Here is a 118,974-nt window from a genome sequence, read left to right on the forward strand (position 1 = left end):
ACCATCTGTCGTGAGTCAGCAACCAGCCAGATTTACTGCCAATTGATTAAATTAACATTTGTTATAAGCCAGGGAAGGGAGGAAGGGGGGAAGAAATCCTCTTCACTGCTCTTGAATTATTTATGCCCTGGAAGCCTCCATGCCATGCTCAGGGCAGGCAGCAGCGACATGAGCTGCAGGTCCCCTTGCAGAGGGACAGGCTGGGCTACTGCAGGTCCTCCTGACCTCTGACAAATTATAGCAACCCAGGGTGGTATGAGCTGTGCAGGAGGTGCCATTCCAGAGGCGTTTTCCTCCCGTTGTTTTGGGCACAAGCTCTGTTTTCCCAGTAATGGTGTGAGGGATGCTGTCCACACCGCCACGCTCCTCATGCCGGTGCTGTCTTTGTGGACTGGTGCAGGAGCAAGGGCAGGTTTGTTTGGGCAGGACAGGCTGGGTGGCTTTACTCCACACCCCAGGTAGGTGTGAGAGAAAAAAACCAAGCTGAATTCCCACCAATTTGATGTGGTATTTTTTTCCTAGGTGCTGAGTGTGAATCTGGATGGAGTGAGCTGGGTGCTCTTAGGTCTCATTGAAACAGAAACACACTGCCCCCATGTGCAGTGCGTGGCTGAATTCAGGAAAGGCTCCTGCTGCTCTGCAGGGGCTGTCTGGGCTTGCCATGTGCCTGGCCAGGAGGGGGAGAAAACGTGGTGGAACTGCTGAGAGATGAGTTACACCAGCCGTGCCTGAGCAGGCAGGACCTGCCAGGAGAAAACATCTGTGCAAACCTGGGCACACACGCTGCCAAGCCAGCGAGGAACAGGGACTGCAGCTCTTCTGTTCTTGTGCCTCACGGAGGGTTTCAGAGCCAGCCTGCCCCAATGCAAGGCCATAGCCCTGACCATCCCTCTGCAGAGATGGCAGCCAGCCTGCGTGAGAAATAAGGCAACTCTTCCCTTCCTCCCACAGACCAATATCCTCTGTGCAAACACAGCAAGGATGCGTTTTATTTCTGTCGGCCAGCCTGTTGTACATGGATGAACAGGCCCTTGTGCCCCCACAAGGGTGATGGGTGAGAAGTGTGTTCTGTACAGGGATTGGGACACAGTGAGGACAGGAGAGCTGAGGAGGGAAAGGAAGAGTTGCCAAGGGGCGAAGGAAGCAACAGGGATGACCGTGGGAGCAGTGCCACCTCCTGTCCTCACCAAGCCTTCCTGAAGCCCAGTCACTGCCCAAGCCTTTGCAAGGTCTCACCCACACCCCATGCTGGCATGTGAGTTCTCCTTGAGCCCCCAAGGTCCTGCACAGCCTCCCCAGAACCTCCCAGGTCCCAGGCTGCCACACAACTCCCTGGCAGCATCAGGGCAGCCAGTGTGCCTGTACCAGAGAATGAATTTAGGTACTTAAACTTCTTTTTACAGTCAGCCATCAAATATTCATAGTAACAAATAAACGAGGAGAGGAGGGGCAAGCCTATTGCAAAAGGGCTGAAAAGGGAAATAACTTTTTACAGCCAGGCCATTAAGTTATAAATCTGGATACGTCCAGGATTTATTTACAGTGCTCTCTGGATGTAAGCACGCCAGAGCCGCAGCTGCAAGTCAGGGCAGGAGGTGTGTGGTGTGTCCAGCCCTAGGATGAGACTCAGAGAGGATGGGAGAAGGAGGGGAGGCCAAGGAGGAGAGGAGGCTGCTGTTGGGGGTACAGCCAGAAAGTGAGGAAATCAAGGAAAGGCATCCCTGCACAGCCTGCAAGGGGACATGGGGGTGCATGGCAGTGGGGGGTGGCTGAAGGACAGGTATCCACTGATCTGGGGCTCCAGGCAGGTCTCTCCCCTCTCACTGCCCTGCTTTCTCCAACTTCAGGATGGTATAGTCCTACCTGCTGGGGTTTAAGCTGAGAGCTCTGGTTGGTACTGCAGCACAGATGAAGAAGGTAGAAAAAGCTGAGACAGGGGTGCAGGCCACCAAACACCTCCCACAGGTTCCTAAAGAGCCATTGCCCATGGACCATTTCCCACCACTCTCACCTGGGAGGGAAAAGACCTTTCTTCCCAATTCCTACTGCGAGAAACACCCCTTCTATCCTGGTTTGTAATAGTGCATCTTGAAATATTGTATGGAAAAAGCCATGTTCTTGACATGAAGAGATAAAAAATGGCACCAAGGAGGGACCACATCTACTGGCACCAGCCACAAGATGCCCAGGTAGCCCCTCCAGCCCCATGGGGGTGGTTTGGGTTTCCAAGCAGCTGCTCAGCCTGAGCTCCCCTCCCAGTGCCTGGAGAGACACCATCAGGACCTGTTTAGCAGAGTTCCTGTTACCAGGGAGAGGGCTGCCTGCTCCCTGCCCTGGGAGCCACAGGCAGGCCCAGGTGCCCAGCAGGTACACAGCAGCCCCAGAAGTCACCAGCAGACTTTTCCCCATCACTGACAGAAGAAGGAGGTGTGGGCAGGCTGCTCTCTCAGCACACACCCCTTCCCCAGAGCCCTCTCCCCATCCTCGCTTCCCCCAAGGACAGCGCCCACCATGGGGGCACTGGTCGGTGCAGGAACCTCACAACAAAGTGGGGGCTTTGCAAGGCTTGTTTGTGCACCAGGATTTTCCCTCAGCCAGGCCAGGATTTCCTAACCCTGCAAGACCCATGGCTGTAAAGGTCAGGGCGTATCTGAGCAGCGCAGTGCATCCGGCACGGTGAGCGGTGAGCGGATGCTGGAGCCTGCTCCCGGTGGCTGCTCTGCATTCCTGGACAATGCTGCTCCATGAAGCTCCAGGCCCCAGGGAGCAGAGCCAGCAGGGAGGGTCATAGGCAGGCCAGGGGCAGTTCAATCCCTGATGAAGTTTCCAGTCATATTCTATTTTAATGTTGAGATCCTCCATTTGTTCAGTTCTTAAAGGTGACCCACAAAGGAAAGTACAATTGGGCCCATGCCCAGTGTTTGCTTCCCTGTGCTGAATAAAAAGACCTGGAAGTAGGTATTTTTATAAAGCTACTTTTTGGCGTTAGAAACGTGGATCTTTGCTTTACCTCAATACCCTGGGGAGGCAAAAAGGCTCTCCTATGGTGTGGTTACAGAAGTGATAATGATGTGAGCTGAGCTGCTGTGACGTGACTGGAGCAGGCTGTTTGCTGTCCAGTGTTTCTGTTTGTTTTGTTATTAACATCGCTTAATTTCAATGACCAGCTGACATTTTTGATAAAAAGCCTTCGTTGAAGCCTCAGCATCCTGCCTTCTCCTATGGTACATTTTCCATGGGCTTATCCTCCAAAACTTACCAACTGTCAGTTCCAGCAGCTAAACCAGCAAATGGGAAACATCTTTAATAGCTTTTTCCCTCCAGAACTTTTGTCATACAGAGAAGATACCAACAAGACAGAAACCCAAATAAGAAAAACCCAGTCTCAGGCCCCAGGCTGTGCAGGGCTCTTTGGTCTTCCATGAGCTGCAGGCAAAGGAGAGTGCTGTCCTCCCACGAGCGCAGCACAGCCACCTCCTGCACCTCGTCTTGAGGCAGAATTTATGGCTGTTCTGCCATCAGAAACTGCTCATATGAAGCCTGTACAACTCCACACAGGCTTTTGTCTCAATCTGTGCACGTGTCCTTGGGAGCTGCATCTCTTTCACTCCTGCACGGACACCCCCACTGCTCTCCTCTCACCTTTCTCTGATTTCCAGAGCCACTGTTGAGGGCTGGGGTCACTTCTGAGCCCGGGTGTATGCCTATACAGTTTGCAGCAAAAGCGCTTAGGGAATCTAGTCACTCACAGAAACCCAGTTCCCATGGGGCTGACACCACTCCCTGATGCACTGAGGTTTTCCTTGCCATGGCCCCACCTTTCCCAGTCCTTGCCCAGACCCAGGCTGCTGCCAGCCCCCGGTGCCTGCCCTGGGTGGAGCATGCCAGGCAGGCTGCAGGTGGGATGGGGGCACTGGTGCAGGGCTGGGGACGCGGCTGCGGCTCTGCCTCTGCTGAGTCACACCCACCGGATGCTCCTGCATATCCCTGCTGGAAAGGTACCAAGAGCATTAGCATTGCAAGCCCAATCTCTGCAAAGTAAGACAGCCTGATGGTTGCAGTAGCTCCTGTTACAGCCCGTGGCTCCCTGCCCTGTGTCCTCCAGCCATCCGTCCTGGCCGGGTCAGGCAGCCTGCCTTTGGTGTGTGCTGCCTGCCTGCCTGATGTTCAAAGCTACATGCTTGGGTCCTCTCCAAAGAAAGCCTACAGACCTGCTCAGCTGCTGCCACAGCTTATTTACTGCTGTTCTCCCTCCCGTGCTCCAGCCCCCCAGCACAGTGATGGCTCCTGCCTTTTTGCTCCATCCCATGGTTCTGCCTAACTGCGGGCATCTCTGCATCTGTGCAAGGATCAGACACCAAAGAGGCTTCAGCAGCACCAGAGAGTGGGAGGTTGGCCTTTTGTCAGCCCTTGCAAGCAGAGGGGAGGCTGGGAGGGACTGGCCTGCACCCCAGAAGGCTCACAGCCCACGAGCTCTTCTTTCCTTCAGCCATAGGCAAGTGATTTATGGCAGTGTGTCTCCGTTTCCTTGCCCTTGGACCCAGACAAGCATCCCTCCCTCTCAAGGCTGCTGTGAGGATGGCTGTGTTTAAACCCGAGGTTCCTGGGCACTATAGCAACGTGGCCATACAAACACTTCGGGCTGAGCCACCCTTTGTTTGGCGTTCCTGGAGCTCTGCTATGACTGATGAGCTCTCATCAGACCAAAACCATCTCGAGCAGGCTCTGCTGGGGCCAGGCTGCTCCTGACGTCAGTGGGTTTTGGAGCCAGGCCCGTCTTTCAGAGCAGGAGCAGCCAAAGCTGCTTTTGAGTGGTGCTGCTCCTGCCACGGCAGAGGGGCTGCAATGGCAGATCCTCCAGGGTTGAAGCTTGAGGAAATCCTCTCACTGAGCTGGCTGACCCTTCCCACCACCGTGCCCCCAAGGCCCTGGGGCTCCTGGTGTGGGCAGCAGACCTGGCACAATCCCTGCCCTGAGAGCCCCAGGTGTTTCTTAGGCAGCCACAGCTTCCTCTGCCCAGCTCCTCAAGCATCACCCATCAACCCTCCATGTTTTCCTTTCCAGCAAGGTTTCCTGAGGAGACAAGGTTACTGCCACCAAACTCTGCTGACAGCTGGGGGACTGAAAAGCTTCAGGATGAGCTCTGCTTGGCATTCACACTGTGGGAGACAGTGGAGAGACAAATTGCAAGGTGCCACGATCCCAAAGATGTCTCTAAGGCAATCCTGCAAATGCCAAATAACCAGCAGTTCAGGCTGTTCCAGAGGGTCTTCCCTTCCTGTGGGGTACCTAAGTGTCTCCCTCCCAGTCTGAGTCCTTATTACAGTGTCAGAGACAAGGAGAAGGTCTGCAGACAGAAAGGGAAGCAATCTATTGCCCATGGCATCTCCTCCCCAGCTTGCCCTTCCCATGCCCAGGGCTCCTGGCTCTGGCTCCTGCTCTCCCGTTTTTGGTCTACATGGGGCCACCATCTCTGTGCTCTCCAGACCCCAAGGCTCCTGGGGCTCCAAGCCACCAGCCCATTTCCCCAGCTGCCAGAGGGACAGTGGGTGTCCAGGGGGTTCCTGACTGACATGGCACAAAGGAAGGGGAAGGCAGGGGTGCCATCCATGGGACACCTGCCAGGATTCATCCCAGACATTCACACAGAGCCAGGCTTCAGGCTCCACACACCCAGGACAGACACACAGAGCCTTTGCTGATGCTCCAGCCCCAGTGCTCCAGGTGCTCTGGATGAACTGGTGTTTGCCAGTGGTGGTGCTCCTCTGGGCATGGCTTCCTAGCACCTGCTGCCCAGGCTGCTCCTTTGGCTCTGGGCCGGCCACGTGCCTGGGTCCTGCTCCAGGCTGGGGTTGCTGGGCAGGATGGAGTGTAATTAACTGCAAATCTTCCTCCTCCCCGGATTTGTGCAGCTCCACTAGGTCTCCCTGATGCTGTTTCTAGGCACTCTGTTTTCTCCTGGCTTCTGCCTGCTCACCTTCTTCCATCCCAGGGCTGCTCTTTGAATCCACCAAAGCTGCTACATAGGTCTTACACTAATTTTAACAAAGGCTCTTGTTTACCCTGGGGATTTTGTTAGTGTCTCTGTCAAAGCTGCCTTTGAAAGCTTTGCTCACTAATAATTTAGTGTTTGGCTTCTGCATGGCTTCCTACTGTTCTTCTGGCTCCACCAGTCTCCCTCCTGCTTCACTCATCTTTTTCCTCACGCAGGTTGGGAGCAGGAACCAGTTAATATTTGATTTCCCCTCTTGACTGCCATGTCTGGAGGGCATCAGGGGATCAGCACAGCCGCCCAAGGAGGGAGCAGCAGCCCCCCAGAGCTATTTTCAGCCCTCCCAGATGTCTGAGTTTGCTGCCTTTGTGCCCCTTGATGCCTCATGGTCCCCTCGTCCCTCCCCACACCCACCCTCCCAAGGTCTGTTCTCCCTGTTGATAATCCATTATCTACATTTAATGCCTCACTAAGGTCCTCCCCTTTGTCTGATGGTGAAACCCTGACCAGATGTGAAGCCTCTTCTGTTACTAATGGCAAATCCTTTTGCAATAGCTGGTTAGAAAACGGGAAACCTTTTAAACAAAACAAAAATTGAATCACCAGGCTAATTTTCATTCTGTGGGTCTCATCAAAGAGCAGTGTTTTTTTAGCATTATTTTTATCTTTTTACAGAAAATCACTTTTTAGAAGTGGCTCAGAAGATGGGTTTGTGTTGTCAGTATGCACACCACTAAATATTTCCTTTGTTGTGCTAGTGTAGATATTATTGCTCTCATGGTCCATGCAGCTCTGGAAAAAAAAAAAAACCAAGAAAGGAAACAAGAGGTAGAAGAAAAAAAAACAAAAACCAATATTCTGTTATGGGTTTAGACTTCAGAAAACTGAGACTACCAGTAGCATTTCCAGAAACAAGATTGCCCCCTGTGCCTGCTGAGCACACCCAGATGGATGCACAGATAGGCTCCAGGAAGGGGGTTTTTGTGGCTTAAAGGAAGGTCTCCAGTTAACCTTCAAACTGTGTTTTTATTTGGCATAATTTCCAGAGTCCTTCTGCGAACCTGCTTGCTGCTATGAGGTGTTAGGCTGTCTCCCAGTGCTATGCAAATGACCATTAGAATACAGCAGAGGCAGGTGCTGTGCAGCAGCAGAGCTTTGCAGCACCAGTGCAGAGCTGCAGTACCCACTGAGGGGTATTGCAGAGCCCCTGAGAGCCCAAGGACACAGCCCTGCCACAGGGGCCAGCACTTGGATGGAGACCCACGAGCTGGGGGCATAAAATAAACAAAATGTCAGCACATGACTCTTTCTGGCAGCCAGCACTAGCACAACATTTTGGCCTTGCTTTGGGCTGCATGTGCTGGGATCTGCATTGGCTTTTGCTGAGACACGTGGTAAGAGGAGATCCTGGACCACAGAAACCGTGAGCATTGCCAGCAAGCTGGGAGAGAACTCCTGACCAAATGCTTATTCCCTTTACTGCACATGTGCCTAGCTATGTTTTTCCTTCAGATGCAAGCACCCATTTTTGCATCTAGTTAGAAATGCACTGACAAATGCCAGCCTGGAATCCTGAAATGTTTCATCTCCTGCTCAATGAACTGTCACTGAACCAAAAAAAAAAGAAAAAATTTCACAAGGACATGCCTGCACTCCTTGTGGGTCTGCCCAGAGCCAGGATTTGAGAGCTTCCCAAACTCACTTACAACATTCTTCCACTTGGGAGAAGTCTAGCTAGTTAGTTAGTTTTTAAGTTTCTGTCTAATTCAGAAAGAATTTTTGCTTTTTATTTCTGGATACAGAGGCACACCCTGTGAACTGTAAAGCTTGTGTACCAGCAAAATTGTGTGTTAGATCTGTGGAGGTTCCTGTGTCCTGTCACTTGGGATAAAGAAGTTGATGGACTCATCTGATACCCCAAAGAGCTGAAATAATAAGCAGAATATGCACAGCACAGACACACAAGGAAAACCTTGAGAGATTCAGTGGGAGCTGGTGCAACAAAGATGCTGGGCTGTGTCTGTGAGGATGCCCTGGGGCAAGAAGAGCAGGCAGGCAGGAAAGCAGTGAGGAATAGCTGGGAGGAAGTGCAAGAGCAAGCTGGCAAAGGACTCTGAATTGAGAAGAGAAGGAGAGGTGCAGGACCACACACCAGTAAAACCAGCCCTGGAGTTGTGAGCAAAGACATTTTCCCCCATATGATCTTTCCCTGGCGCAAAGAAATATTTTTTTGTGAAGGCAGAGGTTGGCAGCAGAAGTGTTTCCTCTCGGCATTGTTTCCCCTTTCCAAGGCCCAGAGCTTGCCAGCCACTGCCTCTTCTGTTCCCCACCATCACCAAGGAAAGGCAGGCATACAGAAAGTGACTGACTTAGTGAAGCCATGGTTCACTGAACCACCCAGCTAAAGGTGGTTTTGGCCCAGAAGGGAAAAAAGCCTGGAAGGAAAAAAAGCCTGGAAGCAAAAAAACCGTGGAAGGAAAAAACCCTTGGTATTGGTGATAGCATCTTTGCCTGGCTTTTACCCTGAAGGTGAAAGCAGTGATAGGAACAAAGGACAGCCCTTCCTGGGCCTGCCATCTTTCAGTCCCCTCATCATGGCCCATGGCTGGCTGTGTTTTGCCCTTAACAGCAGGGCTGGGGGAATCTCACAGGGTGAGATGGGCACTGCTGGCTGCAGGGTGTCAGCAGGAGAAGTTCTTTGTTCCCCTTGCTTTTTGCATTTCCACGTTTGGGTTTTTTTTCCTGGAAACTTTAGCTGCTGAGATGCCCTGTCCGTCGGCAGCAGAGCTATCCTGCACGAACAGTGCCACCAGCACCAGGCACACACTGGGCATTGCTCCACCACTGCGGAGCGAGGAAAAGTAGGTCAGGAAAGTAGGTTTGACAGAGCCAGGGACCGGACTTGTCACCTCAGCTGCCATTGGCGTGGGAATTGAGGAGTGCCGGTGCCGGCCAGCGGGCGGAGCAGAGCAGGCAGCACCTGGGCAGAGCGGGGGGCGCTGTCCCTCCCACGGCACGGCACGGCACGGCACGGCACGGCACGGCACGGCACGGCACGGCACGGCACGGCACGGCACGCTGTCCCACTGCCCCACTGCCCCAGCGAAGGTGATCATCAGCTCCGGGCTGCACTGCCTGGCTGATAATTGAAGCAAACTCCTGAGCCCGGAGAGAAAGTGCTAATTGCAAATATCTACTGCTTCCCTCAGAGCGGCAGGACAGCACTCTGGAGTGACTCCAGACACACAGGAGTGACTCTGTGTGTCACTCCTCAAGGGAAGGGTCCACCACTGGTCACTGGCAGGAGAACAGAAATCACTGCACGGGGCCCCAATACTGAAATGTGCCCCATTAGTGGGTCAGAAAATCACCCACCAGGCTGCTCCTGCTGCTTTGGAAGGTGTGCTCCTTTGTTTAACACACTTTCTAATGGATGTGCTGCAGTCACCATATGTGTCTCTGTGATGCGCACTCCAAAGGTCCTCTGAACATTTGGGGAGCCCAGTACACTGCGCTCTGGGCTGGGACTGGGCTGTGCTGGTTAGGGCAGCAGAGAGGATTTCTTATCACCGAGACAGATGGATGGTGTTAGCACACAGCAACTTCCTGAGAACAAAGTTACCTGTGATAAACCCCACATAAGGCAGAGAAGAATCAGGCCTTGCGATCTCCAGAGCAACTCGGTGCAGACACAAGGGTTGTATTTTGGCAGGCAGGGCCCTTCTGCCTGAGGTGGGGCGGCAGCAGCAGGCAGCTCAAGGAACACGGACGCAGTCAGTGCCTAGAGAAGCCCCTGTCACAGGCTGTCCCCCTCCCTGCAGCCGCCTGTGCCCCTTTTGGGGGCTGTCTCCCCCCTCGCTGCTGGCTGATTGCTTTGATGCGGCTCAGAGCTCGCAGCCGGCTCATCGCTCCCGGACAGGCTGGAGCCCCGATCCGCCCCGCTGGCTGTCACACCGCGGGCGGCTGATGTGGGGTGGCTGGCTGTCACCGAGAAGGGTGACATCACTTCTGTGTCGGAGCCAGGCACGCGGGGCCCGGGAAAAGGCTTAGCCCACTTATCTTCCGATGTACACCTACAATTTTCCCTTTCAATCTCCTTCCAATCTGGCTACTCCCACGTGAGTTACTAATATAGGACACGCAACGGGGCTTCTCCCTGCCTGGCCTATCCTCATCTATTTGACTAATTAGCTTGGTTTCGCTGGGGGGGGGGGGGGGGTGGGGGTAGAGAGGGGGAGAAGAGATGAATGGGAACTCTTGTCCAAAATCCACCCTTCTGCTCCATCTTCCCTAACCCCTACCCTGGTCAAGCTGAGCACAGCTCTGCTAATACTGTCCATCAGGCCCCACTGCAGTGCTCAGTAGCTCTAATGCCATATACCCACTCCAGAACCGGGGGGTCCCTTTGCACTCACACTGCCACAATACCTGCCCAAGCAGCCCTGCATGTGCTGGGGTGATACTGTCTCTGCTCTGGGAAAATTACAGCCCCCAGCTGGCCATCAAGGCAGGGGAGAAGGAGAGAGGGGCAAGGAACAGATGGGTAGCAATTTGTTTTCCTCCTACTCCTGCAGCTTGTTCCTGAAGCAGGTCTGGGACAAACAAGAGGTCTTAGGGACACGTCCCCCTGGGAGGGTGTTCCTGACCTCCCAGCACTGGTCTCATCAGCACCAAAACTACCTGGAGCCGGACCTGTGGCATCTGAGAAGCTTTATGAGTTGTTCGGCAAGGAACGAGTGGTAATTACCATGTGCCACTGCTGTTAACCTCTGCAAATAAGTCTAATTATCACAGATTAATGAACAGAGCACAGGCACATCTGAGGAGCTGTCGCTGAGGGTCTTTCTGGGGCCACATTTCATTATTTTTCCGAATGCTGCTATCCTGTCTCCCACATGCCCCCCCAGCCATGCATCCTACTGATGCTCCAGCTGGTCCCTGAGAGATGTGGCCCCACAACTCCTGCATTGTCACAGCACCAGAGAGATCCCAGGGTGTGTGCCAGGGGAGGCACAAAATCAGGGTCTGGGACAGTTGCCAGGGCTCAGCCCATGGACATCAGTGTGGCCCTACAAGGGTGCTTGCACATCAGGGCCATCTTCTTGCATAGTGTTATGGGGAGCCCCGTGATGTTTGGGTTGTGCCTAGCCCAGAGACCCTAGCTTTTGTGGGTAAATAATCAGATGAGATCCTCCTGTCTCATCTGGGAAAGAAAAAAAAAATAAAATACAAAACCTAAAGCATGTCATTAGCTCTTGTGGTTGCAGGGAAAAGCTCAAATGAATCTCCCAGGCTGAGAAAGCAGACAAAGGGAAAACAGATTGTGGTTATTGATTTTTGTTTCTAAAAGTCCACTCTGTCCCCACCACTGCCTTACAAGAGCCTGTGGCTGGGAAGAGGGGGATTCTGGCACCTGCTGAGGTGGATAGGTGGCAGGGCACAGCTGTGGGACCAGGCTGAAGACGCCAGCAATGGCAGAAGGCTGGGGATGGTACATGATGTAGCTTCCAAGTGAGGAGCATTAATAAATGATCAGATTTTACGATCATGACAGGAAAGTTTACACTTCCAGCATTAAAATAAATAATGAAACATTTTTTTTTAGCTATTCTGGCTTATTTTCAGCACTTCCTGAATGGCTGATGCTTTCTTATGGTTGCTTACCCAGCACTCAGGAGCATCCTTTCAGATTTGGACCAATTAGCCCACACTCACTTTGACAAGCACTGCTACAACACAGGCACACGACTGATGTACTGAGGCTCCCGTGCCAGCAAATCAATGGAGCCTTTTTTTGTTACCCTTGGGAAGCTGGTAGCTCCATCTTTACATGCCTGACACCAAGAAGCGTTTGCCAGTGGAGAGAGGAGATCCACACCTGGGCACGTGCTGCCTTTGCAAGCAGCATCTGAGTGGCCCTGCAGAGGAACCCTGCTGGCCTTGACTGCGCTGGGCTCCAACGTGTTCCTTCCATCTCATCCCTCGTGGCAGCTTCGCAGCTGAGCAGCACAAATGTGTCCCAGCTTCGACATACTGTCATGGGGAGGAAACCAGCAGATGCAAAGGAAGCTGAATGGGCAAATGAATGTTAAAATAATTGGAGCCACCATTTCAGACTTGATGAATATGTTGCTCAAATTACAGCTCTGCCTTGAAAACAAAACAAAACAAAAGCCCTGATGAATGTAACATTAATTTAATAATAGTGAAACTTGTAAATAATGTAACGCTCATTTAAATGGTTGCTCTTGCAATATCTCTTGAGAGGAGAGTAAGAGACTTTAAAATGTTGGGGCTGGGATGACACATGTTCTGTAAGATGTGATGTTTTATTCATCAGCTCCCCCAAGAGCTGGTGGGGCAGTGGGTCAGGGCCGAGGCACTCACCAGCAGCCCCCAGCCCTACCACTGGCCATGCTGGTGCCCCCTTCCTCCTCACCAGTCCCTTGGGTTCCTCCAGCACTGTCCTTTCTTGTGCTTGGGCACTGGCATCTTCTCCAGGGCTCCCTCATCCTGGTGCTGTTTGCCCCCTCCGTAGACATCAGCGATACCCACACATCTCAGACTTCACCCACACACCTCAGACTTCTCTCTCCCTTTGCCAAAGCATTTATTTAAATCTTTCTCTTATCCTGCACCTTCAACTACAAGGCAGAATTAAACTCACAGAAAAGCAAAAAATGCAGTTCATGGCCAAGTCAATAAACACCATCAAACCCAGAGAAAATCAGAGCAGAGATACCCTGTTCCACTCTTTGTCCCTTCAATTTTTTTTAGTTGCCCTTTTTATTTCTCTTTTACTGCTGTAAGAGCCTATTACCAGCATCTACAACTTCCTTTCACCAAGGACCTCTGGGTTTTTCCTTGCCTGCTTCCTCTGCTTTATTTATTGACATATTCAATAATTTAGAGAAATCTTATTTTAAATGCACAGGGCAGAACTCACCCCCAGGTTTAAAAAACAAATCCTGTCACATTTGGCAAACAGCTGCACACAGAAGGCAGACATCAAACATAAATATATCCAAATATGTAAATTCAAAGAATCAATAGATATGGCGTATTCTTTATTTTAATTTTTCATCCAGAAATAAAAGCTTATTGCTGTATTGATTTCCTTGCGGTAAGGATCATCCTACAAGACGTGATAAGCTTTCCTCCTGGATTGAAGGTCAGCCTGCTGCCATGAGGACTATTCTTACATGACCAAAAATACTTGATGAAGAGCTGATTTGCAAGGCTGGGCTCTAACCTAGTGTGACCAGCCTTCCTCCTCAGGGCAGGGGGCAACTCCGTGCCAGACACATGAAGCCCTCAAGCACGGGGCTCTCAGTGTGAGCCCCATGGCACCCAGTGTTCCCCCAGCAAACACTGGGGCCTGAGCTGGTCACACAGGGGCTGAGCCTGCAGATTGGCACCACCATTCATGTGTCCCCCAGTCTATACTGATGCTGCACACTAAATTTATTCTGCTCCAGTATGCTACTTGGAAGGCTCCCTCTCCTCTTTCATAGCCTGCAGTACACTTTTTTTCACCTCTCTGGTGCCCACCATGTTACACAACCTCACAGCTGATCAGCGCTCTCCAGTCAACACCTGCCATCAAACTGCCCAGGTTTAGTTGCACATAATTGAGAAATAAATGTAAATGCATCAGGATGATGAAGATATACCCAGGTGGTGTCACCAGAAACAGGACAAAAGAGTGAGCATTCAGTGCATTTGAGAGTGCAGCCCCTGCTGCTTTGTACTGACTCACCCCAGACTGTCAGCATCCAGACCACGCCAAAGGCAAAGAGGCTGCCTTGCAAAACCACTGGGCTGTGCCTCTGGGATTTCTTCATGCATTATCATTTTCATCTTGCTGCTGTTGGCCATAAAATAAATGTGTACATCAATACAGCAGTGGAAAGCAAGCGTCTGTTTTGAAGAGATGCTGGCATTGTTTTATAAATGTCAGCAGCTGAACAGCAGTGGGCTCTGTCACCTGCTACTGCTTCTATCACTTCCCTTCTATTAAAAATACATATTGACAATAAAAGCTCTGGCTAAAAAAAAAAAGGCTCCTCCCTCCCCAGAAGAAAAACCTTACTCTGCTCTTCTTGGAAAATCTTTAAACATATGCCCTGTGAAATGACCTTACACATCTTCTCCCCTCCTGTGAATGCCATTGAAGTACCTCTTTTAAACCAGGCAGTAAAAAGTGGGGCTCCTGTAAGTGGTTTAATAGCAGTGCTTCTCACAGCTGCAGCAGCAGCAGCAAATGTCTGAGCTTTCTACAACACTGTATTTTGTCCAGCCCTAGTCAGGCTGTGCTGTGCCTGTCAGTGCACACAGCCCCTGACCCTCCCCACGGGTGCTCTGTGCCACCAGGCAGCAGGCACGGACATAGCCTCGAGGTGAATTATCACATGTGACCAAGGCACTGTGGGTGGCACTGTTATTGTTTTACAATGGTACCAGTTCAAATTATTTTTTCCTTTTTGGTAGGTTAAATTTTAATTGAAAATTATTTTCAAAAGCATTTATTTCCTTTCTAGTTAATACTGAAGAGAGAATTTAGAAAAGCATCCCATGAAAGCCAATGGATTTCATTTCAGCAGTCCCTGCCTAAAACCTCACTATTTGAGTTTCTGTCCCTTCTTTACTGCTCTCCTTCACCAGGAGTCTTGAGGAAAGAAGGCCAGCAATGTTTACAGCACACAGCCCACTGGGCAATCCAGACTGTCACACATCTCAGGTTTGCAGGGGACATGCTGTAAAACACAATGGTCATGCCTGCAGTTTGTATCCCTTTACATCTCTGCACAGGGAACTGGAAAGCAGCAAGTCCCAATGCCTTCACAGAAATCCCAAAGAAAGTACTTTGTTCAGGAACTGAGCACTGCCATATAAATGTCAATCACCATGAATCCTACACATTGGCCATTTGTAAACTATCCGACTGCAAGTCAAATTGTTTTATGGTTAGAGGAGCATTTAATATACTATCAACAGTTTAAAGTTAGCATTTCATACTCAGAGTGATTAATGGCACCATATTGTATTTCAATTACTACGCGATACTTCCCCGTAATAAACGATGACAATAATATTCACATTAAGTCAATAAAAAGCATCTCCAAAGTGTGATGTATACATGCCATTACCACAGCCCAATGTGCAAGCATCACACAAGTTACAACACTGGTAACAGAAACCCCAGCACCCAAAGCCAGATGTCTGTGCCAGGCAGAGGCACTGCCCTCTACCTCAGGAATCTGCACCACCTTCTCCATGGCTTCTGGGCACAACTCCATAAGCGCCAGCCAGGCAGCTGCTCAGATGGTGCAGCAAGCATGGACATCCTACAGTCACTTCCTAAGCTCTGCCACTGCTACACAGCAGGTCACACCAAAGCCTTTCATCCTCTCTTTCTTCTTCCACGTGAAGCCTCATTAACTGAAAAGGGAAATTATTTTTTCTCATACTCTTTTTAACCTGCTTGCTTGCTTTTTAATTGCCAGCTCTGATTTGAGTGCCCAAGAGCACACTGACTGGAAACAGGCGATTTCCACAGCCTCACACCTAGAATATAGTTTCCCATCATGAAGTGGAAAACTTAAAAAAAACCCAAAGTAAAACACCTCCCCCCCAAATTAACAAAAAACAAAAACAAAAACCCAACCAAACACTCTCCCCAAAACAACAACAACAACTACTGAACAAAAACCCCAAACCTCTCCAAAAACAAAGAAAATATTTAGTTTCAATAAACATTGAATTGCTTTGCCTTGGCATTTAAACTTAATTTTGTTTCATTTGACTAAAATAAAAAGACACTTGGCTTAGATGTCAAAACATGACAGCACATATAAAAGAACAGATATGATATTAAATAAAGTCTAGAAAAAGATGGAGATAAATTACTAACTGTTTTGAACAGTGTGTTTATAGTTAGCAAAAAATGTAGTAAAATGAGAAGGTGGGAGTAAAAAATTTTTTTCATCATGGAAATCAAAACAAGACATTTCACCATTATCAAAACAAGAGAGAAACCCAAATAATTCACTTTGACTTTCCTGTGGAAAATTATGTCCAGACTGGTACACTCTCATAAAATGCTTCAATTAGAAAAAACCCCGTGTGTTCTTCAGATGAAAATTTCCTTCTGCTGGGGACCTTTACACAGCCACTGCTGGTGAAGGGCTTGGGAGAACAGGTATCTCTCATCACACCTGGCACCTTTGTCCCTCCAATTAAGGGTTTGCATCCCCTGCCTGAGACCCACACAGTCCCTCTGCTCAGTGGGGGCTCACCTCAACAGTCCCCCTGTTTCTAAGGTAAAATATCAGCAAGTTTGTCTCTCATTCTGTAAAAAGCAAGGCTCACCCTTTGGTGCAACCTTAAGAAGCAATGAGCAATGCACCAATAACAGTAGTATTTCATAAAACTCTACAAGGAATTTTAAAAAATAATAAAAAAAGACAAAGGCGAGAGACAAAAAGAAAAACATTTTTCTTTGTAGGTCAGCTTTAATGCACCTGGTATGAGGATTGCAGGAGTGAGAAAATCTCAGAGGGAGTCATTATCTGTAGATCACTGCCCGGGCAGACCCTAATGGCCTCTCTCAAGCTGTTAGAGGCAATTATTTCAATAAGCATTTGTCCTGCAGTGAATGGCAAGACACATGGCAATGCCTGTCCAGGCTCCCTGCTGGTCTAGTGGGGAGGACACAGTCCCTGGCCACAGGTCCTGAGGGGAAAGGAGTCCCTGGCCTCCTCGGGATGGACTCCCTGGCCTTCTCAGGGTGGAGCTCCTGGCCTTCTCAGGATGGAGCCCCTGGCCTCCTCAAGATGCCCTGGCCAACGAGGACTGTGATGGTGCCTATTGCACAGAGGGGATCTCGCCCTGCAGGGCTTCCCGTGCAGCTGCACCCGTGGTGGCCAGAGTCCTTCTGAGACTGGGCAGCTGCCAGCCATGGGCATGTTCCTTCTGCAGTCCTGCTCTCCACCAACATGCTCTGCAAAGCACGGCTGAGCTGCCCCACACCCTGCACAGCCACAGCCCCACACTACAGACTGTGCTGTTTTGTAAACCCCTGAGCAGTGGCTTTTACTAAGAAGGCCTGGCTAGAGCTCCCAGCACTGCCTCTCGTGCTGCAGCAGCCAGGGTCTGCCTGGGTCCTGCATAGACATGTGGGGTGACTGTGTGGGCTAGGCTGGGGATCACAGTTGCACCAAAACCCTCCCCCAGTGCCAGCTTCTCTGGGGGCTCAGGGAATCTTCAGCCACTTTCCTGCAGCCAGCAAGAGCTGAGTCTGGGGACAAGCACTGTGTCAGCCCTAAGGATCAACTCATCACAGCAACAGCAACGTCATTTTATTAACTGTTTACTCTGCTCTGAAGAAGAAAATAGCAGCTGCTTCAACAAGCCTCTATTAAGGGATTTCTTTCCAAAACCTCCTTTATTTGTACTCCTAAACTTTTCTACCAGCTCGTCTAAAGCAGGAACAAAACATGCGTGACAAATACAGAGGCCATAAGGCCGGACACACACTCTGTGCAAGTCCAGTTTAAAGTGGAAATTACCGGTGGAAAACAAAGAAACCTCCATAGTTTATCAGTCCTAATCCCATTAATGCTAATAATATAGGTTACTAATAATAGTTGTAGCTCTCTTTGACGCAAATCAAACTTGTACAATTTAATGTACGGTTGAGAGATGGAGGCAGATGTAGCAGTAAAACTCAAGTTGAGTCTCCAGGTCAAACCAGGCCATGTCCTGATCACGCCACCCCTTGCTTTTCAAGTTTCACATTATTAATTTCTTGAAACACATGTTCCTACTTAAGCCAATGGGAAAATTGCCATTGACTTCAAACAGACCCAGAGCGAGCTCCTGCAGCAGTTGCCCTTCTTAAGGAGAAGGGCCGTGCATCCCCAGTTTTGGCAAGGCATGAGCAATCCTGCTGGCTTATAAAATCACACTTAACACCACAAGTGCTGGGTGAAAGTTTTTTCAGGAATACTCTGCTAACCTTCTTCATGGCAACTTAATGAAAACTACTCCTGAATTTGTGCAGAATTCAGCAAACAGGTTAATAAAAATTATTTTAAAATGTATATACGCATGCTGTAGTAACTCTGCCCAGAAAGGGATTTGTCATGGTTTCTCAGGCCACTCTCTGCAGCAGAACTACATGCTTGAAAAATGCAAGAGGGCAGAGGTTCAGCCCCCACAGTTGGTCTCCCTGGGTGGCCCCTGGTGAACTGGAGGGTGGAGGAGCAAAAGAGTGGAAAGTTTGTGGCCAGTGCTTTTCCTTCTTACCTGAACAGGAGAGGGGCCATTTGCCACCAGAGAGGTACTGACAGCAAGGCCATGGCAGCTTTGTATGTCACCCATCCAGGCCACAAAAGCCCTTGAGACACTCCTGCCAAAAACTCAGTGATATCTTTGTGTGTTACCACAGAGAAAAAGTGGTGTCAGAGGCTGGGGCAGCAACTGAGCTCACCTGCTTCCAAGAGTCTGTAAGAGTTTCTGGAGAGACATGTTTCCCTCACCCTTTGCTCCTCCAAAGGTCTGTATCTCTGTCTCTCAACTCCTGGTTTTGGAAATCAGCAGGGATCCATCTGGCGTGAAAGGCACCTGTCTTCTGCTTGGCAAAGCTTTGGAGGGAATGATGAGACCCAGCATCTCTATGCTTGGCCACCAACAAACCAGCTCTCAAGGCACAGTGTTGCAGAACAAGACTCAGATTTTCTTGGCTACCACTTTAGAGGTAGCCACATGTATAACCTCTTAATTTCTTTCCTCAGAACAAGTTCTCAGCTCAGCTTCTGCAGGCAACTCCCACTTTATAAAATGATTTCCCCCACTCCTTATAAAATAATCTCATAACATTCCCTGTGGCTTTACCAGTAAGAACAGTTACACACTGTCAGCAGGAATTGCTATGGGTACAAAGGGCAAGGATGACAAACTGCTGGCCCCCTGCTGAGCACTGTTCCTGAAGAAAGGACAGGCCAACAGAGCTTCCTCGACTACCAAATCAAGCTGGGCAGCCAGGAATGTTCCCCAGCCAGAGAGAGCTCAGAGAGAATCAGGTATGATACCCACTGTGCATTCATCTGCATTTTGAAAGGATATAGGTTACTTTCTGGGTTCTGATGATTTGTCACTTTGGACTAAGCTTTGTCTCGCTCATGTTTAACCTGTGAACTCTGGTGTTCTGCAACCAACACCCCAGGAATAATGGAGTGCTCTTGGAGTTACTGCCTTTTTTTCCAGCAGACAGGTACCTGTCTCACACAGCAATGCAGTATTCCACAGGCTGAATCAGTATGAGATGATCGGTTAAGTGCTGCTCATGCTATAGACAGAGCCATGTAGACCTCAAGGGAAATCAAAGCCAAGAAACAAAGATTGTAGTGGGAGAGAAGCCCAAAGACTGACTCTCCCTCTTGAACAATATCTGTTTTCCTTTCAGCAGTTCACAGTTGCCCAGTAGACAAGGACTGAACCCCCAGGAGAGTTCATTTGTGAGGAAATTTTTTTTACAGGTTATGTGTTGCAAAGCTTTGTTCAAAGGTCCCTCTTCAAGCAGGATGGGAGTGCAGAGAGGGAGAAGCCCTGAAGATGCAGCTGCTGTTGGGATAGGAAGAGGCTGCCCAAAGGAAAAGATGTTTCCATCTTTTTTCATAACAGGAGTCCCCAGTGAGATGCTCTTTAGACGGGGAAATGCTGTGGTAGCCAGGTGATGCTCCTGTGGCATGCCAGCAGAGCCAGCAAAGCCCAACCCATGAAGCAGAGCAGAGTTTGACTGCAGTATCTTTGTGTGAATCCTGGCCACTGCTGTGCCAATCAAGGTACTTTACTCTTTGTGCACCTCTGTGAGGGAGCATGACAAGCTGGCCGGGGGCGAGCAGCATGGGCTTGCTTCCCTGCATGCCAACATTTCCTCATTAATGCACATATCCACACTTGACTGTGAGAGCCCCACCTTCAGCAGCTTCTCGTAGGAACAGGACTCAAGGGAAACCCCAAGAGGATGTGAAAACAGAACTGTGAGTCTTGCAGCTTCCAGCCAAAGACAGGCTTTGTTCTTAATGCATTGCATCTCCTTCCTCTGCAAGAAGTCTGGGCAGAAACCCCCAGTGATGCTGCTCTAAGCTTGCTTCCAGAGAACCTTCTTCTTCCCACAGGCCCCATGTGCTGTGGGTGTTTTCTGCAGTGCCACAGGAGAGCTGTGCACAGCAGGCTTCCTCTTGCTGTGTATTCTACCTCTGCTGCAATTTCAGCTCTTTTTAACAGGGCTCTTGCTGCTAAAGCCAAGTCAAACCAGCATTTGTCCAGAGTACTATCTGTAATAACATAAGCCAGTCCCCAGTTACCATCTACTGAACCATCCCAATGTTCTCATGTATTATGGTAAGACTTCCTATAAACTACCAAAGTGTGATGTGACCCCTTCACTAAAAGGACTCTGCTCAGAGATGCAGCAGCCAAGTGTGTCTGCTGACAGCTGCACAGCATCCCCCAAGGCTGCTGGGACCCCCAGCACCACTGCACAGCAACAGCAGCCCAGGTCTGCAGAGTGGACATGTCACATGGAACCTGTAGGAGTCCAGCCTGAACTTGAGACTCAGAGGGCTTCTTTGCAGCTCATTATTATTTATTATTTGTAGTGTTGAAGCACCTGAGAGCTTACTAATATGATCAGAGACTGTTTATGTCAAGTGCTGAACACCAACAGAATAGCAATGATAACTGCCCTTGCCAAGAGTTTCAGAAACATACAGATCACTTTGGGCAGAAGGGAGGACTTGAAACACAGCAGAGAGAGCTGTTAGATACAGTTGGGTTCTGAGCTCTTGTTGGGACACAAAGGAAGTTGCATTTCCCACTGGTTCCACTGGGGTTGCACCTCTCTGCCTCTGGAAGCTTTGCCCCACCATCATACATACACAACCACAGTGCTCTTCTTCAGCATGGCTTTGTGTCCTGGATTTGAAAACTGGGAAACAGAGACTGATCCTAATGCAAACAGTCACAGCCATAAGGTAAAAATTATTACAAGAAATACAAAAACCCTAGAGCATATGAACAAACCACAGCAGATGAAGGCTCCTTCCCCACAGTGGAAACTCAATCCTGTTACATGCTGAGCATACTCATTGCCTTTTCAGGACAGGGGTCAAAAAAATCCATGACAGATCTGGATGAGACCCATTCAACAATGATTTCTAAATTTCCCTTTAAGCATCAGGCACTTTTTTTTTTTCTTTTTCCTCAGCCCAGAGAACCCAGCTGGATAATGTTTCTGCTTCAGGATGGCATGTCGTGTTTTCCCATCAAGCATCTTCTGCATTTGGCAAGTGATCAACTTGCAAAGTCCACTGAGACTTTTGGGCATCCTAAGCTATGATTTTGGGTTAGGCCCATTCCTTCTCTGATCCTGCAGAGTGCTCATTAGCTGCCCTGCAATTAAGCCCATTGCAATGTCCACAGGGCACTGATTTGAAAGAGAAGGTGCATGTTTTCCAGAAGGAGAGGAGGCACAGGAACCTGCTGTGTCATACTCTCGTCTCCCCTTTTGTTGCTCAGCATCTGGGGAACAGCTTGTGACTCACTGGAGACCAGGAGGCACCTCCACCCATTCATGCCCAGCACAGATATGCCACCACCCTGCTTCAGTGTGTCCCGTCCAGGCAGAGTCAAGTGCCAGTGATGGCTGCAGCTACAGCCATGCTGCTCCTCAGCATGGAGACAGGAAGGGCAACAACCTCTGTTCCTTGTGTCTTGGGCTGCACCTGCCAGAGGGAACAATGAAATACTGAACAGCCCTCCACGTCACTGAAACGTTTCTGTGCAGGCATGGGGCCAACAGCACTGACCTTTCTCCAGGAACATGAGGTCTGAAGGAGATGAGAGATTTGGAAGGAGTGAGGTATCCAGCTGGAGGAGGAACCAGGGATTTCTGGGGCCTACAGAGACATGCTTCACTGTAGGAATGGAAGTTGTCTCCCTTTTTGCTGCTTCATGCTTGTTTGCATTTTGTTTCTCACCAAATGTGGTCATGGATACAGATGCACAGACACACTGGAGTATGGAGTAGTGGCAACGCTGAACAGCAGGGTCCCCTTGAGCTCTTCCACTGACAGCCACCTGGCCATAAACCATCACCACAAATCCTCCACTTCCCTGGTAGCAGCTTTCTGCATCCACTTCTGGAGAGGCTGAACTGCAAATCCAAGCATGTTCCAGTGCATTTATCAGTACTTTCCCCCCTCTTTGATCTTTGCAAGGCTTTACAACCAGTGTCAACCTCAACCCTACCAACCTGCAGGCACAACCTCTTCCTGTCCAGGAGGGACAGAGCCTGAAGAATCAACACCTCTGAACAATGCTGTCACAGGTTCTAAGCACAGTGAAGCTGTATTAGCTCAGGCTGAGATGGAGGAGAGGAAGAGATGCAGCTGGCAGCCTAAATGCAAATGTGATGGTAGAAGGAACTGGTAGCCTGGACACCTGGGCCACTTTGTCCCTGCAGGAGAAAGTGCTTTAGCACTTCTGTTGGCTATGCAAAAGGCCATTGGGTTTACAACTGCATCATGAGCTGGGTACAGAGTAATCCAGTGTAGCTGTTGAAACATCATTGGTACCAAAGGAGGTGTATTCAGGGAAATGTTTACAGTATGAATTGATATACTCCCTGATTGCTTTATGGCATCTTGTCTCTGCCCAAGCCAAAGCAAAGAAACACAAAATCAGCATCTGAAAATTACCTGCAAATCAGCGTTCTCTGGTGGGTCCCCACTAAGCATCCCTTGCCATTGCTTCTGGGGCAGTGGAGACACAAACATCACAAGGGAAAGCAATCAGAGCAACCAAAATTGTGCTTCTGTGCACACCAGTGCCTTGCAGGGACTCAGCAAAGTGCTGGGAGTGATTTTACACTCCTTACTTGTAGAGGATAGAAAACATTGTTGCCAGAGGACCTATGGCAGACTGTGATAAATTCAAGCTTCTCATAGAAAACAGTTAAGATACTTTTCCTCTTTCTCTTGGAGAGCAGAAGAAGCAGGGAAATATTTTCTTTATTTATTTTCACTAGGACTAACTGCTCTCATTGCCCCTTAATGTAAAAAATATAACCACTTCCCTTTTCCAGGTGCCAAAGAGCACTGGTGCTATAGCACGAACAGCCGTATCACTTCCCTGCATCTTCCTGACATTTCAGCAAGTCACAGAAATGATGAAATTTTCTCCTCGTGCAAGTTATTTTCTTTACCTGTTATATGACAAACCTGTGCCCTGGCTGAAATGCCCATCCTCACTCCCCGCAGGTCCAACCTGCTCCCTTTGCCTGAATTTTTGTGTAGTCCTCCATGACCTTGAGCCCAGCTGTGCAGCAGTGGGGAGATATGGCTCCTCCTCCACATCTGATTGCGTTGCTCTCTGTGATGGGTGGCGTGGTGGGCCAGGGCAGGCAAAGTGGCCATCTGCCAGGAGAAAGGTCAGTGCAGCCCGGGAAACCAGAGCTTGGCAGAAATCGCCTTCTGCTACCTCTGGGTCAGCACAGGTAGATGCCACCTCCAGTGCTGGACTAACAGCTTTATACCCAGCATACTGCACATTCTTTTTTTGTCTAGGCTTTTCTGCTTCTGCCAAGTGACAACCCCATTCTGCTTTCTCGACTGACCTCCAAAGCAGAGTATCTGAGACAATAAAAATGCAATGTCTGCCTGGAAACCACCCAGGCAAGCGGCCAGATCTGTAGCCCAGCTCTTCACCTCAAGGCTCACAGCCAAAATCCTGCCCTCAGACACAATTCCTCCTGAAGCCAGCCAGAGAAGCAGAGCAGCATCTGCTCATCAGATCTGGCCACCAGTTACAGTGCAGCCCGGGCACAGTCTGGGCTCTTTGCTGGTGTAGAGCAGCTGAGCTCCACAACGGAGAACAGCCTCCTCCATGAGGGTGGAAAGCTGGCAGTTCCTACAGGGCATGCCTTCAGCAGAAAGTTCAGGATAAGATAGTTAACTAGAAAGATTTTAATTGATTCAAATGAGAGCTTCTCAGTGGCAAGCAGAGGTGACTATCAAGCAGAGAGAATTCCTGGGCTGCCTGTACATCAAGCTTTGCAGTAAACCAAAGCATGAGCAACCCATAGCTTGAAAAGGCCAAGCTAGAGGAGAGCTTGGATATCAGACCGCTAACATTTCTACATATTAAAATTGGAGTTATGCTAAACAAGGTCAGACATACAGCACAAAAATGTTTTTCAGCTATGGGAATTACTGAATTCAAAGACAAAAAAAAACTGAAGACATTTAGATATTTAAGTAGCTGAGAGCATAAACCTTCACTGCTTTTGTCCTTTATTTCTCTGCCTAGGTCAGAAAAGCCTCTGCATATGCATTCGGCCTTGTTCTGACAAGCTGTTAAGGATAAATGCTTACAGACAGCTTTTTCTGAAACAGGTATTTCTTGTGTAACTCTCTCAGTACAGGAGTGTGTTGTGACACCCAAGTGCTGCTTCCTTCCACAGCTGACCACCTTTGTCAAGTTCTCTCCTCTAGAGTCTTTAAAAGTCTTCCCTCCCCAAGGTGCCCAGGGAAGGTGTTGCTTTGCCAGATTGAGGCATGCTTGGAATGGGTAATGATGGTCTGCAAGACCTCTCCAGCAGTGCTTGCTGTGCTAACCTTCCCTCTCATCTTCCCACTAACACATACATTTACACATTTATGGGTATATTTATGAGAAAGAGTAGTTTATTATTCATGTCCAGCCTCACACACAGCTTCTCTGCTAAGCTAAAGATGCCAGGAATGGTCTTGTTTGAGACAACCTATGGCTCCCCAGGTGAAGGCTGGGGATGGCATCATTTTCACAAGCAGCTCACAGGAGACATTCAGCTTCAAGGGAGCTGCCCCTGGACCATCCAGACCTGGAGCCTCAGGTCAGCACCTGAGCAACAGCTCCTGCAAGTCATCCTGCTGTTTCTTCAATGCAACCACAGAGTGTTTTTGTAGTGGTGAGACTATTTATTTGAGAAAATTGCCTATGTCCAGTTCTTTTCTGATTACTGCAGTTCTTCACCAACAGCTTCATTTCCCCTTTTCCCTCTACATATTGACTCCTCAGACTAGAGAGGTGCTTACTTTGCTTCATTCTTCACAGCACCTACAAGAACTTGGGATTGGTGCAGCCATTATCTGGGCTTTCTGCAGAGGTTTATTCTGACAAGCCTTCTTCAAATACAGTTTTCAAAATTGTTGACATGGACCCAGTTTTGGAAAAGGCAATTTGTCTTCATTGCCAAGAAACAAAACATACCATGAAGTAATCAGCACTGATGAATTCTGCGGCCTCGTACTTCCACATCAGTCTGACTGGGACACCTGTGAAGGAAGAGATGTGTCTGTGCTAGTGGCATTTCCTCAATTAATACCAGCAGAGGCCTGGCCCTGGCACGTTCATCCAGATGCAAAAGGAAGAGAAAAGCCAGAAGAGAGATCTTAGTCATGGCAAGGCAAGTGTGATGCAACTGCTGCACAAAGAGATAGTTCAGCAACCCCTGGCAGCATCTGCTTGCCCTGGTACCCAGTCCAACTTAGTGTGCCGACAACCCACCATCAAAGGGCACCAGAGGGACCTTCATCCTGCAGCCTGGTGGCCAGATACAACCCTGGCAATGCAACCGATGGGACCATAGGGCCCTCTGAATTTGAGAGCAACAAAGAGAACATATTTCTTCTATTACTGGAAGCCCCTCCCCACCCCCATCATCTTCAAATGAGCACTCAGTTCTGCAATCCTTCCAAAAGCAGAAATGCAACTGTGCCCGGTGCCAGAGTGATTTTGGGGAAGCTCTGCGCCACACTAACCATTTAAGGTCAAACAGCTCATTAGCCAGCCCAGACTAGCACTCCGAGAGGTCTCAGCTCACATCTCAGCCTGATTAAATGCCATGATAGATGCCTCAGTAAGCACACGTGCACTTCTGGGGACCGTCTGGCTGGATCAGCACTCAGGGGCCGGGCTCCTACGCTCTGCCTACTGTGCATGTGCTCCTTAGGCCGGCGGCTCCTGCTCGGGGTGAATTCCCATTCCTACTCCTTCCAACACCCTCATAAGCCACACATCTTTCCCAGGCGATCCTCAGCCCCAGGAACTCGAGCACTAGAAGCTGGGGAGAGGCAGAGTGTGCACAAGGTGCGGAAACGGGGGTGTACGGCAGGCACTGCCTGCGGGGCAGCCCCGGGCCGGGCCGCGGCTCGCCCGGCGCCCACAGCCCGAACACGACCGCCCCGCATCCCCCCTCAGCGCACCACTCTCTGCCACCACCACGCGCCTCACCGCCCTCTTATATAGCGCCCTAAAAATAGCTCGCCGCGCGCCGCCTCGCGAGCCTCGGGGAAGGGGCGGGAGCAGCGCTCCCGGCCAATCGCCGCCGGCGCCGGCGCTCCGGCCCCGCCCCCCGCGCCCCTCGCGGCTCCGCCATTGGGCCACAGCGTCTTCAGGCGCGCGGCGGGCCCGCCCCTCCCGCCCCGCCGTTTACCCTACATGGCCACGCGCTGCCTGAGCGGGGCCGCGCGGCTGCGCGCGCGGGGGGGCCGGGCCGGGCCGGGCCGGGCTTGCTGAGGGAGGGTGGGAGGGAAGCGGCGTGAGGGGGGGCGGGATGTGGGATGTGGTGTCCCGAAAATAAAGAGGGGAGGGGGCGGCGGCGAAGGCGGTCGCGAACGCGCATGGCCGCGGCGCGGAGCTGCGCGGAGCGCGGCGGGGACGTGCCCCGGTGCGGCGGCCGCGGGGTGCTCGGTGCGCGCCGGCGCCGCTCGTCCTCCTCGGCCCGGCCCCCGAACCTCGCCGTCCCTCCGCGCTGATCCTCTTTCTCTCTCTCTTTTTTTAAAGTGTGACTGAAACAAAACAAAGCCAAAGGGACGCTGGATCTATCATTGGTTGATTTTCCTCCTCCTTTTTTTTTTTATGACCAAAAACAACCCCCCACCCGAGCAAACAAACACACACAAAAGCAGAAAGAAAGGGTCTTGCTCAGCAGCAGCATGGATGTCTTGGCTAGTTATAGTATATTCCAGGAACTCCAGCTTGTCCACGACACCGGCTACTTCTCAGCTTTGCCATCCTTGGAGGAAAACTGGCAGCAGGTGAATCATTTAAATTACTCCTGTAAATCTCTTAAGCGCAGACAGTCGATGCATTGAGGCTGCATTTCTGACTTTATTTTATTTTTGTTCTTTAATTCAGGGTTGGGGTTTTTGGTGGTTCTTTTTTTTTTTTTTTTTTTTTTTTTTTTTTTTTTTTTTTTTTTTTGCCGCGTGGGTAGACCTTTAAATCTGTATTTTTTACCGTGACAAACTGAGCAGTCCATTCAAATCTGTCTGCCTTCAGTCCTTTCTGAGCACACCCGACAGTACCTGAGATCCGGTGGCATTCTTTAGGGTTTTGTTTTTTATGGTGACTACTATTTATTTCATTTTTGAGCTTAGATTTTAATTTTATTTTTCTTTGTTTTGTTCTTTTAAACAATCCTGCTCACTTCTAGCCAGTGCTGACAACTGGCAGCTGGTGGAAATGGAATAGATCATTCTTATTTTCAGGTAATTAGTATATGTCAATAAAAATCGTAGCTTAAGTCGGAGGTGGAGGGTGGTCAGGTGCCTGGAAGCAGTAGCAGAAGCTTTAAGGCTAAGTTCAGTAACTAGGAATGTGACTTATTTTTCTTTTCCTTTTTTTTCCTTTTTTTTTTTCCTTGGAAGATGAGTAGAAACGCACACTTCTCGCTGTCTTGAAACAATGACGCCTTAGGCTGGTTCCAGTAAACCAGTGTGTTTTGAGGCACTCTAGGGTTAATATGCAGACAGAATAAAGAGAAAGATGGAAATCAATTCTTATGAATGCATTAAAATGATGACTGGCAGTGTGAATACAAGTAAGACCAAGGGGAAGAGTATGTTACAGAGAAGAGCTGTATAAAATACATGATGCACCCAGTTGTTAACTGTAAATAGTTATCAGCTGGGAAATTGAGAGAAAAGGAAAGACAGCGTTTCTATTTACGAACAAATGTTGTGAGGTAGTTCTGTTTCTTTATGTGATTTTCTGGCAGAGGCAATACACCAGGTGAAATTCTGGAAACTGGTGTCTCTTTAAAAGAAAAAAAACATCTGCTGGTGGGTAGAAATAGTGGAATGTGGCTGGGATGACATGTGGTGCTATTGCAGCGCACGGACCGTGGCACTATCAGTGTGAGAATAATGAGCCACAGGATTTCATCTTGCCAGCCTTCACCTGAGTCTTGGCTACTGTAAGGGTAGCCTGTCAGTTTTGGGATGTTCATTTGATTTTTCCTCAGAAGTGTGCATGGGTAGAAACGTGGATGGCAGAGCTGCTGGGGAGTACTCGGGCTGTAGCATTGTCAGCCAGCTGGACGGGGCTGGATCTTCAAAGCTTTACCCGTAGTAAAATCATTCTGGCTTCAGCTTTGTATGTGTGTGCACACAAAGCAGAGCTTCATTGTCAGCTACAGGGTGAACACATTCAGGGTTTATTTTGCAAAATGACCAAACCAACTTTGCTTTATCCTCCAAGGGGGAGGGGATGCTTTTTGTTATTAATATTCAGCGCACACATCCATGATGGTCACATCTGCTTTCCTTTTATATTTTTAACATGTTAATTAAACTGAAGAGGTTAATATAATTTAATTAAAAAAATATTTCATAGGATCGTTGTTGGATCGGTTGCATATTACTAACAGTCCAAGCAGTCCAAAGCGACATAGTGTGTTGACATAGCCAGCGTGCTTCAGGCAGTGCTGCGAGTGATACTCTGTCTCCTGCCTTCTTTTATGTGTGGAAGAGCAGCAGTTTGTTTTATACAGTAGCATGTACCTACCCAATCCCACTGTTACCATTGCAGAATTTAAAGTCCTGCTCCTGGTTAAACCCCATTGACTCTCCACGTATGTTAAAAAGAGAAGCTGAAAATAATTTGCAGCATTTTCCCTTATTTCCTGAAATCCTGCAACCAGTGCCCGATGTTTCATAATGCATCCTGTATTTACAGTTTGTTCCCCTGTTGCTGCCTGGACTTTCCTTGCAAACAACAGGCAGCAAAACTGATGTGTCAGTGGTGGGAGCAGCTGAAGCTGGCTGTGCAGACACCGTGCTGTTACACAAGCCTGGCAGACCCACTGACACAGAGACCCCAATTTAATTCTTCTGAATCACTTGCAACGTAATCAAGTACTGGGGATTTACTTATTTTAGGCAAACTGTAGCAACTTGAAGACAAAGAATGTGTGTGTTTCTAAAGGGTCGTTTAAAACTAAAGGCTACAGTTGAGACTCCGGGGAAGAGAGCTGACAGGGTAGTGACTGATTCCTGTGGGATGTGTCAGAGGAGAGAAACAGCAGCTTTAATTTTGAGTAAAAACACTGGAACAAGTCCTGCCTCTGCTCCAGTGGTGCTACAGAGGCTCCAGAGCAGTGCTTCTCCCAGGAGCAGAGCAGCGCCCCAGGAGATTACTTCAGTCTCTTAAAAAGGCGCGGGTTGGGGGGGAAATAGATGTGTGGGTTAAGAGCAAGCTTCTTTATCACATTGTGAGCTCCAGTTTTGTGATTAGCAGCTACTAGTGCGTGATGTGCAGAGGCAGTCAGTGCCAGGTCCTGCTCTGACAAACGATGCTCACTGTGGTACCATGAAAGATGCACCTGCCCCACTGAAAATCAGAGCGTGCCTTGGGGTGAAATCATTGACACAGTCCTGTCTTCCTTTTCTCCTGGGCCTGGAAAACAGTCTGCTGGCTGCTGAAGAATACACAGCTGGGTCAGTTTCTCGTATTTCAGATTGTGAAACACCCATTACTCACAGAGGGCACTGACAGCACAGGCAGGTTGGTAAATGCTTGCACACAGTCAGCTGATCTCCCGTTTTCCCTTCCCACTGCTAGAGGAACATGAGCAAGTTTGGTATCTGTGCTTTTGACAATTAGTGTTGGAGTTGAATGAGTGCAACCCAGCAATATGTACAAAACAAACAGATTTTGTGGAGGAACAAATTGTCTCCTTTTGTGTAGGTTTCTGTTTTAGAAGGCAAAAATGCAAACAAAGAAACCCTTATTCCACCCTGCACATAGTTTGCATTGTGGAAGTAGAAATACCTGAAGTATAAGCTGGAAATGAACCTGTGATGCATTTGATGTATTTTAAAAACACATTTTGGGAAGGGAGAGCTTGATTTTTAGGCAACAGAAGCTGAGTTCCTCTCTGAGCTTTGGGTGTACTCCTTCAGGCAAAACATTTTTGAGGTGAGGAGGATTTTTCTTGGAGTGGGGGTGTCAGAATCTAACAAGTAATCAATAGTACAATTTCATCAGGAGAGAGAACTTTGTTTAGCTTTTCCACAAATGCTTTTCCACAGTGTTGAGCCTCCATGGCACTGAGGAGGGATGAAAGGAAGAGGTGGGCTGTGTGCATTGGGAAATGAGTCGTTTGCTCTAAGTCAGCTGGCTGGCACCTCGTGTTTCTGCCTGGTGCTTCATCCTGACTCTGACTGAACAGTCCTAGTTCTCTCTGTCCCTGTGAGCTGACTCTGCAGTTCGGGGCAGGGCGGGGGAGATTTCAGCACCTGCGTGGCTGCTGCGCTGCTGCAGGAGGACCTCTGGCCACATATGCCATTGCTCTGGGCTGGCTGTCTCATGTGGCATCCCTGAGATTGGAACCAGGCTGCTGGCAGAGGCAGCACGAGGCTGAAGGGCACCTCATTACTCTGCAGAGGAAGGAAGTGGGTAGGAGGCTGTTTTTGAGGGAGATAACTCTGAGGAGCATAGCCTGTGCAGCTGCACATGGTCCCACTCTGTGTGCCAGGCTGCGGAGAGGGGGAGAGCGGGGCTGAGGGTTTGGAAGGGGTGGACATGGGGCTTCCCTCTGTTCTTCCTGCTGGGCCTTCACAATGTCATGTAGGGTATCACTGAAACATCAGGGTGCAGAAGGCATCTTTTGTAATCAGATATGCCTCTTCCTAGGGGTGACATTTTTGACATCCCTATTGTCCTTCTCTGTAGGTCCCTTGGTGGACTCAGAACTCAGTGTGCTGTTGTAAAACAGGGGTCTGATCAGGACATTTTGGGGCTGTCTTCATATTCGTGGGGAGCGTAGGGCAGTGTCTAGCATGGCAGTTCCCATAATGTCAGAATATGGGAGCACAGAGAGCAGGTGGATGCACAGAGTCATCCTGTGTAGCTGATGCAGCTGTATAAAAGCAGCAGGGCTTAGGTGTCAAGCCCTGGTTTATTCTGGAGGAGATAGCCTTTCCCACGTGTCAGCAGGCAGCGCAGGTCTAATTGGCTGGCAGAAGTGGAAATGGCATTATATTGTTTGCTGATAACCATTGCCTGATAACATTTCCTTTTGCCTTGGCTGACCCAGCTGCTCTCAGCTGCAGCAAACAATGATCCTTTCAAGAAAGATGCACATTTCCTGTAAAGCATAGGATCGAGGAAGCCTTTGTTTTTCTGTTGATCCTTTCATATAGCCTTCTTTGCCTGTTTTCTTCAAGCCTCAGTTTCCCTCTTTCTGAAGTGACTGACAACAGCAATGCTAAGGCCTAATGGTTTTTGTGGCGCTTAGAAGGCTGAGTTTTGACTCATCCTGGAAGAGGGCTTTGAGATACCTGTGCTGTGTGAGAGCAGAGTATCCCAGGGTGACTAATCTAGTAGAATTCTTATATCTTAATGCTGACTTTTGCTTGGCAGATGGGGTCATTTTCAGGCCTATAGGAAAAATTTCCGCTCCTACTGGAAAGGAATAAATCACACTGAAGAACATTCCTGCCTCCCCATCGTCTCCATTGTTCTAGTTTAATGGCATAGTTGGCCACTACATAAACTAAACCATCTCTTTTAATATTGCTATTTCATCTTGGTTCCAGTCACAGTGTAACACATTTCTTAAGTTGTTATAGTACATCATGCCTCTTGGGAATAACTTTCAGAAATGGTTGACTTCCAAGAACAGCCACATGTGTAATGCAGTGTATTTCAGACTCTGAACGCTGCTCCATTTATACCTGCAGTCCCTCTGCTTGCTCCATGTGCTGAAAGCATGCTCCTGTCACCTTACAGAAAGAATAGACAAAGAGAGGAAAGACAAACTTGAAACTGCTGTCTCTGTTGTTACATGATTTCTTAATTATAGAATATATTGTTAAAAGTGATTATTTTTTGGCATTCTGAAAGCATAGAGTCCTGCAATCCACGTTACAGGTCTTAAAATAGCAGATTATGTGAATGACTTGTCTCAAGTGATTTTGAAATGGGGTAAATACCTTTAAGCAATGCACAATCATAATGTGGGTACTCAGCTAGAAAATATTTTCTCTTACTTGTTTGGGATGCTTAAATCTACCCTTCCCCAAGCCTGTACATTTCTGTATGTCCTGCTGAATAGGCAGTGCATAAATTAGAATAGGCTTCATGAAAATCATGATATATAGTTAGTCTGCAGTGTGGTACTTCCATGTAGAAGTGGCAGAATGTGTTCAGTTCCAGATAGTAATTTCATACTTAAGCTTTTCAGGGTTGAGGCAAATGGTATCTTCTGGATATTGTTAGGGGATATTTTGAGGGTTTGTCAAATGATTCTCCACTGAGAAACATCCAGTGTGTTGTTTCTCCATTCTGAGTTAGGAAACATTATAGGGAAGCAAGAAGGAAGCTGCTTCTCTTTGATTGCAGCTGCGTGTGAACGACCTTGATTGCAGTTGTCTCAATGAAACAAAGGGATTTTGCTCGCTGACTGAGCAATACTGTTGTTTAGTACATTAAGCAATGGGTTAGTAGTACACCTTATCTCCTATCAAGTTTGTCACATTTTGCAGAGGGAAGAAAAATTGTAGACTTTTGATAATCATGCTCAAAACCTCACTAAAAGTTATGCCCAGGCATTGGTAATTGATGGTGGTTTTCTTTTTTGATACTAAAGCTGAATTTTTGGAGAGCTAATAAAGGTGTTTTTAAGAGTAGTCCTGAGTTCCTCTTTCTGCTTCCCTGGACTCTCAAGTACCTCCTGTCCATTCCCTACATTTACAATGTCCCCACAGTTTCCAAACTCCTGGCAGCAGTCAGGAGCTGGGAGTGCCATTTTGGTGGTGTCTTTCAGACTGATGTTGCAGGAATCACTCACCTGAATTACTGAATTTCTTCTCCCCACATGATCCTTTTTGTACTGTGGGTGCTTCTGCCCTGGCCAAAATTAGTGTGGATTCACTCAAACTGCAGAGTTCAGTGGATTCTGTAGCAAGCAAACAAAACAAACCTGCCAGGAAAAGAGCTTCCTCCCAACATTGCCACTGCCAGTTAAAAAATTGTGCCTGGTTCCCATGACACTGAGATGGTCTTTAAAGTCACAGACCTTTTATTTTTTAATTTTATATTCTTTATACTTTCTTTGCATTTGAGGCACTGAGGACTTGTTTTGTTGTCTTTTGTTTTTAAAAAAAATCCCAAACATCCTGGGATTTCTGACTCTTCTTGATTCCAGCAGCATTGAGAAAATGCAAGTAAGTGGCATTTACATGTGTGTACATCAGAAAAAACTTTGGTCACCAGGCTGTGTTTACCATTCCTGCTCTGGCAGCAGCTGGTGAGGAAGACTGCTTGGCTGCTCAGGTTGTTAGGCTGCCTGTGAGAGTAAGCTGCCTGTGAGTTCATGTTTCAGCCTTTATGCTCAAAGGTAGTGAGACATCTTGGATTTAATCAGGACACCAAACCTTTGCTTCTCAGTTCTTCAGTTACAAGATGCGTCGGCAGCTCTTGTGTTCTGTTTTGCTGCTCTGGGGATCCCTGCTCTGGTTTTGTTTGTTTGTTTGTTGGTTTGTGGTGCTTAGGCACAGTGCCTGGGCCAGAGGAGGGTTATGTGAGGCCATGGGGCCGTGGGCTCCAGCCCCCCTGGATCTGTGGGCCCAGATGCTGCCACAGCAGCCACCAGGGCAGCTCCCGTGCAGAGGAGCCGTCGGTGGGGTGGGGAGTTGCCTCTATGAAAAAATCAAAAGGAGATTCTGAAAGGTAAGCTTAAATGCCCCTTCCCAGAGGTCTGGGTTGTCTTTGTGACAACCTGTGTGTGGCACTGATTTGACCCTTCTCAAATCTTTAATAGGGGTTGGAGTTGGGTGTAGGATGGTTGGGCAGAAGGTATTTAATTTTTTTTTTTCTTTTAAAGGTTTAATATATCAACTCTGATTTAGTAAGCTGCTCTGAAGCTGATAATCCTTTTGAAGTAGGTACCCATCCACTCCCTGTTCTTGCATGTGAAGGATCTTTTCCAATCCAAAGCATTTCCACTCAATGTAACTGTGTATTCATTACCTGTGTTACTTTTTGGGGAGGTGTTAAGAGGTGTGTAGTGTGCTGTACAGTACACACCAGAGAGTCCCAGTCATTTACACAGGGATGTTTACATCATTTATGCTTGCTGAAGGCCCACCAACCATACTTAAATAAGTGTCATTCTGGTTTTGATCATGATGCTTACAGGCAGCGTGTCACGTGTCCTAATCCTCTTGTTATTTCCCAGTATTGTGGACCTGGGTGCAAAGCTGGAGTTTAAATCATGCATGGGGTCAACAGCTCATACTCTGCAAGGGAGAGAGAGGTAGACAGTGACACAGGGCAAGCCTGGGAGACAGGGTGATTTATGGGAAAAGATGTGAAGGAGAAGGACCCTGGTTTGTGAGAGGCTCTTCTGAGACATTCCAATTAGAGTCCTGATTTACAAATCCTGCCCTTTAAACCTGTAGCCTCAGAAGGTCAGTTTTAAAGGGATGCTGACATAGGGTTGATGTTTGACCATAAAGGACCTTTGTAAGGTAGCATATTCTGACAGAGACTGCAGTCAATGGAAGTATCTCCACCTAGATAATCCAAAAAGCCCTGGAAACGGGGTTTGTGTTTTTTGGACAGGATTATCTAGCCCACCTTCTGCCTTGCAGCTCTGTCACTGCAGCCTTCTTCTGGTACCATTGAAGTGACTGGAAATGACAGTGAAAATAAATGTTTATTTAGATTGTGCAGTGAGGAAAAAGGCATGTGTCAGGACAACTAAATTAGATTTAAAAAATGCTTTCATTACTAGTAGGCTACTATGGTGTTAGGCATTTGGTTTTAATCCTGACTCTCGAGTGGGCAAAGTCCACTTCCGTGCATAAGGAAAGTTCTTGGGTTTTGAACATTTGCAGTTTCTGCTGACTTGCCTTGCTCCAGCCCAGGAGGGGAATCAGCATTGTGCTGAATTGCTTTGTGCTGGTGGGGGTGAAGTACGACTGCCTTTAATCGCCTGCCTTTGTTTTCCACCAGGGCTGGATGGAAAACAAAGGTTCTAGTTATCAAAGGCCACGGTGAAAATTGTTCTTTGGGTGGCAGAGTAGGAGGGGGTGAGAGGTGCTCTTGTCTACTTGTTTTTTACACCCAAAACACACATCACAGCACTTAGGTGTGAGACCCAGATTTGAGTCACTGTGTGGCTTGATTCAAGTCTGCCCTTACAGATTACGTCTTGGATGTGTGACATTTCAGTGGATAACACGTTGACTCCAAAATGAATATATATTCCAATAAAAGATCGGGCAAAACTGTATTTTCTGAGAATGTTTGGTAGAAATCTTTCAAGGAGTTGTACTTACTAGAATTTCCTGAGGGCCTGGCACTTTTCAGTGTGAGAGACTTAGTTTGGGTGACATCTTCCACTTTTTTGTCAATTTTAGCTTTTCATTTCAGGTCTTGCACCCCTAAAAGTTGATTAATTTTTCCCAGCTATTAGTAATTTGGTTAGTCAAAGGTATCCAGACTCTCTGTGTGACTGTTGCATCCTTGGAGAACTGCATCCATAGCATTATGTGGTGCTGTGGGCAGTATCTGGATACTTCTGGTCTCTTATCTGGGTGCGTGCTCTCCCTTCCTCAGGGCAAGGCCTGTTGATACACAAGATGCACAAAAGCAGTGCAGTCACACTGTTCCCTGTCTCCTGGCAGCTGCTGCTCTCTCCCCTCTCCTTTGCTCAGCTGCTGCTGAGGTGCTGTGCTGGTTTGGAGTCAGTGCAGTCGCCCTGCCTTGGCACCTCTGGCTTACTGCTGGATTCTGGATCGGAGGTGCCCACATCCCTGGGTGCAGGGTGGGCTGAGTGGCTCAGGGGCTTTGGGGCTTTGTTCTTTTCCTGTGCAGTGGTTTGAAGTGTGCCAAGCCTGCAGAGCTTGCTGCCTGCTCCAAGCTGGTGAAAAGTACTAAATAATTCTTGTTGGGGTTTTGTTTTTTCTTTTTTTTTTTCTTTTGGCCTTCCCTGTCAGCCTGGAAAATTTGTGCTGCTTTGAAGAAAACATTTTGCTCATCTGCAACCTACTACAGCTGCTGTGTGAGTAATTAAGTATGGAAAGGAGGAAGGCAGAGGGGAGAAGAAAGATGGGATCTAGTGTTTCATATGGAAAGCATCAGGCCAGAAGTGGCTTTGTTTCTGACACGTGGACGGTGGAGAGGCTGCATTTGCTGCACAGTGGAAAATCAGTGCTAGTGGAAAAAACCTCCCTCATTAGTATCTAGATCAGATGGGGATGAACTTCAGTGTCTCTTGTTTTTATTTTTAAATTTGTCTACATTTTAAGGTAATAAGGGAGAAGCAAAGAACATTGGACTGATTTGAGAATACAGTCAGTTTGGGTAAAATACCTCTTTTCTGGCTCCACATGATGCTGCTGTCCCAGTTCATTCTGATGGTGTGACAGTCCTCCCCCAATTGTTCATAAGCTATGCCAGCACCTCAGAATGGTTGTGATCATCTGAAGGTTGCTGTCCATCAGATCCTTACCAAGGTACGTGTTTTTTCGATTTGTTTTTGCATTTTGATCTCTCAGAGTAGTGTTAATTATGTTCGTAGGCTTTCCTGGACAATCGAGGAAACTGGGAGCTTGGCTTTGGTGCTGAGAAAGATGGTTCTGGTGTAAACAGAAGTCTCTGAGAGTTGGGGTTCTAAGAAACCTGTGAAAGAGCAGGGGGGTTCAAGTCAAATAGGGGGAGTAAGGCATGTTTCTGTCTGGTCAGACCAGAGGAAGAAAGCATTCAGAGTTTTGGAGGTCTCCAGTATCTTGGAGGACAAGGCAGACTGCTTTAAGTGATGTGACCCACTGGAAGAGCTTGTAAGGTGCTTTTCTTTTAGGGTTGAGAATTTCAGGGTAAGCGGATGTCACCTGGAGAAGTTTCCTACTTTTGGCTGCAGGAAAACAGTGTAGACTTCCTTACTGGTACTTCTCTTACCTCTTCTATGTTTTTAAAGCACAAAGAAAGATTCTTGTAGGCAGTGTTTGAAAATGGAAGGACCTGGTTTCACCTGAAGGGCTTTTTTAGAGGAAATGAGTCAGTTAAGGTCAGTGGGAGCTTTGGTGCTTGTTACACTGGTTACAGATTGAAACCTTCCAGACTCAGGCTAAAATACCTGGATGAAGTTGTGTGCTTAAACCCCCTCAGAATCTGGGGATTTAAAAGATAGTATGAGGGCCTTGGCACCACACTGTACTTCTGAGCTGGCTGCAGAGCTCATGCTTTCTCTTCAGGCAGTCTTGATTTCCTGCTCACTCAAGACAGTTTTCTGTTTTCTGGGAGTGATTCCTTTATTAATCTTTCTTGGATTCTGGCAAATAAGTTTCAGGGTGCCCAGTTTAAATACTCCTTACTGAGTGTGCCTAGCTTGTCTTGGGCTTTTTTGAATTCTGGTTTATTCATGTTTAAAACATGAATAAACCCCAGTAGTTTGAGGGAGAACAGAAGAATTCTAGTGTGGAGTTGCTTTTTGGTGTGAGAGACTTGGTAGACAGGTGACTGTCTGGGTGACTTCCCAGCTTTGCTTCTGAGGGCTGAGAATGCCAGTAGGTGCAGAGAGCTCTACAAAGGCTGCACTGGGATTTCTTTTTCTCACATGAGAAGTGTATTTCTTATAAGAATACATTTGAGGGAGAGCAAGGGAAGCAAGTTGTGAGTGGCTTCTTACTCCCAAATACCTCAGCTGCACGCTGAGTGGATGTTCTAGGTTGAAGGCTTCTCCTCACTGGGACTGTCTCATGTGAATTATTTCATGCAGTGAGTGCTATGCCATAAACCACTCAGTCAGTTTTGTTTGAGCAAGCTGCATCTCTGGTCAGGTGATGTTCCAGTATGGTGTAAGATGGGAATTTCTGTCTCATTTCAATTTCTTTAAGTAGAAAAGGTCAGGGAGACCTTTGGCATTCAGTTGTGAATAGTTTTTCTCTTTGTAAACGGAAAGAATAGTATCCACATCACATTGGGGATTTCACATCAGTCAGTGAGTGCAGATCTGCCAAAGTTACAGTGAATTTATACTGGCCTAGTGTCCACAAAATCACTTGACACCTTTCAGGAGAATAGATTATACAAATCCCAGATCTTGTCAGGACTTGGACTAAATATCAGGATGTGGGCAGAAAACAGCACACCCATGTTAATGATCTGATTAAAACATTCTTGCTGCTCCATAGCTCTCATAAATGTATTTTCACTGGTGTTGGGGAGGAGATACTCTCAAGTGCTGTAATGAGAGTGCATTTTTTAAAATATTGCACAATAGGCCACTAAGTTGTGCTGTAGCTATATTGACTTACTCTGTTTTATAGTGAGCATGGCCTTAGGCATCCTATAAATACCATTTCTCCCCCGACCTTCAGCTAATAAATAATGGAAACTGTACAGAAAGAAATTTTCCTTCCATGAAGGAACGAGAGGTCCTGAGCTGCCCTCTATAAAACTGAAGGTGAAGCATGATTTGTTTTCACTGGTTTTATAAATGAAGAAAATGTGGGTGTGGGAGGGAACTAGAAAATGTCTCTAAGAGCTAAATGTGGCCTCCCCAACAGTGCAAGGTAGGATAATGTCTGGTGTAGGCACAACTTCCCCCAGGACAGTCATACCCATCTGTGAAATGATGACAGGTGAGAGAAGTCTCTTGAAAGTCTCAATGCATGGATAGAAGGAGGGTTCCCATTCTGATTTTTTCCCATTCTGAAGGTTCCCAGACTTTCATATCTAACAGGGGAAACCAACCTGAAAGTGGTTGTGAGTGTTCAAGGGAGCTCTTTGTGCTCTTCAGTGAACTATGTCATCCAGAGGTGAGACTAAATTACCAAAGTGGCCTTTTGTGACATTAAAATCCACTTCTGTACACAAGTCCTTTTTGAGGCCTTTTTGCTCTGTTTTAATGATGTTGAAATGCTGCAGTATAAATGTGAGTCATGAAGGGTCCCTCTGTGTGCACACATGGATGGCCAGACACGTTTCATTTTGAGAACCCATCACATGTATGCTCTGTGTCAGGTTGGAAATGTGTCTCACAGGAGAGACCAGGTTCATGGAAGTGGGGTCTTCCTCCTCCTCTGGCTGGAATCCAGCGTGAGTCTGTGTCATGTTATGTTATATCATGGGGAAAAGGACACATTCACACTGCAGCTTGGTCTTTAAGGTTAGAGAAGGGTCAGAGAAGACCTTGTGTTCAGCACATGGGTTTTACTGGCTGATTTTGAAGGCAAATGCGATTCAAGAGCAGGGTGCACATGATTAGAAGCATTTTTGGTCTGTCTTTATCCAGCAGCAATAAACTGCATATAAGCAGATCTCATCCAGAAAAAAAACAAGCAAATTCTGGGAATTGGCATTGTTAGATCATGAAATTCTGCCCAGGTAGCATTTCTTAATGTATGCCTCAGTGGTGCTTTCCAATGTCCTTTGAAATCTACCTGGTGTGAAGCCTTGTATTCCTTGGAAGCCCGTGCTAAAACCTGATTTAGGGGAGGAATACCTAACAGACTCTTGTCTTTTGCTGCCCAAGTCTTTTCCCTCACATATTCTCTCTGTTCTCTGTGCGCAAGTCTGTTGCTTTGTTTGGATTCACTGTGTTTATAGTTGCACAAAGCTGTGATGCTTTTTCCCATCATCATCTATATCACCTATTTAATGGATTTTTTATCTAAATGTGAAATGAGACCCCTGCTCATTGACTGGAGATTACAACTCTGACTGCAGAACAGATGTGATAAATAGTAATAAAGGTGCATGTCCCTTTGAGTTTTTTCATACTTTCCATCTCTCTGTTCCCTCCAGTTTTCCTATGAATCAGATGCTTAGAATGTGTCCTCAAAGCTATATTGGTCTTCTCTGTCTTATCTGTTCTAGGACTCTTGTCAGCCTTACTGGATCTCTGTTTTGTGTTAAGTGTGTATGTTGTGTTGCCGTTTCTTCCATAAATGCATTAATTTGTGTTTTTCCAAATTCAGTCTCAAGGATTTATTTCCTGCCACTATGTGGTTTTCTTTATAAACTGCCTCTTTCTGCTGGTATCACAGAAAAATGTAGCATTTCCTCCTTAAGCCCTTTTCCCTGCTTTTCTTCACAATCAGAGCTTTTTATGAGTTTCCTTAGTTTTCCAATTTGTTTTTATTAAGCATGTTTTAATAACAAGGGCTGTGATCCATCAGAGTAAAGGGAAACAAAAAAATGATGCCAAATTTGTGTTTGTTTGTTTAATGAAACAGACTTTAAATGGGATGAAGTCAAATTGGTGTTGATGACTTGACTTGATGGTAGCTGGTTCTAAGTGCTGGATTTTGAGAGTGAGTCATGAAAGATCTCAGCATTTCAAAGAGCCTAAAAGCACAAATATAACTGTGGGGTGGTATTAGTATTGGGAAAAGCTGTTGGGGCTGCTGTGCATTGTTGACCTTTGTTTGGGAAAAAGTATCTGTGTGCTGGTTAGTTAGTTAAACACCACTGGCTTTGTGGTTGATGGATGTGAAACAGTGTTTAACCTGGACCACAGTTGAAGAGTAAAGGCCCCTTGAATTTGGGTGCCCACCCAGCACACCTCTACCCTTCTCTTCACAGAATGACAGAGTGGGTAAGGCTGGAAGGGACCACAGTCTGTCATCTGGTTTAATCCAGGGCCATCCTGGACCACACAGCACAGGACTGTGTCTAGATGGTTCTTCTCCAGTGAGGGAGGCTCCACAACTCTGAGCTCCCTCAGCCTTTCTTCATAATAGAGATGCTCCAGTTCCTTGATCATCTTTGTTGCCACCCTCTGGGCTGGCTCCAGGGGCTCCCTGCCTCTCTTGTGCTGAGGAGCCCAGAACTGGACACAGCACTCCAGATGTGCCTCACCAGGGCTGAGCAGCGGGGCAGGATCACCTCCTGTGACCTGCTGGCAATGCTCTTCCTAATGCACCCAGGATCCCATTGCCCTTCTTGGCCACAGGGGCTCACTGATGGCTCAGGAACAGCTCACTGTCCACCAGGACCCCAAGGTCCTTTCCCACAGAGCTGCTCCAGCAGGCAGTCCCCAGCCTGTGCTGGTGTGTGGGGCTGTTCCTTCCCATGTACAGGACCTTGCCTTTGTTGAACTTCTGATTGTTCTTCACTGCCCACCTCTCCAGCCTGTCCAGGTCCTTCCAAGGGCTGCACAGCTCTTCAGAAAGGGAGTTGCTCCAATGTGGGCAGGGAGCAGCCTGCCTGAAATGCTGTGTGGTCAGTAGTGGGGTCCCACTGTTGTCTCTCTGGAGGGTCCCTCCACTCTGCCACTATCCACTGTAGTGGCCTTGAGCAGTGTGGCTCCCTGCACCCTGGCCATGCACCTTAAAAGAGGGTTTGCCAAAGTCCCTCACATAGGCAGAGGAGCCTGCCTGAGCCAGGGGAGGGATAGAAAGGGCACACATGAACTTCAGCTGCTCTGGGTGTGAGGTGCTCTCCATTTGCTTGTCGGGACACGCTGGACTCTGGGCCTTCCTGCTGTGTTTGTCCTCTGTGCTGCTTAGCCATCCTTTGAATCAGCTTGGGCTGCTTGCATGACAAGGAAATACTTTCCTGGTGTTTCAGAAGCTGGGTGATTCCCTTTTTTTCCTGTGTGGAGGGAAGCTGCTGGCTCCATGCAGGGTCTGCTGGGGTTATAACAAAACAATGGGGCCTCGTCAGACAGCAGTGAGGCACACAGCTGGTGCAGGCACCAGGGCTCTCTGGGTTCTTGCTTGGTTCTGCCTCTGAAAACTTTTCTCAAAAACTGTAGTCTACCTCCCCTTTATTCTAAAAGCTCTTAAGCTGTGGGTATCTATGAGGGATTTTTGTGTGGAACATGAGGGCTGTAAAAAACCAGGTCCTAAGCCATGTGCCATCACCAATGATTCTGCAGGCCAGTAAAAAGCCAAATATTTTAACAGAGACTGAGGATTGAAAACAAAGGACCTGCTACAATGAGACATCACGTGGCACCATCCTTATGACTTGATCATGTGATTGCACTGGTCTGCATCCTGGGTGTATTTTTTCATCTAATGATTTCCTGAAAGAGTTGAATATGCATAAAATTCACTGTCCTCCCAGATGTTAATCAGAACAAAAGTGGAAGTTCAGAAATATGAATGACAAAATTGTGGGAAAGCGGTACTCTCTGCCTAACTCTTACTTCAGTACCAGAACTGTGCTGGCAAGTTTGAGCAGTCTGTAGCAGCAAAAATCTTTAGCAGTACCCCAATAAGTCAGAGAACCTGACACCTACAGTCTTGGAAGCAAAACTTGCAAGTTGACTTTTTAAAGATCAAATTTTCCAAGAGCAAAGACAGAGCTGTTTCAGCAGAGAAAAATACACGCCCTTTCATCCAAGAGCTGGAGGTTTAGAGCATTCAGATTTAGAGCATCAAATCTGTTTGATTTGATGGTTGGGCTTTGAACAGATAGGATGCTTCAGAGCCATTGTCCTCAGAAAGCAGAGAAGCTGTAGCATGCTGATTTTACAGACTGGGAAACTGGGACACCCAAGCTCTCAGTTGTTGGAGAGACGAAGTCAAGAGCAGAGCTTGAAAAGGATACCAGCTCCCTGATCTCCATTTTAATTAAATTATTTCTGCAATTGTCTTCCCTGGCAGTTTGACTGGTGGAATGTGGTCTAGCAGAGGAATTTTTGGCTGCAAAGTTTACAAGAATATTTTTCTGGGCCAGATCCTTGCCCAGTGTAAATTAAGATGACTCCACTAGCTACGATTATGGCACCAGCTATTTACTCCTCCCTCTGAGAATCTGTCCTGCTGTGCAGACAGTGGGCAGTGTCATATAAGTTGTTCTTTTTAATTTTAGTCTGTCTAGACACTTCTGCAGCACCCCTTTCCGGAAGAACTTTGTGCCAGTAGCTCTAAGCAGCACCACACTTCTCTGGTGAGAAACACTTACCAGATACAATGTGGAGGTGCTCTGGTGTGCTCAAACTCAGCATTTTTAACCTTCATGGATCTGATGGTCTCAGTGTATTTTGGTGAAGAGGTGGCAGAGGGAAAGAACAGCGGGATTTCAGAGGCAGCGAGTTTGTTGTTTTCTGATTTTGACAATGTGTTGTCCCAGATGCTGGAGTGCTGGAGAAAGGTGGCTGGTGCAGATGCACCATTCCTATGGCAAGTTTTTCCCAGCAGTGGGTGACACCTCTCTTTGTGGGTAGGAAGGTCTTTTTCATGGTTTTAAAGGCTATTTGCTGGCCTTTTTTTATTACTAGTCAGTTCTTCCTCCCATGCCATTTACTACCACGTAGCCTTCAGCTTCTCTGGTACAGTTTGAGTCACCTGGCAGATAGGGTTGGTACCTCTCTAGCTTTCTGCAAACTTGTCTCCAGGTACACACAGGACCTAGTTTGTACAAAATTCTCAGATTTGTTGGCTGTGGTGAAGCAGGTGATAGGCTAGGACTGTTTTTCTTTGCCGTCTCATTCTCCTGTCATTCCCAAATTACCAGAACTGTCTATAAATGTGTTTCTCAAGAGCCACACATAGCAAGGCCATGACTCTGGCTGGGGCTCAGAAGCAGCAGCAAGATATGTGTGTATGTATCTATATATAGAGAGATATGCCTTTTTGCTACAAATACCTCTGCTTGAATCCAGATGAACTTAATTGCTAATTCTTATAATAATTTAAAAATATTTGCTAACCATTAAGTCTTACCTACTGTTGTTAACCACCTACATTTGTGTCTATACCCAGCCCCCACAATGGAGGGTATTCATGGCTGCAGAAACAAAAGCCTGAAGATAGAGATCCTAAGTTGTTAAAAACAAAATTTCTTTTTGAGGAAACCATAAAGCACATACTATTTCTAGGATTCCACCCGAGCTTGATCAATACTAGTGAAGCAGAAAAGCAAAAAAAGCAGCTCCCAAAAAAGCAGCTTCCATGAAAATGGGTAAGAGATTCTTTGTGCAGGCTTAATGATTTTGAGAGAGACGTTTCCCCTGTGAATTGTTGTAGGAGTTTGCACCCCTTCCCCCACTCTCAGCAGAGGCAAGAACATATGACTATCCTCATGTAAGGCAGTGCAGTGTTAATAATGCTGCTGTATTGATCAAATTGGGCTGCTTTGTCACCAGGGACATCTGGGAGGATTTATTCTGACTCCTAAGGCTGTGCCTCCTAAAGTGCATTTTCCAGGCCTTTCACTAGGAAAAGGATGTGCTGTGCTTGTTGTCTAAGCCTGCAGGAGCAATGTTTTCAAAAGATTTCATGGTGTCCCGTCATCCACTGCCTCTATCACCGCTTCTCACAGGGTTCCCACCTCACTCCCACTCACAGTGGATGTGGCTCAAGTTCAAAATTGCACTGTGGCAAGATCCAGTTGTTGTTTGCCCTTGGAGAGCCCCTGGAGGAGCAGCCACTGATTGCTGGAATGTGGATAAACACGGGGTGATGGGAACAGGAGAGGCTTCCTCTTTGCTTAGAAAGTGAGCAAAACCTCACTAAAAAAACAGCACAGAAGGGAAAACATGTGCAGGATGGTTTTATTTCTCCTCCTGTGCCCTCAGCTGATATCCATGACCTTGTTGAAAAGATCAGGCTGCTTCAGAGACTGCACGTGGTCATTTTTAAGTGTAGGGAGAAACCGAATGTGGCTTTTATTTTTCCATCTGATAAATTGCCAATTGCAGGTTTTACTTACAGAACACTCTTGAGTAGTCTGAGAAGAACACGATCACCTTGATATTATATTTATGAGTAAAAATGGTGTGAGACAAAGAAAGCTCTTAGCTTACATGTAAAGAGGACTTTTAATGCAGTTTTTGCTTCCAGGAATGCATTATTACTCATGGCAGAGAAGGGACACATTAGCAAGCTTGACAGGAGGGCTGAAATGCCTGGGGGTACTCAGGGGCCTGGAGGAGCAATTTGCTATCATGCTTCTTTGACAGGTGTCGGGAGCTTGATGCTGGGGAGTGATGGGACATCTGCAGAGCAGGGAAGGGTTAGAGACACTTGAAATGGAAGAAGTCCCTTGTAGATATGGTCATGGTGAGAGCACCTCCAAGGTGTTCAGAATTGCTGCCATGTATCCTGCAGGGGCTCAGAGTGACAACAGGTGTGCCTGGAAAATCATCCTGAATGCATAGGCTGCCAGTAGTGCTGGCTATAGCTAAAGAAACACACTTTGAGTTGTTTCTGTCTCTCTCTGAGTTCCAGTTCCTGGACTGCAGGATCTGAAGCAGATCACTCCAGCAGCCTAGGCCACCACAAGGCTTTCCCTTGAGCTGTAATGTAATGCAGCTACTTGGGAAGTGCAACTGCTTGGGAACCAGAGCTGTGTGGAGGTGAAGCAGCAGAGGACTCCCGGGAATGTTCCTGTGAAGCAAAGACTCAGCCTGTGGTCTCACATGTGGCTCCTCTCCCACCATAAAGGCTACCTTCGTATGTTTATAACCAAAATAAAATTGCAGTTCCTGAAAGCTGTAATTTGTACTTGGAGGAACATAATGTTTATGTTTGCAATTGCAGGGATTGTACCAAAGCATGGGGACAGAGCTCTGCAGTGTTTGGGATGACAGGAGCTGGCTGCAGACTCCACCTTTGAGGGCTACTAAAAACCAGCTTTAGTTACACAGTGTTAATGATAAACAAAATGCCAGGAAGCATTGGCTGTGCCATGAGAGGACCCCTCTCCTGCAGCTGGAGAGAGGCTGTCCTTCCTCAGTTCCCGCCCATCCCCTTCCTGCAAACCATGCCAAGGAACCTGGCTGTAGTCTTCCAAGCTGTGACACTGGAGACTTCCATCACATCTCAGAAAGACAATAGAGGGAAGGAGTGATATAAAGCCAACCCACAAAGGCAGGCTTATCTTGGGAGATGCTGTATGGACTTAAGTAGACTAGAAAAAGGAAACTGGGAAAAATAGGACACTTAAGGTAAACTAGCTCCATTTTTTAAATGTCCGAGTTGGAAATAGGCCAGATAACATGTCCACTGCTGGGCTTATAATGACTACAATATGTTTCCTCTTTTCCTTGTTGCTAAGTGGGTTTTGTTTGTTTCCTTTTTGGAGGGTAGTGGGGGACTGCAGTTCCCTGCAATGCATTTTCAGTAGTGAGCTGGAGCTCTCTGTGGTGGTTTAGTGGGTAATGCTGTAGTGCTGTGAACATGACATCTTCCAATTTCTGGCATCATCATCTGGTCCGTTTCCTCTTAGGGAAAGATGCATTGCTGAGTTTCATTCGGTTTGCTCGAGGAGGATACTTAAGGATGGGGCTGGAAAGCTGAAAGCCATACACAGAGCATCTCAGCTGTGTGGGTGCAGGCAGAAGGGATGCCAAGAGCCTTGCCAGTGGAGAGATGCCTTCCTGTGGTATCATCTCTGCAAAATGTTACTGAGTGTTGTACTCAGTGAAGCACCTGGAATTAATTTGGACCCTCCTATTTAATTTTAGGGGGAAAGTTGCCAACACAAACAAGTCGGGGTCTGGTGTTTTCCACAGTATTCTCCAATACATTTCCAAGGATATTTTTCTAGGAGAAACAGAAGGTTTAAAAGAGAACCTGAGAAGGGACAGTGACTTGCCTTGACTATGAAACTCCTGCCCAAGTAAAGAGTGTTGCTGAGGAAATGCAGTATGAATAAACAATGAAAGGAAAGAGTGCTGATAGGGGAAGAGATGTTGAAAATTAGAGCCTCTCTGAGGTCCTGGAGGCAAACAGGTTTCTGAGAAGGACTTAAACAGGTCCTGTTCCATCCTTGTCCTTCTAGAAGAGTGGAGCTTTTCCTAACCTGTTCCTACTGATGCTTTGTCATAGCCCCCAGCCTCTGCTTTTCACCAGCCTACTTAGAGTAACAAAGTACCAACTTTTGGGCCTTTCTGCATTGTAGTCTCTGTGGACTGCTGCAGTGTGCAGGTCCTATGAAATTATGTCACAATGGCTTATATGCAGTGACAAAAGACAGGCTTGTGCATAGGAACATCTTGAATTAACCCTGATGGTTTCTTGGATGCTGGGAAGTCATCGTATCTTCCAGGAATGCCAAAACATTGCATTCCTTCTAGACTATTTTCTGGCAGCTTTGCTATTAATAACTTTGTCCTGAAAAAGCACTTTCATATTGCAGCGTATTAAAATCATAACAACTGGGTGGGTGTCCACAGTCAACAGACTGAAGCAAGCGAGCCAGAGTGCTAGCTGTGGTTGTGTCAATTGGCTCTCAGAGGTGTGCTGACTCTGAGCAGCTGGGCTCTGACCTGCTGAGCTTTCTCCAGGCAGCAAATGGCAGGGCCCTCAATGGGCTCTCCTGGCTTCCTGTGCCATGTGCAGCCGGTACCGTACGGCCTGCTGGGAGCTGAGCTGTGATCCTTCCAGGGGACTGGGCAGTGCCTTGTCCAGTCCTGACAGCACACCTTGTGCTGCTAATGATATCCACAGAAGGCTGTGCCAGATCCCCTCTCTATTTTGGGGATACAGATCTCAGATGCCTGTGAGTGGCTGCCTGGGTTGCTGTTGAGCATTTGAGCCAATCCTGGCAGGCTCTTAACCAGTGTGCTCTCACAGATTGCTGTTAAAGAGGACCATGCTGCTTTTATCAGGGTGTGTAACTGCCTGAGTCTATTGCTTGTGAGATTTTGAGGCTGATCAAAATCCCTGGTGGCTAAGGGTTTTGGAACAAGAGCCTTGGCAGAACAGTGTAGAAATGAAAAGCAGTGGAAAAACACCTTTGACTGTAATGTAGTATCCCTTGGAAGGTACCAGGCTTTAAAGTGAGTTGCACATTTACCTGCAATGGGACGTTCAAGCATGGAGGCTGTTGTTTTGGTGCACAGATGATGAAAACTCTGGCCTAGAAGTGGCAGAAACCAGTTTGTGAATACCTCTTATAGAGGACCCAAACTTTAAAAAAAAAGAGACAGAGACAAGAAACAAATCCAAGCATCAGGATGTCTGAGAGTTGTTGTTTTAAAATTCTTCCTATTTTTCCATTTAGGTCACACTGTCCCTAATAAAGTAGACAAGATTTGTAATAGAAAATAACCATCTCCAGCCATCAAAAAACACGTTGAATTCTTTTTAATGTAAGCCACAGAGTTAAGTGGTGCTAATCAAGAGCAGCATTTCATGGATTTTGAGTGTTGGCAAGGTCCCAAGCTGATGTAAACAGGAACCATGAAATTGGGGCTGCTCGGTGCTGATTTACCCCAACTGAGAATCCGGTTGTGCTTCCCATCACTTTGTTTCTAGTCTGAATTTTTTTTTTCTTGGTGCAACAGCAAAACTCAAGTCTGTTGTCTTCTCTTTTCCTTGCCCAGATTGGCATATTTATCACAGTAGCACATGCATCTTCTTGCTCTTGTAAGATAACAAATTGCCCAAATGATTAAAAGGAAATCAAAGAAAAAGGCAGCACATGACTTTTTGTAAATACACTTGGACAGTTGCTGTGCTCCCAATAAAGTCTAAACTTCAGGCAAACAGCCCACTGCTCCCCACATGGCTGGAGGCAGGCTTTGGTCCTATATGTTTATTATCATTCAGAAATGGTATAAATGCTCCTTTATTCTTTTTTGTTCTGCCCTTATTCTCCAACGCATTCCCCTCCTGCTTCCTGTTTCCCAGACAGGTCCCCACCTCTTCCTCCCCACAGCCAAAAATAATACAAAAGGGAACATACAAAAGATTTTTTGAGCCCTGAGATGTGATAATGAATGGGCAGGGTAGACACAGTAGTCCCAGCACAAAAATGTTGATCACGCAAAGTCAGTATGAGGAATTGCACGTTTGGGGTTAGGAATTCAGTGTTAGGCATCCTCTTGTTTAATATATTTTTAGGTCAGAGCAGACGAGATGACTCACAACCCAGGACTCTTAGGAAATGTGTGTGTACTGAGTGTATTGATCACATCTCCAGGTTTGCTTTAATAAGCTCATTGTGACAGACTGTGCTTATGAACATGCTGTTGTTGCCTGAGAGTGCGCGAACGCAACTGCTGTGTACGTTTGTGTCAGCTGTTGGGAAAGAAATGTTAAGATACCTCTGGATGTTAATAAAATGTCTCTAAAGAATACATTTTTTCATTCATGAACCTAACCAGAGTAATTACAAGGAATCCAATTCTGCTGTGTAACCTCCTTGCAATACTTTCTAAGGATGAATCTTAATTGAGGATCGAGACCTAAAATATTGCTCTGCTTCATACATTCCACAGTCGTCAGCATTTGCTCTTGCGTATCCATTTCCTGTGAGAAGTTTACCACACTCTGGGGCATGCTTTGAACCTGATCCTTTGATTTCAGTGGGAGCTAGGATTGACAATTCAAGGAACTAATTGTGTTTTTTTGCTGTTTATAATGCCAAACCAAAGCTGGTTCCAAACTGGATTACAACAGGTTAAATACAGGCTTGATGAAGTTTGGAGAAAAGTTTGCAGTGAGGGCCACTAGCCAGCTCACTGAAAGCCATCCAAGGTTGTTATATAAATAAATGCTCTCTTCAGAAACATTTTGAAACATTCTTATTTTATGTATAATTTTTCAAATGGTCATTGTATGGCTACTTGCTGTCTTGACTGTATGGCAGCATGCAGGGTATGTGATGGTGTGCCAGCACACATGGCTTTTATCATATTTTGATACTAGCACAATGGATTGCTCGCACTTTGAATTCTTGATTTGGCTATCCTTAATCCTTTGCTGACATTGATGCTATTTTTTGTTGTTGTGACTGGTTGCAGATATTTTTTCTGTCTTTTTTTAATGGTCAAAAAAAAACCAACAAAAGCCGTCCAAAGCCCTGGCTCAGTGTTTGCAGATTTCTTTCATCCTTTTTTTTTTTTTTTCCTATCTAGATGCCTATCAAATTCAGCCACGCTTAGCTGCAGTCCTTTGTTCAGTATCTCATAACCAGTGCACTGCCATTCTCTATGCTTAAGGCCCAAATACCACAGATTTTTATTGAAAAAATTCAGCTTGTCCATTCAAAAGAATATTAGTTAGATAAAGCTGTATTTCATTATCACCAAGTTAGGGAACAAAGGCTGATTTTTACTCCTAGGTCAGAGTTATGGGTTCAGACTTTTTTCCTATTTGAGACTTTTGTTACCTCCCATTTCTGCTGGTGAAAATTGGTAATTTCTGGTAAAGTTGATTTTGATCTTTTGATCTTTAGAGTCTGATTAAAATCTTTGATAACCCTGGTTACATCATGCCCCAGAGCAACAGGAAAATGAGTCATGTTTATATGAAAGTAGTGATTCTGTCTTTTATATCCACATTTTTACTTTAAAATGATCTTTGCTGAATGCAGTTGAAGCTTCTGATTTCAGCATTTCTAACACTCTGAACAAGTATAAGAGGAGAAGATCCAGGGACAAAGCCATCTGGGTCATGGTAGGAGGGTTTATTGAGAGTGCTGTTGTGCATGAATAACAGTGAATGGGCTGGTTTGGCTAAATACACTTCCTTAACGGTTCATTCTTTGGGCTGAGACCAAGAGGGAAAATGGGCACAGGCCATTATTGTGTTGAAGAAATTAGCAAACAGAGACTTCAGTCCTGTGTAGGGGAGTCAAGAATTAATAGACTTGTCCATTTCAGACTGGTGGCTGGTGTGACCCATTCGGACAGTGTTAGGGAGGACCAGCCTGATGCCTCAGGCATATGTTGAAGTTACCACAGGAAAACAAATCTTTCATATCATATGATCTTTCTTTGCTGACTGTGCCTGTGCCTGCTTTTTGCACTTGGCAAAAGCCTCTTTGCTGAGCATCCAGTTAACTTGATTTCCTTAGTATATACAAGGGATTAGGAACATGCATACAAAAATGTACCACCAGTGAGCTGTCAATAAGTATCTTATTGTGGTATCTGAAAAGTTGTTTTAGCTCTCTATTTTTTTCAATGAACTATATAACACATAGGCAAGATGTGCTGTGAAGACATGTGACATGCAAGACATGCAAGACGTGAATAGTTTTGTCTTAAAACGTTTGCAATAGAAATTATTTGCTATCGCCTGAAACTTTCTTATATACTTTCATTTCAGGCTGCAGTTTTCCATTTTTTCCCAAGTGTATTTTGCAAAACTACTTATTTTAATACTAAAACTCTGTTTATTTTATTCTATCCCAAATGTTAAGCTTCTGATGTGCTGCAGCTTTTTCATGACTAGCAACTGCCCAGTAAAAGTTGCCAAGAGGAAAAGCTGGAGGTTTTGGCAGCTGGGTGGGAACAGATGACAATCTTGGAATAGATGGGCAAGAGTACTGGGCTTTGTTGTTATTGCTCAGGAAGCAATGAAGGCCTTTGGCAGTGGGAAGAAGATCCATCGTTCAAATCTTGTTTTAGGGTTCAGGATAAAAAATAGCATGGCATTTCAGGGGAGGCAGGTAAGTTTTGAATCTTTTATTCCTCTTAACTTCAGTGCTGCCCCACAACATCCAGTTCAATTTCTGCCTGTGGTATCAGCAATGCAAGTGTCAGTGTCGCTCAGAGCTTTTGCTGTTTTGGTGCACAGTGAAACACTGACACTGGCACTGGACCTGGTGCCACTGTTTGCTCTGAGCCTGAGTGAACAGCAGTGCCACTGACCTTACTGTGACTGTTTTGGGTTGTCTTCAGTTGGAGACAGTTTCTCCTCCAATGCAGTCTTGATATTTTCACCGTTTTTTACAGATGAGGCCCCTTTTTTACATGCCAGTGGAAAGCGATGGTGTCATGATGGAAGTTGAAATTTGACCTTCACTATTGCATGTGTAACTCTGCTTTGCTTGTGTAAATTACAAAGAGAATCCTTTCAAGTATTGTAAACAGACCTGGTAGTTCAGACTTGCTTGTCAGCCACATTAGACATTTTCATTTTCTGTCACAGCCTGATCTAAGTATCCAACTTCCTAATTAGGTTTTGGATAGCTTCCAAGTTCAGTGCTTGATGTCCAATTATATCTGCAGTAAAATGGTACTTAGAAGTAAGTAGGACTTCCAGATAGGAACTTCTGATGATCTGCTAGAAAAATTCAGAATCAAGACATTACTTTAACATCAATAAAACAGAGGAAGCCAATGAACATATTGATACAGTGCCTTCCCTGATGTTCTGTCCTCAAATTATTAGAAGTGTTTGGACTTTGTATTTACCCTTGACAGAACTCTACTGTTGCCATATTGTCTTATCTTTACCTGTGCAAAGCACGCAGAAGTTTGAGTGCTTTAAGGACTTCAAATATGGGCAGGTGCTTCTCAAGTGACCTGTTATTTTTCAAAAGTCTGTATGGATGGGTGAAATTCCAGTACATAACATGGCTGTCAACCAAGACTAGTTCTTTGCATTTCATTGGAGCAGGTTTAGATTCATACCCTGATAACTAGGTGTATATTTTGGTTCATCAGGTGGAATTAGGTTTTCCAGAGCTGTCTGGACCCGAACCTAGATGCCAAACTTGTGTCCCTGCAAAGGCTCCCGGCCTGTCATTCTCTAAAAAGGGGAGATACACTGCCTTGAGGCTTGGCACATTGATAATGCTGGTGGTCCCAGCTAGAACCTTTCTTCTGGTTCCTCTCTGCGGGAGGGACATGAAGTCAAACATCAGCATCATGAGTGATGACTCCACTTCCTTCATGTCTGGATTTTGAATGTTCTGGATCAACTTTAACCTGGATAGCTGATAGACATCTTAAAATACAGACTCTGAACCAAGTCAAGTATCTGCAAGTCTGGGAGGGATTGCAGAGTCTGAGGTTTGTTTTCCTTGTTGCAGTTAGTGGCAAAACAATCTTGATTTCTGCTGGCTGTAGAGTAAGGTGAGTACTAAGCTCTGCTGAAAATGGTACACATGTATCACATCTCTGCTGTCAGAGGCACACACTGAATTTCTCTTGAGTTGTATTTCATAATGGTGAGCATACTCAATGTGTTTCATAAATAATCTTTACTTTCAGTATATGAGCTTTAGAGCTAAGAATCCAACTAGATTAGAGCTCATACCTTTCTCAATTGACAAACGTAGTGAGCACTGAATTTTCCTGCACCAGTGACTACAAACTCTGAAAGGACCAACAAGTAGGTCCTTAGCAGGCATGGGACAACTCTACAGTGCCTGTCCTTGTGAAGGATCTGGGACTGCACATGGAAGTCTCATGGTGTGCAGTTCATGTGTATTCTGCCACTACATGTGCCCCAGAGGACTTGTATGGTAGTGTAATGTGGGGAGCAAAGAGATGCTTTGAGTTACTGGGAGGTAACACACAGCATTTCTTGCAGGTGATGGAAATGTTCCTTTGTTGGGGAAGTGAGACTTTTTGCAACTGTATCTGAAACTGAAAAATCAGACTAAGGCCATGACAGGATTGTCCACATGCCATACTGTTGGCCTTTTCTATCTGGCTTACTTCAAGTATGGGGTCTCACACATCCTATTATTTGTCAGCCATGAATCATCATTTCTTTTAACTGGTTAAATTGAGGAGCAAGGTGCAAGGAGAATGACCCTCATTAATCACGGCAGATGGGTTGAATAAGTGGTCACACTTTTTTATCCCTAGCCAGTGGAACTGGCTTGACAGCCAAAAGCAGTCTTATGGCTCTTATTTTGTTCCTGAAGGGAGCCATTCTCTTCTTCCCTTGGCAATTTTTTAAGTTCTTTATTACTGTGTATCATACAGGCATTGGATAAAAAGTTTAATACCCACCACATTGCCTGCAGTGTAGCAACTAAAGGGCAGTGGTACTCCTGTCCCCTGTGGTGTACTCCATCTTTACACAAAGCTCCCTCTCTTGCACCAGTGGTGAGGAGAAGCTGGATGTCTAGCAGAAGTTTGATAAGAGCATGACAAGAGCAGCTCACTCCTGTCAGAGATATTCTTGAACTATTTTCCTACCAGGCTGGTAGTGGAAGTGGAGATCTATAGGGATTCACCATCATTCAGCAGCTTGGGTTCGTGTCTCTGTAGATAGTGGTCCTGCTCCTCCCACAAAAAAAAAAAAATTCCAAAACAAAACAACAGCTACAACAACAACAACAACAACAAAAAACCCAGTAGCTTTTTATGTGCTCAGTAGCAAATAGCTTTGTGAGAATGATGCCCAAAGAACTTTTCTGCCCCTCCTGGTGGTCTACAGCCTGGAGTGGGGACCTTGGTGGTCTCAGCCTGACTGGTTTCTCTAGGTCAGTGCTCAAGACAAGGTGGTGGGCTTAGCTGGCCTAAAAATTGTCATGCTAGGGCAAGGACTGAAGAAAACAGGCTGGTTTCTAAACTCTTCCTCACCACTCCCTGGGAGATTGGGACCACAAGAAGAGAAGGTCGTGTAAGGTACTTGGAATAAGCTGGGAAGTGCATATGGGGAAAGATTCTTTGTTTCTGCCACCAAAAAAAGGGTGCAGCAGCAGGTAGGGCCCTGGCAGGAGGTGAGGGAAGGGCTGTGGCCATAGCCCCTGGCCAGGCTTTGTCTGCCATGCAGATTAGGTGCAGGGCTTTTCTGGCTCAGCAGTTGCTAGGCTCTTCCCTGCTATTGACTTGGTGGAGAGGCTGAGGGGGGTGGGTGGGAGGGACTGCATTACATTGTTTCTTTGAGTTGTTTTTCTACCCCCTTCTATGGGGAGATGGGCTTGATCCTCTGGTTTTGGATTTCAGAGGCAGAAGGCAAGACATGACCAGCTGGTGTCTTGAAATGGCACAGGTGCAGTGGCTGCGGGAGGGGGGAGCCAGGAATAATTACAGGTTTGTGAAGCATCAGGCTCTGCCTGAAAAGGGCTCATCGAGAAACCGCTCTTTATGGAAAATTAATGGTGAAGCTGGAAAAAATGTCAGGCCCACTATTGTTGTCATGGGGTAGTGATGCCTTAAAGGAGCAGCACCTCCTGCTCGCCTCCCCTCCATGGGCAGCCCAGAGCTGACATGCAGCTTTCTGATCCCACAGCAATTGAAATTTCATGTCACTGTCATCAGATTTAATGGCCTTGAGTCCTTGTCTCTTCTCCCTGCTGCTGCCCTCCCCCTTTCCACCCCTAATTTGTGATTATGCTTGCTCTTTCCTTTGGAAGCCTTTTATTTATTTGGCCCCTAAACCTGTTTCTGCCCCATTGGATGAACGCTAAGTGGACCAGAAAGCCCAAATTACATGATGTGAAGAACTCAAAAGCATTGCCTCTCCTGGTGGTGGGGGTTATTACTGAAAGACTATGTGGCATGTTGGAAAGCTTCTCCCAAAACCCATTAGGATTTATCTGGGGAGAGACCAGACTCTTAGCTAAAGCTCTTTCTCATAGTACCAGAAATGCACCTTATAAAGAAAACAGAAAGGTTGCTAAGGCAAGAACAATTAATTGTGTCCCACACCCAGGCCTGTGTACAGACAGTCTCATACCTCTGAATATAACATACATGCTATATTTATATAGCATGCCTCACCTGCATATATTCTGTTCTCTTGCTTTTTGTCCATCTCTACAGCTCAGATCTATAATCAGCTATTATTTAAAAAAGAAACAACAGTGTGGCAGATTTTGTGGTGAACTTGAAAGTCATCCCACCACATTGTATCTGCAACACACAGTGCTGTTTGTGGGAGCTTTGAAAGTAATTATCTCAAATTACCTGCCAGTTCCTAGAGAGCTGTCAGTGGAGCCTCCTTACATTCCTGTTGATGAGACCTTTGTACTCAGAAGGCAGAAGTCTCTGTCTCTCTTCTGGTCATATGAAGCTTTTATTTTTTGATCAGATGCTGGACTCTCCAGATTGAGATGTAGTTGGGTCACCAGCTCCCATAGATTAAAAATTTTTTACTAAAACCCCTTTCTTAATATTGGTAGAAGTGTTCTCTGAGGAGTAGTTTTTAGAGGTTTCTAAAATGTATTAGTTAGAATGTCTCTTTCTCCAAGCCCTGTGAAATCACAGTGGTGGTATTAAACCAGCTCTCCTTTCAAGCTGCAAGAAATGAAAAACAGTGCTAATAAACTCCATTAAAAGCTCCTGAAACTGCAGCAAATGGTTCTCTATAAACAATAAAAACTTTTAGTGTTGGCTGTGGAGGACACTGGGGTAGTGCTTTGGGGGCTGAAGGCTTTATTGGGGCAAGCTCAGGACACTTCATAATATGACACATTCACATAGGGGGTTCATCCCATCCTTGTGCTGATGATCCTGCTGTGGAGGTGCAGGAGCACGTTTTTATGTGATAGCCTCTTTGAAACTTCACCTACTTTTTAATAAAGGGATGAGTGTGTGTTTGTGTGCAAGTCTGGTGTTCTGTACGCAGGAAGCTCCATTTGACCAGGTGTGCCAAAACTCCCTCTAAAACTGACAGAAGTTAGGGGTTTTTTTCTGTCACCTTTCCTTCTCTCAGGCCCTTTAAACAAGCTGTGGTCTTACTGGAAGCTTTTCTACCTCCTGTCTTAAAATGTCACACTTCAGAATTGTGTTGTTCAAGGAAGATTAGGCCCCAGCCAACTACACTGAGTTAAATTTGGAGAGAAAGTTAATGTTTGTGAAGGAAGAGGAAGCAGTTATTTGGAAAGGTGACTTTTTTGCTTGTACATGCCAAATGATGACTCTGTTAGGATAGTTTGATATGGAAGTGACAGATTATACTTTAAGTTGGGAAGGCCCTGGTGCCCATGGAACAACAATGTACAGACTTTAATGAAAATGTAGTGGATACTTTCTGGTTGTTGTATCTTCACTTCTAGTATAATACCTGCTGCCATATGTGGGTATTCCCAGACTGTCTCTGAGCAGCCTCAAACAAGTGCCCAACCTTCGTGTCTCCCAGGGTGTGACTATCTCACTAGAAGATGCTGCTGTTGATGAGTGCTGTCTCAGAATGCCTCTGGACCGTGTTCTGCCCTCGGTGGCAGCTATGCTGCAATCTCTCTCTAACAGCGATTTCTCTCCCTCCCATCTCCCTTTCCCTTCTGCAGACATGCCTGGAGTTAGAGCGATACCTTCAGACCGAGCCACGGAAGATCTCTGAGACCTTTGGTGAGGATTTGGACTGTTTCCTTCATGCCTCCTCAGCCCCAGATGCAGAGGACAACATACGGCGGCTGGAGCCCATCCTTTTGCCAGTGGAGACGAGCACGTGTGACAAAAGCGCCAGCATGGACATCATCCTCTCCCGTGACAAGCTGCTGTCTGAGACGTGCCTCAGCTCACAGCCCACCAGCTCTTCCACAGAAGGCTACACGGCCGTCAACCAGGCCCAGCTCAATGCAGTGACCTCATTAACCCCCCCTTCCTCTCCGGAGCTCAGCCGCCACCTCGTCAAAACCCCACAGACTCTCTCAGCAGTGGATGGCACAGTGACGTTGAAACTGGTGGCCAAGAAAACTTCACTCAGCTCTGTGAAAGTGGGGGTAGCAACAGCGACTGCGGGGACAATAAAAAGTGGGCAAAGTGACAGTGAGCAAGGAGGTGCAGGGACAGAAGCATCCCCAGAAAACAAGAAGAGGGTTCATCGCTGTCAATTTAATGGGTGCCGGAAAGTTTACACAAAGAGCTCCCACTTAAAGGCTCACCAGAGGACTCATACAGGTACTTATGCAGGGTGCTTCTCTCATCTTGTCCTGCCACCTACCCGTAACCATCTCTTTTTATTCTCATTTAGAAAAGAAAAAAAAAAATCTCTTCTGAAAGTCCAAGCTTCTGTCTATGAAACAGAACAGTGGAAAATATGGTAGTCCAGCAAATGTATCCATTATTCAATAGAACAGAGGAGTTCACCATCTACCATTAACCTCTTGGGGTTTCATATGTCTTATGGGGCTTGATGCAGAGTAATTTTAGGATACCTAATGGATGTAGATGTATCATTCATGTTAAAAGTATGTGCATGTCACTTCAGGTTTTTGGCACTCACTTCCCTGAGACAACTTTAAAAATGTAAAGTTTAGTCAAATGTTATTTTCTTCAAATAGAAACTAGCGTGGGTAGGTTTTTGGTGCCTTTTGTATGGGAGAAAGAGAAATGTGTTTCAGATCTTAAATATGTGGTTGAGGAATAATCTGTGCATGAGGCAGCGTGTGCATATGCAGACGTGTAGGCATGCAGAGACACCCTTCAGATACTCATGATCTTGGACTTCTCCAGTGCTAAAATATAGCGAGAACAAATAAAAGAATGACATGGAGTTTGAATGAAATAATGTAGGTAGAGGGAATGGGCTGTATGGATAGATGTGAGGCTGTTATTTTGGGTAACATTTACAAATGTGTTATATATATATCTGTGTGTAAGCTGGTTGAAGCATACCAAATTGGCTTAGGCTGGCTGTTCAGGTTCCCTCCTCATTTCTTCATAGTCCCCAGCAGCTCTTCAGCTGGTATGCCGTTCACACACGTTGCTGCTTTGTTCTAAGCTTCACACGTGATGAGAGATGATAAATTCCCATTAGCACTGTCTTATCATGTGATTATTCTTGTTTCCAGAGGGATTGCTATAATCAGTTTTCTCAATTCTACTGTAAAATGTGTGGTCTCTTACAATAAATGCACATTTAGTTCACGATCTTATCATGCAGGCAGATTCCTAGAAGCAAGGTTGTTCTTGCAAGGTAGAAAATAACACGTTGGACCAACACAGTAAATCAGATAAATATGTGGGTTGTTAAGAGAGCTGCATTCATCACATACTAGGCAGCACTGTAAAAGTTACATGGTCTGAAGTATAAATCATAGTAAGACATAAAAGGCATTGATCATTTTATATGGGCTTTCTAGTGCTTTTACTGGGGATAGCTGCCTTGCCAGGAGTGACCTCACCTGTGATTCAGTGATTTGAAAGCCAGTGAAAGTAGTACAATAATTTTAAAATCAGCATCAACATGGTCAGAATGTTGGTTCCTTGTAGCACCAATGCTGCTGTGAGGGCTTGTCCCTGCTGGGGCTGGCCAGTGGGACATTCCAGCCAAGGCCTTCCAGCAGGTGATGGAGCTTCCATGAAAGCACAAATGAAGAGTGTGAGAGCTGTTGACCCAGTGATCTTGTCTGTTCAGATATGACACCCATGTTTGTTCTCAAGCTGGAAGTGATGGGTCTTACACAGCTTTTCCTGAGCTTAGTTAGGAATGTGACACAATAGTGTGGAAAGGGTGAGCTTGTGAAGTTTTCCTGGTGTAGTCATGCAAATGGGGATATGAACAAGGAATCATGAGGAGCACTTACAAGAACTTCTAATCTCTCAGCACCTCAAACCTTTGGTGTCAAAATCTTGTAAGAGTTTGCATGCTTTTGAACCCAGCCTTAGGCCTGGTTGAATTTTCTGAGGCCAAAACCTTTCCCCTCTAACATTACCATATGAAATCTTATGTTTTACAGTTAATCTACAATGAGAAACGTTTCTCACTGGCCCTGTGATCTTTCTGTTGAATAGCCTTGGATTGTAGGTAGTGCCATGACGTGCTGAGCCTGCCCATCCACAGCAGTGCTTGATGTGGTGAGAGAGGCACGTCTGCCTTCGCTGGCAGAGAGGGGAGACCTTTATCAGAGGATGAGACTGCAGCTGCCTGGGTGCAGAGCCCAGACCTCCCACTCCCAGCACTTCACCTGGTGGGATCAGCTAGCTCTGATATTGCCAGTTAAACCATCAGAGGTTTAAACAGCCCCAAATTATGGGAGTGTTTCTGTTTCCATTCACCATGTCCTGAGCAGATAGGTTGTTAGGAAAGCAGGAAGACAAAAAACAAGAGGGAATACAAGCTTGGAATGATGATCTCTCTCATCCTAACAGCTGTAAAGTCACTCTGCCCCTATCCATGTCCTCGCTGTGCACAGCTTTGTAGAAAGCATGGTGATGAGGACTGAATGCAGCCTTGTTGGTAAAACACATCTCTGATGCAGAACCTGAGAGCAGGAAACCTGTCTCTCATTTTGTCTGTGGAAAGAAGATTGTCTAAATACCTGTGAACATTTACATCCTGGGAGCAACCTCAGTAAATCGAGGGAAGGAGTGTGATAGGCTTGCCTAAACAGCTTATTTGAGTCTGGAGCACCAAGTCATTCTGACTCCTTCATACTGCTTGCATGCTCTGTTCCCTGAAAACACACTGACTGCTGGATGCCTTAAATGAGAGCTGGTACAATCAGGACATCTAATATGTTCACACTGACCTTCTTCAGTGGGGTTCCCCACAGGGAGCTCCTGCCTCTGGTGAAAACGTGGGACGCAGAGGAGTAGCTATGGATATTTGGGACTGAATTATAAATGTCAGGGCTGTGTCCTTTCCCATGCAGCCTGCAGGGCATGGGACAAGGAGCCCTTTTTTCCATGGGTGCTTTGTTTTTTTCACGCCTGAACTGAGTGTGCTGTGGGTTGCAAATGCACCCAGCAGTGCCAATGGCTAGTAGCCACTTGGCTTAGTCAGTGGCTGAGCCAGAGGGCCTGAAATGATTGCAGGCTATTTTCCTTTGGCTGGTGGTTCGTTAGTGTGTCATGCGAGAGCAGTGTGCCAGTGTGGGCTCTGTGGAAGGGTGTGAGTGCCCGGCGCACAAAGAGCTCCCAGTGTGGGGCTCAGGCACTGCGGCAGATGTGGGCTGGTCACTCAGCCTGCACGTGCAAAGTCCACTTGCTGGATCAAAGGGATTTACTGCAGCGCATGAAAACAAGCAGCCATGGGCTGGGGAGCGGCTGGGGGGTGGAAGGCAGCGGAAGGAGGCTGCATTCCTTTCATTCATATGTAAGGCTGACCAGACAGGCGCTGGCTGCTGTTCCTGCTGCTGCGGGATGAGCCAGGCTGGGCTGCAGGCAATGCGGGCTGATAGCAGCTTGCTAGATTGGGAACAATCCTCTCTTGGGGTTTTACTTTGCTGGGAAGCCCAGGAACCATCAAACCCCACATTTCACATTTCGCTTGGTGCATCTTCCACTTACTGTCCCGCATCTCATCTGCAAGAGAATCAGGACAGCACTCTAAGGCCCATCAGTGGTCGAACTGGTTATGAAACCACCTTCTGGATGACCTTTGGAGAGGGAAAAACAATCATCTGTGTGGGAGAGAATTTAATCTGGAAGGGAAAGGGAAAAACATTGTCTGTATGGAAAGGGAAATGAAAATATTTGACTGAACTCAAAGCAAGCTAAAGTTAAGGGTGTGTAAAGGAGCTAAGAGCAGTGGTGGGACTGACTGTCAGAGTGCAGCAAAGAAGCCCCTCGGGTAAGAAATAGCAGCTGGGCCTGTAAACAGGAAGAAAGGTGAGCTAGAGGTTTGGGAAAACCACACTGCCAGTGTGAGGGTGCAGTAAAAATATCTAAAGAAGGAGCAACCAGGACTGTCATGGTAATTCAACTCTGGCACATTCTCTCACAGTTATTCGGGGAGCAGACATCAGTGCAAACAATGGCATTTTCTCTCTTTTGAGAGAGGAAAATTTTCATCCTGCCTTCACACATGTGTGGAGATGAATTGTCAATGTAACAGAGAGTGGAGAGGAAAGGAATTCCAATGAACCAAACCCCATGTATAATCATCAGTACTTCCTAAATTAGAAAACAGGATATTGCTGGAGAGTGTTGAATGCAAATAAGTCTAAGGGTGAGCTGGCCTGTGACCTATGGAAAGATTAGTCATGGGATGTGACTGTCTCCCAGATCAGAGACTGCTGGAGATTCCTATCTCCTGACTAAACCATTCCTATCAGCCTTCCTTGCAGTAATTTGCAGGGAAAGGTATAAGATGGTGTGGGTCCTTTCTGACAGGGGATGACACAGCACATAAAAACTGGCCAGGAAATCCTTAAGACTGGGACAATGATTTAAAAAATTACCCATATGGGGTTCTGCTAGGATTTGCATTTTACAAGTATCAGAAGGTTTGCTTTTTCTTTTTTTTCTTTATCCATCCAAAACCAGGATTGGATACAACTGGATCTCAAGTCTGAGAAACAACAGTTGGGTACCTCAGATCTGTATTTAGGTTTCTAAGGGCTAAACAAGTGGGAAATACCCATGTAAATAGATGTTACTAGTCTACATGTGATCTTAAGATAGCACTTCTTAAGTGGGGTTTGTTTCACATTGTCAGGACATCTTATTTTAAATTATATAGTTCTTTGATCCAAAATGCTGGGTGAGAGTAACTAAAACAAACAAATCCACCCTGCAGGAAAACAAAGTACTACATTTGCAAGAAAAAGATGAGACACAAGAGATTAGAAAGAGCATTTACCAACAGAGGGTTTTTGAGATTGTGTATCAAATAATAGAGAAGAACTTTCACCAAGTGTTGAGATGAAAGAAAATACCTGAAATCTGAAAATTATTGGAAGGGACAAAGTTGAGGAGAGTAGTCTGGATGATAGGAAAGAAGATTAATGCAAAGGAAAGGAATAACAGAGAAAATAAAGGCTCTGTGTCAGTGATAGCACATGAATGGGAAGCTGCATTGCTGTATTGTTTTAGTGTAGTAGCATCTGTGAACAGAAAACCATTGAAGACAAGGAAGAAGCCAGTAGCCAAGCACAGCACCAATTCTGCAGGATTCAAGACTGAATAATGACTTAGGGAAAAGCATTTGGGAGAGCAGTATTGGTGACATAGGAGAAATTAAGGCCAAAGCCCAAGATGTTTTGTTGTACAGAGACCCATGGCTTTGTGATGAGTCCACAGCTCTGTGTGCAGGACTGAAACCTCCAGGGGACATGGAGGGACATGGAGGATCCTGAAGCTCCAATGGCAGCAGCTGAAGCAACACATGAATACGCTGCTGGAAGTGAGAGCCAGGGAATTGAAGGAGGAAGGGTATGTGACAGACCTTCATTCAGGGCTGCATTTCTTGGGGAGTATAGTTGTTTAGCCAATTTGGAAAGATGTGGTTTTGTTGTGATGTTGGACTTTTTTAAAGTTTTTTTTGTGTAAAAACATAACAAGTCATTATCAAAGCTGATTAAAATAAGGCCAGCTTGATCCCAAACTCTCTCTAACTTTCTGATCTTGAAACCTTTTAGCCATTTGGCAAGTTTAGAGGGGAGTGTGGTTATTTTCTTGTGGAGAGTCAGAGCCTCGCTTCATTATTACAGCAAGAGCTTAGACTTAAAAAATGATCTTTGAGAACCACCCAGGCAGCAGGAGGATGGCCCTTGCCAAAAGCAGCACTTGCCATTTAAAACACCAATGGTGTTCATCCATAGGTCTGTTGTCAATACCTGAATTCTCAGTCCCGTGTTTCTCAGCTCCGTCATTTGCCAAATCAATAGCATGGGACAATCTTAATTTTTGGGTTTGAAAATGTAAATAGGTGTTATTTGTTTGCCATGTGATAAGATTTCTGGCACAAGGTAGACCTAGAAATTGATATTTTCTGTCTGTTCAGCTGCAGGAGGGCAAGTGCAGGTGCCTCCAAGTGTTGTGGCAGTCTACCTTGGTAAGGCACAGAGAAGCCTTCTTGAATTTGGTGAATTTGTAATTTGGTGTTTTCTTTATACCCATCCACCTGCTCCTGAGCCCCTGTGAAGCAGCCAGCCAGTGGGCAAGTGATAGAGATCACAAGAAGAGACTGAAAGAAAAACCCACCAGTTTGTCTTCTGCCAGTTTCCCTTTGTGTTGGTGCTGTCCCACACTGGTTAGAATTGGCAAGTTAACAAGGAGAAGCTATGATTTTCCTGTCCATTTGTCCAAAAGCACTGTCATTTCTAAACTATTTGAGGTCATGCCAGGAATGAATTGGAGATGTGTCCTCAGAAATGCTGTTTTAGGCTGAGGTGGGCATGACTGGGGGACCTGAAGAGCTCTGGGCAGGAAAAGCCAAGTGTGCTACCTCTCATCTTAAAGGCAAGTGCTGGGTTAGAGGCTTTTCCTAAGCACAGTGTGGGTGTTTGAGTCTGGGTCATGTCTGGGCAGATAGTAGCCAGCAGCCTGGATGGACTTCTCCTAATCCAGAGCCTGTCTTTCCCACCCCACATGGACACAGTCCCACAGACCTGCATACCACCAGCAGCAACTTGAAAGCAGGAGCAGATGAGCTACAAGGTTTCATGGAAGCTGATCTAAATACAGCAGAGGTGTCCATGCTTTTGCCAAGGGTGGTGGGGTCCCAAATAAAACCATGGCACAATGGCATAAGCAGCCATTTTTACAGCAAAAAACAGCTGCAGGTAGGAGATCAGCCTGATTGGGTTAGGGAATATGAGATACCCATTCAGTCCCATGCTCTCTGGTCAGGTGTCTGTGAGGCTGTTTTTGAAATAAGTTCCATTGTCTGACTCAGGTTCCATGTCACCACAGGAATTGCTTTTCAATGCCCAGGATGGTGTTCTGGGCAGTGGTGTGAGGCACAGAGTACGTCTCCAGCCATCCAGTGGTTGTGTCCACCACTGTCAGCATCTAGTGCCTGCCTTGGTGGGTTTGTGGGAGTGTGATGTAATTGATCTGCCAGGCCTCCCCATACTTATATTTCAGCCATTGTCCCCTTATCACAAGGGCTTTATGCTTGGCCTGCCTGATTGCAGCACATGTTTCATAGTTACTGTCCGTGGTTAAGTCCACCCCTTGGTCATGAGCCCACCATGTTGCATCTCTTCCCTGATGACCTGAGCCATCATGGACCCACCAAGCCAAAACTAATTCACCTTTATGTTGCCAGTCCAGACCTGTCTGAGACACTTTCATCTTGGCAGCCTAATCCACCTGTTCATTGTTGCAGTGTTCTTCAGTAGCCCAGCTTTTGGGTATGTGGGCATGTGCATGGGGTACTTTTACAGGCAGTTTCTCTACCTGTGGCAGTGTCTTGCCACAATTCATCAGCCTACATGCATGGGTTTACCTCTATGCTGCCAGTTGTCTAGGCAGTCCCATAGAACATTTGACAGGAACAAGGCATTAAAATTCCTTGGCTACAAGGCATAGTTCATATTATTAATTAATTATTATTCAATCTTCTTTTGGTTAAATTATTTGTTCCTTTTGCATAGTCTTCTCCTTTTGAGTTCTTGAATCCGTTCACCGTGATTTGATCCTCATAAGCTCCTTCTGCTAAAATGACCCTTTCCCTAGTTTGATGAGTTGGCATTGTTTTTTCCTTGTAATCGGGTCTTATCTTGGTTGTTTTGTCAATTGTCTTTGGTTCCTTGATTTAGAAGAGGTCTTTCATGTGGAGGTGGTAGAAAAGCCTCATGGCCCTGTGGGGCAGGCTGGTTTTGGCCTCCACTCTGTAGAACAGTTTGGACCACCTCAAGGTGCTCTTTTCCCAGCAGTCTGTCCATACTGAAGATGAGGACGTCCATCACCTTCCCCGTCCATGAGGTTTCTTCATGTTTCTCCAGATGCAGAAGGCAATACAAGCCATGCTGAGCAGCCTCACAGGTTGCCAGGCTGTACAGAGCAACGAGCTCATGTCAAGGGGCAAGGTGGTTCCAAAACTGGCACGAAGGATAGGGCAGGCTGGAGGCTGCACTCTGTGGGACAATGGGTGATTGCCTCAGTCACTCAGGAGCGATGTCCAGCCTCTCCCTGACCTGGTGCTGGCATTTGCAAAGGCCTGTGGTGCTGGTCCATGCAGCAGTCATGCTCTTGGCGAAAGCAGGCGGTTTCTTTGGACCCTCGGGAATGATGCCCATCCTGAACCTCACCCAGCCTGTGGGACTGCAGGAGTCTAGGCTGCTGGTGCGTTCTTTGGCCGTACACGGGGGGGCAGTGAATGACAGAGACAGCCTGTGGAGCACTATGGTCAGGAAAACCACCAGGATGAGCCTCATTCCGGTCCTTTGCAAGAGTGACACCTTGACTCGTGAACTGCCTCGGCGTGCCATGTTGGTCGCAGCTCAGGCTGTGATGTTCCGGCTGCTCAGTCTCCATGTGCTTGCTCGTGTTGGCATTGTGACATCATGGGCTGCTGTCACACAGGGCTCCGTGATGTCACAACACATTTCCCGCCTGGCTGGCAGGCAATGAAAGCCAAAATGGAGCTGGGAAGCACCTGGGTAGATAGATTTGGAAGCTTGTCCCACTGCTATGACTGCTGGCAGGCGCTGAGCCCAGCAGGGGAGTGGCACTGTGTCCCACAGGATTTGTACTGTGAGCTGTGCCCAGCCTCCATCCAAGCTGCATTCAGTGCTGTGCCCCAGCTGGGCAGCCATGATATGTTGCCACACAAAATCCTCTTGAGGGCAAAGTGTCAACCCATGTTAAGAGGAAAGCCAAATTTCATGCATTTTGACAAAAAATTTTAACCCCTCTTGATCAGGGTCTTGGACAAACTGACCTGTAAGAGGAATAACAGATCGTTCTCAACATACCATTGCCTTTTACCACCACAATGTCAATTGGATACCGTCTACCATATAAAATTTCAAAGGGATTTACTCCCTTCATAACATGTGTGGTGATTCAGATTCTCACTAAAGCATAGGTAACACACCTACGCTCTCCTTTGTGGATTTGCCACCCACCACCCCTTTCTGCACAGAACTGTAAATAAGTACCTCGACTCTGTGTGTGGATCAACTTCTTGCACAGTGGGTGAAGCCACCTGTTTCAGGACAATGACTGCAGAACCAAAATCTTTCCACTGGTCAGCTTTAGACATGATAAGAAGGCTTAATAAGAATCAAAGTCTTTAAAACACTGCAGGCCAGTTTGCAATCCCAGAAGTCCCCATTTGCAGATAAGCACACACATGTTGTGTTAGGTAGATTTGTTCCTGAAGATGTCTGGCTTTCAAGACTCAGAACTGAAAATTGTGGCTGCAAAAACTGAATGCTGAAAAACCATTTGCAAGCATGCTAGCTAAGCTAATGATGACAAACATGAGTTTCAAGAAAAAAGCTGATGCCCAGCTGAGTTCTGAAAGAAAGGTGTACTCAACTGTATGACCGTGCACATTCAGAGGCTTAGTGGGGATTTATTCCTTCCTCCTGTACATCTGGACTCCCACCACACACAGAGAGGTCTTAATAGCTTAGTTAATATAAACTTCCATTTGTATGTCTTGTTGGTCACCTGTAAAGTTTGCAAAGCCTTTCCTTCTTCAGAGTGAAATTTTCCACATTTGGGTTTTTTCCAGTAGGGTTGTTGTTTGTTATTTTAGAAATCGGAGCATGTGTGTTGGAGAGAGGCAGGGAGAAAAGAACTGTGCACAGTGTAACAAGTTTAGCTAAAAACTTGGCCCATGTAGTTGAAAATAATAGAAGGCTTCTATCTGTGAATATCTTGGTAAAAATTAACTTGAATTGATTAAGTTGTGATCTGTTGTAAACTGACTTCCATATGAGTGATATTTTATCATTAATTCTTTGTGAAACCCGTAGAAAAGGTGATTTTTTTCTTGGGCTTTCTTTGGCTTTGAATGTGTGTTAGTAAACGTTTCATACCGGAAACCTCTTTATTTTTTGATTTTTCTCCCTGAAGACACAGTGTCACCCAGCAACGGAATGTTGTAATACATTTGTGTTTTCCTTTGGTTACTTGCCCTCACCTGGCAGCATGAATGGTCTGGGTGCTTTCCAGCTGGTTGCATGTAACCCCCTTAGAGCCAAGGACAGGTAATCCTTTGTGCCTTTTCTGAAATCCAGATGGGGAGTCTTCCTGGCTGATAAAATTAACTCTCTTTACTCACTGCCTTGTGCTCTTGAGATTAGTCTGCTTGGTTCACCAAGGGCTGCCCAGCAGCACCGCCAAGGCCTTTTTACTGAGCCCTGCTCAGTGTGGAGCAGCTGGGTGCCCCTGCCAGCTGTGCCCAGGACAGAGAAAGCACCAGGAAGGGTGGGATCTCCTTCAGCCCGTGCCTGCCAGCATGTAGGTACCTCTGCCTTGGCACCAGGGCAGCCTTTAGTGAGAGACTTGCTGGTGCATTCTTTAAACCCAAGCACGTTATTTCCCATTTGCAGCTATCTCCAAATCAGATTCAGTATCTGAATGATTGAGATCATTGATCTTTTTCCATTTTTGCTGTTGACAAGAGTGGGAAATCAAAAGAAATGCATGTTCTTTCCCCCTCATGTTTTATTCCTGTGCTGTCTCTGCCAGTCTGCATCATTTTTTTTGGTCATCTTTTCTCTGATTTTCTAGTGACTAAAGGGAGAAGATGGTAAATGCTGAAAAACATCAGCACTGCAATAGTTTGAAAAAGCAAACCTCACATTCATTAGCAAAAATATGGAGCAAAACCATAAAAAATGTTAGCATCTGGAAAAAGGGAGTCTGTTCCTCTTAAATTTTTTTTGTCATTTCTCAACACAGTCCATGATACATGTATCTCATATTTTTCCTGATCTATTTGCCTTTATCTATAGTCTGGAATTTCTCAGAAACTCTTGACCTAAACTATAGGTTTCTAAGGAACACATCTCTGATACACTGCTCTGGATTGTGTAAATATGCGCCATGTCCCTTAAAGGCTATCTCATTGCCCACTCTCTAAGATGAGTTACAAAAAACAAAGGGAAGGGAACAGGTTTCAGAGTGCTGGAAAAATCTGGTCTAGTGAGCTGCTGATTTTTTTTTTTTCCTTTTTCATCTGTTCCTTCTGCCGCTGCTACCTTGCTTTGCATCTTTGAGCTTGCAGAGCTCCACAGAATCTGAAACTAGAAGCCCTTATTAGAGGACATTTTTAAAAATTTCTTGCTGCTCCTCTGGGGACCGAAGTAATGGCAGCTTGAAGCAGCAGAGAATGTGTAATTAGGGCAAACAGCGATGCCTCGCGTGATTGGGAGGAACAGGAGGAGAGGAGGGGAAGCGCAGCAGCGCGGCCGGCGTGCTCGGGCTGTTACCAGGAGACCCCGGCACGAAATGCAGGAGATGCGGGCGCTAATGGGCCGGCCCCGCCGCCCGCTACCGGCCCGACCTGCTGCACTGCTGCCTCTGCCTGTCTGTTGCCAGGCAACTCCTTTCCTTTTCCTTTTCCTTTTCCTTTTCCTTTTCCTTTTCCTTTTCCTTTTCCTTTTCCTTTTCCTTTTCCTTTTCCTTTTCCTTTTCCTTTTCCTTTTCCTTTTCCTCTTCCTCTTCCTTTTCCTTTTCCTTTTCCTTTTCCTTTTCCTTCCCCTTCCCCTTCCCCTTCCCCTTCCCCTTCCCCTTCCCCTTCTCCTTCTCCTTCTCCTTCTCCTTCTCCTTCTCCTTCTCCTTCTCCTTCTCCTTCTCCTTCTCCTTTCCCTTCCTTTCCTTCTTTTTTCTTTTTTTAAAATTCCCTCCCCCCCTCCCCACTCACTTAGGTGACTGGAGGTTTAATTGGGTAGTTTTGCTGCTGGTGTTGCTGCCGGGTGCTCGTGTGTCCCTATTGCTCTGCTGCTGTCCCCAGGGCCTGGCCCAGGGGAGGGTGTGCTGGCAATTAATGGGGCACAAGCTGGGCTTGTGTGCTCAGGCTGGCACCAGCATCTGTCCCCCAGCCCTGCTCCCCACCACGGAGGAGCTTCCTTCAAAGAGGAGCTGTGGAGAGGAGTTTGAACGGGGAGCACATTGCAAAGGCTTTATCACTCTCAATGGGAGTCGTGCTCAGACCCAAAGAGATAAAGCCGGGCGTTCCTCCCCTCCTTCAGGGCTCAGTATGGAGGGCAATGTGTGCTTGTTAAATGCAGCCTCTTGAGTAGAAAATGGAACATTTCCATTTCTTTGAATGTTGCTACATGCTTTGCTTTTCTCTGCTTTTCAGCTAGGCAAGTGGGCTTTGTGGATGTGTTAGGTGCTTGTGTGTGTATAAGACATAATGCTGCAAAAATTGGATTCTTTTTGAATGGCTACATACTGAAGACTGCTGCTGGCTTGGTAGACGAGCCTTGGCAAGGCCCTTAGGAACTAATCCGGAGCTTTGAAGTTTGTGGAAAGACTGATTGGACACTGGGTCTCCTTCTTAACCTCTTTTCCCCCATCTCTAACATAAATGTAATCAGAGTCACCTCTCTATAAGGGCATTTCTGACCTTTTTGGATGAAAGGAGCTGTACATCATTCATGGAAATGTACTGCTTTTACACTTGATCATCCCTGCCCTTCTAAAAATAGGTACAACCTTCTCACATTGTGTATTTCACAATGCTGTCACATTCCTCTTCTGCCCCATACTGTCTTCTGCCAGCTTTTCTCTTGTGCTTTGTCACCCTTTCAAAGGCTTTTCCATTTTTCCAGCAGGTGGCAAAACTGAATAAAATGCCAATTTTAATTTTTTTGCTCTTTTTTTTGTGTAGAAAACATTGGCGGACCAGTTAAGCACTCACCATTGCCCCCTCCTCTGCATTCCTTTTAAATAATAAAAATATTAATTAGACTTTCTATTCTCCAACAAAAATCAATTAGGAGTATATTGAGGAATGAAAGGCTCAGAAAAGTATCTGAAATTGATTTTTGTAATTAGTTTTACTGGTTGATGGGTTGCGTGCACATACACTTAGATATTAGCATTGATCTCCAGAGGATGTGTGTATTAAATAGCCTGCTCTTCCTTTTTGCTAAAGAAATGAACTTATTAATCTTAAAAAGAGGCTGATCTCTGGACTGCAGCCGCTCACCAGCCTTTTTGTAACCTCCCCAGCAGAGCAGCTGCCTGAGCCATGTGATGGTAAGGTGCTGAATGTGGTGTGAAAGTGGGGAGCAGGTCTGGGGCAGCTCCTCTTCTGTGTCTCCTATTTGACAAGGTGTGTATATGTAATGAGGGAAGACAGGCACTGGTGTTTAGGAGATCTGTCTTGTTAGATTTCATTTTTCAGTGGTCCTTAACCCCAAACGTCCTTCTGAGATATGTTTCTATTAAATCTCATATAGCACTTGACACAGGAAGAGAGGAGTGACCAGTAACATTTTCTGTTGTGCCATGTGCTGTGTGCTGATGTTCAGCTAATTAGAAGAATTATGGCTTGGCCTCATTGGCATGCCATGTATGTAGCTTGTAAAGCTCGCAGGGACCCTTGGAGATGAAGAGTGCTACATAAATATAAAATATTGGTAATGTGAAGGTCCACATTAGGCTTCTCATTGTGCTAAGGCAGACTTTCATCATAAACTGCAGAGCAGCTAGGAATGCCTGCCTGGCATTTCTCTGCTCTGGGGGGCTGTTCCTCCCTCAAAACCACACCAGCTCCTGGCACTTCTGAGGGACTCCTGTCGGTGGCAGCAGCATCCCCACAGGCACTGGCCTCTGAGGGATGCCTGGGTTCATCCTGCAGTGACACTGCTGCTCCTGCAACAGCATGCTCCTACTCAGCCCAGGAGCAGTAGGTCCCAAAAGGGTTTCTCAGGAATGGTAGAAAGAAAAATCATTAAAACCCTCTTAGGGTAGCAAGGAAAGTTATTAAAACACTCGTAAAAAGCACTTGATTCTTCACACATATCAGACCCCCACAGCATCCTTATAGGAAAAATACATGCAAGAAATATTGCATTTAATCCCTTTTTTCAGTTGTAATTTTACAGTTTGTCTAGTTCTCTGGGAACATCATTCTTGAAACGTGTAGCTGAAAGTGTCTTTCAATACATACTTTTAGAAATTGAGACTTTTAGAACTAGCTTAATTTTAAATGGTTTTTAAATTACAGATTATAAAAGGGAAGGAAATATTTGTGTTTCTTTCAGACAACTTTTTCTTGGATTTTGAAACTATATATGAAAAATTCTTAGTGGATTATAACACATGCTAGTTTTTTCCTGTTGTTTTTTAAATACACTTTTGTGACGGTGTTCACAGGGGTTTTAGGATGAGGGAAGGGATGAGGATCTGACTCCATGTTTCAGAAGGCTTGATTTATTATTTTATGATATATATTATATTAAAACTATACTAAAAGAATAGAAGAAAAGATTTCATCAGAAAGCTAGCTAAGAATAGAATAAAAAGAATGATAACAAAGGCTTGTGGCTCAGGCCCTCTGTCTGAGCCAGCTCACTTTGATTGGCCATTAATTAGAAACAACCAACATGGGCCAATCAAAAATCTACCTGTTGCATTCCACAGCAGCAGATAACCATTGTTTACATTTTGTTCCTGAGGCCTCTCAGCTTCTCAGGAAGAAAAATCCTAAGGAAAGGATTTTTCATAAAAGATGTCTGCGACACACTTTCACACACTAGCTTTGTGTAGCTGTGTAATATTAAGGAGCTCTTCAAACTGATGAAACTAATTTTTGCTTTGAATAGCCTTCAAAATATGCATATAGGCTGAATTTGGGGGTTTCCCTTCAGTTTCTTTTAACATTTTTGGCTAGATCAAGAAGGAGTGTCAAGGGACTAAGGGAATCCCATGACACTACCACATTTTAGCACAGAGAAATATCAGCAGGGATTTTGACTGTGATTCTCCTCTGAAGCTCATTGCAGGACTGGGAGCTCAAACTACTTGATTGTTTTACTAAGTGCCCTGCAGGAGAGTGCCTGGGAGGTAAGGAAATAGATATGGATGAATAATCATAATATCTTTGCTTTCAATTCCATAAAGATACAGGGTGAAACTTGAGCCTAATGAACATTTTTCCAATGACTTGGACAGAGCCAGGGCTTCACCCCATCACACTGGAACTCTGTGATCTTATTGTGCACATCCCTAAATCTGGAGGGGTTTTTTTTTCTTAAAGTCCCTGCTGTTGAAATTCAGGGAATAGAGAGCAAATTTCTTCCTCTATATCTCAAAATAAATGTTCCTAGCTTGCAGGGCTGCAAGGAGAGGTTTAAAACCATGGCCCTAGGTTATCTACAAAGCAGAAGGCAAATGATGTCTGATTATTATTGTTTTCTTCTTTAAAATCTCATTATTTCTGTAGAAGAGTGCACTTATGACTTTTTAACCCTTGGGACTGGCAATAAATAATGCAGCTATAAGAAGTATAATGTGCCCATTATGTGCTGTAGTTTTGTGGTTGTGTCCTCAGCTGATCTTGAGTAGGTACCTCTGTGTCCTGTAACTTAATGTTTCTACTAATTACTCTGCTGAAACAGCCTCTCTGAGATGTCTTAGCAAACACTGCCTTACTTTATGGACAAGAGAAATATGTCTGGGACCTAGAGGGTGCTGTGGGATGTAGGTGGCAAGGACAGGGGGTCTCTGGATCTTGAGAAGAGACAACATCCCCATTGCTGTGTTTTGTGAGGAAATATTTGTTGTGAAGGTTTGTACAGGGTTTATAATTTAAATATGTGTTGGAGCAAAAACCCAATGTTCTCTGGCTTGTGGCTGGAGAGCAAAGATACAGGTGTGTGCAGCTGAGCTGCTTGCCTGGCCTCCTGCACCATCACAGCAGAGGAACTCACCTCCAATTCCAGACTGTCTGGGTGTGAGGTGTCACAGCCCACCCATGCCTTTGCCTCCCCATTAACTTGAAAAACAATGCCATAGGTGGCAGGGTCAGATGCTGGCTTTCAATATCTAGAGCACCAAGAATTCCCAAGGCTGGAAAATGGAGGGAGAAGTTCCAAATCCCACTGTGGTAGTCATTACAGAACCAGCCCAGCTATGTCCATCATGTTTTGCTGGAAACCTAGTGTGTGTTTGCCACAGGAGTGTAAATGGGATTGTGTGCTTGGCTTTTCATACTTCCAAATGATAAATTTTTGGCTTTCAAGAAAAAGCTGTAGCAATAATTTGTTTATTTCTGTAACTAGAGGCCTAATATTTAGTCTTGCATTCATCTTAGTCACAAAAGGAACAGTGACCTGATTTCAGGGCTGTCAAAGTCTGATGGATTTTTTGTTATGATTTTATATAATTGTAGCTTCACTATTGCATGTTTCCCATAAATTTTCAAAGGTCTTTGTCCTCCAGTTACCAGATTGGACCAGGCTGGATAAAATAGAGGATGGAGGGCCAGACTGTACTGAAATGTGCTTTGGGGGTACTTTAGAAGAAGAGCTCGGTTGGGTGAGGAGCCATAAACAGAAGTGGAACAGAGAGCCTACTCCCCAGGCATCCCAGTCTCAGGGTATAAAATGTGCTCTAGGAACATGAAAAAGTTAAAGTGAGGTATGGATCACAGGACACAGCCACAGGGAAGAGAGGCTGCTTCACAGAAGTGTGCAGTCATGATGGACTGAAACCCTAAAGTATATCTGAAGGGCTAATAGCATTCCTGTAGGATTGTTTTGGTGAGTGTGTTTGTAGAAATGTGGATTTATGGATTTGTTTAAGGACTGCATAGATGCTTGTGTTAAATAAAGGTGAAGTAAGGAGTAGAGCCTCCTTCCTGGGTGTGGCTTGCAGGCACAAGTTTTGAATGTGTTTTTTAATTTGAGAGATTAGAAAAAAGTCAGTGTGGCACAACTCCATGATGTTCCTATTTTTAATTGGATTTGCAGCTCATAATTAATTTCTTAAAAAGAGGGAGATCCTGGCCCTGTGGAAGTGAGTAGGAGTTTTGCCATTGCCTTCAGCAGAAGATTTCACCATCTATCTTTTTAGTCTCTTTTAATCCTCTGAACAAGAGAAGAGCAGCCTAACACATGGAAAGGATCCTTCCCATTTTTCCTTCCTGCTATTGCCAGTAGTGAGGTAGGAGGACTCTCCCCCTTTTTCATTCCCATGCTTTCTACATATGTGCACCTTGGCAAGACACACTTCCATTTCATCTTCATGTAAGGTGACAGCAGCCATTGAAGGAGCAGTTTGTTTTTAGTCTTCACATGCAGAGACAGGCAGGTCTCTGTTCTCCTTCCCTCTTGTGTTTTTGAGTAGCTGCAGGAGGACAGGAAATTGAACCTCTTGGAGGTCTCTGGGTCAAGGAGCTGTCTGAAGCTGACATGGCTTTAAAGGTCACTGTGCTCCTTTGCATTTACCTTGTGCACTGGCAGCCTGCTATGGCAGCGTGCAGTCTGCAGCCCTGAGAGGTACTGTCTGACATTTTGCTGAACAGGGCTTGGGTTACCAAGGAAAAACAAAACTCAGCTCAGGGCTGTGCAAGGCCAAAGCTGGAACACTTGGGAGAGGAGCCCCTGCAGCAAGCAACAGAGATATGTGTCATTCTGTGGGTTCACCAGTAATCATGCTTGGCTTTTCTGTCTCTTGTAACCTATATACATATATATATATGTATATATATATATATATATATATATATATATATATATATATATAGAGCACTGTCTGTTTTCAAAGCTCTTGACAAATTTTAACAAGCCAAACTCCACCTCTGTCCTAGTAGCCTATATAGTTTCACAGAAAGCCCAGGATGCTTTTTCTTTGCCCTTCTGCTCTGCAGATGACTGTATCCTTCAGACTGGCTGTACCTGCCAGATTTGGCTGAGCAGTTATCTCTGCACTTCCTTTGCAGCATGTGTGTGGCAAATGTGCTGCAAGGCAGTTTCCCTGCCTGGCTGTCTCCACTCTGAGCTAGGCACTAGAGAGCGTTAGAGAACCAAGGAACTGCACTATCATCGAGGCTTGTTTACTGACAGCTTTTTAAAATAATGCATGAAATGTTCAGACAAACTGGTGCTCCATCACAGGCACAGGACTGAGAAATCCCTTTTTTCTGAGGAGAGCAGATGCTGTTTGACAGGTCGGGTGCAAAGGGCCTGGGGAGACTGCTGCAACTGCAGCTCCAGTGTGTGGGGCCAGCACTGCTGACAGTGTGTGAGGTACAGTTGAGTAACCAGCCCAGGAACAAGACACCAGCACCTTGCTCACTAAGATTCTAACTTCTTATTTTCCTGAAGAAATCCTGTCCAAAAAATAAAGGAACAAGAGGTGAGTCTGCAGAAATGACCAAGCAGGCGCATTCTAAGTGGGGCAGTGTTATTGTTGGCTCAGTCCCTTGTCCTGTTGGGCATTTTCCCATGGGGGACTGTGACTCACAGCAGGGACATCCAGGATGGCCTTTCTTCATTCAGGGACTGTAGGATAAATGGATATTTTGGTGTAGTCTTGCCAGTTGCTGTCCCTTCTTCACAACTTCATCCCAATGAATCCTTTAATTGAATTACTGAGCAAAATAACTTTTCAAAGGCCAGTAAAATGGCTCAACTTCAGTTGAGGTCTCAGCCCATTCTGCTGTTCTGTCTGGGGCAGATGACCACTGTGCAGCAAGAAGTCTGCAGAAATAAACCAGAGAACAGGATTTTTCCAGGTATTTTGCTGCATTTTTCTTTCCCTTTTCACTTTTCTTGCTCTTTTTGCCTCTCCAGTTCATCATCATGATATACATAAGTCTCCCATATCCAGATCTCACTCTTATACTTGCTGAATAGACACACTAAATATAGCTATCTGTGTCTTTGCTGTGGTCAAATTATTGTTTCATGTGACCAGCCTAGAGGGGTCTTAGAGATTGCAGCCTCAGTGTGGCCCTGGTGGGTTTTTTAAGATTACCTTCTTAGCAATTTTAAGAACAAATAAATAAGTAATAATCCACTTAAAAGCTTGGTAGTGAAAGTGATTTCTTGTCTGACTTTTATCTCAACTGAATGCATGGGGAAGAGTGACATGGAGTTTCTATAGGAGGAGATGCACTGGAGCATTTTTTGTGTGGGGAGATGTTAAATTTGAATGCACACCAATGCATGTGCACTGAAAAGGAAAAGGGAGTCATGACTTGGGATTCTTCATCAGAAGGTGTTAATGACTCCACAGATGTTACACTATGGCAGATTTTGATCTGCAGAGACTGATGTGCATTAGAAGATAGTTAGATATGAGCATAGAATTATAGAATATCCTGAGTTGGGAGGGACCCACAAGAATCATTGAGTCCAACTCACACCAACAGACGAGAATCTCTCGTCTTACCACTACACCATTTCACTGCTTTCAACGGTATTGTTAATATTTTGGGGCAGAATAACAGCTGATGAACGGGTAGTGCAAGAAGCCTGAAGGACCAGCCAATTCAAAGAAATTCAATTCAAACTCTCACATAATTTCTTGGTCCCAGGAGTAGATTTTGTTGTCAGAAGCAAGTAAAAAAGGTGCAGTCCTTGGGGACAGCAGTCGTGAATGCTTGAGGGGAGCAGATGTGAGTCTGGCCACACAAGAGGTAAATAGAATCACAAGGGGTAAACAGAATCACAAGGGGTAAAAACAAGATATAAGGTTGTGTGAGAATTTTAGCTGTGGTAAAATCTGGACTGGAACTATCACCAGTATACAAACCCTAAGTTATTTGCATGCCACGCTGACTGTGAATTGTGTGAAGGGCTGACTGACTCGAATGGGTTAGAGGCAGGGTGGGAGGACACGGGGCTATCAAGTTGAGTGCTCATAATGCTGCTGTGCCACGCTGACTGTTCTCTCCTCCCCCTGCAGGTGAGAAGCCTTACAAGTGCTCGTGGGAAGGGTGCGAGTGGCGTTTTGCACGGAGCGACGAGCTCACGAGGCATTACAGAAAGCACACGGGTGCAAAGCCCTTTAAATGCAACCATTGTGACAGGTAATGCAGCTCCTAACGTGGTGTTCAAGAAACCTGTGGACTTCTGTGGCTGGCATGGAGCTGCCAGCTCCCAGAGACAGGAGACCTGGCTCCCAGCAGAGAGGCCCCTTCTGTCCCACTGCCTTTGTCCCTGAACCATGGAGGGACCCTCTGCTCAGCTCCTGTCCTCTCTGCCTTAGTGGCCAGGCAGGCTGGCAGATGGGGAATTCTTCCTAAGCAGTCTAATCCTACAGCACAGAACAAAATGTGGGATCAGGTGTAGGCCTGACTGAACCCTGCTGGTGTCTGTTGTGGGCACAGGATTCAGTTCACAGGGCAGGTCTTGTTAATACTCTTAAAGCAGAGAAGACATCCAGAGGGCCTTAGACCATTTCAGTGATGGACCTCTCCAAAAGGCATCTCCCCAGCTTTCTGTCTCCTGATCCTGTAAGCCTGCTGTGATCACAAAGGCAAAGCTCCCTCTATTTGCTCTGCTTCAAGGACTAGCCCAAGCACCACTGCCTACCCACATTTTGGCAGAGTGGGCCTCACAAAAACATTGGTGTATGGCAGGAGGAATGAGGAGTGTGTGGCTGTATGCCACAAGTGGCCCAAATCTGTAAGAAACCTCTAGGGAAAAATCAATTCAATTTCTGTATGATCGTTGTCTTCTCAGCACTGAGTCCAGGGCTCCTAAAGAAAAGACAACAAAGGGCACCGTTCTCAAAAGCCCAAGAGTGATTTAGACATATTTTATCGTTCAAGTTCATGGGGTTGTTTTGTGTAAAATAATGATCTCTGCACATTCCTGCTAATTAGTGAATCTTTTCCTACAGTTTTAAATCTCGCTCTTGACATCTCTTTGAAGTGGGAGATACTCTGCACCTTCATTGTGAGAGGGCCCAGATGTGAAAGCCTGACAGGTGCGCAGGGCCAGGTTCCCGAGGAGCCTGTGAGGAGCAGCAGCGCTCCGGGACTCGGGGATGCGCTGTGCGTGAGCAGCTCCTGCCAGAGCCGCCCTTGCAGCTCTCACCGCGGCTCCTTTCTGCAGCCTCGCTGCTCCAGCTGCTCCAGTAAATACTGAGCTGCTCTGAAAAATCTGCTCGTCCTTGCTTGGTGCTGAGTGTTTTTGAAAGCTGGGTTCTTTCAATTTAGAAACAAAACCATAAGAACACCCTTCTCCACATCCCCCATCCCAATTGATAAGAAATCAGGGTGGAGCAAAAGCAATTACCCCTGTAATGACTCTTGACAGCACTGACAGGATCGAACAATGAGCACTTCTCCCCCACTCACCCCCCCAGCTGAAGATTGGCAGTGCCCTGGGTGAAACCTGGATCCACTATTGAGTAATCAAATAATGTGCTTGCATCTGAACATGTTATCCAGCTAATCCTATTTATATATATTTTTAAAAGAGGCTTAAGAAAATTACCCATCTTTTTAATGCAGCACTAAGGTTCTCGACTGTGATAAGGAAACGTTTTGTAATACAATAAAGCCTTTAGGAAGCCTGTGGGTACACCAGACCAACAGAGAATATGCGTGGAGAGAGGATGTGTGGGACATAAACAAGGGACCCCATCCTTTTATGGGAAGGAAATTTGATCATTTTCACATCCTGCCTTTCCAAGAGCTTCATCTCCTTAAGTGCTCTTCTGCCCTTGTCTCCCCTCTTCCCATCCCCCTTCCCCCACGGAGGGCTTCCTCTTGGATTATCTTTTGTTTTATCCCTGGATCATCTTTTGTTTGCTCAGAATGAGGGACAGGATAAGCCAAGTAGGGACCTCTGCAGTTCTGCTTTTTTTTAAGCATTTCTGTAAATGCGAACAATTCTATCCTCTGTTTTAAATGTAAAGCATTGCCTTTCTCTTTTCTTTCCTCGAATGGCCCCACAAACACACACACATACACACACACACACATACACACACACACACACACACACACACACATACAGCCCTAGGGTTTCTGTGTCAGAAAACAAACAATGTTTTTAGCAGAGATCTAGAGAAATACAGCTAGTATTTTCAACTCCTTGCTCTCTTTCAGCCATTTGTTAAGTGTTCATTATTCTCCCTCCACATATTATCCCTTTCTACCTGGCTTTTCTCTTTGGCAGCAAACTCAGTCACTGCAGTCAAGAGGTATATTCCTGTAATCATCTAATGCATTTTTGCTCTTCTGCTGAATCTGTAGATGAAGGGAAAACATTATTAATAAAATTTAGAGTGCTGAGAATTGTGCACTGTTAAACTCTATGCCGGTACTATTTGTGTGTGGTGATAGGAGGCAGATTTGTCCTTATTCCCCCAGTTAATTGTTAGAAGCTTTTAGAGTGACAGTACCTGTTCTTTTACCCCACTCTGCCATACTACTGTTTTTCATTCTTTTCTCATTCTCAGGCCTCTTTGCTACCACCTACTGCAGAGGTCACCTCAAATAAGCACTGAAACATGAGCCCAAAACTGCCTTTAGCCATTTAAGCAGGCTTTTAAAGATGTGCCTTCCTGAGCCAGGGTTCTAGCTGGAGAACAGTTTCTCTGTATTTGAACTGCTACCCTTTACTGCACTCCCCATTATCGACAGAAGCTGTGGCCACTCTCTCAGATATGCTGCCTTGTTAGGTTTTAAGGAGCTGATTGGAGCTGTTTTAACAACACTGATGTAGCACAGATCCTGTGCCTGTTGTTCAGAGCTGAAGGCTCTATCTTGGCAAACAGAGCATGGAAGGGGTGATTCAGATAGCAGAGGGGGATGATGTTCACACGGTCTGGCTGCAGTTCCCTTCCAAGACTGTTTTTAGATGTGCTTATGTCTCTCACCTTCTGATCAATGTCAAAGGAGTATTAGTGTCCTCTGTGTATAAGTGAATTTTATAACAAAAGAGATAAGATGAGATTCTCTTCTCCTGCTGTCCCAGCCCTATCCCAACACCATGCAGCCCACAGATCACATTGTTAGTCATAGCTGGCAAACTACCACTGCTTTGAGTAACATCATATGTACTGCAAGTGGTGTGTGGCTTTGTGGCAGCAGGAAAGAAAGGAGAAAAGGCTAAAGTGTGGAAAGCACCCCAGGAAAGTCCTTAGTGCCTTCTGGATGCCAGGGTTATCCTGGTTGTTAGCATTCCCCAGGAATTTTGCTCTTCAGAAACACAGGCTAGGGTTGTTCCTCACACAGTGCAAGCCCTCAGCACTTCAAGGGTAGTGGCACTTGCTGGTTCTGGATAAATAGGTGTTTAGGAGACAGCAGCTTAGTGCCAGACTGTTGGGATGCATTTTCCTCTCTGCATATGTGCACACGTGCTCATGGTTTCCTTGTGGATAGCAAGCTGAGACTGCACTTAGCTGGAATGAACACATCCCACAGTGGAAAATCCACAGCTGGTAGGAAAGATGGCTGAGTAATATATTCTCTCTCATTGTACTTACCTTCCCTTTTTCCTCCTTCAGAGCCTTCAGTGCCAAGCAGTATTGTGTTGCTAAGGAGATAGAGCAAAAAGAGAAAGGAAGGAATCATGTCTGGGAGCAGGGAATTTGTGTATCACACATCCCTGTATGAGTTTTATAATTAGAGTGTCTTATTCTAGCATAAACTGTTCTTTCTAGGAAGAGCTAGACTGAGGGGGGATGACAGAGAAGGCTGTGATAGCCCACGTGTGATGTGCAGAGCTGGTCTGGAACTGAAAGAGGTGTAGAGCCAGAGGTGCAAAGCAAATTCTTATGCCATGGGCAGGACTAGAGAACAGCAAGCCCCTGTTCCTTGATTTCTGAAGAGTAGTTTCCTTTGACAGCTTATCCTGTGGAGCCTCTTCCACTGCTGCCTCTAGTCCCAGAAAGAAAAAAAAAAAGAAGTGTGTCCAGTAATCAATAGGCTTTCTGACAGTGTGATTTAGCTGCAAAAATTTTCTATGGACTGTTTTACGGTGGAAAATAAATATCCACATCCAGCAGCCTTACCAGGAGATAGAACTAATCAAATTAGTCAGTGGGAGAATGTGAAGAATTAGTATTGTACCACTTTATTAGCTATAAACTAGCAAATATGGCACCATTTTATTACCTATAAAAATATTATGGGTGCTAATATGGTAGTTACTGATGTGAAGCAATGTACTGAATCTATAATTTTAACAGATCTGGCTATGGTGTGACTCAGCATACACTTTCCTGGGCTGCATCTGTAAAAGAGACAACTGGAGAGGAAAAGCTGTGCTTGGGTGGGGGTCTTATGACTAGTCCTAGACTGAAGTGCCAGCTGGTGCATGTCTTTTTGGCAGCCACTCAAGCTGTTGTTTTGTTTTGGCAGCCCTTGTAGCCAGAGCATGCTGCTTTCTCAGTTTCAGACTGATGAGAGAGACGTTGGTCCAAGGATGTATTTTGTCACTCTAGGGCTAGAAAATTCTAGCTGTGCAGAGCCTGGTGTGGTGAAAGCCCAGTGTCCATATCATATTCCCATGTGCCTTGCTGTGCCTCATGTAGGACCCTGGGGGAATGCCTCCTCCATCCTATTTTGAAGTCTCATTTTTGACTTTCTGAAGGTATTAACTCCCTTGTAAGCCCTGCAAGTAGAGAAGAGATGACTTGAGTAGAGCTATGCTCATTGCTCATTCACAGAAGTAAATGACTTTTCTTGTGGAAAAGAAAAAGATGTTATCAGGTTTCTTTGTCCTAAAAATGTACCACTTGATCACTCATCCCTGTGTGTAACGTGCAGTGGAATACTTCAGCAGGACAGAAAAGGTCCCCTAACTATTTAAAATAGTTTCATTTTCATAGTTCTCTTTCTCAGCCTTTCTGTGCTTAGGGTGTTTATCCTTTGAGTGTTTAGATTGACTGTTCTTTTTTTTTATCTATCATTATTGGCTTTTTGGGGGGGTTGTTCAGTTTGTTCTTCTGCTTCTTCTTTCTGAAAACTACAAAACACTCAACTACTGCTTTTTTAAAAATACACTCAGCACCCATATATGAGCTATCTTGATTCTTACAATAAGCCATTTGGATATTCTTCAGACCATTATTGGTGGCTGCTTTATACTCTAGTTCTGTGGAGCATTGAAAAGACATGCCAGGCAAATCAGTTCTGTAAGTAGCTTTTCCTGGTGTTCTTGGAGCCTACAGACCCAGGTTACTCAAAAGCCACAGGTATATGGGGGTTGGTGTGGTATTTGTATGTTTTTAAAATAAAAAAGTATCTTGTGGCTTAAGGTGGAAAGAAGGTAAGCCAGAATTTGCAGGGAACTTGAAAACCTCCTGATTTTAAATGCTCAGCTGAAGTTTCCAGCAGAAGTTTAATTTCTGAGTGTGTCTGAGTCCTGCCACTGTGACAGGCTCCATTTTAGAGCTGTGGGGTAGCAGCCAGAACCACTGCCTGCTTCTCCTGTGGTTTGCTGCTGGTGCTGTAGTATCTTAAATGGCACTGTGATGGTGCTTTCAATCCCATAGCTAATGGCCATGGAGTCTGTCTCATCAGGATCCAGCTACATGTTCAGAATGACAAAACATTAGATTTTATTATGAGATGGAAAAGTCTTTGTGGATAAAGAACAGAAGTTAAAATCTCAAGTCCTGGCTTTCTTTTTTTCCCCTCTGGTTTTACCACACCTGTGTGATTTACAACTTCCTTGCCTTCTCTGTCTTTCAATTCTCACTCTTGTAAAATAGGCATAATATCTTCTGTCAACATCCTTCAGGGAGATAGTATTCATCAGAATCAACATATTACCATCCAGATTCCCAACTGAGAGGAAGGGAGAGATATGAACCCAAATGGATTGTCAGCCTCCAAGCTCTGAGCCAGATTTCCTTCCAGTTTGGAGTTAGAAATGAGAATAATTCAGCTTTCAAAACTAGCATCATTCTTTGGTGTTTTTTGCAAGGAGTGGGCACTTGAGAAAGCTGGTATTTTTAAAAATGGTGTTGCTGAATGAAAGTGATTTGTTTTATTTATTTTTAATATGCAAACACATGCATACTAAATATTTGGTTTTATAGTACAGCTACATAGATGAGCACTCTTCCCTGATATCTGACTCAGTGAAAGAAGTGAGAGGGAGAGGAACAGGGAAGGTATAAAAGTCATCTCTTTAGGTGCTGAAGAGCCAGGGTAGTTGCCTATCTGTGGTCACAGAGGTCGATCACACAGGCTTTGGTGGGGATCCATGGATAGCTCAAGGAATGTCTCTAAACTGGGATATGTATTTTCTCCTGTACATAACAAGGAAGGAGCAGAAACCCTGTTTTTCAAAGTCCTGTACTTATTTAATTTCCTGCTTACTTTATGTTGCAGGTGTTTTTCCAGGTCGGATCACCTCGCCCTCCACATGAAGAGACACATCTAAATATCAGCCAGCTTGACATGGATGTCATCTGGGCTAAGTGTTGTGAGATGAAAGTGGAACTCAAGTTACAACGTGCTACCTTACAGGAGAAGAGACCTTGATCCCGTGTAACCCTCTGTACAGGGACCACATGCTCACAGTGTCATGCTCCAGTTACACTTCAGTACCTTCATTGGTTCTTTTATGCCTTGCCCCAGCTGGATGGGAGAAGATGCAGGCGAGGAAATGGTGTAGAGGTGAAGTTAGTGAAAAAGAACAATTACTTACAGTACTTCATCCCTCTTGGATTTGTTTCCTGTTTTTGCCAGTGGAAATCAAAGAAAACAGAAGAGGCTTCCCTGCAGGTGGACGGCAGTAAGAGGGGCTTATCTAACTTGCTTCTCAGTGCAACTCAGTAGAAGAATATGTCGTCTTGAAGTTGCATATTTGTAGCACTAACTTTCTTTTTAAATAGATGGGGGGAAAACAATGACCTAGAAAACCAAATCCCAGTTTGGTAGCCAAAATTAACCTCTTGGTTTTTTTGTTCTTTCTCTGAGAATTCCTAATTTTCAGTGCATCAGACTTCTCACAGACACTTTGACCTGTCTTGGTTTCGGTTCTTCTTCCCAGAACTGAGCTTTTGAGATCCTTTTAAGTCAATACCAGTGGCCTTAATGGCAGTAGACTGTGGAGTGACACTTGTGACACAAACATCCTCTTCTTGGCCTGAGTTTATGTAGACTTCATGGAGGATTATATTTTTGTTGGTTGTTTTTATTTTAATTTTTTTTTTTTTTGGCAATTGCACAACATATGCACTAGGGACTCTGGAAGCTGCTGCCATGATGGCTAAATAGCCAAGGGATAAACCCCTGAGATACAGCACCTAATATCTCTGTAAGCCTCACCTTATTGTCATACCTAGGACTTCTTGTTTATTTTTTGAACAAAAAACTTTAAAAGCTTGTTTGGAAGCTTAAACCTTTTTTCTCTTTTCTCCACAAACAAGTGATCTTCAGAACTCCTTGTCTTCACCTGGATATCAGTCTGGGACTGGCCACACAGGCATGACTACAGGATTCTTTCCACATCATGTGAGCAGATTAGCCACAACCCACAATGATTTAGTGGTGAATTATGTTGCTTTTTCTTGCAGTTCTTCTACTAACCAATTTAAAACATTAGCCTTTTGTTTCTGTAAAGAGCACCTGCAGACGTTTTAATTTAAATTTGTTTGTTGAGCCTCTTACACACAAAAAACAACCCCCAAGCCAAAAATCCTACTCCAGTCTCTGAGTAGGAAATCAAGAACCTCTTCCAAGTACAATGGCTTCATTCAGCGTTAGCCTGTTAAAGAAAATATCAAAGTCCTGCTTTTCTGTTCATCAAGTTGATGCTGTAGCCCACTCCTATATGAAAAAATGTAACCATGTGAGCGGTGAAGGAAGGGATTGGATTTTACATACAGCAGTGAGGCATTTCCAAATGATTGGTCCAAAGTATTACTAACCTAGAGGCCCATTTTGGCCTACGGTGTGAATCATCAAGGAGAAGTGGAGGCCTCATGCTCACCCTTCTGTCATATTGATAATTTGATTTCTTTGGCTCAAAGTGGATTAAAGTCTTCATTACAAAAGGAAAAAAAAAAAAACCTAAAAAAATGTATTGCCATAACTTGTATTTGAACCTATTTGGCACTGGCCCTGACTCCAAAGACTGCATTTAGGACCATGAAAATGGCCTATGCAAGCAGGCAGGCGGTCATTAGGTTGTATATTTTGTATATTCTCGGACCATCCCTACAAGATGTGTCTAGAAATGTAACAAAATAGCGCGTGGTCCACAAATGGTTGCTGCTCTTTTATAATGTATTAGCCAACTGCCCTTCTTTGACTGTTTTGACTCATTGACTGTTAAATATTTCCCTTAATTTATGTTCTGGGAGGTAAAATTGTACTCTAAGGGGAAAAAAGAGCAAACAAGAAACTCAATAGATGTTTTTAAGAGCCGTCACCGGGATCCTTGGCACTTGAATTCTCAGCATTTTGCAACCTTTGGTTCCAGTGAGAGATTGAATTTATTCAAAAGATGCTGGTTTTCCTCACAGTTTTCACAAAACACTGTGACTGTCAACTGAACACTTTGGGGACAGGGCGGAAATACGATGTCTGGCCCATATGGCATGAAATATGGACCAAAATCTAACCATCTTTTAGGGGCAATGATGTAATATTCATGATAAGAGCATGAGAGAGAGTGAAAGAAAGTCAGACAGAAAGAGAGAGAAGAAAAAATTGAATTTATTCCAAAGATTTAAAACTAACTATACTCTATATGTGTATATATATATGCTTATATATATATATATATGTATACATTTAAAAATTGCAGAGCACTGCTTGCTGACAATCTCGTATTTCTCTACTTCTGTATTTGCATACTTCTTATGGCCATTCCACCCAGCTGTTCCACTGGGACTGAGGGCCCTAGAATCCAGTTTGTGTTGGAACAAATAGAGCATCCTGCCAGATCACAGAATCACAGAGTGTCCTGAGTTGTAAGGGACCCACAAGGATCATCAAGTCCAACTTCTGGCCCTGCGCAGGACATCCCAAGAATCCTACCATGTGCCTGAGAGTGTTGTCCAAATGCTCCTTGAGCTCTGGCTGGCTTGGGGCTGTGACCACTTACCTGGGGAACCTTTTCTGGTGTCTGATCACCTTCTGGGTGAAGAACTTTTTCCTAATGTCCAGCCTGAACCTCCCCTGACACAGCTTCATCTCATTCCCTTGGATCCTGTCACTGGTCACCAGAGAGCAGAGACTGGTGCTGCCCCTCTGCTGCCCCTCAGGAAGATGTCTAATGGGAACTGAAACCTCAGCTGTGTGAAACTGTAGAGCATCCAGTGAGTGCATTAGATAAAAAAAAAGTATAAGAGAATCTTAGAATTTCTTTACCATAGTGTCCTAAAATTTATGCTCTCAAATTCTCCACTAGGATATTCATTGGCTGTGAACCTGCATAAATATCCTCATTTGCTCTCTGAACACACCTGCCTTTAGGCGTGCTATCAGTAGTATACAAACCTTAATTATTAAGTGATGGTTTAAGCACCAGGCTCTATTTAAATTGGAAAAAGTCAAGCAAGACTGTTTTTTAGTTCCAGTTGTCATTTACAGTCTTGTTGTCATCTTATTTAAATATACCAGAACAAGGGCCCCAAGGGAAAAAAATGCTGAAATATATCTTTACTTTGTTCAAAAGGCAGGCCTACATCTAAATCCTGGATCCAAATAGCTTAAAAAACATAGAAAAAAGGGGTGTAAAAGGCAGATTCCAAATTTCTCAGGCTTTGTAGCAGGTCTTCAACTCTGAAGCCAAAATGTGAGCTTTGAAACCACCTCTTATGTTTGAAAAGGGTGATATTTTTCAGCTGTATATATGGTGTACCCAGTCAATCTCTTGACTTTAGTTTTTGGGTGCTCATATGCAAGTGTTGTAGTCATTATTAAAATTCTGAACCATAACATTGGTATTTTATAGAAGGAGTCTCCATTTTGGAAAGGCATAAAGGGTGACACATTCCAGGATTGGTTTTTTTGCAATGACAAGTTTTGTTTCTTTGCGGATATTTTAAGCTGTACACTTCAAACTTGTGTAGTCTGTCATAGTTAGTTCCTTTTTGGGCCTGTGTCTCCTTGCTAAAGTTGTACAGTTGTTCTCTCTCTGTAAATTATGAGTAGAATCAGACTAAAGAGGAAAGGCTCTGTGTAAGGCTTCTTGAAAGCAAACCCATAAATTTGGTGACAGTTGAGGACAGTTATCCAGCTGTAGAAAGGAGAAGCTTTACCTTGTTTCCTTCAATGTGAGATTTATGCCTATTTGCAAAAGAGGAGCCATTATAAGAAAATCAGATAGTGGTTTCCAAGGTTATGGAACTATAGGATGAAAACAGATTGACCTAAAAGTCTCCCAAAATAGTGTAAACAGAGGAAGCAACTAAAATAAATGTGAGTTTTTGTGATTAGCTAAATAATATTTTGGATCAGAAGAGTCAATCATAGTATCCTGCATGTGAAAAGGGGCCTCCAGAGGCCATCTTAGCCAACCTCCAACTTGAGCTGGTTGCTCATGACTGTATTCAGCTGAGTTTTAAATATCCTCAAGAATGGAAATTCTGCAATCTGTCTGTCCAAGCTGTTCCAATATTTAACCAATTTCATGGTAAAAAAAAAAATAATCCAAAAATCTGTGTGTCAAGTAGGAATTTTTCATGTTCAAACCTGTTTTCAGGCCTCTTCCACTGTGCACCTCCAAGAAGAGTCTGGCTACTTCTCTACGGTCTTGGTTAGGTATTTGGAGATAGCAATAAGATCTACACTTACCCTTCTCTTCCTAAGGCTGCATCATGTCTCTCAGCCTCTCTTCATCCATCACGTGTTCCACTGCCTCCGTGGTGAATCTTTGCTAGACTTGCTCCCATATGTCAATAATTTTCGTGACTGGGGAGACCAAGACAGAATATTCCAGGTCAAGATATGCTTTGTATGTGACAGTGTTGATAAAATATATTTATTCTGGATTTTTCCATTATCTGAGACAACTTAAAGTCAAGATTCTATTTTGAAAACTGACCAATAAAAATAATTTAGGAAGCACTGTTATAATTAGTTTTCTAATCAAATTTGCCAAATCTGTGCATAAAAATATGCTTATAAAAATAGACTTCTGTACCACCAGCTTGAGCCCTGGCTAGCAAGATTCGGTTTTTCTCAACATGATCATTGATGGTTCACTTTGAACTAAAAAATATATTGTTTCATTTGTACTGTATCAAATATGAAGACACATGATGCTGTATTTTAGTCACTTCTTACACTAAAACTGCACTTCAGTGCATCTTTGTTCTGTTTGGTTTTCCCCTTAGGAGATAAAGAGCAACATAAAATATCAGATATATTTTATAGAGATTGGTCTTAAAGTGGATGGCAGAATCCAGAGTATTTTTCATTGTCTCTGAGTTGTTCTTTTTAGCAACTGAAGTGAAATTCTAGATTCTTTCAGTGTCTTGGACGAGGCAGTCTGATCTCACTAAACAAAGGGTTGAATGTTGTATTTGGTGACCTCCAGAAGTACCTTCCAATATTATTTTTTCTGTATTTCTATGATTTGTTTCACAGCTTTTACTTATTAAATATTTTCTGGTTCTGCTTCTTCATAGTCTTGTGCTGATGAAACAGACTGTAGGTTTTTTCTTGAATTCTAAGAGTTTCATCCTTGTTAAACTTTATAAAGTTTCTTCATGAGGGAGACCTAGAGAGTAAGAAATCTTAAAAGAACCCAAATCCTTAGCAAACCAGTTTGAAGCAATATCCTACCTTGATATGTGTCACAGCCAGATATTACGGAAACAAGTTTGCTAGACTGGAAGACCCATGTGATGTCTCAGAAATGGTTTCCAGGATCTGAATTCTAAGCCAACATATTTCTACAAGGGTGAACACCTTTTTTTCATTCATTCTTATTTTCCTCAGACTTTTTGGAATTGCTGTTTTTCTTGGGGTAGCACATTTTCACTTAATGCATGGGAAGCACTGACCAAACACAGACAGGGAAGAAGAATCTGAATATCTGAATGCAAGAGGATCCCTCAGTCCTTGTTTTCAGAATTGTTTTAACTTCAGGCATAAAAAAGTTACTAATCACCAGGGTGTGCAGCTAAAATGGAGTTGATCAATATGATTGTTGCAGTGACTGAGTATATCTTAGTTGTGACCTTTCTGATATCTACAGAATCAGGCTTTCTCCCTCATTTTTATCTGACCCTAGACAGTTTGGGGTTTGTATCTAATATAAAGGTTGCTCCTCTATTTAACACACTATTTGTCTGTATACAAAAGAGGTGGTAATTGGAATTTTTGGCAAAGCTGATGAAGTCCAACTTCCTTAAGTGTTTCCCTTCCTCTTCTCTTAATGTATGTCAAAATCTTTAAATTAAAAAAAAAAAACAAAAAGAGGAAAACGTTGTAAATAATTTAATGTTACAAGGCCAGCACTCAGTGGATCAAGGGCTTTTACTCTTGATTTCATTCAGGACTTGGCAGATTCTGTCATTCCATCCAGTGAGACTGTTTTTGAGCTTTCATATCCTGGGCAATGCTCTAACCCAGAACTTCTAAACTACTTTTTGCTGATTTCAGATAGAATTGCACTTGTAAAGATATCTACATACCAAGAAAGAAAAACAATGCTTGACAGTAACTATTTAACTTTGTCTTGAAAAAACAGAAATATTTTTCTCCCAGCATTGACAAGTCTTGCCTGTCTTTCATTAGCATTTAAACTACACTTTAATGAATGATCTTTTCCAGATCAAGCTTGGATATTTTTCTTCCTTTTGTCACACTTGAGTCTCTTTTTATTAATAGTTTAGGGATGACTACTGCAGTCTTTCTCCTCCACAGCTCTGCACAGGCTTCAGTGGCAAGATTTAGTATTGTGAGGACTGTAGGATCTGGCCTACCAGGTACTAAGATCTGTGTTGTAAAGCTGAGAATTACCTCCTCCCTTAGAGGAAGAAGTCTTGAGAATACTTGTGCTATATAAGTTATATATATAATGGTATAGTTGTATATATAAATTATATGCATAAAAATGTTGAGATGGGGAGTAGACTGCCTTTATCACCTCAAGAATGAGTTTCCCTACCTGAAAACTTTCAAATGCAGGTGTCATTTTAGAAACAGGGTTTTATAGTTTTCCTTAATGCTTGTTGATGGCATTTTTGGTGTAATAATTGAAGTTGGAATCTGTGATTTTCAAAATGAAAGCTTTGATTACCTTTTATTTTTAAGTGCTTTGGTCCTAACTTCTATATACTGCCAGAAAACAGGTTCTCCACCCTGTCTCTGTGTGGGTGTGGATGTACAACAGTACACTGTATATACTACACAGAAGAGCAAACTGAGCTACTGACTTACAGTTTGTAGTAGCCAACTGTGCCTATTGCTTTCATTTAAGGAGGGCACTTGCTGTTGCCACTGCATTTTAGGAATCATGTCAGCTTCTGTAGGAAAGTTTTCAACAGTGCTGGGAAATACATGTTGCTGTGTACTGTGAATGAGTAGGCTGCAAATTTGGGGATTGGGAGGGGAGGTGGGAAGGGAGGGGGATGAGGGCTTCGCATGTACACACTAAAGGGAACTAGAATGGACAGAAACATGGGAATTTTAGCCTTTATTGTTGGGCTGTCGGGGAATGAAAAGCTAACATGCAGTCCCTGGAAGGCCTGAATGGCTGAAGGGCTGATCTTTATGTTTTGCAACATATGTTTTACCCATCACTCTGTATTTAAGTCCCCAGACCTGTCAGATTCTGGAAGTAGATCAAAACACTGGTTTAAACACTACTTTGTTACCAAGGCCATGTCTCTACCAGGGAAGCTGTCCTACATTAAAATCAGTCTAGCTAAATCACTTTGTAGCTGCACCTGTTATGTGATTGCCTGGATCAAGTTTGCATTGGCATCCTATGCAGTTAAGCTGAAGTGTGAGAAATGCTTCAACTAATTAAGATACCTCTACAGGAAGGTTCTTGCACCAGTTTAAGTACCTGGTTTTGAAATCACTGCATATAAACCATAAGAGCTTTTCTCTTAGAAACAAGGCCTTAGTTTGGCATGTCTGCTCATCTAGTTGAAAAAATAATAATGCAGGCTGAGATTTTTTTTTTTTTTGCTTTTCAAAGTAACCTGTTTTCCCTTTTGTTCTTTGAAACTTTTCTTACTCTTTACCACACATTAGATTTTTGTTTGGGGAAATTTTGTTTAACAACAAAAACAACAAAATGTATGAATGCTCCCTATTAAAAAAAAAAACCAAAAAAAAAAAAAAAAAACAAAAACAAAAAAACAAACAACATTGCTTGAAGGACTTTCATTTTGCACTATAATTTTTCTTTTACCAGATGTGTCTGACAAGTGCATTTCGGAGATGCCCTCGGTCACGTTCTCTCAGGCCTACTCTGGTATTTCTAATATATCACAGAAGTACCCAATCTTGTAGCCCTCAGTTCTGCCTTTTTTTGACATTTTATTTTTTTTAAGCTTTTTATATATATATATATATATATATAAATATATTACTTTGTCAGTTTTTTTGCTGTACAAAAAGTCTTAAGATTTAAAAATATTATTTGTATTATATGATGGTGGTATGTTAATGTTACAAAATTATTAATGAAGAAAAAATTTATTTTTGTTACTGGTCTGTTTCATAATTCTTTTTTAAATTGGTATATTGTAAGATATCTATGCAAAAATGTTATGTGACGCATTTTTATTTAAGAATGTAATATGTGTAATAAACTGTAGAATGTGTTTGGCCCAACAGTGTTTAGTGTGCCTTGTACATTATTTCTTTATGAAAACTTCTGTGAAGAGTGAAAATGGCTTTTGGAATTAAGGCTATGGTCCTGTAAACAGTTATTGACATAAAAACATAACTTCTAAGTGTGCTTTAGCCCATCAGAATAATATTTCTGGATTTCAGTAATTTATTTTTAATGTATTTTTTAACAGTTCCAGTGTTGCTTATATTCATGCTGTTTCACATGTTGCTTTCAGAATAGGTGCTCAGGAAGGAAGTTCTTGTTCTTAAAAGCTGACCGAATTTGGCTTGTAATCCTGCTTCTTGACAGTTTACACTTGTTGAAGATTTCAGCCAGTATTATTTTTTGTAAAAGACATAGAGAACAGTTGTGTTTCATTTTCCATGCTGAGCAGGTCTAGACTCTGAGGCTCCTGAGAGCTTGTGCTGCGCTCTGCTCCGTGTGTCAGGCTGTGTCCCAGGAGTGCAGCACTGTTCTCTTTCCCCGCCTCAGTCATTTACTGGCCCTCATTAATGTCTGCACAATTGCAAGCACAATTGAGTCCACCTGGATGCTCAAGTACTAAAAATGTATTTAGGCAGTAAAACCAGTTATTTTGAGCGCAATTACTTCGCAGTGTCATGACATAAAATGAAATTACTTTTTCAAGACAGGCCAATATCCCTTTAGGTTTTTGCTGCCTTGTGCTCACACACTGCAGCAGTGTCAGTGGGCATTGCAGCAGGACATTCTGTAGGGCCCATCTGATGCCAGCTGGCTGACATCAGATTTCATTTCTGGGACAACATGCCTCACTTGCCCTGCTGGGGAACCTGCTAGGATTGTTTATGTCAGACAGAGGGTAGGATTCCCCTCCTGACACCTGCATCTAGAAGTCAGATGATCACTCTAGGCTGTCCATTTATACTTCCTCTGTAGCTAATGAAGAGAGACATATCCAGAGGTAACTCACTCCAGGGGATGAGCTGAAGGCAAAAGGAACTGGGGTGTTGTTAAGCATTTCTGAAAAACCATATGGTCAAGCTGGAAGACAGTGAAGAAGTGATGCCCATGGCTGCTTTGGTTGCTCAGGTTGTACCAGGTGTTTAGTGATGGATGTAATTTGTAGCGTTTGGGTATATGTTAACAAACAGCTCTTGAGCACTGAAAAAGGGCTCAGCACAGGTCCAAATTTTGGGTTTGTGTTACAAATGGTCAAAACTGGATCATGTTCTGTCTGCTTCAGTGTGACAGTGGCATCCTGGTGTCACAGAATTTGAATGATTGAGAAGTTGTCATAGCTGAAAAAAATGATCTGTATTATGGATCAGTTGGTATGATGTAGGTATGAATGGTGTTATGTTTGACAGAATTATTTCTGCAAATAGAATTTTCACATTATAACTTTTTTCCCTTTTAAAGACAAGGTCTAGGTTCCTTTACTTTCTCTTTTCCTTGAAAACTTCTGGAAGCTTTTAGCATCTCACCTACCTTGATCTGTCTGACAGTTACATATGTCTGTATATCTAGACAAAAATACTTCTAGTGTAATTTAGTCCTTTGCTCTCCACCTGTGAGAGGAACATCCAAAGACTTTTTGAAGGGCAGCACAGTGAGAAACCCAGCTGGAGGGATGATTATCAATTACAGGTAAGCATTTCACCTCGTTGTTTTCCAGGAAGTTTCAGAAAATACGATGCTTTGCTATCAAACACATCCTCTTAGAGGCAAGTAGGTTGTTAATCTGCAGGAGTAGCTGTCAGACACTCCCTGGGCTGGAGGCCAGGGAAAGGACAGAAAGTGAATTAACTCCTCCTCATTGAAATTTTTCAGTAGCACACAGTCACACACCTTGGGCAACTCCTGATATTGGGTACAGAGTTTTCTGAGGAAAGAAAAATTCATTTACTTCTAGGGCTAAACTGTACTTGATCCTTCTGTTGAGCTCACCTGATGCAAACTTGCCATGTGCAAACTTAGCATGACATAGAGTCATAGAATAGGTTGGGCTGAAAGGCACCTTAAAGATCACCTGGTTCCAGTCCCCCTGCCGTGGGAGAGGATGTCACCCACTAGGTCAGGTCACTCAGAGCCCCATCCAGCCTGTCCTGAACACTGCCAGGCATCCAGATGGGGCGTCCAGGCCTCCCCCGGCAACCTGTTCCAGTGCTTCACCACCCTCTGAGTAAAGAATTTCTTCCTAATACCTAATCTAAGCCTGCTCAATTTTAGTTTAAAACCATTACTGCTTGACCTGTCACTGTCTGCCTGTATGAAAAGTCCCACCATGCTTTTTATGAGTCCTTTTAAGGTACTAAAAGGCTGCAGTGAGGTCTCCCCCAAAGTATTTTCCATGCTGAACAACCCCAGGTCTCTCAGGTTTTTCTCCCCTCTTTTTTTTCATTTTTTTTAAATTATGATTTTTATTTTTGACTTTACTCACCTTTTTGCAATGAATGTAAACAAGGAGAGAAACATTAAATGTGAATGAAAGCAAAGGTTTACCTCCAGAATAATGTTGTTTTACTGTTTTTTACAAATATTTGTAATACTTCTGGGTTTAATTGGTTTTTTAAGATGTCGGTTTTGATATGAAATAAACATTTTTCATTAACAGTTACTGACCAGCTGGCTGGAAATCTTTCCAAAGGCCTAGTCACAAGCCATATCTACTGACTGAGAGCTTGAGTGCCTCATCATGTGCCTGCCTCTGTGGTACTGAGAGCTAACAAAGGTCATTGCAACAATTACTTCCAGGGGCCTTCTGTGTCCATGGCTTGTCCATGGACTTCACTTTTCTGGAAATCTCTTGCCTGAAATCATAACAGCCACATCCTCTTTTCACAGAGCCTTCCTCATGTACCTCTGTGCATGGTTTCAGATTCATTATCTGCTTCTGTTCTGTCAGTTTAATGTTGCTGATGAGAGGCAATAAAACTGAGCAAGACAAAGGTGCTGCAGCTAATTAGTCTTGAGGTTAAAATTCTTCAGGGCTTTGAATACTCTTCCAAACTCAGGCAAATTTACCTTTATCTGCTGAATTTCTGCTGGGATTTTTGGAGGTGCAGACTGAACAAAAGTACCTCAAAAACAGGTAGGGCAATAATTCAGCTTGAGATTCCCCAGTAACATAGAGTGTGGAAGCTGGGAAGCAGAGTCCCACTCCAAGCAAATATTTGCCTTCCGGTTTGAAGATCTTATCTAGTGTTTCTAATTTACTGAGGTAATCAGGAGGCCCTTCTCCTCTCAGGATTCAGTCTAGCTGATGTCATGAAACCTAGGACTAGTACTAAGCCCACAAGTAAAGAGAAGTGTAGTTGAGTGATGATACCATTTTAAAAGTGTTTTGGAATATTAAGGAAGCATCTTTGAGAAATGGGAACTTTCCTGCCCTTCAACAAAAGCTTCTTACCCTTGCAAAATAAATACAAGTTCCTAAAATTCATCAATGATAACCTTGGCCTTCTCAGGGGAATATTTTGGTCCCAAAAATAAATGCTACTTTCCACCTCTTTCCTGTGACCCTGAAATAGTGTGGCTAGCTTATGGTGCAGAAGGAACTGCTAGAAAGAATATAGTTTGGAATAGGAAGGAGGGCACAGCCCTCATGATCAAAGAACAACACCTGACGCTCTGGGAAACAGTGAAAGCTGTAACCTAAATACAGTTCATGAGCTGTGGCACAGAACGGAAGGACTCAGCTACAGATCTTTGTCTCCCTGTAAAGTCACATAAGGAGCAGTCAGGCATCACCTCAAACACCCTGTGATCCCAAGGAATGGTAATTAATAAACCTTAACTCTTTCCATTCTGTTTTTCTTTTCTGATGCTTATCTTGCAAGCATTTCCCCAAATCATCTCAGCCCACTCCTCACTTCTCTCCTTGTCCATATTTTCATGCTGCCAGAGGACAGTTTCCCGTCCCAGCCCTGCGGAGAGCGGGGCCCACAGCAGGGCCCCTCAGGCGCCTCATGGCCGGGGCCTGCGGGGAGCCTGGGCCCTCAGAATGGCGCCTGTCTCCCCTCAGGTGTCCTGGCACAGCCGGCCTGTCCTGTTGGGCACCTTTTGGCATCGACTGCGGGGACCAGCCCTACTCAGGGCCTCAGCAGCTGGAAGTGGTGCCATCAGGAGCAGGAGCATTGAAGTGGAAGGGAAGCACAGGATGCAATGTCCTCCCGTCAGGTGGGTCCTTTCCTGGTACACGGAAGCCATGCTGTCCTCTCCCTGCATGGTGATTCTGTCTCTCCTCTTCTGCCACTCCTTACCTCACTCTTTTGGGGTCCCCATTGCAAAGATGTCCAGGCTTTCTGTAGAGCCAGGAGGGGGTTTATTTTCAGCAAAGAAGTATAAAATGTAACCAAAGAATTATAAAATGCTGCCATGTTCTTTGTGGTGGGCATTGCTATTACCTACTTTTATCAGCATTCCTGATGCTGGGTGCCTACGCTTCTGAGCCATGATGTGGACTGAACTCAGCCATCTAGGCATCCACAAGTCACATTTTCATTACTAAACACAGAGCCATAGCCTGGTTGTCACTACTGATAAATTGTTGGTATGGCCCTGTCAGACACCCCCCTGCAGCCCTGCCTGAGTGGGACTGAGGGCAGCGGGTGCTCAAAGGCAGAGACATGGGTGCTGTTTTAGGAGATTTGTGTGGGGAAAGATAAGAGATTTCAGTGGTGTGAGTTGTAAGCTGTGCTGAGCAGGCAGCCCCAGGAGGCTCCAGGTGTGTCCACATTTCCGTGTCCACGTGAGCACTGCCAACTCCGCCACACAGCGCCATTCCCTGCAGCAGCTGCTCTCAGGCTCTCCTGATGACCATTGCTGTCTGTGAGGGGAGCTCCAGGAGATCACAGGAACTGTGTCATTGTGACCTGGCATTGACCAAAATTAACTGATCTGCAGTGTGAGAAGTAGCTGCCCTGCTTTCTGAATGCAGCCCCAGCAGCTGGGCCACCTCAGCTTGGAGCCTCAGATGTCCAACATGGCGCTCCCAGGTGTCAGCTGTGGCAGCCGGGATGGCCGCCAGGCTGGGCAGGCCTCCTCCCTCCCCTGCCACTGCCTGCACTGGCAGCAAGAACTACTCACATGCTCCAGAAGGAAGCTGAGCTGCAGCAGTGCAGCAGTGGGCAGGTGAAAGAAACATCCAGGGGCTGAGCAGTTCTGTTCAGCCCCTGAGCAAAAGACCAGCCCCTGGGGAGGTGCTGCCTGACAAGCCTAAGGAGGGCAGCTTTCTCTTTGATGTTATAGAGGGATCAAGAGGAGAATGTACCCCTAATTAATCAGAAATCACTGTCAGTGAGCCACTATGTCAAAAGGGTTTTGGGCAATTATCCTTCACTTTTCAGAAGTGCCTTACTTCCACATAGGGAAGAACTTTCTTGGAAGCTGCTTTAACAGATGAAAAGTAGTCAACAGCTCTGAGAAAATTGCTGATATGTTTGTGTCAATTTAATAGAGAAATGTACACTCAGATTTAAAGGCCTTACTGGTTTTTGTATATATATATATATTTTTTTTTTTTTTACAGAAGAGAAAGGGAGGAAGGGGACAAAACATTCAGAGAAAACCTCAGCTCAAGTTTGATTTTGAGTAGAGCAAGATGCTATGAGGAGCTGTATGGTTGGGAACTGTATGAGGATGTGGAAGAGCCAGATTGTACCCGTGCCACTGCAGACATTTTAGGTAAATATAAATAGCATAAGTACAGAATGCCCATGGAATTCACTTGCTCCATGGCTCTAGCAGACACACAGCAGACACACAAAAGGTGTTAATATCTGTATAGACATTTTGCCTGAGTGATTCTGCTGTGAAAGCCTAATGCTGGATTCTGCTTTCCATGGAGAGACTAGAGATGGTACACTTAACAGAAGTTCAGGCATTAACAATAAGCAGTGGGGAAAGGGTTTCTACTTACAGTAGCCAAGCTCAAGAGGATGGTTTCAACTGTTATTTGTTAATTACTGAATTGTATGCTAAATCCAGTTTCTGGGCCTTTACAGCCTAGTCTGCAGGGGACTTGAGTTTACTTTGGCACCAAGTTTGGAACAGCATCTCTCCTTGACCAAAACCAATTCCATATAACTCTAGCCGTAGGTGCAATACCCTTTGTTATAAGTACAGCAACTAATTTTTCAGTAAGGCCCAGAAGAAAATATTTTTTCTTTGTGTTGGTTTTCCTGAAAAGGATTTGTAACTGGTTTCAGAAAAATACAGTAAAAGGAAGTGACCATCAAACTGTGCCATAATTTTTATTCATCTGATTATGGTGCCAATTGTCTTACAGTGCAACAGGACTGAAAACAAGGGGAGTCTGATGCCAGAATCACTTTATGCTTGTGAAGTTTTTTCTTCTGCTTTGTTTGATGAAAAATTATGGCTGGTGAAAACACTTGATAGGTCAAGGATGTTTATGATTCTTCCTTTTCATGCCTTATGCCCCACAGCTGACCCAGAAGAACTATTTGGACTAAACCACTTTCTGTACCACTTAAATTTAAGGCTCATTGACTGTAGCTGCTCTTAGCTATGCCAAGCATCTCCAGCTGTGGTGCAAGGGGATACAAACCTGTTGGGAACCAGACTTACAGGTATTTTGTGTGCTGGCAACTGTCAGAGTGGGCAGCTCGTCCCCCTCAGCATCATCACTGCTTTCTGTGTGACCCACATACATACATATGTATTTATACACGTGTACACGCACAGCTGCTTAGGAATATGAAAGTTTTTATGTTCCCTCCTTGCCTTTCTGGTGGTACCACGATCCTTAAGAGCATTCTCCTACCCCACCCCTATAGTTAAGCAATGTCAGAGAGGAGAGGAGCAAAGCTCTCCTGAGTGTAACACAAGAGTGGTGTTAAGAAACCTTGTGTGTCAAGCCAGATACTCCTGTGCCTCTGTAAACCTGTCACTTTGGTCCAAATTCACAGTAGAATTCAATACCTAAATATTTTTATTAGTATTTGGATTCTTTAGCCTCTCATTAACTTCCTAAACCAGGGATGATAGCATTCTTCTATCAGACAGGGGTACCTGCATTAAAGAAATTATCAGATTCCAAAGACACAGAGGCTACAAACAGATTTCCCTGGTCTCACCTGTCTGCTAATCTGTTTACAACACCACATCATTCCTGGTTTGTCCTGTTAAACACCAATTTCTCCTTAGCTGGCTGCCAAAGTGCCACAGTGGCAGCTTCAGTGGCAGCACCAGGCAGGTGAGCTACTGTAGGTGCACAGTTTGTGGTGATTGGGAGTGGGGCTGAGCCTGAGCCTCATCCCCAATGGGCTACAGCTGTGTAGGTCAGGTGAGCAGCACTGACAGCAATGAGCCCTGGAGTGCCCAGGGGCACTGACCAATCACCAAAGGGAACAGAGGGCACACAGGCGCAATGCATCAACATGAGGGGATAAAAGGCTGGGCTAAAGAGCAAGAAGGGCAGATGTTTATGGCCTTCTAAAGTGGTGTGGTGGTCCTGTGTATGGGCAGATGCCTGAAGCCTTCTGAAATGGTAAGGTGTTACTCTGTATGGGTTGAAGCTTTCTGAAATTGTATGTTGGTATTCTGCGCATTGTGGTTGTCTCAACTGTGGCATACGCTGTGACAAACTACCAATACTGTAAGTGAAAGTATGGCTTGCTATGTTTCTCCTTTCTCCCTGCCTTGTCCTCTCTGCTGTGTTTTTTGTTGGAATTGTGTAATGCATCACTCAGGGGCTGTGTGTAACCTGGGAAGGGCCAAGCATGTGCTTGTGAGCTGGATGAACTCTCTGTCTCAGTCCAACTTACTTCTTGTCACACAAAGACACGTGAGTATCAGGGTGTATATGTATTCAGTCTTGGCTGATTCCATGCTGATGTGATACTGATACATATTTTGTGATGCCAGTGCACCTTTGCTCAATCAGCTGGAAAGGAAGCTGTGCTAAGAATTCTCTGTCAAAGGTGGCTGTGCAAATCAAACATTTTGAGGACAGGGCAAGTAATACGAAGAAATTTTTTTGTTGTTGTTTTTTGGTAGCAAGAAGATTTTTTTCTTTTTTGCTGTATCTTTGAATCTCTATTGCCATAAAAGATAAAAAATTACCATGGCTATGCAATAAACTGTGAGTTAATACACTGTGACCCACTTAAGAAAAAAGAGTGTATGTATGGAAGAGATTGTATGTGATACATCTCTGGGAGTACTTAAGGGCATCAGTGCAAACTCCAGCCTCTTCCTTTGTTGAACAATTGTAAGGGTGCAGGTGTTAAAGTTTGTGGTCCATATATATTTAAGGAAAATAAAAGGACATTAGGGTATTTAGGTAGCAGTTATCCAATCTGATGTTCATGGAAAGAGAGATGGTTTTCAAAGAGATGAAGATGCTAAGTTCCAGTGTGGCTAAGCAGATAGATTTTTATGGAACACTTTTCAGCGCTGAATGCGGAAAGCCATCTCTTTTTCTGAAGAGTCATCTCTAGCCTGGTGTCTGAACTAAAGACCAATAAAGCTACTAGGCAGGTTTTCAACTTAAGTAGCACTTAAACTGCAACCTTAATTCTCCATCGTGGTTGTGGAGATTTTTTCATTCATACAGAACTTTTTGTGGTTTGCCATACAACAAAAAAGATTTTTTTTTTTAAAGGGCACCAACAAAAGTGCTAGAAGGCAGCCAGTATAGTTTTAATACTTCTGTTGGCACCAATTCTTTTTGCCCTGTAAGTAGCAGGCTCCTGCTGTGGTTCTGCTCTTCCACATAGTTCTGATTATAATGACAGGAGGAGGTATGTAGAGAACATAACATTTTCTGAAGGAGACCAGTTGGTGTCTCAGCATTACAAATGTAGCAAATTAACAACCTTCTCCAAGAACTGCTCCCTTGTCTGATGGCAGCCCAAAGTGCTTTATTTGCTATAAAACCATCGTTTATGAGCAATGTGCTGGTCAGATGTTACATGTACATTCATTTCAGTGATGGCAGTAGCAATGGAGCTATTTTCCAATCTTTACACAGACTTTTTCTTTCCATTTATTTTTTTAAAATGAATTATTGATTCATCTCAAGTAGTTATTTTTTTTCCTCATCTGTCCCCCGCCCCCTCCACACCCGTTAAGCTGTGTGAAGTCTTTCCAACAAGACCTAAAAGCATGTGATATCCTCTTGGATTCATGTTTCATGTGGAATCTCAAGCTGAGAGAGGCCTCAGGATAGAGCCCTTACTGACAGGGTGGTGGCAAGGCAGTCAGGATTGTGTAGGCGTGCAGAAGTGAGGAACCAGGCCTGCTCAATATGTTTTTAATGAAACTAATAAATACAGCCATTGAATGAATAGAGCTGATTGACATGGGGAGTTCCTGGTTCTCCCCTTCCATCTGCAGTCTTTTCAGTAGCAGAATAGAATAAAGAAGTTTAAAAGGAAATTGGGACATGTATTTTCAAAGAAATGTTATACAAAATTGAAGCAAAATACTGGATAAAAGAAAAATTGTTCTTTTGCTACAAAAAGCCTAGTAAGGTTTTTTCCATGTTCTTCCCACAGAAAAGAGTCAAACCCTCTCTTGCAGTTTCCAGTGAGCCAATGGAAGGTTCAGTAATGGAATAGCTGAAAAAATTCAAAGTAGAAATTGTTTTTCATTATCATTTTCCTGACATAGAAAAACTTGCTAGGATAAATCAGCTGTCCCATTGCTTTAAAAAAATTAAAAAGGGGAAAAAGAGAAAATGAGCTTTTGAGCTTTGAAATGTCTTGATGATAAATAGGGGCATTTCCAAGGGAAAATGCAGCCCTTGCCTAATTATGGAAAGGGGTTTGTGGCCACACAGCTCTGATCTCATTGCAGCATGCAGGATCAGGCAGTGAATTGTCTGCACTGGGTAGGATGTGGGTAGTCATGTCTTTGGGTAAAAGAGTGCCTCCATCTCCACATATCTACCCCCCATTAGCATCTGAACTCTGTATCCAGTTCTTAAAGGTGGGAACAGGGATGATGGATGACATTGAGGATAACTAAACTGAAATCAAAGTGGTATATTCTGAAGCAGGGAGCTAAGCAGGGGAGTTGTTTAAAAATAGGTAGATGGCCAAAAATAAGTAATATCAATGTCTGCATACCACAAGCTTAAAAATAACAGGTGAAGGCAGAGTGTATGACCATGGAAAGAGAACTTGATGTAATAGATGCTCCTGAAGAATGAGGAAGTGTTAAAATACAAGGGAATATTGTAACACTATGATCTCTGGGGTGAGGACATGTTAGGGCCTGGAGAGAAGGGTAGGAAGAGGACCCTGCAGCTGCCAGACCCTTCCATATTGATAAGTTTTTAGTAGATGAATAAAACCAGATAGTAACATATTTATCTATTAAGGAAATGATAATGAAAAACAATTTCTACTTTGGCTGACCAGAAACAACTGAAGTTAGGAGTAAATAAAAGGGACCACAGCATTGCTGAGCAACCTCCTCTGTGTAAGCAGCATGTCAAAGAGTAGCTTTCAAATATTCATAAAGGAAGAATTTTCTAATTAAAAGTACAAAATCAAATGGAGAAGCTAGTGAATAAGCTATAGAACTGCAAATAAGGATAGTCAAAGCCTTAGGCTGAGCAAGGAAGTTTTTTCTGAGTAATTTGTAGTGGTCCCAAATAGCATACAGTAGGTTTTAAACTCTAGATGAAACGCTAATGAGGGCTTCTCTACTTTCCCATGACGTACTCTCACTTTACATGGAAGTATTTTCTAAGATATTCTTCTTTCTCCTAGTGCTCTTTTTATCTTCCTCACACAAAACTATTATGACAATAATCCAGCTGTTTTCTTGCTGCTGTGGGTATCTGCAGAAGACTCCCACATCACTCTGTGGGTGATAGTCCAGAATGCCTTGATTAAGTATCCCTGAACTGCTTAATCTTATACCTTGCACATCCTGAAATGAAGGAATTAAATCTGGGAGGTGTAGAAGGCTGCTCCACAGAGTTTGAGGTCAAATATTGGACCAGTTATTTGTAGGAACAGATGTCCAAATGCCACAGAAAAGTAAAAAAAACTATTCTAGGATGATGAAGTTTTTTTAAAGAACAGGAAAAGGAGTCAGGAAGAAAAGAGTAGTGCTAGCTTGAAAAAACTCTTGATTCATTAACCCCCCCTTCCCCAGTTCTTACTTTTTCTTTGTTCTAGCGAACCATCTATTTAATCAGGGAGTGTTCATCAGATGAGTGGTTTTTGCAAACATAGGCACTTAGTTCACTGCTTGTCAGAAATTTGGCTATCAGATCTTGATAGTCTTCAAGATTTATTCCTCCTATGGCCAAACAAGCTGGAAACCTTGTGATAAAATGAATCTTCATGAGTTACCTGTATAAAAACATGAGAGTATCTTTAAGGAAGTGACTAGATTCCTTTCAAGTACTGCAAGTAAAATACACCCAAAGTGAATCCTCCAGTTAATGAATTACATTTCTAGAATTTTGTTCCCTGGAACTCGGATCCAAAAAGCACCACTACAGCCAATGCTATGGCTGGATCATGGTTTTGTGGAGATCAGAATCATTGCATTGGCTTTACAGGCAACACACACAGGGTCTGAATGTCTGATTAAAATATGAGCTTTCTATTCAAATATTTTTAAAATATTGGCAATAGTTTCCATATTTGCAACATGTGGCAGCATTTTTGCCATGATCACAAACATTTAAAATTAGATGGGTATTCAGAAGATGTCCCAGAGACTTGGGAAGGATAAAGTTTTTCATGGCAGTTTTATTTCTCCTTTTCTTTTGTTTTAATTGCAATTTTTGCAGCTTCTTGGTGCTTATTTGTGGTTTTCAGAAAGTTATGTCATTAATTTACAGAAGATAAACAATTAATTTAAAAGCTGTGTTCAGTCTAATGTGTACTTAGTCCTCAGGCCTCCAGAGAATTTTTATGTTTCAGAAATAAAAATTCCTGTTAAAAAGTTAGGAATATGCTGCTATTTTTATAACTCATTCCCCCACCATATAATTTAAATAATTTTCTCCTTGCCCACCCACCATGTTTTGGAAAGAAAACTTTGCACAGTTGCATTACATATGACAGGGAAAAAAGAATAGAGGAAATGTTCATTTAAAAATTAAAAGAAAGAAGAGAAAAAGAAAAAGAATGTAAAACCACACAGTATGGAACTGGAGAAGATGTAATCTCCAGTTCCAGAAAAACTTAGTGTTGCTAAAGAGGTGATTAATTGTGCTTGAAGATAAGCACACACTTGTGTGCCTCGCAAATTTGGGTTTTAGGAGGAAATTGTGTGCTGAGTAAAACATCCTGATCTTATTTCTTGAAAGGTCTTCTTGTTTTTGAGATCGACTGTTCTGTCTGATGGGAGAATTGATAATCGCAGGGCAAAATCGATCAAGGCTCTGGAGCAACTGATTACCAGCAAGTCAGCTGAAGCATATCCTGCACTGAGGACTAATTGATGGAGTTCTCCAGTTGCTAAGGGAGCTGCTGGAGAACACTGAAACCCAGCATGTGTATTTCAGACTCTACTAGTACTGGGGCAGAAATTGGGAACAGATCCTTGTTCTTTATGTCCATCCATACTTGCAAAAGTTGGGGTGCTAGAAAAAATATTTATGGACAGATTCTTATTTACATTCTGGTACCTTTGTGTAGCTGGGTAGTAGAGCTTTTATGTAAAATTAAAGGGGGAAAGAAAGAGCACTGAATTATAAAGTGGTATAAATAGCTTTTCTGTAAATGTGACTCTGACCTCAAGTATTAGGAGCTCCAGAGTGAAAGAATAGCATTGTTAAAAGATAACAGGGCAGAGAGGCTTAAATTCAGATACCTAATTGCTTTGCAGACATTTGGCATGCAAAAATACAAGGAAAAAACTTGTTAGGATGGGTAAGACAGTCTGATACATGAAGACATTTGGCTCTAGGTAAATCAGTTCTCCTGTAATCAACACATTGGTGTAAATTGATCCTGGAGCAAGATAGGACTCTGAGATAACACTTCTCAAATAACTTCCTCTAATATTGGAAGGATTGTCAGCTCACCACTGCAGCACAAGAGGATAAAAGGAGAATGCTTGGGAACTAATTAACAAGTTACCAGCTGAGAGGGTCTCATTATTTTGAAATGTAAATACTTTTGTTGATTAAATCTGGATCATTAGCTCTGGTCTTTGATAGAGGAAGTTTCATCAGAAGTGAAAAACGAGGACGCAAGGAACTTTGTGGTGTTATTGAAATATCTGATCCTTTGGGAAGAGTCCCAAGAATGTCCAGAGAGCTGAACATACAGGATTTAATATTTGAACTATCCTGTGTATCTGGAGCTGTGAGAGGCTCCTGCTCTCTTCAAACTATGCACAAAGAAAAACATGTCTTAGACTGACCAGCAGCTACCAAACAGTTTAATAACAAAACAAATTCCTGTTTAGCAGGATCTTGGTAATGTTTCAAATAAATCTAAGCTCTAGCATAGAACACACAAAAGTTTCTGGTCAGATTCTTACCACAGATTTTTGTCTACTTCAGATGCTTGAAGTTCCTGTTCATGAAATCAAATTTCTACACATGTAAAAAGATATATTGTGGATTTAAACACCTTCCCAACTGACTTTCATAATAAAATTAATTTCAACACCTGCTGAAAGGCACATTTTTTTGTATGCAAGGTCAAACTGTATCCTGGTTATAGAGCAGGGTAGAGGAAAAACATTGAAGTGAGCAAAACAACCATGAGTAACAAAGCTGTCTTTTCAAAACTTCTGGTGCTGTGCCATGCATTTCTAGATCTGAGATATCTGTTCAACTTCCAAACAGCCCTATGTCAGGAAGCCAAGACCACAGTATTTTGATTTTGCAATATACTTTTCCTCTGTCTTCTTTCTGAGCATAGCAGGAGACTCCCCAGACCTATTATTACTAAAAATCACAGTGAACTTCCATCTGCCTTGGGGGACTGTTATATGAAATACAGTTACCTATATATATATGGGATGAACTGAAATATTGCACAGCTCTGCAGCTCAGTCACCCCATCAGTTACCATACTCTGGGTACTGCAACTTCATGCAGTGTTTTTCTTTAAGTTTGTGGAGAAGGCTTTGGGTAAGCTGACCAAACTTGCAATTATGGGTTTATCTCCAGCTCCACTATCACTAATTCTTGCTCAGGTTCTGGATTTATCATGTGACTAGCAGTTGTTTTCACTGCAAAGTAAAATGAAATGGCAATAGCACAAAGTAGGCATACAAGATTTTTGTCTGTGATTTAATTAATACATCTCAAGTAGAGTATTATCCAAAATGTCTTATACCCTCTCAAACAATGATAGCTCTAGAAAAAAAGCAAATATTGACACTCCCATAATGTTTGCCCAGCAATCAGTGAGTGGTATATACATCATTCAGGATATCTTTGTTGCAGGAATCTATTAGAAAAATGGAGAACTGATGTTCTCCAGTTGGGGTATATAAGAAATGCTGACATAGATGTCCACTCTGTGAATCCTTATTAAGTTATGCATTTATCTTATTCTCAGTCAGTACTACTCCTTCTCCAGTGGACTACCTCCTAGTATCCCTACCTTCCATTTCAATGTTATCTCCCACATGTGAGAAGAGATGTGTGTCACCCTAGGGCCACAAAGCATCTGCTGCTTCTGCCTCTGAAAATGATCAGTACCAGTTTTATCACAGGACATAGTCCTGCATCTGGGGACATATTGGAAATATGCTGCCATGGAATGTTTCCTCCTGTTCCTTTCAATTGCATGGTGTCCTGATATAGACTTCGTATCCTTTGATTACATTACATCCGTCTTCTTCCTGAAAACACTTGTTTCCTTCTCGCTGCTTGACTGAGAGTAAGATTTGTCTTCCTGTGTACCAAAATGTTGAGATTTGAAAATAAAGGGCTGGAGTCTTGAGTAAATTCTCCTTTACCACCTTATGCTGCTGGGGAGGCAAGGGAATCAGCAGCACTCTTCAGACAGTGAGGGCTGGGTTTCCAGTTCTTTTGTGTCTCTGGAGAGCCCAAAGCAGTCATGCTAGGGCTGCAAACCCCTCATGTTCAGTGAATGAAAGCTGGTTCCAGTTGTTTGTGTCTGCAGTGCATAGGGTTTAGAACCTCCTACAGGAGAGATTCCGCAACCACTATAAGCAGCTCCATCAAGGGCAGATTGTTAGTCTATTTCCTGTATGCTCTTTTCTGATTTTGTTAGCATCCAGAAATGTCTCAATACCCACCATTTTTCCATTAAAGCCTGTATAATTTTTCACTGCTTCTCCCAGGACAAATACTTGCTGTGGAAAGATGAATCTGACTGGCTTTTCTTTTTTTAAGATTGTAGCCTTTTCCTTTCCTTCTTTTCTTATAGCTTCATTATTGGTTTTGGTGTCACAAAAAGATGTTACACAAAGGGTATTTACAGTATAATGAGGTTCAATGGTATTGAGGTTCATTAGCCTCACATTTAAGACTATTAGAGCAGAGAGGCTGTAGTGAAGCATTGTTTGTCATTTGCACAATGTTTCTGAAAAGCAAACAGCACAGATTCTCTGGACACTTACTGCCTTCCTTGCTATCCTTGGAGCTCATCCTCGTTGGCAATAGCGTCCGGTATTGCAGAATGGAGACTGATGGAGCCACTCAGCACAGTGTCACAAGTGCACATTGCCTCTGCTCTGACCATCGCCAGTCACCCAGAGCATGAGTCAGAAAGGAATTGAGCAGAAGATGTTGTCGGTACCATAGTGACCATGCAGTTGCTAAGGATGTGATTAGCACTCCGATTGCAGGACTGGGAGAGTTAATTGCTGTGTCCTCATTCCATTTCTTTAGGGGAATACCTGTTTGCCAGTTCTACAAGACAAAAAACCCTCTGCCTCTTGATTTTACAGCATCTGGAGCCAGCACCTGGTTGACTCTCAACATTGCCATTATGAAACTGGGATATATAACTGTTATCCTTTAAGTTCAGCACATGCAATGCTAACAATTGTCCTTTTATTCCATTTTTATTTGCTGTATTTCCCCTTCTCATGCACATCATTCACTTACATTCATTCCCCTCTGGAAGTTTGATAGCTTTTTTTTCCTCTGAATCTGAAATGCAGCTATTAAGCTGAAGAAGGCTCAGGGAAATGAACTAAAATGTCTAGTGAGAAGAAAAATGGCACTGTAAGGAAGGGATAAAAAAAAAGCTCAGTGTAATAGAGATTGATCACTCAATCTGTCCATGCCCTCAAATAAAACGGAGTGAATTTAACATGTTAGGTTACAGTTAAGAACATGCGTTGTTTATGTGGATAAAATATAGTTTCAGATTATCATGGGGATCCATTTATTTATTTTTGCATATGTGAGTCATTTAGGCAGTCTATGTGAGTGAAAATATGTTTATTTTCCCACTCCCTGCTGGTGTGTGTTCTATTAATATCAGACTAGTTGCAATAGATGGATACACAAGAAACTATTTGGTGTTGAGTTTGTTTTTCATGTCTCTTTATCTCTTATTTTTTTCCTTCAGGCAGCTACTCTTATAAACCAGTTCAAAAACATCCGGGCACTTTTCGTATGAGTTTTCCTCCATTTTTAAGACAGGGCTTAACCCCACAATAACAATCCACAAGGAAGCAGTAGCCTGTGTAAGGTCTGAGATGTTTTCTGTCCCTTTCAGACAAGATGGAAGTGATGCTGTATTTCCATAGCTTCCCAAAACAAAGCATTGGGCACTCAGAAGTGCCTGCACTTTCAACTGCTTTTATTTGATTAAAATAAAGAGGAAAAAGGTAGAAGCTATCAAACGAGATGCTAAAATGAATTGAAAAAGGAATGGTGTTGTGAGATACACAGCACATGTCCTCACTAAGAACATTACTGGTGGCTGCTGCTGCAGCTGTTGCCCCTCTCCTCAGGGCAGAAGGTAATGGAACACTGATAATTTATTTTCCTTTTTATGCTCCCCACAGCCTTTTGGAGTTTTTTCTCTTCCCTTCTTCTAGCTTTGTTTGGATTTTAGTAAATTATGGACACTCCAAGAAGGGATCTGGTGCTATGTCATGCTTGGTGCTGTATGTACAGACTACAATGAGGACACTGAAGCATGTATTATCTAATGAACTGAGGCACAATAGGTTTACACAGGAAATCAGTGAAGAAAATGGATGTGAAGTGTTCCCAGCTGAGGGAGATCACTGACAGCTGAGAGCTCCAAGTCCAGGAGCTGGAGCCAGAAGACCTGACTTTCAGATCTGACTCAGCTGTTCTTGCTTATGTTAAAATGAGGAGGGAATTAAGGCAACCATACTTGAGGAAAATTCCCTCCCTGTGCTGGGGGCAAGGGGGGTGTACTGTCAGTTCCAGGCAGTTATCTGTGGGCTCCTGAAGTCACGTTGTACTATTCCTGCTGCCTGTAGCAAAGCAGGATGGCAATGAAAATGAAATCTGCTTCACACCCTCCACCAGCATGACCCAGTTATCCTGCAGCAGACATCAATCAGGATGTTTGCCTCTGCCTGTGACTGAGCAATAAACCTGCTCTAGTGTCCCTGGCTTGCCTCTTGCTTTGCCCCCCATATGTCTCCCATTTGCAATGTGTCACGCTCCTTGTGCTGCATACTGTCTAGGTTGCAAGGTATGTGCTATCTATAGGGAAGAGGAACTGTCTTTGTTTTAAATGTCACTATACCTTTTATAGCATGGCCCTGACCTCTTGATATTGGTCTTAAGAGCTACAGAAATAGAAATTAATACATAAATTGTCCCACCTAACAATAAAGAAAGCGAGGACTGGTCATGACCCTGTGGCTCCAACTTACGTTGTCGCTCCATGATGGAACACCCATTTTAATGTAACCTCCTCTGCTTTTTTCTTTTGGGAAAGTGCTTTTGTCTCTTTGGTTTTTTTCTTGATTGTATATTTTGGTTCACATACAACCCATCTATGTCCTTGCCCCTGCTGATGGAAGGACAGTAATTTTGAAAGGGCATTAACAGTCTTACCACTTTGTCCATGCTTCAGATAGATCACTGAAAGTGCCAGCTCTTCCAAAGGTACCACTGGATCATAAACAAATGTTGTATAAAGGAGAAGAGCTACACTGGCTTAGGCAAACAGATAGGAAGACATGAACAAGCTTCCTGGAGAGGGAATCTAAAAAGACAAGTTACAGGGAGCTATAGATAGGAAGAATGCATTTGAAAAGAAAGCAGGAAATTAAGACCAGCTATATTGGTGTCAGTCCTACTTTCCTGAAGTCCAAGGGAGATGTGTCAGCATCTACAAATAAGAGCAAGATCAAGACATAAGAACTTATCCCCTCATTGCCTGCCACTTGCATTGGATATGCTGATATTATCTGCTTTCTCAGTCACTTCATTCAGCTAAGGAAATAATCATGGTAAAATGTGTCATATGCCTTCCCCAGGAACCAGTTCACAACATCTGAGTGTTTTTGATCTAGGACATAATTTTCCTCTGGTGTTACTAGTGAAATCGGTGGTATAACCTTATGAGTCATCTTGTACAGCAGAAGTTTTTGAACGTGTTCTGCTTCCTAATGCTGCATAACTTTTAATAAGTCTTTTTCCAAAGTCCTCAGGCCCTAGGAAGCCAATTTATAATACATCCTTTTTTAAATGCATGTGCCAGAAACCCACGCTTTCAGCATATCAAGAACAGGAGCCTGACGTTGATTTCTTAAACCTAAAATTAGAACCAGAGATTTCAAGAGATTTGAAATCTAAAGAGCTTCAACTCATTATCAAGATATTATGTATTTGGTCCTTTTAAAAAATGAGAAAATAACAAAAGACAGGGCTTGTAATGCAGGATTCATATTCTACCATGTGTGAAGTGTTATAAAACATTTTACACTGATTTCTCTTTAGAGCAATAGTCATAACTAATCATTAGAAGCCTGGACCAGAATCCAGGAATTTTCAACACCTCTTATTGTTGACCAGAGCTCATGGCTGCAGTTTCACCTTCTGTAAAGTGAGATGTGTGAAGGGAGGATAAAAAAAAAAAATCTAAGGGGAAGAAAGGAAATTATGATGACCAGTCTTAGAAAGCAGGTTGAGATCTCCTGATGAAAACATGGCAGAAAAGTTATTGTGGGGCTTCATAAACATACTGAACTAGAATGTGTACTAAACATTCCTCCCTGGGAAAAGAATTAATTCTCATATTTATGTAGGGAAGCAAGTATAGTTATTATAGAATTCCAGTCCTAATGTATTGACAGGGAAATTGCTGCTCTGTTTTATGACTCTGTCTTCTAACCAACCCTCTGCCACAGAAGTCAGAGCCCAGTTATATGATTCAGCTGGAGAAACTTCTGACTGCTCCAAAGACACAAAAAATAAATCTATACCTGACTTTTGGAGAGCAAACTGTATCTGTGCCTGAAAAATTACTTCCTTGGCAACTATTTATACTAATGCAGCAAGTTCCTTCTGTGCAGACAGATCCCAGGAGGCAAAAACATTCAGCATTCTATAAGTTGGATAGCAGTGTCATGAATGAGCCTTGCTGGTTTTTGGTTTGTTCGGGTTTTGTTATATTTTGACTTGTTATGGTTTTTGTTTGTTTGGTTTTGGGTTTTGTTTTGTGGTTTTGTTTTTAAATTTTGTTTTCTTTGTGGAGTTTTTCATGACTAGCAGTCTCCTAAGAAACAAAATGGGTATGAGGAAAAATAGTAACTAGGCTAATAACAAAAAGGGAAATCCTTGCCTGAGTCATCGTAGGAAAGGGAATCAGTAGTCCCTTTGAGCCTTGTGACACAGAAAAAGTTGTTCAAATTATCACCCTGTCATCTGATGAAGATATGGGGTATGTGTTTAGCAGCTCTTCCTTATTCTTTATTCCCTCCTTGTGTTGCCTTCTGTTTGCTTTTTAAGGAGCTGTAGTTTAACAATTGAAGAGTGAGACAGTCTTTTCAGCAGGAGCTAAACTTGTAAAAACTGGGTTTTATTTCTAGATTGCCTTTACATTGGAAAAAAGCCCATCATTTCTACAGGCTCGCTCTTTCTTTTCAAACCACAAATGGGAGCAGAATCTGACCCTTCAGTCATTTCCATAAGGGCAGCTCCAGCATAGGTTGTAGCTTCCTCATTTCTCACAGGCCTCACCTCAGATCTGTCTGAAGGATGTGGTTTCTTAGGGCTGATCCTCGCTTTGTCTCTAAGCATTTATTCTGATGCTCTAAGCATATTCCTACAAAATGGAAACTTGTTACAGTGTTCTATGCACGCAATGGTCAGCTCTGAGGTAACACTTCCACAGGAAGCCACAGTGCAATGCATAAGGTCTTTCAGTTTGTCCAACTTCCCAAGAGATCAAAGAACTCTCAGAACAACCTTTGGCTGAACTCAGCTATGTCCAAAAACATACACCAATTTATGAAGGTGCCACCCTTACTCTAATGCCCTGCAGACTCACTCCTATTTTTGAGGGCTTTCAGCACATACATTGCTTTAGTCAACGTGCAGTGTAAGTCATATGTTGATCTTGGCTCCTCTTCTGTATGACATTTTGCAGTTTCTCAGTATTGGAGCCTCTTTTCTCATCATCCCCTTGTGGCTTTGTTAAGGCCTTTTCATGTTGGTAATGCAATTACCAGCTATGTCTAATAATCCTCATCATTTTTACAGAAAACAATAATACAACCAAGCAGCAGAATTAATGGAGTCTAGTTTGCTCAGAAATTGTGTCCCTGCCCACACACAGTCTGTAACCCACTTCTCTTCAGTTTCCATCAGAAGTGTGCCAAAAGGCACCCACAATTTCCTCTGCTCTTCTCTTGAAGAGCGCCCCCCCCCAGCTCTTTTCAAATGGGTCCTAATTACTGACCTCAGGGTGCACCCCTTTCCCTCTTAAAGGCACAAACACGGGGTTTGTGCTTCATGCAGCCACCTTTTCTTATGCAGCTTGCAAGAACTTCTTGCTTTTGTGACCTCTTTCACATTGCCAGTTTGGCTGAAAGCAGCCAGCTGGTTCACGAGTTATTAAGGAGAGGCTGAGAGATAGACAGTATGATCTCTCAGGCCTTATTTCTCGAGGAAAAGAGGATAAAAACAGAAGGTGATTAGAGTCTAAGTGTTTATGTCTGTGGCCCTGGGCTTTTAGAGGCATCTTTATATCACAGACCTGGTGATTTTGTTGAGTAGTTATTATGTCAACTCCTGCATATTATCTAATCATTACAGTTTATCATCATCCACTAAGGACAATATAAATGTTTTACTATAATGGTTGATTTGTCTAGTGGCTGTGAGAGACTGGGAATTGCACTAACCAAGGCAACAATTCCCTTCTTATTTTAAAATGGCTTGGAAGTTTCCAGGGACCTTGTCTGACTCCTGATTCCCCTCCCTTACTGTTCCTCATCCTCTAAATTGGCACATGTTGCCAAAAGTGCTGCTGCCCAAGGAGTGGATGGCATGGCTTCCTGTAGGGCTGTCAACACAGTTCTTTTAATCAGCCAGGGATTTGTTGCTGAATGAAAGAAATCTCCCCCAGACATCTTTCTAGTGAATGGTTTCCACAGAATTCCCTACCCAATTTACCGTGGGAAAGTGGGTAAAAAAGGGTTTAGAAATCAAGCTGTGGACTCAAGTATGTTTAGGATTTTTGGGGTCAGATCCAGCATTGCTAAGGCCAGGAGAAGTCTGACTATGGACTCAATGAGTGCAGGATTAAGCCCATTGCCACTCAGCTACCATGGTGACAGAAACCTTAGAAATTTCTTAGACACTGTTGGTGTGCTGGACTAATTTCAAGCCTAAATTTGGAATAGCACAGCGAGTTTAACATTGCCTTTAAATTATAATCAGCTATCTTTTCTTCTTGAATATATTAAACAATACTTATTTACAATATTTACATCTTGGAGGTACATTGTGGTTTTACAAATTATTCTCCTTTGCATCTAGAAAAAATGACTACTCAACAAAGAGGATGATTTCTCCTTAAGCGGCTTCTGTTTCCACTCCTGGTATAGAAAACACTGTTGTTCTTTAGTGAAGAGTCCTCTGAGACACTCTGGCTTTCTCTGAGGTCAAAACTCCTCACTAGCTCACTGCAGCCTCCTCCTGACACAGCATCATAGTAATGTTCCTGCTGGGTTTCTCTCAAGTATTTGTGTGTTTTAAGCTGAGAAAGAGGTGGAGTCAGTAATTTCAAAGAATAATATGGCACCATGTCAACATTTGGGTTTAGTCCTTTAAGTAAAACCTGCTGCACTGCATATAGAAATCTAAGGTCTCTCAAAAAACAAGTGATCATCAAAGTAGGATGTATTTCACTGGAATACCTCTTAAACATTCTATTAAATACTTTTCATGTTCTTTCCCTAGAAAAGCAGAATGATAAATAAATTACTGTAAATACTCAAATGGAGTCCCTGATTTTCCTTGGCAGATAGTTGAAGAACTCAATCTTCTGCTGATATTGTAAAGAAAGCCTAGAGTAGATAAATATCAGATTGCTAATAGGCTGGACAAAACCTATGTATTACTACTGAAAAAAACCTTTATGACCCATTTTATCCATGCAGTCTAATGGAAGTGACAGTTCCTGGAACTTACTCATTTTTAATCCATGGGACACTGTGTCACAAGATAATCAATAGATGAAGCCAGGGGCTGTCCTGGATCTTTGGAAGTCAATGAAATCCACAGAAGTAACTAAGACAAGCAAACCTTGCTGAATGAACAAAACAATTTTATAGATGAAAACCGTATCTCCTGAACAGAGTCAGATGCATTGGAAAAGGTTGGAAAACTGAAGGGCAAATGTACAGCTCCACAGGCTGAAGGAGAACACAGAGGAGGACCCTTGAGACTTTTTTGACTTAAGTAGACAACCATGCCCAGGAACACACTCCAAAGAGGAATCCTAGGAGATAGTCTTCCATTTTTCCATTTCTAACTTCTTTGATTCCACACATTTCCTTGTCCTTTAAATAGAACAGGACTCCTATCAATTTCTTGATCTGTTCTGCTGGCACACACAATGATAGTCCTATGTGCAGATGAAGACATAAGGGTTTTACTGACTTTTTTTTTTTCCCTAAAAAATGTGTCCAAACTGCTTTTGGATTCGCTGCTGCTCCACCTCATCATTCTGCTACTTCCTGTTTCTTTGCTGATTACCTTGCATGAATTCTCTCTCACTTGCAAGATATATGCTTTACTTTATAAAGTTTCTTGTGCACTAAAGAAAACCTAAGTCAAGCAGGTACCAGAGCTGGAAGGTCTTGCCTTCCCCCAACTGGCATAGCCATCATGTTAACTTTCAGTATGGATTATTGTTATGGAACTTGTATTACCTTGGCTGTTTGCCCAGTATGTCCTTGATAACTCAAAAGTCACAAAAAGTGAGTAATACTCTGGTCCTACTCAATAAGACACAGAATCATCATGATGGAGATGGCCTTAGTGTTCAAGAATCCTTTAAATTTGGCACTCTATATGACAAAATGGTTTAGATTGCTTTCTGTGAATAACTGCTATTAAACTGTATTCTTCATCTTGCTCTTCAAGACTGGTATTGATTGTCAGTTGCTTGGATGCTAAGAATATCCTTGGATAATATTTTAGGAGTTTAGGGCACTAACAAGTTTCTGAAATGAATGGGATTTTCTGGATAGCAGACAAAATACATCAGGATAGATTTTTCCATGCACAAGTATCTTGCTACCTGTCTCTGAGATGGGAGCAATGCCAAGTAATGCATTTTGGCTATGCAGTCTTATGCAATCATGTCCCCAGTAGAATTATATTCTTCTGGTATGGGATAGTTTGTTATCCCTGTGTGTGACCCTTTAATATTATTTCCTAGTCAAGTGTTTGACACAGAGCTGGCTTTCCCAGATTTCTATATCTAGATAATGATGCGTTTTCACAATCACACTGTGATTGGTTCAGAGCAATGCCACAAGTAACTGGTCAAGAAAACACCAACAAATTCACAAGCAATTCCAGTATCACAAGTGGTCAACCACAAGGGACATTGTTAATCCAAGTAAAACTCATTTTTCAAGTGGAAGCTAAAGCATAAGCCCCCACAAAACCTGAGTTTAAAAAAAAAATCTTTCATTTGTTTTTAACTGGGTAGTTCAGGGGAAAAAAAAGTCCCAAGGTGCAAATCTAAAGACTTTGCAGAAACAGTGACTGAAATGAGAAGATAAAATTTGGAGTAAAGTGGCCTTTTCATAGATTCATGCACTTATCTTTTGTGTTTAGAAACTACGAACACAGGCATAAACCACAAACATTTATTTTTTGTGTGTTAGGCAATGACAGTGGATGGGGAATACTTTCTGCAGTCAGTTGATTGACCTGCCCTGGCACAAGCAGTAAATGACATAAAGGCAGTCTCAGGATGGGAACTTCTGTTGTCCGTCTCTGGCAAATAGACTTTTACACCTAATTATCACAGAGTGTGTTACCTACTTGTGTGTTCCTGCTGTCTGGTTATTGCTTGTGCTCAGTATCTCCCTCATTAATTTTATCCTGCTTCTGCCCTGTGCCTCACTAATCAGAGATAAGTAACATTCATCAGTAATCCTTTTCCTCCTCAGAACTCTCCCAGGTAACCTGTATGGGTGCTTGAGAACAGGAAGAGTTTGCACTTTAAGAACAAGGATTGTCTTTTCTAGACACTGATGCAGGGGAAGCTGAAGCTAGGAAAATGGCATGATTAGTCTGTCTGTGACCTATCCATTTCCTCATTCCCGCAGCTAAAGTTATTGTACTTACATCTTGGTCATCACAATAAATATCCAACATTTCCACAAATGCTATCCCTCCTCTAGGGATTTTCCTTTGCAGTTGATTCTATGCAATCTTAACCACCTCTCCCTAAATTACGTTGCCTATATTTGAGGCATTCCCACACAGCAGAGTGCAGCTGTGATGGGATGTGCCTTAGGTCAGAGTACTGAGGTGAATGAAAGGTGTGATGATGACATTGCACTTACTCTTTCTGCTGGCACTTCTGAATAGTGCACTCATATTATTTGCCAGCTTGCAGAATGTAAGTGGGTTTTATGAATGCCTACCATGCACATAAACAGACCCTGTGAGATTTGGCAGGCAGAAGCAAGTAGTGACAGGTTATCAAATTATTCCTTTATATTTTATACCAACAAGGATCATAAAATTTTGTTGGGAGACAGATACAAGAAATATAAAATGCGTTCTAGACAACATCTTCATTAAGAGTACCCAAGTTTACTAATCCTGATGCCCAATTATAACCCCTGGTAATTTTATCTTATTATTTGTCCCCTCTCCTCTTAGTGGTAATGAGAACAAAGCAGCCTTGGCCAGCTATTTATGAGGAAGCAAATTGTTAAAACAGCATGTCTCAATAAAGCAATGGGCTCTGCTGTTGTTTTTGTGTATGATACAACTGGACATCCCAGACATTCCCAGTCAAGGAAACCCAGCCAGAAGAGGACACAGGCAATGAGATAAAGCTTCTCAGGACCACGTGCACATACAGCTTGTTGGCTAAAGGGAACCCCAAACCAGCTCAGTATACTTTGATTTTCGATCAGACCCTGGCCTTTCTGTCTGAAGTAGGCCCCCAGACTACGTTTGGAAAATTGTCTGAGAACTTTGTGTTTCTGAGCAGGTTTGTTCTGGTTAAGACTCCTCCCAGTTTTCATATGCAGTGTAAGATATTTAAGTCAGAGTTTTTTGCTTGGAATAGAATCTGCATGAAAGAATGATATTTGGAACATAAGCAGCTTATCAGGAAGTAACAACTTGGATTGCAAATGCTTCCCCAGAAGGTGATTTGCCAGAGGTGTTTTCTACCATTCTCTCAAAACTGTAGGTTTTTGCTCTTCTATCATGTGATGCTCTAAGAAATGAGGCTACACACATTCATTTAATAATATAGTTCCCTTGTGATATGTTCACTTTCCTTAATGAGGGCAGTGTTGCTAACTTGTTAGAGCCTGAGGACTGTATCAAATTAACATAGCATGGAGGAAAAATTAGCAGAGAGAGGAGCTCCTTGTGTGAAATGGAATGAGATCACTGATGGTCCTTTTGTCAATCTTTATTTTTGTGCTACAAACAAAATGTTAACAAGAATAATACAGAACACTATTGCTCATAACTGGGATGCCCTTTTTTTTTTTTCAATAACCTGAATGACTGAAAGTAATTAAACCTTCACAGTACTGATTATATAATAAAGCAGGCACAATACAGGTGCTTAACTGTGAGAAAGAAAGGGAAGGAGCATGGATCTTGGTAAAGTCACTGGGGAGAAATGACAATGAATAGACAGATTTTCTAGTTTTTCATGGCAACTTTTTGTTTTGCATGTGTTTTAATGAGTGAATCTAAAGTCCCACTCTAGTCTCCATAGAATAATGCTGTGCTTCTGCTAATATACAAGAAACCAGAATGCAGCTCTTTCTATACTTCATCATAAAGCAAAACTCTCAAGGGCCAGAGAAGGCAACAAAGGAATGCAGGAGAGAGAAAGCCAGGATTCATGAAGTAAGGGGAGTTTCAGCAGAGACATCCACACTACATTTTTTCTTGAAAATTTTCCTTTGAAAAACATGGTTGGTACAATATACCAGCTGTGCAGTGATTTTTTTCAGCCATATGTGTCACTCTTGTACAAGCTCAACAGATACACAGAGAAGTCAGCAAACTGGGAGGGTATGTGAAATATAGAGCCCGTGTAAGATTTTAAACATCAGTTTGCTGCAGCTTTGGCCTTTTAGTGATTGTG

At 44.2% G+C, this 118,974-nt stretch overlaps 1 protein-coding gene across 1 annotated transcript; it reads left to right on the forward strand.

Annotated features, from left to right (window-relative positions):
- The first annotated feature begins 26,721 nt into the window (after positions 1 to 26,721).
- Positions 26,722 to 89,076, forward strand: KLF7 (KLF transcription factor 7). The gene is made up of 5 exons (XM_059476506.1): positions 26,722 to 26,791; positions 27,557 to 27,591; positions 57,221 to 57,833; positions 77,433 to 77,556; positions 83,827 to 89,076. The coding sequence occupies exons 1-5, from the start codon at positions 26,722 to 26,724 to the stop codon at positions 83,876 to 83,878; spliced, it is 894 nt and encodes a 297-aa protein (XP_059332489.1). The 3' UTR covers positions 83,879 to 89,076.
- Positions 89,077 to 118,974: the final 29,898 nt, after the last annotated feature.

The sequence above is a fragment of the Ammospiza nelsoni genome, chromosome 7, assembly GCF_027579445.1.
Source record: "Ammospiza nelsoni isolate bAmmNel1 chromosome 7, bAmmNel1.pri, whole genome shotgun sequence".
Taxonomy (NCBI): domain Eukaryota; kingdom Metazoa; phylum Chordata; class Aves; order Passeriformes; family Passerellidae; genus Ammospiza; species Ammospiza nelsoni.

Coding starts and splice junctions, on each gene's coding strand:
- KLF7 (XM_059476506.1), top strand. CDS start 26,722: ATGGCCGCGGCGCGGAGCTGCGCGGAGCGCGGCGGGGACGTGCCCCGG. Junction 57,834..77,432: donor TCACCAGAGGACTCATACAG/GTACTTATGCAG, acceptor CTCCCCCTGCAG/GTGAGAAGCCTTACAAGTGC. Junction 77,557..83,826: donor AAATGCAACCATTGTGACAG/GTAATGCAGCTC, acceptor TTTATGTTGCAG/GTGTTTTTCCAGGTCGGATC.